The sequence below is a fragment of the Rhamphochromis sp. 'chilingali' genome (assembly GCF_963969265.1).
Source record: "Rhamphochromis sp. 'chilingali' genome assembly, chromosome: 17".
Lineage (NCBI taxonomy): Eukaryota > Metazoa > Chordata > Actinopteri > Cichliformes > Cichlidae > Rhamphochromis > Rhamphochromis sp. 'chilingali'.
In genome coordinates, this window is record NC_137944.1 from 22126526 (window position 1) to 22250428 (window position 123903).

The window sequence follows — 123903 nt, forward strand, 5'->3', positions numbered from 1 at the left end:
TTCATTCAATTTCCATTGTTTTGATTCAAATTCTGTTCTTTTCATTCTATTTCCATTGTTTTCATTCAAATTCTGTTGTTTTCATTCAAATTCCATTGTTTTCATTCAAATTCCATTGTTTTCATTCAAATTCTGTTGTTTTCATTCAAATTCCATTGTTTTCATTCAAATTCCATTGTTTTGATTCAAATTCCGTTGTTTTCATTCAAATTCTGTTCTTTTCATTCAAATTCCATTGTTTTCATTCAAATTCCATTGTTTTGATTCAAATTCTGTTGTTTTCATTCAAATTCCATTGTTTTCATTCAAATTCTGTTGTTTTCATTCAAATTCCATTGTTTTCATTCAAATTCCATTGTTTTGATTCAAATTCTGTTGTTTTCATTCAAATTCTGTTCTTTTCATTCAAATTCCATTGTTTTCATTCAAATTCCATTGTTTTGATTCAAATTCTGTTCTTTTCATTCTATTTACATTGTTTTCATTCAAATTCCATTGTTTTCATTCAAATTCTGTTCTGTTATTCTAATTCCGTTGTTTTCCGTTGTTTTGATTCAAACTCTGTTCTGTACATTCAAATTCCGTTGTTTTCATTCAAATTCCATTGTTTTCATTCAATTTCCATTGTTTTGATTCAAATTCTGTTGTTTGTTTTAATGTGGAAAAAGTGGTTGTGACAGATGTTCAAACAGAAGCGACACGCGGCTGCAGTTACAGTCTGTATTATGCGTTTGTTCTTCATATGAATCTGATGTGTGAACGATGCGCATGATTATGCGCGTGGCACAGTAAAAGCATCTGCATTAACACAGAGACATCTGGCGTTCTGACGGTAAATAATGTCTGCTGTTCTTTTGCGCATCGTACAGGTCACTGTTCAAGTATATATAGTGGAGTGAGACAACTGCAAGATACAGACTGCAACTGACAGCATAATCCAGCGCGCCAGCCGTGATCGTATAGTGGTTAGTACTCTGCGTTGTGGCCGCAGCAACCCCGGTTCGAATCCGGGTCACGGTAGTGTGGTTGTGATTGCAGAGCAAGTGATTGTAGCAGGTCAGCGTGAATGATTACAGCCGTGATTTTTTTCATTGTTGGTACTGGATTGCCCAATCAAATTTCTTAACATAACCAGCTTTTCCTTACCTTACCTGTGAACTCATCAACCAGTTTTTTTTCATTTTTACAACAGAGTTTAAACTTCCGTTGTTTTCATTCAAATTCTGTTTTGTTCATTCTAATTCCGTTGTTTTCATTCAAATTCCATTGTTTTCATTTAAATTCTGTTGTTTTCATTCAAATTCTGTTTTGTTCATTCTAATTCCGTTGTTTTCATTGAAATTCCGTTGTTTTCATTCAGATGCTTTTGTTTTCATTCTAATTCTACTCTTTTTATTCCAATTCCATTGTTTGTTCTCAAATTCTGTTGTTTTCATTCAAATTCCATTGTTTTCATTCAAATTCTGTTGTTTTCATTCAAATCCCATTGTTTTCATTCAATTTCCATTGTTTTGATTCAAATTCTGTTCTTTTCATTCTATTTCCATTGTTTTCATTCAAATTCTGTTGTTTTCATTCAAATTCCATTGTTTTCATTCAAATTCCATTGTTTTCATTCAAATTCTGTTGTTTTCATTCAAATTCCATTGTTTTCATTCAAATTCCATTGTTTTGATTCAAATTCCGTTGTTTTCATTCAAATTCTGTTCTTTTCATTCAAATTCCATTGTTTTGATTCAAATTCTGTTGTTTTCATTCAAATTCCATTGTTTTCATTCAAATTCTGTTGTTTTCATTCAAATTCCATTGTTTTCATTCAAATTCCATTGTTTTGATTCAAATTCTGTTGTTTTCATTCAAATTCTGTTCTTTTCATTCAAATTCCATTGTTTTCATTCAAATTCCATTGTTTTGATTCAAATTCTGTTCTTTTCATTCTATTTACATTGTTTTCATTCAAATTCCATTGTTTTCATTCAAATTCTGTTCTGTTATTCTAATTCCGTTGTTTTCCGTTGTTTTGATTCAAACTCTGTTCTGTACATTCAAATTCCGTTGTTTTCATTCAAATTCCATTGTTTTCATTCAATTTCCATTGTTTTCATTCAAATTCTGTTGTTTGTTTTAATGTGGAAAAAGTGGTTGTGACAGATGTTCAAACAGAAGCGACACGCGGCTGCAGTTACAGTCTGTATTATGCGTTTGTTCTTCATATGAATCTGATGTGTGAACGATGCGCACGATTATGCGCGTGGCACAGTAAAAGCATCTGCATTAACACAGAGACATCTGGCGTTCTGACGGTAAATAATGTCTGCTGTTCTTTTGCGCATCGTACAGGTCACTGTTCAAGTATATATAGTGGAGTGAGACAACTGCAAGATACAGACTGCAACTGACAGCATAATCCAGCGCGCCAGCCGTGATCGTATAGTGGTTAGTACTCTGCGTTGTGGCCGCAGCAACCCCGGTTCGAATCCGGGTCACGGTAGTGTGGTTGTGATTGCAGAGCAAGTGATTGTAGCAGGTCAGCGTGAATGATTACAGGCGTGATTTTTTTCATTGTTGGTACTGGATTGCCCAATCAAATTTCTTAACATAACCAGCTTTTCCTTACCTTACCTGTGAACTCATCAACCAGTTTTTTTTCATTTTTACAACAGAGTTTAAACTTCCGTTGTTTTCATTCAAATTCTGTTTTGTTCATTCTAATTCCGTTGTTTTCATTCAAATTCTGTTGTTTTCATTCAAATTCTGTTGTTTTCATTCAAATTCTGTTGTTTTCATTCTATTTCCATTATTTTCATTCAAATTTCATTGTTTTGATTCAAATTCTGTTCTGTTATTCTAATTCCGTTGTTTTCCGTTGTTTTGATTCAAACTCTGTTCTGTACATTCTAATTCCGTTGTTTTCATTCAAATTCCGTTGTTTTCATTCAATTTCCATTGTTTTGATTCAAATTCTGTTGTTTGTTTTAATGTGGAAAAAGTGGTTGGGACAGATGTTCAAACAGAAGCGACACGCGGCTGCAGTTACAGTCTGTATTATGCGTTTGTTCTTCATATGAATCTGATGTGTGAACGATGCGCACATTTATGCACGTGGCACAGTAAAAGCATCTGCAATTACACAGAGACATCTGGTGTTCTGACGGTAAATAATGTCTGCTGTTCGCATCGTACAGGTTACTGTTCAAGTATATATAGTGGAGTGAGACAACTGCAAGATACAGACTGCAACTGACAGCATGACCTAGCGTGCCAGCCGTGATCGTATAGTGGTTAGTACTCTGCGTTGTGGCCGCAGCAACCCCGGTTCGAATCCGGGTCACGGCAGTGTGGTTGTGATAGCAGAGCAAGTAGTTGTCAGCGTGAATGATTACAGGCATGTTTTTTCATTGTTGGTACTGGATTGCCCAATCAAATTTCTTAACATAACCAGCTTTTCCTTACCTTACCTGTGAACTCATCAACCAGTTTTTTTTTTTCATTTTTACAACAGAGTTTAAACTTCCATTGTTTTCATTCAAATTCTGTTTTGTTCATTCTAATTCCGTTGTTTTCATTCAAATTCCATTGTTTTCATTTAAATTCTGTTGTTTTCATTCAAATTCTGTTTTGTTCATTCTAATTCCGTTGTTTTCATTGAAATTCCGTTGTTTTCATTCAGATGCTTTTGTTTTCATTCTAATTCTACTCTTTTTATTCCAATTCCATTGTTTGTTCTCAAATTCTGTTGTTTTCATTCAAATTCCATTGTTTTCATTCAAATCCCATTGTTTTCATTCAATTTCCATTGTTTTGATTCAAATTCTGTTCTTTTCATTCTATTTCCATTGTTTTCATTCAAATTCTGTTGTTTTCATTCAAATTCCATTGTTTTCATTCAAATTCCATTGTTTTCATTCAAATTCTGTTGTTTTCATTCAAATTCCATTGTTTTCATTCAAATTCCATTGTTTTGATTCAAATTCCGTTGTTTTCATTCAAATTCTGTTCTTTTCATTCAAATTCCATTGTTTTCATTCAAATTCCATTGTTTTGATTCAAATTCTGTTGTTTTCATTCAAATTCCATTGTTTTCATTCAAATTCTGTTGTTTTCATTCAAATTCCATTGTTTTCATTCAAATTCCATTGTTTTGATTCAAATTCTGTTGTTTTCATTCAAATTCTGTTCTTTTCATTCAAATTCCATTGTTTTCATTCAAATTCCATTGTTTTGATTCAAATTCTGTTCTTTTCATTCTATTTACATTGTTTTCATTCAAATTCCATTGTTTTCATTCAAATTCTGTTCTGTTATTCTAATTCCGTTGTTTTCCGTTGTTTTGATTCAAACTCTGTTCTGTACATTCAAATTCCGTTGTTTTCATTCAAATTCCATTGTTTTCATTCAATTTCCATTGTTTTCATTCAAATTCTGTTGTTTGTTTTAATGTGGAAAAAGTGGTTGTGACAGATGTTCAAACAGAAGCGACACGCGGCTGCAGTTACAGTCTGTATTATGCGTTTGTTCTTCATATGAATCTGATGTGTGAACGATGCGCACGATTATGCGCGTGGCACAGTAAAAGCATCTGCATTAACACAGAGACATCTGGCGTTCTGACGGTAAATAATGTCTGCTGTTCTTTTGCGCATCGTACAGGTCACTGTTCAAGTATATATAGTGGAGTGAGACAACTGCAAGATACAGACTGCAACTGACAGCATAATCCAGCGCGCCAGCCGTGATCGTATAGTGGTTAGTACTCTGCGTTGTGGCCGCAGCAACCCCGGTTCGAATCCGGGTCACGGCAGTGTGGTTGTGATTGCAGAGCAAGTGATTGTAGCAGGTCAGCGTGAATGATTACAGGCGTGATTTTTTTCATTGTTGGTACTGGATTGCCCAATCAAATTTCTTAACATAACCAGCTTTTCCTTACCTTACCTGTGAACTCATCAACCAGTTTTTTTTCATTTTTACAACAGAGTTTAAACTTCCGTTGTTTTCATTCAAATTCTGTTTTGTTCATTCTAATTCCGTTGTTTTCATTCAAATTCTGTTGTTTTCATTCAAATTCTGTTGTTTTCATTCAAATTCCGTTGTTTTCATTCAAATTCTGTTCTTTTCATTCTATTTCCATTATTTTCATTCAAATTTCATTGTTTTGATTCAAATTCTGTTCTGTTATTCTAATTCCGTTGTTTTCCGTTGTTTTGATTCAAACTCTGTTCTGTACATTCTAATTCCGTTGTTTTCATTCAAATTCCGTTGTTTTCATTCAATTTCCATTGTTTTGATTCAAATTCTGTTGTTTGTTTTAATGTGGAAAAAGTGGTTGGGACAGATGTTCAAACAGAAGCGACACGCGGCTGCAGTTACAGTCTGTATTATGCGTTTGTTCTTCATATGAATCTGATGTGTGAACGATGCGCACATTTATGCACGTGGCACAGTAAAAGCATCTGCAATTACACAGAGACATCTGGTGTTCTGACGGTAAATAATGTCTGCTGTTCGCATCGTACAGGTTACTGTTCAAGTATATATAGTGGAGTGAGACAACTGCAAGATACAGACTGCAACTGACAGCATGACCTAGCGTGCCAGCCGTGATCGTATAGTGGTTAGTACTCTGCGTTGTGGCCGCAGCAACCCCGGTTCGAATCCGGGTCACGGCAGTGTGGTTGTGATTGCAGAGCAAGTAGTTGTCAGCGTGAATGATTACAGGCATGTTTTTTCATTGTTGGTACTGGATTGCCCAATCAAATTTCTTAACATAACCAGCTTTTCCTTACCTTACCTGTGAACTCATCAACCAGTTTTTTTTTTTTTTTTCATTTTTACAACAGAGTTTAAACTTCCATTGTTTTCATTCAAATTCTGTTTTGTTCATTCTAATTCCGTTGTTTTCATTGAAATTCCGTTGTTTTCATTCAAATGCTTTTGTTTTCATTCTAATTCTACTCTTTTTATTCCAATTCCATTGTTTGTTCTCAAATTCTGTTGTTTTCATTCAAATTCCATTGTTTTCATTCAATTTCCATTGTTTTGATTCAAATTCTGTTCTTTTCATTCTATTTCCATTGTTTTCATTCAAATTCCATTGTTTTCATTCAAATTCTGTTCTGTTATTCTAATTCCGTTGTTTTCCATTGTTTTGATTCAAATTCTGTTGTTTGTTTTAATGTGGAAAAAGTGGTTGGGACAGATGTTCAAACAGAAGCGACACGCGGCTGCAGTTACAGTCTGTATTATGCGTTTGTTCTTCATATGAATCTGATGTGTGAACGATGCGCACGATTATGCGCGTGGCACAGTAAAAGCATCTGCATTAACACAGAGACATCTGGCGTTCTGACGGTAAATAATGTCTGCTGTTCTTTTGCGCATCGTACAGGTCACTGTTCAAGTATATATAGTGGAGTGAGACAACTGCAAGATACAGACTGCAACTGACAGCATGACCTAGCGTGCCAGCCGTGATCGTATAGTGGTTAGTACTCTGCGTTGTGGCCGCAGCAACCCCGGTTCGAATCCGGGTCACGGCAGTGTGGTTGTGATTGCAGAGCAAGTGATTGTAGCAGGTCACCGTGAATGATTACAGGCATGATTTTTTTCATTGTTGGTACTGGATTGCCCAATCAAATTTCTTAACATAACCAGCTTTTCCTTACCTTACCTGTGAACTCATCAACCAGTTTTTTTTTTTTTTCATTTTTACAACAGAGTTTAAACTTCCATTGTTTTCATTCAAATTCTGTTTTGTTCATTCTAATTCCGTTGTTTTCATTGAAATTCCGTTGTTTTCATTCAAATGCTTTTGTTTTCATTCTAATTCTACTCTTTTTATTCCAATTCCATTGTTTGTTCTCAAATTCTGTTGTTTTCATTCAAATTCCATTGTTTTCATTCAATTTCCATTGTTTTGATTCAAATTCTGTTCTTTTCATTCTATTTCCATTGTTTTCATTCAAATTCCATTGTTTTCATTCAAATTCTGTTCTGTTATTCTAATTCCGTTGTTTTCCATTGTTTTGATTCAAATTCTGTTGTTTGTTTTAATGTGGAAAAAGTGGTTGTGACAGATGTTCAAACAGAAGCGACACGCGGCTGCAGTTACAGTCTGTATTATGCGTTTGTTCTTCATATGAATCTGATGTGTGAACGATGCGCACGATTATGCGCGTGGCACAGTAAAAGCATCTGCATTAACACAGAGACATCTGGCGTTCTGACGGTAAATAATGTCTGCTGTTCTTTTGCGCATCGTACAGGTCACTGTTCAAGTATATATAGTGGAGTGAGACAACTGCAAGATACAGACTGCAACTGACAGCATAATCCAGCGCGCCAGCCGTGATCGTATAGTGGTTAGTACTCTGCGTTGTGGCCGCAGCAACCCCGGTTCGAATCCGGGTCACGGCAGTGTGGTTGTGATTGCAGAGCAAGTGATTGTAGCAGGTCACCGTGAATGATTACAGGCATGATTTTTTTCATTGTTAGTACTGGATTGCCCAATCAAATTTCTTAACATAACCAGCTTTTCCTTACCTTACCTGTGGACTCATCAACCAGTTTTTTTTTCATTTTTACAACAGAGTTTAAACTTCCGTTGTTTTCATTCAAATTCCATTGTTTTCATTCAAATTCTGTTGTTTTCATTCAAATTCCGTTGTTTTCATTCAAATTCTGTTGTTTTCATTTAAATTCCGTTGTTTTCATTCAAATTCTGTTCTTTTCATTCTATTTCCATTGTTTTCATTCAAATTCCATTGTTTTCATTCAAATTCTGTTCTGTTATTCTAATTCCGTTGTTTTCCGTTGTTTTGATTCAAACTCTGTTCTGTACATTCTAATTCCGTTGTTTTCATTCAAATTCCGTTGTTTTCATTCAATTTCCATTGTTTTGATTCAAATTCTGTTGTTTGTTTTAATGTGGAAAAAGTGGTTGGGACAGATGTTCAAACAGAAGCGACACGCAGCTGCAGTTACAGTCTGTATTATGCGTTTGTTCTTCATATGAATCTGATGTGTGAACGATGCGCACATTTATGCACGTGGCACAGTAAAAGCATCTGCAATTACACAGAGACATCTGGTGTTCTGACGGTAAATAATGTCTGCTGTTCGCATCGTACAGGTTACTGTTCAAGTATATATAGTGGAGTGAGACAACTGCAAGATACAGACTGCAACTGACAGCATAATCCAGCGCGCCAGCCGTGATCGTATAGTGGTTAGTACTCTGCGTTGTGGCCGCAGCAACCCCGGTTCGAATCCGGGTCACGGCAGTGTGGTTGTGATTGCAGAGCAAGTAGTTGTCAGCGTGAATGATTACAGGCATGTTTTTTCATTGTTGGTACTGGATTGCCCAATCAAATTTCTTAACATAACCAGCTTTTCCTTACCTTACCTGTGAACTCATCAACCAGTTTTTTTTTTTTTTCATTTTTACAACAGAGTTTAAACTTCCATTGTTTTCATTCAAATTCTGTTTTGTTCATTCTAATTCCGTTGTTTTCATTGAAATTCCGTTGTTTTCATTCAAATGCTTTTGTTTTCATTCTAATTCTACTCTTTTTATTCCAATTCCATTGTTTGTTCTCAAATTCTGTTGTTTTCATTCAAATTCCATTGTTTTCATTCAATTTCCATTGTTTTGATTCAAATTCTGTTCTTTTCATTCTATTTCCATTGTTTTCATTCAAATTCTGTTCTGTTATTCTAATTCCGTTGTTTTCCATTGTTTTGATTCAAATTCTGTTGTTTGTTTTAATGTGGAAAAAGTGGTTGGGACAGATGTTCAAACAGAAGCGACACGCGGCTGCAGTTACAGTCTGTATTATGCGTTTGTTCTTCATATGAATCTGATGTGTGAACGATGCGCACGATTATGCGCGTGGCACAGTAAAAGCATCTGCATTAACACAGAGACATCTGGCGTTCTGACGGTAAATAATGTCTGCTGTTCTTTTGCGCATCGTACAGGTCACTGTTCAAGTATATATAGTGGAGTGAGACAACTGCAAGATACAGACTGCAACTGACAGCATAATCCAGCGCGCCAGCCGTGATCGTATAGTGGTTAGTACTCTGCGTTGTGGCCGCAGCAACCCCGGTTCGAATCCGGGTCACGGCAGTGTGGTTGTGATTGCAGAGCAAGTAATTGTAGCAGGTCAGCGTGAATGATTACAGGCATGTTTTTTCATTGTTGGTACTGGATTGCCCAATCAAATTTCTTAACATAACCAGCTTTTCCTTACCTTACCTGTGAACTCATCAACCAGTTTTTTTTTTTCATTTTTACAACAGAGTTTAAACTTCCATTGTTTTCATTCAAATTCTGTTTTGTTCATTCTAATTCCGTTGTTTTCATTGAAATTCCGTTGTTTTCATTCAGATGCTTTTGTTTTCATTCTAATTCTACTCTTTTTATTCCAATTCCATTGTTTGTTCTCAAATTCTGTTGTTTTCATTCAAATTCCATTGTTTTCATTCAAATTCTGTTGTTTTCATTCTATTTCCATTGTTTTCATTCAAATTCCATTGTTTTCATTCAAATTCCATTGTTTTCATTCAAATTCTGTTCTGTTATTCTAATTCCGTTGTTTTCCGTTGTTTTGATTCAAACTCTGTTCTGTACATTCAAATTCCGTTGTTTTCATTCAAATTCCGTTGTTTTCATTCAATTTCCATTGTTTTGATTCAAATTCTGTTGTTTGTTTTAATGTGGAAAAAGTGGTTGTGACAGCTGTTCAAACAGAAGCGACACGCGGCTGCAGTTACAGTCTGTATTATGCGTTTGTTCTTCATATGAATCTGATGTGTGAACGATGCGCACGATTATGCGCGTGGCACAGTAAAAGCATCTGCAATTACACAGAGACATCTGGTGTTCTGACGGTAAATAATATCTGCTGTTCTTTTGCGCATCGTACAGGTCACTGTTCAAGTATATATAGTGGAGTGAGACAACTGCAAGATACAGACTGCAACTGACAGCATAATCCAGCGCGCCAGCCGTGATCGTATAGTGGTTAGTACTCTGCGTTGTGGCCGCAGCAACCCCGGTTCGAATCCGGGTCACGGCAGTGTGGTTGTGATTGCAGAGCAAGTGATTGTAGCAGGTCAGCGTGAATGATTACAGGCATGATTTTTTTCATTGTTGGTACTGGATTGCCCAATCAAATTTCTTAACATAACCAGCTTTTCCTTACCTTACCTGTGAACTCATCAACCAGTTTTTTTTTCATTTTTACAACAGAGTTTAAACTTCCGTTGTTTTCATTCAAATTCTGTTTTGTTCATTCTAATTCCGTTGTTTTCATTCAAATTCCATTGTTTTCATTCAAATTCTGTTGTTTTCATTCAAATTCCGTTGTTTTCATTCAAATTCTGTTGTTTTCATTTAAATTCCGTTGTTTTCATTCAAATTCTGTTCTTTTCATTCTATTTCCATTGTTTTCATTCAAATTCCATTGTTTTGATTCAAATTCTGTTCTGTTATTCTAATTCCGTTGTTTTCCGTTGTTTTGATTCAAACTCTGTTCTGTACATTCAAATTCCGTTGTTTTCATTCAAATTCCGTTGTTTTCATTCAATTTCCATTGTTTTCATTCAAATTCTGTTGTTTGTTTTAATGTGGAAAAAGTGGTTGGGACAGATGTTCAAACAGAAGCGACACGCGGCTGCAGTTACAGTCTGTATTATGCGTTTGTTCTTCATATGAATCTGATGTGTGAACGATGCGCACATTTATGCACGTGGCACAGTAAAAGCATCTGCAATTACACAGAGACATCTGGCGTTCTGACGGTAAATAATATCTGCTGTTCGCATCGTACAGGTTACTGTTCAAGTATATATAGTGGAGTGAGACAACTGCAAGATACAGACTGCAACTGACAGCATGACCTAGCGTGCCAGCCGTGATCGTATAGTGGTTAGTACTCTGCGTTGTGGCCGCAGCAACCCCGGTTCGAATCCGGGTCACGGCAGTGTGGTTGTGATTGCAGAGCAAGTAATTGGAGACTCAAAGGCTGCACGGCAGCTTGAATTGTTACAGTTATGTTATTTCATTATTGGCACTGGATTGTCCAATCAAGTTTCTGAACGTAACCGACTTTTCCTTACCTTACCTGTTCGCTCATCAACCAGTTTTTTTTTTTCATTTTTACAACAGAGTTTAAACTTCCATTGTTTTCATTCAAATTCTGTTTTGTTCATTCAAATTCTGTTTTGTTCATTCAAATTCCGTTGTTTTCATTCAAATTCTGTTGTTTTCATTCAAATTCCGTTGTTTTCATTCAAATTCTGTTGTTTTCATTCAAATTCCGTTGTTTTCATTCAAATTCCGTTTTCATTCAAATTCTGTTGTTTTGATTCAAATTCTGTTGTTTGTTTTAATGTGGAAAAAGTGGTTGGGACAGATGTTCAAACAGAAGTGACACGCGGCTGCAGTTACAGTCTGTATTATGCGTTTGTTCTTCATATGAATCTGATGTGTGAACGATGCGCACGATTATGCGCGCGGCACAGTAAAAGCATCTGCATTAACACAGAGACATCTGGCGTTCTGACGGTAAATAATGTCTGCTGTTCTTTTGCGCATCGTACAGGTCACTGTTCAAGTATATATAGTGGAGTGAGACAACTGCAAGATACAGACTGCAACTGACAGCATGACCTAGCGTGCCAGCCGTGATCGTATAGTGGTTAGTACTCTGCGTTGTGGCCGCAGCAACCCCGGTTCGAATCCGGGTCACGGCAGTGTGGTTGTGATTGCAGAGCAAGTAATTGTAGCAGGTCAGCGTGAATGATTACAGGCATGTTTTTTCATTGTTGGTACTGGATTGCCCAATCAAATTTCTTAACATAACCAGCTTTTCCTTACCTTACCTGTGAACTCATCAACCAGTTTTTTTTCATTTTTACAACAGAGTTTAAACTTCCGTTGTTTTCATTCAAATTCTGTTTTGTTCATTCTAATTCCGTTGTTTTCATTCAAATTCCATTGTTTTCATTCAAATTCTGTTGTTTTCATTCAAATTCCATTGTTTTCATTCAAATTCTGTTCTTTTCATTTAAATTCCGTTGTTTTCATTCAAATTCTGTTCTTTTCATTCTATTTCCATTGTTTTCATTCAAATTCCATTGTTTTGATTCAAATTCTGTTGTTATTCTAATTCCGTTGTTTTCCGTTGTTTTGATTCAAACTCTGTTCTGTACATTCAAATTCAGTTGTTTTCATTCAAATTCCGTTGTTTTCATTCAATTTCCATTGTTTTGATTCAAATTCTGTTGTTTGTTTTAATGTGGAAAAAGTGGTTGGGACAGATGTTCAAACAGAAGTGACACGCGGCTGCAGTTACAGTCTGTATTATGCGTTTGTTCTTCATATGAATCTGATGTGTGAACGATGCGCACGATTATGCGCGTGGCACAGTAAAAGCATCTGCATTACAGTTTTTTACAGTCGCTAACAAGCATTTGTCCAAACAGTTGTCACATTTGCAAAACTCTAAACACAATTAGCACAGGATCGGTCTGTTGTGGCCATACCATTCACACATTTCATGTCGTGTTCACCCAATATGCAGTCAGTGAACACATTTCCACAATGCTTACATTTTCTTAACAGACAAGTTATACCTCCCAACAAAACTATGGACTGTTCTTGTAGTATCTACGAATGTTAACACACAACATCCCACAATAGCAAAAACAATATTCCAAACCGTAGATACAGTATAAAAACCTCTGCCCCTGCAATGATATCAGTACAAAAACAATATCAATATCAAAAATATATCTCAGCTGTAAACAAACAAACAATTGAATAATTGACACACAGCTGATTTATGTTGGGTAAATTGGGCCAACCACACCTTCTTCCATTCTGGCTTAGACTCAGTGGGGTTCATAAGGCAAGACCTTGAGGAGTGATGTTTTTGGAAACAAAAAAAAGACAAACACTGTAATGTCTGGTTGAGGAGGAGTAAGAGCAAGGGGCCCAGAGAGAAGAGCAGGCCCAAGGAGAGGGCAAGGTATAGGTGTAAGAATGCGTGGTGGTGGCATTCCAAGGGCTGCAAGAACAGTAGTCAGTGATGAAATCCGTGCCACTATCATTGACCATGTAATCAACCATGGTCTTTCACTAAGAGAGGCTGGTGAAAGAGTGCAGCCCAATTTGAGGCGGTCAACGGTTGCCTCCATTATACGCACCTTTCAACAAACCAACAGGTAAGTATTGCATTTTACATGGATTGTTCCTATTCTCACTTGACATGTCAATATGGTCATACAGTAATGCATATGTTGAATTGTCTGTCTTTCTAAAGAATGCAACGTCTTCCACCCTCTGGGGGAAGAGGAAAGCTCCTCAGTAATGATCAGGAGCTTGCCATTGTGGAAATGGTTACTGCAAATAATGCAATAAAACTGCGTGAAATACAAACCAGAATTGTGGCGGACCATGAGATATTCGACAATATCGATAGAATCAGCCTCACAACCATTTCGCGGACATTGTCCAAACAGAGTGCGGATGAAGCAGCTCTACACTGTTCCCTTTGAGAGGAACAGTGAGAGGGTCAAGGAGCTACGACGACAATATGTCCAGGTACAGTGTATATTCAATCCAATGTCCAGTTCTATAAGCTTTGCACTTTGCAAGTAGGTAACCTACACAATACTAGGTTACAGTACAGTATGGTATACAGTACTAACATGACTTACATAAACTTTGTTTCAGAGAGTTATGGAATTGGAGGCCAACCAGGCCCCTCATGAATTCATATACATCGATGAGGCAGGATTCAATCTGGCCAAAAGGCGTCGACGTGGACGGAATGTAATTGGAAAAAGGGCCACAGTTGATGTGCCAGGACAGAGAGGGGCAAACATTACCATGTGTGCAGCAATTGCAAATGCAGGATTACTCCTTCACAAATGTCAGGTTGGACCCTATAATACAGAGCGCTTGCTTGCCTTTCTCAATGATCTCCACCAGCGCCTGGTTCCAGAGCAGGGTCAGGAGGGTGAAAACATGAGGACCTTTGTAATTACCTGGGACAATGTGGCTTTCCATCACTCGCAAGCAATAACAACATGGTTTGAAGTCCACCCAAGACTGGTGAGTCTCTTCCTTCCACCCTATTCACCTTTCCTCAACCCCATAGAGGAGTTCTTTTCTGCATGGCGGTGGAAGGTTTATGACCATCAGCCACATGACCAGATGTCCCTCCTTGAAGCCATGGATGCTGGCTCCAGGGACATCACAGTTGACAATTGCCAAGGGTGGATCCGACATACCAGGCGGTTTTATCCCAGGTGCATCGACTTGGCTGACATCAGATGTGATGTTGATGAAAACATGTGGCCTAACCCTGAAGATCGCAGAGATTAGATGCAACTTTTTTGCCTTTTTTTAGCCCCCCTCCCCCCCTTTTTATCTTGGCTTTTTGCTGTTGTTTTTTTGTTCAGAATGCTCTTGTGTGTTTCATGGATATTTTGTTCACTGTAAGCAATACTGTAAAACTTTCTCTGTCCTATCATACCGTGTTTCTACTGTACCTCCTGTGGTAAACAGTAAAGAAACAAAAACTTGTTTGCTTTTTACTGGAATGCTTTTGAATGTGAACATTACTGTACATGTGGACATACAGTTACCAACCAAGACATTTCTGGTGTCAATATGGTGGATTGCATGTTTCGCATGCAAATACCTGTGACACTGAAACATAAAAGTCTATGCAGTTTTTGTAATGTCAATAATAGCCAGTATTTTGAAACCTGGTGTACTTTGACTGCATGTACCTTGTGAAGTGAAAACAAGTGTTATTCTTTGACAGACTAATTTCATTTTGAGTCAGATTTATAGTGTTTTTGTACAGTTAGTGTGTGCAGAGAAAGATGTGTTCTAATTTTGAAATGAGGAGTTAGTATATATTTAACAAAGTGTATTTTTGGGAAGGATATTATCCATTTGGCCAATTGTGTTTTGTAGGTGTGGGTCTGTGTTAAGAGTTTAGAAAAAGTATCTGAAGTATGGGTAGGCGCTTGTTAGCGACTGTAAAAAACTGTAACACAGAGACATCTGGCGTTCTGACGGTAAATAATGTCTGCTGTTCTTTTGCGCATCGTACAGGTCACTGTTCAAGTATATATAGTGGAGTGAGACAACTGCAAGATACAGACTGCAACTGACAGCATAATCCAGCGCGCCAGCCGTGATCGTATAGTGGTTAGTACTCTGCGTTGTGGCCGCAGCAACCCCGGTTCGAATCCGGGTCACGGCAGTGTGGTTGTGATTGCAGAGCAAGTAGTTGTAGCAGGTCAGCGTGAATGATTACAGGCATGTTTTTTCATTGTTGGTACTGGATTGCCCAATCAAATTTCTTAACATAACCAGCTTTTCCTTACCTTACCTGTGAACTCATCAACCAGTTTTTTTTTCATTTTTACAACAGAGTTTAAACTTCCGTTGTTTTCATTCAAATTCTGTTTTGTTCATTCTAATTCCGTTGTTTTCATTCAAATTCCATTGTTTTCATTCTATTTCCATTGTTTTCATTCAAATTCCATTGTTTTGATTCAAATTCTGTTCTGTTATTCTAATTCCATTGTTTTCCGTTGTTTTGATTCAAACTCTGTTCTGTACATTCAAATTCCGTTGTTTTCATTCAAATTCCGTTGTTTTCATTCAATTTCCATTGTTTTCATTCAAATTCTGTTGTTTGTTTTAATGTGGAAAAAGTGGTTGGGACAGATGTTCAAATAAAAGCGACACGGGACTGCAGTTACAGTCTGTATTATGCGTTTTTTCTTCATATGAATCTGATGTGGGAACGATGCGCACATTTATGCACGTGGCACAGTAAAAGCATCTGCAATTACACAGAGACATCTGGTGTTCTGACGGTAAATAATATCTGCTGTTCGCATCGTACAGGTCACTGTTCAAGTATATATAGTGGAGTGAGACAACTGCAAGATACAGACTGCAACTGACAGCATGACCTAGCGTGCCAGCCGTGATCGTATAGTGGTTAGTACTCTGCGTTGTGGCCGCAGCAACCCCGGTTCAAATCCGGGTCACGGCAGCGTGGTTGTGATTGCAAATATATATTTCTACGGGGTGGAGCATTATCCCTCAAGTGGACTTTGTGTTGTACCAGTTTTGTAAAACCAGGTTTTTCCTGGAACAAATTTGGATCCAGAAGAGCCGTTAAATCTCCCTGCTGGGAGGGCTTAAGATGGGTCAGTGACACTAAACTTGGCCCTGATTAGCCTGTGGGAAAAAAACTGTTCTCCCTCCTCTTTGTCCTTGACTACCCGAACAAGACAATGCTGTTTTACCTGCTGCGTGGACTGCATTGGCAGTTGCTGCTGCTGCGTGATGGGTTGCTGCTGCGTGAATTTTTTTAACAGGTTAATATGGAAGACCTGATGTTTCTTCCTGTCAGGCATCTACAGCTCATAGTTAACATTGCCAAGACGTTTTGTAATTTTGTAGGGGCCTTGCCACCTGGCTAGCAGTTTGCTGTCTGTCGTAGGAAGCAACAGCAACACATGCTGTCCTGGTTGGAATGTCCTTTCCCTGGCCTTCTTATCATACCAGGTTTTCTGCTTGTTTTGAGCCACTTTCATGTTTTGCTGTGCCAGTATTGTCATTTGTTCTAGTCGCTCTCTCATTTTCAGCACATAAGCTATTACATTATCTCCATCAGGCTCAGGATTCTCCCATTGTTCTTTCAGCAGGTCGAGTGGACCTCTCACTTGACGGTCATAAAGCAGTTCAAATGGTGAAAATCCTGTAGAGGCCTGTGGCACTTCGCGATAGGCAAACAACAAGTAAGGCAGCCACTGATCCCAGTCTGAGCCAGTCTCTGTTACAAATTTGCGCAGCATGTTCTTTAGTGTCTGGTTAAAACGCTCTACTAGTCCATCTGACTGGGGGTGGTAAGGGGTGGTTTTAATACCTTTTATGCCAAGTAATCTATATACCTGCTGTAGGAATTTAGACTGGAAATTTGTGCCACAGTCTGTCAGGACCTCTTTAGCTATACCTACTCTAGAAAACAACTGCAGGAGACAATTGGCAACCTGTCTCGCTTTCACTGATCTTAGGGGGAAAGCCTCAGGATAACGAGTGGCATAATCACAAATGACCAAGATGTAACGATTACCTGATGAGCTTCTTTCAAGGGGCCCCACTACATCCATTCCTATTCTTTCGAAAGGTGTATCTATGACAGGCAATGGCTGAAGATGGGCATGGGCCACTCCTTTATTTAGGGTGAGCTGACATATCTGACACGACTTACAAAACTGCTGTAGTTGAGTGTACATGCCAGGCCAGACAAAACGGCTTGCAATCCTATGTAGAGATTTCTGAAAACCAAGATGGCCTGCCCAAGGTACAGAATGACCAAGTTCCATGACTTTGTTTCTTAGTGCCTGTGGTAATGCTATGGCTTCAGTCTTGCCTTTACACTCATAAAGGACACCATTTCTCAACACATAGGTTGCATCTGCCAACACATCTACTGTCCCTCGCACCTGTCCATCAACTTCCGACACCTTATCAAACCAGGATTTTAATGATAGATCTGCCCGTTGAAGTGAAGAGATATCTGGTGGGATATCAAGTTCCAGAGGGAGGTTGGGGCTCTGGTCTACACCCTCTAACCTGGATGAACCCCTAAATTTTTCTCTTCGTCTTTGCGCTCGAGATTTAGCTGGTTTGGCTGGGCTTACTTCTAATTCTTCATCATAGAAAGGTAGCTCTTTCAACGGGTCATTTGCACTCTGAGCTCTTGTGGTGATCAAACTGGGGATTGCACTTTCTGGCTGTGCCTGCAGAATAATGTCTTGCTTCTGTACGTTGTGGTCCTGATCTACATGAACTGTATGCAAATGTCCCGGAACTTCATTAGACACCAAATCTAGCAGTGTAGGTATATCTAAGCCCAATATCACTGCATATGGCAGTCTGGGTGCTAAAGCCACTGGCAGGAGAAATGTCTGGCCACCTACAGTCAAATACACCTCAGCCATGGGATAATCTTTCTCATCATCATGTACACAGCTTATTTTAGTCCTTGTGTCACTCCATAGCTCTCTTGGTACTAAACTAGCCAAAACCACTGACTGAAAGCTCCCTGTATCTAAGAGTGCTTCTTCACGCTGACCATTAACAAGTACAGGTGCTGTTCTTACTGCTTCATGATCAGGACCTGGCAATGTGGGTCTGGGGGCTGAGCACAAAAGGGATGGCCTACTTTGTGTTGTTGCTGGGCAGGTATACTGAGTGTGGCCTATCTGGTTACAGTGATAACATCTAACATCTGATTTTGAACCTGAATGTGACTTTTTAGTGTTGTTACTTTTACCAGAAACAAAATGTCTGCTTCCAGGATAACTTCTACTTTGGCCTATACCACCACTCCTTACACCCCCATCAGACTTACTTTGTCCAGTCATGAAGCTGTCCCGGCCAAAGGTGGTTCCTCTCGATCCTGTTCTGGCAGAGATGAAGATTTCCGCTAGCTGTGAAGCCTCCTCTGCAGATTTGGGGGCACGTTCCCTGATCCACACCTCCAGGTCTGGGTGGACCATCCTCAGAAACTGCTCCAAGATCATTAGTTCAGAAATGTCTTTCACTGTAGATTTTTCAGGTTTCGCCCATTTGTAAAACATATATTTTAATCGCACATAAAGTTCTCTTGGAGTTTCACCTGGGTGCATATCCAGGGCTCGAAACCTTCTTCTGTATGTGTCAGCAGTTATTTCGTATTTAGCAAGAATGGCATCTTTTACTTTATCATAGACTTCTGAATCAGCAATGTCCATATGCACATAAGCACTACGTGCTTTCCCAGTGAGCAGAGGTACGAGTCGAACAGCCTATTCTTCTCTCGGCCAACGGCAAACTTGAGCCAGTCTCTCAAAAGTAGTGAGAAAATGCTCAATATCATCATCTGGAGTGAGTGGCAACAACTTGGGATCTCTCTGGTGAAATGGTTCCTGTCTTGGCAGAGACCACATCTGCTGACCAGTCAGACTAGGCCCCTCATCAGGTTCACCTCCCTCCTCGATTTGGTTGTCCTCTTGTTCCTGCTGCTGTTCTGTCATTTCTTTTATGTGAACTTGCATTTGCTGAAACTGATGTTGCATACTTTTCCAACTTTGTTCTTGTCGGGCTGATTCTCTGTCTATTCTCTGGTCTCTTGTTGCTTGAGACTGCATCAATGATTTCACCAGAGCTGTCAGTTCATCCAGTCTATCGCCAGGTTTAGCTCCTGCTTTAGCCACTGGATCAGCTGTAGCACCTTCACCATCCTCTGCCACTTCATTACTGTCATTCTTCTTTCCACTTCTCGTCATCATATTTACCTCATTCATTAGAGGCAGCACTCCTGACACCACTTGTCAGTTTTGGCCGGCGGTCATAGGTTCTGTCCAATAATATGACGCCGCGAGACTGGAGTAAAATACATCCATGGATTGGCACTTTATTAAAGAAGGAGCATGATAACAGCACAAAACACTAACCGCAACTAAACAAAATGGCTTCCTTTTATACTCTACCTTTTCAGGTGAGTATCCGGAATAGCCCAAGTATGGGGGTTAACTAATCAACATGAAACATAACCCTCCACACAAACAAACATACAATAACATTAAAGCACATCACAAACATATACATATTTCCAACACATACTATAAACAAACCAATAACATAAGCTTCACTCATTTCTATCTAAATTAAAACCCTCTTTAACCATACTCCCTAACCCGGCACACTGGTCTGCTCCAAGAGCTCTTAAACAGGTGATTGAGCCGCTTTCACTCTTTTGCTCCACATCCTGCAAGAAGCAACCAGGACAGGTGAGTACCTTTACAAGTTCTCATTTCACATATGTTTAGGTTATTGATAAATGATTAACTGCAAACAGCTCTAACTTTGGCTCTTCTCCGACACAGGTAGGATGGCCAGTCCCACTGTCTCTTTTCTGTTACAAGCTGTCAATTTAATCATATGTCAAATAACCTAATAAAAGACTCCATAAGAACTAATGTGTTTTCTTTATTACCCTATTTTAAATTCCCAATCCAACAATTTATTATTAACAATACCAACCAGGTAATGGAACCCCTAGTCTCCATTACACTTGTAATATCCAAATCTACTGTGTTTTGAATTTGATATAAAAAAAAGTGCCCAAAATAATTACACTTGTAAAAACATAAGACAGAAAATATAAATTCAAGTTACAAATTTGAGTTACTTTAACACATAGCATTTCTAACAAAAAGTCCAACGACATAAATCCACCACATTTTATAGGGAATAATGTCAGAAATGTCCAGTTTTGGCACAAGGTTACAATATTAGAAATAAAGAATTTCACAACATGTTTTAAGAGTATTCAGATTTGATTAACACGAGTATGACCTTTTTATTAAAAAACAAACAAACAAAAGGAAAAGAAAATCCTGCATTATTATGTGGGAAAACCAAATGAAAGTAATAGTATAGTATAGTGCAGTATAATACACTGAAATATAATTGGTAACCTTTTTAATATGCCAGTACTCTGGTTATGCAAAATGCACATTTGTAGAGTGCAATCACAGTCTCAACAACAAAGCAATAAAACATTAAATAGAAAAATACTTCTTTAGAGACATAAAACAGTGTTATAAACCTCCTTAGCGCCTTATGTCAGTTATGAGCAGTTCAGGAGGAACGTTCCTTAAGTGACATTCAAGATCCCACCTAGAAGCCAGAAATGTAGTGAGATTGTCCTTCATTTTCTCTATGGATTTACAGTTATCTGACTAAAAACACAATCAAAATCAACTAAAACAAGTGATGATGGGGAAAAAATAAATAAATAAATAAAATAAAATCACCCCTTTTACTTTGGATGTGGATTTAAGATGATGAAGTATGAAACAGAGTGTGCAAAGATTTCTTTATTCTATTCTCTTTAAAAAAACAAAACAAAACAAAAAAAACTTATCCAGACTTTGAAACATGATAAGCTGAATTACTTGCTTTAACAGGCACTTGAGGACTGTGTAGGAATCCTGGACATTATTCTGCTGCCAAAAGATCATTTTTAAGACTCAGCACTTTGGGCTTCAACTTCCCACCCTTCAGACCCATCAAAACTTTCTGAATAAAGTCAAAAATGTTGGCCAAACATTTTGGGTAGCTTAGGTGCAGGGCGTAGGTCAGTCCAAATATTACTAGAAATCCATCAGCTAGGGTGGTGAAAACAATGATCATGTTACCCTCGACCAAAACTGCAGTCTTCTCAGGGCAGAAGAATGTTGCATTGCTGGAATTGGCTCTGATCAGGAGTCCAAGTGGCACTTCACTAATATCTGGTCTATCAGAATGCATCATCTACAGAAAACAAAATTACTACATGTTAGTACATTCCTATTTCTCTTAGTTTCATCTATACAAGTCACATTTCTGGATTATTACTAGCTCAGAAATCAATTGTTTGAACAACAAAAAAGCCACAACACACCAAAGATTTGAGAAAACAAACTGACAAAAATAGTACTTTTTAGTAAAGCAAAGTCATACCTCTTCGTAGCAATAACAGAAAGTCAATAAGAGTTTTTTTTTTCTTTTTTTTTTTCATTTGTACAGTGATGTATGGTTGGGCTAGGAACATTATAGAAGGTCTACACATATTAAAAATATGTAGTGTTTCCATTATGTGACATGGACACTGTTGTAGACAGATCCAAGCATGGAGATGCTTCTCAAACTGTCAAAGTGTCATAATGTTTTGAGAAATCTAAACAAGGATGCTACTAAGATATTGTTCACAACTTTGTCCAAAACTTAGATCCCACGTTATGATGAAGCTAGAGGTGTCGTCGTACAAATAGGCAGAGAGGGCATGAAGCACACCGGCACGTTGGGCATGGATATCAGCTTGTTCCTACATCACAAGAAAATTATTTTAAATTATTGGCTAACCTAGTCAAGAATGGTAGTTAAAATTGAAAAATTGATCAAATTAAATAAAGCTCAAAAAACAAGACAAAAACCCACTAACCTGGAGATTTTAGCTTCTGAAGAGCTGAGACAGGACATCAGACATGTTCCCTGTGCAAACAGCTTTCTATCTGAATAAGCTCTGGAGCCGGGGAGAATGTTGGTCCAACACAGCATAAAAGTGGTTCTTCAGGTGGAGGTTTGTAATCCTGTGCAATTCTGCACAGATCTGAACACACAGGATACATTTATGTTTACAAGTTTCGATTAGTCTATAAATCTTTGCAAAATACATCAAATTCCTTACACTCCAAAGGCATAATTTGTTCAGACAGGCCAGATAACAGGAGTTGATATAAAATACATCTTGTTAGATACATCTATATACATTCTTACCTGGGACTGGGATTTCAGAGTAGGCCAGCAATCCAGGATCTGACCTACTGGTAGGTCATCATTGATGATCTCTGCATCGCAAGGCCAAAGTTGTGTGCATCAGCTTTGTAATCAGGATTCTTTTCACTTTTCTCGACTTCATCTACAATCTGTAGTCTTAGCTGGTCAAGGTAAACAGCATCTTCACCCCTGAAAATTTACTTCTGCCCTGGCATGGACATAACAGTAAAACACAGAAGACAAGACAGACTACACAGAGAACAGAAAAGACACATAACCAAGGAGACACAGATGAAACATAACTAGCCCAGAACTCAACTAAACCTTAACTAATAATAACAACAATACAAGAACTTCACCTCATTTCAATATAACATAAGAAAGCAAAAATACAAAATAAACTCAAAATGCTGCGTCACAGACCCAGCCCCTGACAGATAAAAAACTAAGTCTTTCACTAATGAACACTGGGCATCAGAATAAAATAAAACGAAAAAAATAACTGTTTGGTAAATATATTATTGATGGATTCACCCTTAAGCTAACCTAAAATAGACCAGGCACAACAATTTTACAGTTCAGAAGCTTCTACATTTCAACTTAGTATACATAACTATTTGCAATGTAAACCATGTTCTACCGCCTAATTATGTAATGATTAATCACTGCTTTTGTAAGTATGTCCTGTGCCTACAATTTTGCTGCCCCAGTTTTAATATGTACAACTCCAGAGAACTAAACGTAAGTTTCAAGTTCCAAAAGTTAGCAAATGGGTTAGCCAAAGTCAATATCCATGTATGCGCTAAGTGTGAAGCAGCGTACCAGTGCATATTGATTCAACAATTTAACCACAAGGCAGTTTATAATCTGCAAATCCAGAAACGCCTTCTAAAGACTTCTTTTAAAATAGTAAGAGATTAGAAAAGTTATTAACACATTATTAGTCCCAGGGACTAATAATGTGTTATACTAAATATGAGCTTATTAGCATAATTCATGCAAAACACTTTGGGGCCAAGGCGACATGGATAAAACGACGCATGCATGTAATTCTTAAATGCCTGCTAGAGTTGTACATTTATGACGATAAAAACCCATATTACAACGGAGAACTATAGTTTCAGAAAAAATAAAACTTACCACAAAAGCGCTCCTGAAGATGCTGCAAAGGCGGTAAATGCAGCTAGCCAAGTGCAGAGCGTTAGCTGTTCCAGTTCAAAAGTCCGTAACATACCATACCACGTCCTCCTTTATCCAGCGTCAAAGGCAATGCCGCAAAAAAAAAACCCCTTCACAAATGTTTTTATTTCTGTTTGGATATTAACGTTCCACAAGTTTCTTTCGAAGTAATGAGCGGGCATTCGCACTCGAAGCGAGGAATCCAAGATGGTTGCCAGCACTTAATAAAGAAACAGGTGGCGCACGTACGTACGTACGTAGGCATGTAAGTGACGTCAGTGTTAAAACTCAAATTATTTAAGGGCAATGTCAGAAACTAATCAATATATTCAAGTACTGATAACTTGAAAAAACAAACTTGTTCAAACTACTCAAAAAAATAAAGGTGTATGAACTTATTACAGGTTTTAGTTGGAACTCATTTCATTTATCAAACTATTACTATTTGGTCTTACAGTGTGGAAAACCAACATAAAAGGAAGAAAAAAACCCTTTCATTTAACACATCTTATTAGGGACGATAATCTCCTAACTTGCAGCTCTCCAGAAGAGTAGACACGAAGCCCATTCATTAGCCTGCTCTCTGTATTTGGTTTAAAAAGCACAGCCAGGCTGCTGTGACCTGGATTCAAACCGGGGTTGCTGTGGCCACAACGCAGAGTGCCAACCACTATACGACCACGGCTGGTTTGCGCTGCCAGTTGCAGTCTGCATCTTGCATTTTTCTTACTCCAGTATATAAACTCCGCTTAGAGGACGGTTTGCGCCTCTGACACGAACTCATTTGTTGTTGTTCCGGTATTAGACCAATGAACAATTAGGCTACTTGGATATCTTAACCAAATACACCGCCTGGTCTGTCCATGGCAATTTGAGACACTGTAAACGAAAAAATGTTACTTTGGCCCCTTCAATTCAATATTGCAAACCATGCCAACATTTAATATATAACACTTTGCAGACATGGATGAATATTAGATTTTTTCATTTTGTGCACGATTGATTAAATATGCACATCCCATTTTTTTCAACTGTTTTTCATGATAATTTCATCACATGATAAAGCCACAGGTAGTGTGTAAAATATATCCAGAGTTATACAAACGTCTCTTTAAAAAAAGAGCTTTGTTGCTATGCTTTTCGCTCCGATCACGATGTTGCTCTTGCTGGTTTCCATGACATAGCCAGTTTCAAACCAATAATCCTAAAAGCGTTCTCTATTGTTTTGATGTCATACGTCTGGTCTGTCCATGTAGTTTAGAAGTGTACAAAATTCCCATCACCCATGCTCACCATGTCCGCTCCTGGCCTGAGGGATTCTTCTTTAAGTCAAAGTTTCTCCACTATACAAAAGTATGGATGCCAAAATTAGATCCCTCTTTCGAGTGGACCTAATCTCTATTCCTCCCAGCGTCTCTTACTTGAGTAACTTTATTAGAGATGTCAACTGGAAAGGAATTTGTTCTTTGCCATAAAAAATGTTCTTAAAGTGAAGGAAGTTCCATTTAAATTTATTTATTCATATAGTAAATTATTAATTTACTTCGGGGCGTTGAAAGATAGAATAAAATTTACCCTCTTTGAATGTCAGTCAGGTTTATTAGGTTTGTTAGGTTTCTAAGAAAGGATACAATAAAATAAAATAAAAAGGGGGGGGGGGGGCACTACATTAACTTTTTCATAAGAGGAAGAAGAAGAAGAAGCTGTACATTGTGCGGACTTGTTTGAAGAAGTGATCTTTAAATCGAATATTAAATTGTATAATAATAATTCTTCTAATTGTATTGTATCTAAAGTTCTCGCAATATGGATAGTGCACTGCGGTGAATATCCAGTAGACGGAGCCTTTGCGAAGCAAAATGCCCCCTCTTCGAACTGCCAAACTAAAAAGCTCTTATTTTGAAATTTGGTTCACAGGAAGTTCAGTTAACGCGTCGCCGCTCTGAGTTTGACAGACCAGCGGCAAACTTCGGACTGTGTGTGAGTGAGAAAGTAAGCTGTGAATCAGAGCACACAGTAAAAGTTGGTCTCAGTGCTGAAGTCCCTGCTGCAGCTGTCTCACGGCTTTCTAACCGCAAGCTGGAGCCGTTGTTAGCTGGAGGCTAACCCCCTGTTTAAAGTGTATCCAGTGGAAATGATCGAGAAATATTTAAGGTCAGTCTCTAATTTTAACCCTTGCTATGTGAGGAATCCTGCTCGGTTGGTCTCACAGCTCAGTTTCACGTGTTTTACATTTTCATCTGCTGGTATTAAAGTTTTTAACCTTGTTGTAATGTGTGACAGCATGTTTACATGACTGTTTTAGGCGTATTGTTGTTGCTAATGCGCTGTTTTGATTTGTTCGGGCTGTATACACGATGAACTCGGGGCAAGAGTCTTGGCACATTAAGCCACATGTTGCTCATATTTTGTGCTTTTCCACCCGCCCGCCAAACGAAAGAGAGATCATAGGGCGTGTCAACAGCAGTCCTGCAAACCGAGTGAAGAAAGAGCTGTAAAATATTTACTTTACTCCCTACTGCTTGCCTTCATTTATTTATTTTACTGTTTAAAGTCATCAGAGGGTTTTTCGGGGTCTTTCGTGCACATTAAAGGGGCATGCCACCCTTTTTAACAGGTTACTCACTTCTTGTGTCCTATCTAAACTATCTAAGAAGTTTAACCAGTCTTCCCATGATTTTGGATTTTCCTGGGATCTAAAACCTACTTTTATTTTCCACTGGTGGGTGTTAATAGCTATGAGAAAAATTGAGAGCCGCCTTCCAGCACAGTCACTACTAAAAGGAGGCTTTGTTTATCTAAATGGCAAGTTATATTTCAGAAGTTTGTCTTTTAGGAAAGGAACTATCATATGGTGGAGAAATGAGACAGGAATTCCTAAAACTGCTTTCATTACTCTGTAAGAGCAACATTTGTTTTAACCACTTCCATTTTCCAAACCGTCTTCTTCCATATTTCTTTTCAGTTCCATAAAATACATTTAAAGCACGGCTGAAATTGCCACTGGCTGCATCAAAGCGGCTTCCTCTCAGACAGATATGACGACAAACTTGTTTGTTACAGATGGTGGACAGCCTCTGGATGGCTGCCTCTCACAGCATGGCGTTACCTCCTTAAGCTACACACCCTAGTCAAGTTTAAATACTGTTACTTGTGGGTACACTAATGGTTAAGCTGTCCCAGTTTGTTTAAATGGTGGTTTCACTGCATCTGAATTTTATTAAGTCTTTGATGGTGCATGTATGTGTAACATAGTTCAAAAACTGTTTAATAGTATACAAATAAACACAACCCCCCAACATGAGGTTGGCTAAATTAGGGGTTTTCAGGGGAATAAGTGAGTTAACTATGTGCTTTTTTTCCTTGACACAGCAGGGTGGTTAGTCAGAGGCTGGAATGGCCTGAGAAAGGATTGCACGCAAGTGTGTCAAAGTTTAAGAAAGAATAGAAGATGATGAGACAAAAGGACAGAAATAAAAATAAAGGAAAGAGAAAAGCTAGGAGGGTGCTAGAGGTATGTTGGAGTACATAATGTAGGCAGGAGGTTGAGGAAAAAGAGGAAAATGTAATAGGGTATAGGTCACTGGGTTCAGCCCGGAGCTGCAACTAATGCAAGTCAGATGTTTATTCTGACACTGGTACATAGGCAGTCTGATGGTAGCTTGGTAAGTTTACTCAAAAGGACTTTAATTGGCATTGTATTTTGATGATACCTGAACAAAGGTGTTGTTTCATCTCAAATCATCAAACTTTAAACACTTTTGCTCAGCAGTGTTTTTTCTCTTGGAGCTCTGCCATGCAGGCCATTTCTGCCCAGTCTCTTTCATATGTTGGAGTCATGAACACTGACGTCACAGGAGCTTGCAAAGAAAAGCGTCTGGACTTCTTTAAGTTACAGTAACTTAAAGAAGTCCAGACGCTTTTCTTTGCAAGCTCCTTTGACTACGATGACCTGGATGACTGAGAACCTTCACAGACATGAACACTGACCTTATCTAAGGCGAGTGAGGCCTGCAGTTCTTTGGATGTTGTTTTGGAGTCTTTTGTGACCTCTTAGATGAGTTATCGCTGTGCTCTTGGGGTCATTTTAGCGATTTTTGCCACTCCTGGGAACGTTCATCACTCTTCCATGTTTTTGCCATTTGTGGATAATGGCTCTCACTGTGGTTCACTGGAGTTCCACAGCTTTCAAAATGGCTTTTTAACCTTTTCCAGACTGAGAGATCTCAGTTATTTTGTTTCTCATTTGTTCCTGAATTTCCTTGGATTGCGACATGATGTCTGGGTTTTGATGATCTCTTGGTCTACTCCACTTTGTCAGGCAGGTCCGATTTAAGTGATTTCCTTATTGAGACATGTGTGGCAGTAATCAGGCCTGGGTGTGGCTAGAGAAATTGAACTCAGCTTTCCAAAAATTTGATACACCACAGTTAATTTGTGTTATAACATCACTTTTCACACAGGCTCATGTAGATTAGATTTTTTTCCCCCTTTACTAAAAAAACCCTTCATTTAGAAACTGCATTAACTGCATTTAAATTTGTTTGATGATCTTTAACATTTAAGTGTGACAAACATACCCCCCCCCCCCCCCCCCCCCCCCCAAAAAAAAAAAAAAAAAAAAATAGAAAAGCAGGAAAGGGTCAAACACTTTTTTACATATTCTGTAATATATTCTGTGAAATTGTAGCTTCATATATCAAGTGCTTTTTAGATATTTATGTATGTTTTTTAATAAAAGGCCTGTCCTCCTGCTTTTAGACTTTTCTTTCATACATTGAAATCTGCCACAATAATTTTAATGTTAATGTTTAAACTCAAAAATCTTTAAGGATAAAGGCTCGATACTCTAACTCCTCTTTCTCACCATAAAATCTAATCAGAATTTGCTGTTTGAGACACATACACCAATAAATCTAAATCCCAGGATGTGCTAGTTGAAATGCATTTAATACATAAAAAACAGTCCTGTAGCGTTGCGTATTTAAGCACACACTAACAAACAAAATATCACATCAAAAGAAAACTAGTGACAATTTGTTAATGACATATATTGGTGTTTTACAGTAAAGGAAAGTAAAACGTGTGTAATACTTTTTTAACATGACATTTTTAGTCATAAAAATAAATACATGCTGCTTTAATTCAACTTTAATGCAGGGCTTAGCAAATATGATAAGTTGTACCACAAAAATATCAGTAGATGATACTATAACTATTGCTACTAATTCCCGTCACACCTCCTAGGGTATGGACCACCAAAAGTAGATCTCCAGAGGTTTCAGTAGAAAGCTTAATCCCAATAGAACGAAATTGTAATTGAGAAAATAATTTTTTTTAAAAAAAGTCATTTTCAAGTCCAAGTCGAATGCTTGAAGTAATGATAACAGCAGGAATGTCCAGAAGCATCATTCTGAAAAACTGAAAGAATAAAAACTTCTAAAAGTAACCACATATAATATAAATAACATAAATGTCCAGCTTCAGTTCAGCGTTTAATATCATGAATTTACCAAAGAAATTCTAGGATCAGCATGTTTTGTGAAAAAAGAACTGTAAGAGCATCTATTTTTTTTCTTTTTTTTTTTTTAAATGTATCCACAATTGCTGAGAATCATCAAGTTTAAAAACTAATGCTGTGACTTTTCTTTAGCCACTACAGATGGAATCAAATGTGGCGATATGTCAGGCAAAAAAGTTTTTTAAAAAAAAAGGTTTGCTTACAGGAATTTTTGATGTTAATGACAAAACTGGTTTACTGCATCAGTGATCAAAGTCTAACATCTGCTGTTTGTGCGATTTAGATTTTTTAAATATCCTTTTTGCATCACATAGTCCAGATGAATGCAATGCTGTGTGCATGTGTGACAGCATGCATCCTGAGGAAGTTGTGGTGAAGGATTTTGTCTATGCTCTGACAAATCTTGTGGCTTTTATTTAGCTGATGCTTAATTTTACAAATTTGATTAATCAAAACCTAGTTTCTTTACGCAAAGTGAAACTCAAACTCCGATATAGACAGCATTTGGTTTGAGAATTTTATTAGTCATGGTTAAAATTGTTGAACCGTCACCACAGCTGCTTCACCTCTTCACTGTAGTCAGATTTACAGTTGGGGTCAGAAGTTTACATTTACTCATCATCTGCATGAATGTTGCAGGAATTTTGGACTTTAATTGCTTTGAACTGTTGTTTTTCTAGGTTTGAATGATTGTAGAGGATTAAAAAAACAAGAATTGGGTATGCAATCCACAAACACCAGGTCAAAATTTTACATACAGGCTCAAATAAACACATACACTCCCACCTCCTTTATTATTCCAACAACTTTGTGTAGTGTAACAGTATTACTGTCAACAAAACAGCCCCACCGCATGATACTACTACCACCATGCTAGACAGCTGGTACGGTGTTCTTAGGTTTTAAAGCCTCACTTTTACGCCTCAGATCAAACCTCTTATCACTGAATCCAAATCAATCTTTGTCTCATCTGACTATTAAACCTTTCTCCAGAAAGCATTTGGTGGTGTTCCAGGCAGTTTCCAGGTCATGGCAGGCTTGAGCCTAGGTGGTTTTTGGGTTGGTCATGAACATTCTAACCAGTTTGGGTCTTCTTCTGGAGTTTGGCAAAGTGTTCACACATCCAAATAACTTACATACAGCTGTTTGGACTGATGACATTGAAATCTGCAGGGTTTTTTTTAGAAATGGCTCCAAGACACCTTCCCAGCTTGTGTAAACTTACAATTCTCCTTCTCAGATCATCACTGAGTTTCTTGGACTTTCCCATTGTTCTGAGTATTGGTCAGTCCAATGAGTGCTGTCAAACAAATCCCTTTAGTAGTTGCTGAATTGGAGAAAATCCAAAATTAATTAAAACATGTGCACCTAGGGGGGCGTGGTTATGGCGCTGAACTAGGCACACGTATTTTTGTGAGCTCCTGGTGATATTTTAGTAAGTTCCTGAAAACTGTCCTTTAACTGCGTGAACAGTGATAACTATTGCTTGTAACGAGTTATTATCGTTATCCGCGACATTATGCCGGCTAAGAAAGCACAAAATAAATCTAAGGCACACTTTTCTCTGAGTGAGGAAGACGTCGTCTCTGATGCTAGCAGTCAAGCTAACTCTGCAGGTGATGCTAGCCCTGGGAGTCTCCTGGACGTGAGTACTGGAATGGCCCATAACATGGATGTTATTCAAATACTCGACGGAATCAGAAATGACTTTTCCACAAAACTTGATGTGGTCCTGTCAGCGATCCAAGATGTTAAAAGAGACGTGCAGGACTTTTCGGTGCGCATGGATGGGGCAGAGATGCGCATTAGCAGCGTGGAGGACGCCATTAACTCAGAGAAAGGCAAGATAGATGCGCTAGTTAAACAAGTGGCTCTCCTCACGAACAAACTCGAGGACCTCGAAAATCGCTCTCGTCGTTCCAACCTACGACTAGTTAATGTGCCGGAGAAAATAGAAGGACATGACGCGGTGGCTTTCCTAGAGAAGTGGCTCCCCGAAGCGCTGGGACCAGCAACATTCCCGAGACAACCTCTCATCGAAAGAGCTCACCGGTTGCCCGGCCGGACGCAACCCAACCGACCACCCTCACCGAGAGTCCTCATCGTGAAGTTTTTAAACTTCCAAGACAAGGTTCGGGTGATGCGGGCGGCTATGGCCAAAGGGAAAGTTATCTGCGGGGGTCAAGAGGTCATGTTCTTCCCGGATCTTTCTACAGATCTCCACCGACGGAGGAGGGGCTTCGACCGGGTGAAACAGCAGCTCAGGGCGATGAACGTACGTTACGGATTAATTTACCCGGCGAAGCTACGAGTGTCATCTGGTGGACATATGCATGTCTTTGAGACCCCAGCAGATGCGGAAAAGTTCATCCGAGGTTTGCAGAATACAGAGGACTAGCAGAATATCTGATGGGGACTGCCGAATCCTTCACTATCTGCCCATAACAACTGTAGTTTGAAATTGTTGGATTTAATGGTCAATATCGCTCATCCTTACTGTTGAATTTTTTGGGGAGAGTATTTTTCTTTTTTGTATTTACTTTGGTTTACCGTTCCTTCGTTCTCCTCAGTTGTATTGGGCATTTTATTTATCCCTTATAGATAACTAGCCACGCCCACTTGTTGATTGGGCTTTCATTTGTGTCTTGGAGTACTGGTTGTTCGACATACAGTCGGCTCTCCGGGATGAGAGTTATGCTACAAGAAAGTTTGTAATGATCATTGTATACATACTTGTTCATGTAGGATATACATTTTCGTCAGGAGACGCAATTGTCCAGGTGGTTTGGTTTTGTTTGACCATGTCAGCTCGGTTTGGTCTAGCTGCTCCCTTGTTTACATTGGATCAGCGTGTGCACTTAACTGCACCCCAAGGTCAGGGGGAGGGCGGGGTAGGGCGAGGGGCTGTCCGGTTCAGGTTGACAGCTAAGGGGGTTCATTTATGGCAGATTTTGTGTTATTTCTTTGTGTTTTTGTATCTTTCACAACGTGTTGCTTTTTACTGGTTTACTCCCACCACAACAGTTAGAGATACTGAAAGGTTTACCAACAACCAAATGAAGATACTATGTTGCACAATCTGTTGTATTAATAAGAATAGATGACTTCATATAAGACTTTTAAATTTACTTCTTGGAATGTGAGAGGAATGGTAAAAGTGGTTAAACTAAAACAGGTTATTACCAGGCTTAAACAACTTGAGTCATCAATAGCGTTTATCCAAGAGACCCATTTACTCAGAGAGGATCTGGTGAAAGTACGTAGGAGATGGCCAGGCAAAGTGCTAGCATCCTGTTGCCCTTCGCACGCGAGGGGGGTTATGGTGTTAATTCATAATTCAGTGCCTTTCCAAGTAAATAACACTGTTTATGATAAAGCTGGCAGATTTTTGGTGGTTCAAGGAACTCTCTTGAAAGAGAATTTCAATTTAGTTAATGTTTATGGCCCTAATGATGATAACCCTTCATTTTTTGAGAATTTATTTCTATTGATAGCTACCCTTCCTGGTAGGATAATATTGGCAGGTGACTTAAATTGTACTCTGGACCCGAAGCTTGACCGCTCATCAGGGATAGACACTTCACACTCTCAAACAAGAAAAAAAATACAACAATATTTGAAAGATCTGAACCTCTGTGATCCATGGAGAATTCAAAACCCCAATAAAAGGGAATTCTCATGCTATTCAGCAGTATTTAAATCCCACTCCTGAATAGATTATTTTTTAATTTCCTCATCTTTGCTACCCAATATAACTAAGTGTATATATGACAGCATTGTGTTGTCAGATCATGCCCCAACCTCACTATTTTATGAGGTAGAACAAGTGAATAGCCACTCAAACAAGTGGCGCTTGCACCCTAAATGGATACATGATTCTGACTTTATGAAATTTGTAGGAGAACACATTGATCTCTACTTCTCAATTAATACAATTCAAACAACTGCAGCCGTTAGGTGGGAAGCTTTTAAGGCATATATTAGAGGACAAATGATAAGTTTCACCAGTTCTAAATTTAACAAATTCAAACAGACAATGAACGAATTAGACAATAAAATTAGAGAATTAGAGAGAGAAGTTAACATAGATGATTCAACACAGAAAAAACAGGAGTTATTGACTCTTAAAGCTAAATACGAGGAGCTGTCTATGCTTAAAGCTGAAGATGGTTTAATAAGATTGAAACAGACGTTTTATGATCAGGGTGAAAAGCCGGGTAGACTACTAGCTTGGCAGATAAAGAAACTTGAATCTGACAGAGCCATTAATATAATTAGGAACGATCAAGGGGAATTATCTACAGATCCCACAGAAATTAATAACACCTTTGTCTCGTATTATAAAACCCTATATAAATCTGACAGCCCACTGGACCTGGTAAGCCAAAATGCTTTCTTGGATAGATTGATCTTTCCCTGTATTTCTGAGGATGTGAAAAATGAATTGGAGAGAGAAATAAATTTCAATGACGTTTCTGATGCAATTACGAACATGAGAGGTGGTAAGGCTTCGGGTCCTGATGGGCTTCCGATAGATATTTACAAGCTATTTGGCGGTGAGTGAATAAGACAACTAGATAATGAATAATGTCTGACTTGCTGTTGGGAATATACTATGTAACCTATATTATGATTTATTTATTTATTTTTATTTTTATTTATTTATTTTTTTTAATTGTATTTATTTGTATGGTTTAATTTAATTTTTTTAACTATGCATTTATTTGGAACCCTTTAGGATTAACACTTCAATTATCGTTATTACTATTATTATTATTATTATTATTATTATTATTATTAGTGTTGTTATTATTATTATTATTATTATTTTAATGACTGCCATACGTTCATTTTATGTTGGTGTTGATACTGTTGAAAAAACAAATAAACATACGTTTAAAAAAAAAAACATGTGCACCTAACTCCTTTTTTTTTTTTTTTTTTAAGCCATGAAAGATGTACACTGTACAATCATTCCAACCTGAAAAAAAGGTTCAAAGAAAGCCCAAAATTACCTTTACATACACTCATCATGGGCATGAATGCAAACTTCTAAACAACTGCACCTGCTAGTTCTCTGTCACTACAGTAAGGGTTACAGTAAAGGCCCAGCAGCGTCTCCACTTTCTGAGAGTGCTCAGGAGGAACAACCTGGAGGAGAGGCTGCTGGTGACATTTTACAGAGCCACCATAGAGAGCATTCTAACGTACGGCATAACAACATGGTATGCAGGGTGCTCAGCTGCAGACAGGAAAGTACTGCAGAGGGTCATCAACACAGCCCAGAAGATCACTGGCTGCTCTCTGCCCAGCCTGGAGGTCACTGCAAACTCTCGGTACCTCAGCAGAGCTGGCAATATCATCAAGGACCACTCTCACCCCAGCAACCAACTGTTTGAACTATTACCGTCAGGCCGACGGTACAGGTCACATAAAACCAGGACAAACAGATTCAGGGATAGCTTCTTTCCCAGAGCTATCACCATAGTAAATAAGCACAAAAACAATTGAACCTATTCCATACCGTCACTGTCATTATATTATGCTGCTATTCATACTGTCATTATATTAATGCTGCTATCCTGTATATATTGTACATACTATTGTTTGAGTACTTACGATTGTTTTTTTTGTACTTTTTATATTTTACATTTATATTTATTATTGAAACTTGCACCAAGGGAGTGGCACTCCAATTTCGTTGTACTCTGTACAATGACAATAAAGGCTATTCTATTCTATTCTATTCTATTCTACTGATGCATTTACCCTCAATAAAATCATGTTTAGTTGTGTGACATCATAACACGGTAACTCATCTGCAGATTCAGTCCAGAAACAGTCATACCCACTGTGAGTGGAATACCTAAATAAGCATTGTTTTAAAATATATGTTTCACTGACTTGACACGTTGCCTGATGTGTTAATACTACTACAAAAATTGCAGGGAAAGCTATCTCAGTATAAATTTTAGTTGTAGAAAAAAGCTCTTATCTCATCTAAATACACACTGTGTGTCTTTTTGGCAGTTTGAGTGCTTGGATGTGATGGCGGAGCTCCCATCTGGACTGCTTGAGGCATGTGTAGTGGTTGGAGCCCACAGTGATAAGCTTCGAGATATACACCAGGTATGTATGCAGACAGATAGTCTGTCAATCAAAGTCAGTCAAAAGACGGATAAAAAGTGTGACCATGCTGTTGAAGCAAAAACAGGCACACAAAGAATAAAAACAAAAAATCGGACATATTTCTGGGCTATCTGAATCCTTCCTGCAAACAAAAGCTCTTTTCGATACTTGTGGATTGTAACTCTAGAAGGAGCAGATTTTTGCTTTTATGTAGGTCAGCCTTTAAATCACAATAGCTGTGAACACTTATGTCCACAACATGAAGAGCATGATTCATTTCAAGTAGAATTGGGTGCGTTATGAACTGTTTGGCTAATCAAAAGTCTGATGTATAGAAATAATATCATGTATGCCGTAATGCTTCTTAATCAGTCATACTTATTAATTTCAAAGAGTTTACAACCGTAGGTTATAGTACGTGTAAGGGCAAAATAAATCCTCTGTATTGTTTTATATGTATGGTCTCTAAAACATGACTGAAAATATAAACATGACAAACTTCATTGCAGCTCCAACAACAGGGTAAGTTAAATGGACTCCCACTGTTGGAAGCTGAGGTACTGCAGGTCCATGCCCCGCCTTTTGTTTCCAAAGAGACCAATTCAAGCCAGGTGATTGCTCCAGCTTTCAGCCGTGTCCAGAGGAGGAGGAGCTTCATTAAGAAAGTATGCATCATCATTATTATTATTATTATTATTATTATTATTATTATTATATTACACAGGATCACAGAAAAACAAATTGTCTGCTGCTTGCGGTATTTCATGTGTCTTAAACTAAAGACACTTATACTACTTATACTAAAGCATACTACTGTGCTGAGTCCAAATCTGTAGTTGGATTTAGCCTAGGATGTCAGGTTCTGAAGTTATACACGATATCATTAGCTATTCATACAGACACAAGAAACTGATTTTATATTTGTTATACAGTCACTGTACATAACTACATTTTTCTTCAAAACTGTGAGAGATTACAAAAACTTGTTCACATTAACAAACGTGTAAATAATAAGTTCACTTGAGTCTTTATGCAATGCACATGCACTGTTCAAAAGTGCTTTAGGCACTTGCTTTTGCGGTTGTGAGAGTCTCCACTTGACCACTGCAGAAACCAGCAGTAATTGCCCATCATGTTGGGGTTGAAGCTGCCTTGATATCTTGTCTCCATGGTGTCAATATCCTTGTTGGATTGTTCTCCATGTTCATCACTTACATCACCCATATTTGGACTGAAAAAATCCAGATGAGAATGCAAAAAATGCATTTTGAGTGACATTTGGCAGTCGAGTTGCTGATACGCTGCTAACATGTTGCTTACAAGTTCAACATAGTTTTCAACCCGATGGTTGCCAAGAAAGTTTTACACAACTAGCAGAAATGCATCCCAAGCAGAAAGTTCAAGCATGTTCAGTTTGGAGCTGAACGCATCATTTTGCAGATGTCAAAAATTCCAACAGCTCAGGAATTTTTTCCAAACCTATCCTTCAGATACTGGAGGCCATTTCCATTACCATCAATTGGCATGTCAAAGTATTAGGCCCAGTTTAATGTGAAGTGGTGGAAGTTACACTTTTAGTGGATCAACCAGTGATGCATGTAGCACATTGTATTGGCAAACAGTGTGCTCTTCCATTGACTCATGTGTCTCTTTCATTCCCACAGCATGAGCATTAGGAACAGAAAGCTTTTCGTTACTCTGATTGCATGGGGGGTATTTAGCACAAATATAGCAAAGATTGTCTGGATGGTTAACGCAGCTCCACCTACTCATCTTTAGGATAAAACACACTAATAGACTTGCTAGATAAGAAAACAGTTCTGTAAACTATAAGCTTGCTCTTGGCCAATCTTGCATTATATAGAGGCTTAGCAACTGCTGACCCTGCAGGAACACGCTGCTGCATAATGTGTTACAAACGCGTGCTTATTTACCATGTAGTGGCCAAACTGTACTTGACCTTTAACTTAAGATTTAGACGTCCTAGGTGAATTTTGACTTCAGATTTGGAATCAGCACACTGCATTTCATGTAAATACCATGTTTTATTCCCAGTAGCAAAATCTTTCTTGTCCTGTGTTATTATTAGTATTATAGAGTAAACGAAAAAACAGACTATCTGCAGAACAGTGGCTCAATTCCTTCACAGCAAGAAGTCCTGGGTTCAGCCCTGGGCAGGGCCCTTCTTTGCAATGCTTGAATGTTCTTCCAGGTTAATGCTGCATGTCTGGGCCCAGGGCACTCTTGCAAAAGAGTTTCTTGCTCATGCATTTTCCTTTTTGCAGAAGAGGAGAGATCGTGCTGCAGAGACTCTGTCTAATGGAGAAGCAGCCAATCGCGCTGAAGTGTCATCAGCAACAGAAGACATCAGTGTTCCAAAAGATTTGGATCTTATTGCTTTACCAGAGCTATGCTTCCCAGGTATTCTGTGTAAATTTCCATTGTGACAAACCAAACATTACTGAGGATTAAGCTGAATAGCACTGCTGCACACACTCATAATAAATACAGAATTACATAATAATCCAGTCTGTTGCTTGAGTAATCTATTCTTAGGCAATGACTGTATCTAGACTGATATGGTTTTACTAATGCCAGGTATTCTTCTTTCTTTCTCTAGTTAAGTCTTACTTAACTAGAGACCATCATGCTTAGATGCATTTTTCCAGTCTAAGATCAAGAATCTGAAAATTTATTATCATGCGTTGCACAGTCGAGCATTAGAAGTCCCATTTTCCTGCTCTTTAATCTAGGTTTAGAGGCATTATGAAATTGCATTTGCATATAGCCACTTCCACTGGCAGCCAGGACGTTTCCACTCTTATTGCTTTGTCTCTTGGAGACATGGATTAAATTAACGAGCATCTGTGCATTTTGTTGTATGGCATAATCTTAAAATATCTTTTTTTTTCATCTAGGTGGTCTTGAGCTAGCCAGTGAGCAGAAACAAGACAGTTATCACTTCCTGGTTTTTACTGACATGTTTGGGAACCGAACCCATGGAGTCGTTGTGCAGTACTACAGAGCTGTGCTGGTACAAATGCATACTCTCAATTTAATAGAAGGACATGCTAGGACTAATCAGTGCAGACAATCAGTATTACTCATTGGCTTCCTTTTGTGTCAGTCCTGTCAGGAAGGCGTCTTCCAGAACGGTCACAGGGGAAGCTCAACTAAAGCACGTTTCTACGCACCCTTTGCTGTGTGTATCATCTCCAAGTTCCCCTACTACAATGCCCTGAAAGACTGCCTGTCATGGTAACTTCTTTTGAACATACAGTTGATAAATAACCTTGACCTTGGTTGTGTTTTACTTTGTGCATTTAAATTAATCTTTCATTTGGCCTCCTGCCTGCACATGCTCAGTCTCCTGGTCCAGCTGCATACTGCAAGACAAGCCGATTTTGAGGAGACAGTGAAGGAGTTTTCAGCCAAGCTGTCCCTCGTGCCGTTACCCCCTCCTGGACAGCTGCATGTGGTCAGGAAAAACTTTTCGTTCTCCATCAGATAACTCCACCTTATTGTCTTTGTGTCAGACAGCTCTGATAGATCCTTATAGTAAAATTCTTCTCTTTGTTAGTCTTTCAGTCTTCGTCCTCTTCAAATATATCTTCCATCAAGAGAGGATCAGGACAGTCCTGTTGTTGACATCGACCTGCATCTGCCTTTCCTCTGTTTTACTCACACCGTATTGCTCCAGGTACTGCATATGGCAGCGTGGTATTGCATTTAGCCTTTAAATATAGCAGAAAATATGAGATCCTAAGTATTTTTTCACTCTTCAGGTGTTGTCCTACCTTCTCCAAGAGCAGCGACTGGTCTTGTTCTCCTGTGACTGGGCCAGACTCACTCTTGTTGCAGAGTGTCTGCTGTTGTACCTCCAGGTTAGTGTAAAGAACATCGTGTTAAAGTGCCCATATTGACTTATTTTTCATTCCTAAATATTTTAGCCGTGTTTTCTCTTTCAGCCTCTGTCCTGGCAGCAGCCTTATGTTCCCGTCTTGGCGAGAGGAATGTTGGACTTCATAATGGCTCCCACTGCCTTTCTCATGGGCTGTCACATCAGTCATTTTGAAGAGGTTGCTGCAGTAAGTACAATGCTGTCGTTATCAGCGTTTAAACATTAGGCTTTTTGTGTCTACGTGTGCTTTTTTTTTTTTAAACCATAATGAGGGAGTACACTCTTGGTTTCCTTCCTTGCTGACAACAGATAGATCGTGGAAACCTTTCTTATCTAAGGAAGTGGTGTTTTAAATATTTGGGGATTTTAGCTTAAGCTTATAATAACCTTTACAGTAATTACTAGATGTGCATTGAAGAAAATAAATAATAAATTACAATTTTCTTTGTAAATTGTCTCAGTTGAGCTCACATACAGCATCCAACAATAGCTGTTTGTTCTCATCTGTATTCGTCTTTATTCAAGCTGAGTCCACATATTCTACAGAGGCAGTCTGTTTGTCAGACTGAGATCTTCTGTTAGGCTGGATTGTACTCTACTGTACCTATTGTACCTACAATATATGCGTCTGTTTGTGCTCATTTGTGGGAATAGGAGACAGAAGACCTCATTCTGGTGAACATCGATGATGGCAGCATTCAGACATCGTGGTGCGAAACAGTCGACCTGCCTGCTATCCCTCTGGTTGCAGCTGAGAGCTTTACATCAAGGTAACAAACATGTGCCTCAATGTAAAAGTAGACTGCTTAATAGATACTGTGACAATAAAAGGAACTATTATGCTTTTACTTATTTTGTGTACTCTTATAGTGTTGGTGCTCTTATTAGATTTCAGTAAGTTAGATCCGCAAATGTCAACACAATCCCTGTGAGCCAAGATTTTGTTTCTGACAGTTGTGTCAAGCTGACATCAGGTTGGCACTGAACAGGAAGCGTTGGCCAGGGGGCAGCCAATCAGAAGAAAGTAGAGAAAGAGGCCTTTAAGGAACGGCAGTTGAAACCATTTATTTCAGGCAGATGGACAGTATAAGATGAAAAAGGGCCTGTTGAGAATGTTAAGCTGCTCTAAAATAAGAATATGGAGTTGGAAATGGAGTGACCAGATCCCAACAAACTAAATATGCAGAAATTTGTGTGGGACAAAGTGGAACACATCAATAATGCTAAGAGGTATATTTAACTTAAAATACAATACAATAAATTCTACATGTTGGTGGCTTGTCATTTAGTAAGAACAGGATAAATATATTTTATTTCAAAGTCTCTTGCTAAGTAGATACAAGCTTTTTATCCTAATGAGTATGCATTAGGCTTGTTAACATTTTTCTGATTATAACAAAAAGCCTTCCCTTTACAAAAGTGCTTGTTCTGCAGAATCAGTCAAAATGTGGGACAGACACGAAATAAAAATTCTGTGCAGTCCAACATAAACAGCAACATCTGGTCACCCTAGCTAAAAATGAGCATAACACGTCTGTTTATAGAGAGAAGCATATATGTTCAAACTGAGGTTTGGCATGCAACTCTTTCAGCTCGAATCACACCAGCTTTTGAACTAAATGTTACAACTGCTGCCCTAAAAACTGCCTAAATCAAATTACAAAGGCAGTGAATTTTTAAATGAAGTCCTTTTTTTTTTTTTTTTTTAAATACATATTTGGGATGTGTGTATGTCTGTGTCTGTTTGCAGGGCAGAGAGTCTGCAGCTTCATTTTGACCTGGAGCTGTGCCATCTTGCAGCTGGAACCGATGCTAATGCTCTGCGATCTCAACGCAGAGACTGGCAGAGACGGCTCAACACACAGATACAAAATATCGCCCTAGAATTGGTGGTCAACATCTTCAGGTACAGCTTTGCAAATGTCATAGAAATAAATGATTACTATTACAAACTGAGTATATTTAAAATCATTTTATCACTCTCCCTCTCTTTCTTTGCTTCAATTCCATGTATATGGATGGTTTTGTCAGTGGGGTGCAGGACTTCCTAAGCCATGAACACAGGGTTTTTAACAGCGAGGAATTTCTGAGAACGAGGGAGCCAGCAGACCAGTTGTTTTACAAGAAGGTACACTCCCACCTCTACAAACTAAAAAAGCGCCCACTGGTAAACACAAAAACGCTAACTGCTCTTACGCGGTTCTCTTTGTTGCTATCTCAGGTATTAGAAACTCACATCTTCCACTCATTCCTGCGTGACCGGCTAAACAGGAAATGGGACACCTTCAGCCGGATGGAGCAGAACACACGTAATCTCATGCACAAGTATGATAAGAGCATGATGTCATCACTGGTTTCAGTGTGAATGTTAATCAGTTCCAACATTACACGTTTCGTCAAACAATCTCAGGTGGTAGCTCTCAAACAGGTACAGCAGGTGTCCACTGTCTTAGTGTAATTTACTTGTGAGTCATTACTCAGCATTTTCCTGTCTGTACTCCTTGCAACATACAGAGGCTGAAACTGAATCCAAGATTATCTCAGAGCTGCTCTACCTGTTAAACGAGCAGCAGCTGTTTTGGCAGTACATTATTAATATCATTAATTGTGGTTTTGGGGGGGAGTGACTCTGGGTGAGTTTGTAAAATGTAGATTTTTGCATTTTTTAACTGCTAAAGTGACCCACATGCTGTAAAATTTTGTGCAGATACCAGTGTATGAATAGCCTGTGTATGTAGTGCTTTTTAGTAATTTATTTAGCTTTTTGTGCCAGAGGGGGGAAAATAAATCACTATAAGTAAAGACTGTTTTAAAGTATTTCAGCACTTCACCACTCTCTTTGAATGAGGATCAGTCAAATCATACAAATTTTTGAAACTGGTCAAAAGGACCACAAAATTGATATAAAACAATAGTGAATGTCATCTTACATGGTAATACTGATCATTTATTTCAGTAAATTACATTTCACTGACTTCTTGTCTTGGTCAGACAATGTAAGTCTTATATAAATCTGCTTGGGGTTTTGACTATAAGGTGTGCATTTGGGGTTATAATATATAATAAATTAAAAAAGAGATTAAATGGTTCTTACTTGCTGCCCTAAAAATATAATCATTTAACAAAACAAGCGCACAAAGGTTAGGAACGAGAAGTTAGAGCTAAGGTGCTCATGACTCATGAAACTCATAATGAATAACCAGATTGAATGACTTTTGTTGCGGTCATGCATTTGTTCCAGTGCTGGTTGCAATTGACATTAAATCAGGATTTTCATTAGAATACTTTGCTTTGGAGATGTTTTTACTGTCATCGCATAACATGTCAGCTAGTTTGCTGACTTGGCCTCTGGGGATAACAAGCTTCCAGTGCAGGCAACAGATTTGTTGGCCAAAAATTCCTCTTCTGTCCTTGGTCATAATTTGCAAATTCATATAAATAGAAAATAAAACACCATAAAAGACAAATACATAGAATATGATTGACAGCTATGTCAGAATAGATTTTTAGCAAATGTAGTCCTTTTTTGCTGTTTTGCACATAGTATGCAACCAAAGCCAGCTGAAGCATGATTGGTCAGTAAAACTCAGACTTTTTTTGCATTCAGGTATTTGTTTATAGAGATTTTACAGTCATAAATGACATGTTAAAAATGCACGTTATCCTCTGTAAATAAATAGATTTGTCTGATTCAATTGCTTTCACCTGCTTGCTGTCATCACCAACCATAAAGAAAACACAATCTGTGCCTCAATCATTTTTCTATTCAGGAATCGTGGAATGACGGAGTCTCCCCGGCGTCCTCCCATGTCTGAGCTATCCAGGTCTGGCTACAGAACATACGGCAGCCCTGACAACAAGCTGAGCAAAAGGCTGGGAGCCAGCCTGCCAAATCTGGTGCAGTCTGTCAGTGAAACTTTACCCGTCATCAGTCCCAGAACAGTCTGCAGGAAGATGACACCTGATATTGGTCAGTCCCAGTTAAGGAAAAGTGAAAGTGATTTAGCCAAGTAGCAATCAGTTTCTAATTTTGTTTGTCTCCCTTCAGGTTTAAAGTCCCCCAAGAAAGCAGTGAAAGTTTTCCGTCTTCCAGAATTCCCTCCTCCGCTGGCCTACCACTATGTCCAAAACTATTATTCTGACATGATTGCTTCACTGGGGAAAGCTATTAATGCTACACCACCGGAAGAGTCTGCTCTACTGGCCAGGTACGAGAACGAAGAAACCTGAAATCTCATATAAAGTAGAAATTTATAAAAATGTACAAGGAAATAGGTTCACGTTTCTTCAATAAATTGTATTAATTTTTGGATGGATGGATGGATGTCTCTATTTAAGTCATTTTAACAATATCTGAACCTTATATAGTGTCAGATCCCTAACCATCTCATCTATTTCTCTGTTCAGGTACCATTATCTGCGTGGTTTGGTCAACACTGTGTCCAACAGGCGTCTTGATGCATTAGAGGACTTTCAGAGTCTGTACAAGACAGACTCTGATATTTTTCCCTCTCAGATGGTTAAGTCTTTAGTGGACTCCCTGCCAGAGTCTGAACGTTTACAGGTCAGTTCAGGTTGTCATGACTGTGTGTTTTACTCTCCCTGCAGATATAAACCCTGTTGCCTAGAACCATCTTAGTTAATTACATCTTTAGCCACTTAAACACAATATACTTGTGTTTCAGTCATCAGTCCCAGAACAGTCTGCAGGAAGATGACACCTGATATTGGTCAGTCCCAGTTAAGGAAAAGTGAAAGTGATTTACTTAAACACAATATACTTGTGTTTAAGTAACCATAGTTTTCTTCTTTCTTTACAAACTACCCTCAGTAAGATTGTGAGGTGTTAACAGCATCAAATATCATGTCAGCAACTCAGTTTCTCATCACAGGATAAGTAGGTGATTGCAGATTATTTTAACAATAATGACTTTCGGTGCAAAAAAGGGCAAGTCCACTGCTTCCGCCTCACCTTCTAGTCTAAATGAAGTCCATCTTAGTTGTTTGTGTGTAATCTTACTGACAGTTAAATAAACAAACAAAGGCCTCTGCCATAATGTTGAAATCTCCCGACAGGCGGATAGAAAGGCAGAACTCAAACGGCTTATCAGTCGGGTCAAAAGGGACCAGGAGCGGGAATGTGCGGGCCGTGGAAACGGGCACGAGGAAGGCGCCATAAAGAGATTCCAGCTGCCGACAAAATACATGCAGCTTGAGGAGTTTGTGAAATGTGTCCAGGAGTCTGGCATTGTTAAAGACCAAGGAACTATTCAGAGACTCTTTGATGCTCTAACTGTAGGTAGGTACTTATTTATTTGACCAATTACCCTAAAAGCTGTGAGAAGTCTCAGGTTTTTTTATTTGAATTACACATAATTTTCGGGGGGGGGGCGGAGCCTGCTTTGTACTCTCTCACTAAAGCATGTCAGAATTGGTAAATCACACATGCACACACTCACAGGATATTTCCTGTGTCCTTGTCCTTCTTCCTCTCTTTTTCCAAGCAAATATTTATTCTTCGGGTTAAACATTACCTCACTCTTTCTTGAAGGATTTGCTGTGCAGCTTTCAAGGCATAACCAGAGCTTCACTGGGCAGTCGTTGCCCTATGACCTCTTTTTATTTGCTGTTTACTTTTTGCACATACTCGAGGTGTTCTCAGTCGGAACAGAGGTGACTTTTTCAGTAAAAGAAGCATCAGTTCACAAGGTGCAAGTAGTTCCACAGTCCCTGATCTGACAACTTTCATGTTGGCTAAGATTTTTCTTGTGTTGGTTTTAGATATTAAAGCTTTGGCGTGTGTAGTAAAGATTTTCAGTTCCAGTAGTAATAATAATTTGGGAAAGAGTGTCACTAAAACATATGTGATTGGAAAAGAAGGAAGGAAGCTTACAGTGAGAACTTATCTTTGCCTGCACACTGGGATTTTGGAAAATGCCTTCTTTCTTTCTTTCTTTCTTTCTTTCTTTCTTTCTTCTTTTTTTTCTTTTTTTTCTGTCATAACATCCTGTTGGAGGTTGTGACAGGCTAATGTCAGGTTTTCCTTTCTACTTTCACTGCGGAGGATAAGATTCAGAGTCACATCAACAGGATTTGGATCTCCTTTTGCATTGTAAATGTATTATAATTACTGTTTCCTATTATAAGTTCCTGTTGTATAGTCACTTAAAAAAGTGGTGTTTATATAAAAATGACTACAACATAACACATGGTTATGTAGTAATTTTAGAACATGTTACGAAAGCGTTGATGTTAAATGAAAAAGGCAGTCAGGCGGTGACTGTGTGTGATTCAGTGGGTGAGAACATAGTTTCGTATCTCTCTGGGTGGTTGGTTGGGTGTGGGGGTGCACAGAGGTGATGCACTGTATGTGGCCATTGTTGGAGAACAGTAGGGATTGCAACTTGCAGTCGCTCACTCTGCAGGCATGCTTGGAAAGAGAAACAGAGCTGACTCAGAGAGTAAGCAGATGCCTGTTTATAATAATAATAATAATAATAATAATAATAATAATGGATTGGATTTATATAGCGCTTTTCAAGGCACCCAAAGCGCTTTATAATACCACTATTCATTCACACACTGGTGGAGGCAGCTACAGTTGTAGCCACAGCTGCCCTGGGGCAGACTGACAGAAGCGAGGCTGCCATATCGCGCCATCGGCCCCTCTGGCCAACACCAGTAGGCGGTAGGGTAAAGTGTCTTGCCCAAGGACACAACGACCAGGACAGAGAGCCCAGGGATCGAACCGGCGACCTTCCGGTTACAGATGCGATTCCCAACCCCCTGAGCCACGTTCGCCCCGACAGTTATGACAGTTTGTGACACAATTCTGGGTTTATGACAACTTAAAGACTTATTATTTTTATTAAATGATGTTTAAAATGAGGTTTTAAACTGTTTCAGACCAAGTAGGTCTGATACTTATATATCAGACCTACTATCCACAAACTCTCTTCAGTTGTTTTGAAAGTGTGTGTTTGTTTGATGCAGGTCATCAGAAGCAGGTCAGTCCAGATTTGTTCAAGGTTTTTTACACCATCTGGAAGGAGACTGAGGCTGAGGCACAAGAGGTCTGTACTGTACTTTACACTACTTTAAACAAATTACGATGGGAGAATTAACAGTGATTTGCGGTTCTGTGTAGATTATAATTTAAATTATAAACCTACTATTAAGTTTTGTTTCTGCAAATGGGGAAAAAGTGCCATTCTTTAAGTTAAAATTTCAGTTTATTTCCTTGAAATTCAAATAATTACAATTATTTTTAATTATTTTCTCAGATCTATGAGGTGGTAACTCAAAATTCTGAGATTAAAAACCTGAAATTTTGGACTTATGGATGACAAAAGATTCTTTCGTTTTTTCAGTGGCAGAAACCAGTTTCAATAGTTTACACTGTAGTTGAACAAATTGGCACTTTATGCAGGTTTTTGTGTTCGTTTGATCTGAAGGTTTGTCTGCCAACATCTGTTTTGGAGCACATTGAGGCCAACGAGTGCGTCTTCAAGGTGTCGTCTTCAGTAAAGACGAGCCGCGGAGTGGGGAAAATCGCCATGACTCAGCGACGGCTCTTCCTGCTCACGGATGGACGGCCAGGATACGTGGAGGTGGCACAGTACCGAGATTTAGATGTGAGATTAAAAGAAGAGAAATCCCGAGATACAAATACAGCTGTGCCCAGTAAGATAAGACTTGAAACGGCAATCTATAGTAGATGTTGTCTTTGTGTACTTTTGTTTTTTGTTTTAGGAAGTAAAGGTCTCCTCAGCTCCCTTCATGCTCCTGCGAATCCCAGGCCTGAAGCTTCGTGTCCGGGGAAGGAAGGAAACTTTTGAAGCTAATTTGAAAACGGAAACTGAGCTTTGGAACCTGATGGTCAAGGAGATGTGGGCCGGGCGCTTCACAGCTGACCAGCACAAGGTAAATCTGTGATGAAGAGGCTGTGTGGGTGTTGCTGTGAGGGAGCATAGAGGAAAATGATAAGCTTCATCAGGAAAATTTATTGAGTTACCTTGCTCGTTTATTATTCATACCTCGTGTTTATTCAGGCATCAGTTTGAGTGTGTGTCAGTTTCTGTGAGGGAGTGGTTGAAATTCCCTCAGTTATACATGAACACAAATAGGCACACTTGAACAAACACAGGGGGTTTCCTTTGTGAAACCAAAAGATGTAACTGTAAAATATCTGTCTGTCACATTTACCCCCCTCACTGTTGTTCTCTTCTCTTTATTTAAAATATTATCATTTCTCACTTCCTTTGATTGTCAGTTTCTATAGTCAGGCAGCCTGTGATGACTGTCCAACTTGTCTGACAGGATAAACATCTACAGCACTGCTTAGTCACATGTAAATCTTGTTTGATCGTTGATTATTTCAGTTGTAATTGCCTATATTTACAGCTTGTCCTATTTGTATATCATGTCAATATAAGTATTTTTGGGTGTGATAAGTTTATTGAGACCATAAATCTTTAGTAAACTAAGATATAGTCATTCTGAAAAAGAGTGACCATATATCTTTAATTTGACTTGATTTGATTGGTCAATGCATTATGAAGACTGAAATATATGTATGACCTCTGAGATGGATTGCCATTGCTGTATACGCCTTTTAAGTCTGAGAGTATGACTCATGATGACTATTTATCCTGGTATATTTTTTTTTCTCCTTTGTGACATCAGCATTTTTTTTTTCATTCATTTTTATTATAAAAAAAATCACTTAACCGCTGTTGTATGTATGTCTGGTCTGGTGATGGCATCTGGCTTATTGAGGTTGACCTTGAACATCAGTCAAAAGTACATTAGTGAGTGTTTACACCAGCTGAAATTGTATTCTACAAACTTTGTAAAAGTATAAGGATCGTAGCCATAAGCATTGCCTTCTAATGCTTGTTTTTTTTTTAAACAAAAAATTCTGTCTCTCTCTTTCTCTCAGGACCCCCAGTACATGCAGCAAGCTCTGACCAATGCCTTATTAATGGACGCAGTAGTGGGAAGTCTTCAGAGCAGCAAGGCTATCTATGCTGCTTCTAAGCTGGCTTACTTTGACCGCATCAAGATGGAAGGTAGAGAAAGATGTGCTTTGTTATGGTTATGGACATATTTGCGTAATAAAACTGTGCCCGTTTGGAAACTTTATGACTCATCGAGACTACAGTAATCTTTCACTTTGAGTTTGTGCTTTCATCACCTGGTTAAGGTTAGTTGCTTCTCTTTGCTTTGTCTCCAGTCCCAATGATGGTTCCCAAGACAACTGCAGAGATACTAAAGCACAAAATTAACCCTTCGCTGGAACTTGCTTCACCTCAGGCTGTGGATGTTCTTCTCTACACATCAGGTACACACACACACACACACACACACACACACACACACACACACACACACACACACACACACACACACACACACACACACACACACACACACACACACACAGCTTTTAAATGTGTCCCGTAAACGAGCAGTTTCTCCATCATTTCTCATCAACACTGTTACAACAAGTTTCAGCCTCTTCCCCTTTTTTATTGGTCATTGTGGGAGTCGATGATGTGATTGGCTCTTTGGAGCAGCAGAGCAATTTCCCAATCTAACTGTGACACTAACGCGCATGCACTGACATATATGTTGACTAATGCACAAAAAAAACCAACCTGGTGTTTATCTGTCATCACTGTGGCACACACTGACATAAAAAACATGCAGATGCAATAAAGTTCCTCAACCACACTTCCTCCCCAGTCTCATATTACAGTAAACAGCAAAAGGAGTTGCAAGATATTTAAAAACATGCTGGGAAGGAAACCTCTCCTCAATCTCTTAAATAAATGGTCATAAATATGTGGACTCTCTTCTTTTTATTGTGAGCTGTGAAATCATAGGAAAGCACAGGATAAGTGCTTTACATAGTGATTACAAAACTGCAGCGGGAATGGCTGTATGGGCTGTCTGGGTCCTGGGGAGGCCATGACTGAGGGTGTGCAAATGTTTTTTGTTTTTGTTTTATCAAGGTTTGCTTGAATTGCGTCGGCAGTGGGTCTGGGATCATTGTCATGCTGAAAAAGTAAGCTGGTAATATTTCAGGGTGTAAAAGTCTCATGGTACTTCTTTTCTCTCATAATTCTGTCAATTAAAAAAAAAAAAAAAGATTGCAGACTCTACTTCTTTCTAAAAGGAAGTATAAAGAACAGACACTGACACAAGTTATGAAGAAATGTAAGGACTGCAGAAGTAGGGCTGTTCGATATAACGATATATATTGGATAACGATATAAAAACGTCTATCGTCTATCGCCGAAAACGGCGGCCTTTACAACTTATGTCTAAAAATGTATAGTTTCATGCATCTGTTATACAGTCATTGGTTAAAACACTCGACTCCAGCTACATGACGCGCAGCTGGAAACACTTCCCGCAAGACGAGCTGCCCGAGATTCACATAATTTATAGAAAATGTTACATTTCTGTGATTTATATCGTTATCGGGACGATAGAATTCTTACATCGGGATATGAGATTTTGGCCATATCGCACAGCCCTATGCAGAAGGTTGGTTTTTTTTTAAGTAATTACCTTAGGGGTTTTTTTCTGTCCTAATTAGTTGTTGACTGTAAACAAGGGGAAGAGAGTTTGTGTAATAAAAGTCTCTGTCTGGACGTGACCTGTGGACTGTTGTTGGCTGGCGGCTTGATCCTGACAGGCCAAAGGGATGAGTGATTTGATGAGAATGCAGATCATTTTATGGCCTTCACAGTCACCTGATTTAAACACCTAAGAAGACACAGTAAACTGTGCGTTCCACCACACCGGAAAAACATTAAATAACATAGAATATCTTTTTTTTTTAAATGATATTCATCCTTATATTAGTGTAAAGCAATAGAAGAGTAACTGCCAAGGAAGTGAAACTATCTTCTTGTAGTTTGTGGTTTATTTATTTCTTTTCTTCCTTTAATATGTCACCTATGAATTGTGGTTATTATTTGTGGCCTTTGTTGTTTAGTGCATCCTTGATTTTTATCCTGGGGCACCGACAGCCTGGCACATTATATGGCAGGAAGACCGTGAGTGAAAAGCTTTAAAAAAAGATCCACAGAGCCATTCAGTGGCCTTCAGCAGGCAGCCATCTGGGTCCACTTAAATACATGCTGGTGGCAGACTAACCCCTGCCACTAGCACAGTCACACTCAGTGATCCACACATTAACAAACACATTTCAGTTCTTCTGTAGCAGTCTGCTGCTCTTTGGGATTTCTGCTGGTGAAAAAGAACAAATCTGGCCATTCAGGTCCTCCCTCCCCGGCCCTCTCGGACTCTTTCTCCCTCTCCGGTTTGAATATAGGTCACTGAATTGAGTTCCTGGCACAGATCCGGTTCACACCCCCTCTCCTCTCCCCTCTGTTCTCACCACACTTTTTTCTTTTTCTAACTTTTTCACTTCATAAGTCCTCTTACCTTCTGTTCCACTGCCCTTTTCTGCTCCTTGAAGTAAAAACACAGGATGTTACTTTTTTTTTCTTCTCCATGAGCTGGGGCATTTTTTAAAAGTGCTGAATCCGTTGGGAGAAATCTGACCGTTGGTTTGGTTGGGTGGAGTCGAGCTGCAAAATAACATTGACATGAAGTGCTTCCCTTCACACTGCTGGAAGAAAACTCCTAAGTAGCCTCTGGAGTAGAAGACAGAAATCTGTATAAGTAATATTCACTGCAGGCCAAGTGTAATGATAGGGTGTTGAGAAATAACTGATAAAGTGTGTGTGTGTGTGTGTGTGTGTGTGTGTGTGTGTGTGTGTGTGTGTGTGTGTGTGTGTGTGTTCTATTTCAGGTCAACTATGGGTATCGGTAAATAAGGGGAAGGTGATGGTGTTTGATGCCTCCAGCTGGTCCCTCACACACACCTGCCATGTTGGGAATGCTAGACTGGTGAGAGGAACACATGAAACGAATAATCAGGCTCAGACTGCTCTAAATGATTGTTTCCAGACATTTTTACTTAACGTCTGGTGCATGACTCCGGTTATCAGTGCAAAAACTCCACCCATCTGCCGTTCAAAACTTTATTTCGAAGGAGCAACCAATCAGAAGAAAGCTAAAACATCTTGTTTAAGACAACGAATGAAATAGATTTTTTTTTAAACTGTAAACTTTAGAACTACAACAGTTAAGCTCTAATGTAAATGTCAATACAATATGGAGCTGGAAATGAACATTGCAGGTCCACTCTTAACACAGTTACAATTTTATTTTTATTCATGAAAATATTTGTATTCAGTTATATGGGTTGGCTGATGCCTGTCCCAGATGTGACAAGGCAAAAAGGAGGGGTACGCTATGGACACGTTGCTTGACTAAGGGCTAAAACACACAGGCAGTCAGGCATTCCTGACCAGATTCATACATGGAGTCACCAGTTAGCCTAACCTGCATGTCTTTGGATTGTGGGAGGAGGCTGGAGTATTGGAGGGAGAGGGAAAACTTTCCAACTCCACACAGTTCAAATCCACTGACCAGTTGTGTCAGTGGATTTGAACCTGGGACTGTCTTGCTGTGATATAACAGTGCCATAGACTGCACTACTGTGCTATGCATGAAAATCAAAAGAAAAGACCCAAAAAAGCAGTAGTAAATATTCAAATTTGATCCTTTCACACAGTTAAGCCTCTACATGTTAAACTGGCTTCTCTAAACCTCTGCTAGTAGTCTTTTTTCCACCACTAAATAAAAACACCTGGCCAGATGGTTGCTCATCGCTGAACTAAATCAGCAGATAAGCACACCACAGACATCAGGTACATATTAAGTATATATATTAAGTGGTTTTTGTTTCTCCTTCTCTGGCTTCACTTCAAACATTATCTTTCAAAATGAAATCTCATGTTTGTAGGGAATCCATGGTGTGTTTTGAATAGTTTACATTCCCTCAAAGAACAAAGCATTTTCCAGTGATAGCTGGCTGGAGGGTTGAAAGCACCAGCCAGTGGTCGAGCTTCATAAACATTTTCTCCAGGAGAAAGGATTTGTGAGGTTTTAAGACACTTCTTAAGTCTAACCCTTACTTCAACTGTGCAGTTCAGTTACATGAAATATGTTGGAAGTGTGAGACAGAGATGGGCGGAGTATGTGTTTTCACTTATAAAACACTGGCATGACGATTTCTAACTTTCACCAGCAGCGTGAAAACAGCTGTTGAGAAAATATCATGAAATTATTGTAGACAAAGTAATTTAAACATTTTTTCTATTGATAATTTTTAGCTGTAACTTCCAAGTCTATTTGCACATTCTGTAACACAGAGGTACTTGATATTAGAAGTAATGTTTGTCAGGTAGTGTTTCAGTAGTTTATTAGAACAATTTTGCCGCCTAGTGGACATGCTGAGTATTGCGTCCTGCATGAAGCTCTTAGCAGCTCAGCTGGAAGAGCTTCTGACATTTAAAAATATGCAAAGACACCTGCTGTGGCGACCCCATTGTGAATGTGGGAGCAGCTGAAAGGAGCTTTAGAATTAATTGACTGAGTTGTTGGTTTTTTTGTTACCCAGGTAGAAGATTTTGAAGATCCAGGTAAAAAATGTGTAAAGCTGTAATACCTGCGGACTCGTGCTCAGAAACATGTTTCTGGTTTCAGAACTGCATGTTGGAGGTTGACAAAGATCAGGTGTGGATGGGCTCCGAGGACTCAGTGATCTACATCATCAGCATAGTGGCCATGGTGTGTAACAGACAGCTGACTGAGCACAGGGCAGAGGTCACAGGACTGGCGGTCGACAAAGACAAATACAGGTAACGCAGAACAACAGCCACAACAAAAATACACAATCACCCCCCCCCCAACTCGGGCCGCACTGCCTCACTGCCCTCACATCACATACCGAACACACCTTCCCAGATTTTCTGCTAAAGCTGCAAATTGTCTCCTCTCTCATTCTAATGTGCTGTTCTTGCTGTCACTCTGCTGTTTCGACCCTTAAACCTCCAGTATTCTCATGGAGGCTTTATAAAGAAGTTTATTCATCACTGCCAATATGATATGTATGAGTACCAACTTCTGATCGAGGGAACACCCAGTTTCTGTTTGTGTATTCTAATCAAACAGTTAATAATTTCAGTTATAAATTCGCAGTTTAAAGAAATGAACTTTGAAACAGAAAGTTAAGAAAAACAGCAAATAAGCCATCAGCAATATAAAAGCATTCAATTTGTTTGATGAATTTCTTGAACTTGTATACTATTCTTATTCAGATGAATAACAATATCATAAGTCGACTGGTTGTTTCAGCAGTATTATCATTATTGTTAGGTAATTAAAGTTGTATTCAAGGAATGGAAATGTTTGTGATTAATCCACTCTGTTCTTGAAATGTACATTAAAAATAATCTTACCAGCCTGCTTTGTTCTTCAGCCAAAAGGTGGCATACTCCTGCAGTGCAGAGGGGACAGTCATGGCGTGGGATGTCTCCACATTGCAGGTTGGTTTAATATCAACCATTGTTCACACCTGTTTGCATTTCTCTTTCAGCTTGTTTGACTTTTCCTTTTCCTTCAGGTGAAGAAGCACTTCCGCCTCTCCTGCAGCCGTCTGCAGTCCATTTACAGCTGCAGCGGCACGCTTTGGTGTTGTAAGTTTCCTTCACACTGGACAGTTGGAAAAATGGAAAATCTGAGACTTTGATGATGTAAAGTGAATACCCTCTCTTTCCGTCTTTCCCTCTGGTCTGGTTTAAGGCTCCAGAGACAGGATAATGGAGGTGTGGAGGAATGGTTCATTAAAACGTTGCATGAATTTACCAGAACAACAAAAAGGCTCCACAACTACTTTCAGCTGTGCTCTGATCTTACCAGAGGTACAAACACACATTTTGCTCTTAATATTGTTTTCCTTTAATAAATGTATTTTCATTTTGTAAGAGTGACCCCGTTTCACCTGATGTGTTTGTGTCAGCGGGAGGAAATGTGGAGTGTGTGTGCAGATTCTGGAGAGGTGTCTATTTGGCACATTAAAGACTGCAGCAAACCGTTCCACCGCATCACCCTACAGGACTGCACCGGATGCTACTGCATAATTAAAGTTAAAAACCAGGTTAATACACACACGCACGCACACGTACAGAGCAATATGGAAAATATTCTTATTTTTATGGTTGATGTTAATATGATAATCAGTGAGTCTCAGAAGTGCTAATTTTTCACATTTGAACATTCAAAATACAATGTTTTTGTTTTATTTTTATTTGTTTTAGTCCTTCTTTAATTTGTTAAATTCTAAGAGAAGTTAACTAGTTGCAATAGGAGCTTAGGGGAGAGTGGGGCAATGTAAGAAATCTTTCAGTGAAGTTAACCTTTCAATCATGAATACAACACAAGAATAAAATGGGTATAATGCGGCTTCAGGATCTTAGTTGTTATTCAAACCATAGCAGCAGAAGCAGATCATTAAAAACAATATAAGGCACAGATAAAGGGGTCCTTCAGTCTACTTGCCCTTATGAGGAGCAAAGCTCCATCCACACAAAGCCCCCATCCATTCACCATAAAAAGTTAATGACATTCAGCGACTTCAAGTTTATTTTTAGAAAGAGGGGCAATACATATTAATGAACATTTTAACAAATGTAAATATGCCAGATTATAGCCTTGGGCTAATTTCCATCTGCAGACCCTCTGGCAGGTTGGTGTTAAACACAAGTTAGTAAAAACATACAGAGACACTATTTACAGGTCATGTGACAAGGACAAAAACAGTGATCACATTATACTAGAACAAACAATGACAAGGAGAGTGGACACAGAGGACAGTATAGATAACAATAACGGAAACACATCAATTATATTGCACAAACCCAGTATTGTATATGCCCTGACCGTCGTGATATTGCGTTCACCCATTGCACTAACAGTTGTTTCCCTTTTTGTAATACACTAACTCTTTTTCCCGTCCAATATAAAACATGATTATTAAACATGATTACATGTTTGTGTGTCCCTCAGCCGCCCTTTTAAGTGACTCTTAAAGATGGGTAGACTTGTACTTTCCCTCACTGACAGTGGAAGACTATTCCAGAAGCTCACTCCCTGATATGACAGAGCATTCTGTGAAAAGGTGGTCCGCCTGAATGCCAGTTCACAATCACCTCTAACAGTGGCTCGAGTCAGTCGAGACCCGGCAACACTGCTAGACTTTTGTTTAATAAAATCACTCATTGGTGGAGGCGCCAGACCATATATAACTTTGTATATTAGACAGGCAGATATAATTTGAAATTAGTAAAATTTAAAAACTTGTATTTTTCTAAAATTTGACAATGGTGATATGAAAAAGGTTTTTTTTTATCTAATATTTTCAATGCTCTTTTGTAGCACACTTCAATTGGCCCAGTAGCAGCAGAGCTCGTATAGGACCAACTTGTAATACAATATTCAATATGAGCCAGTATCATTGAGTGCAGGAATGTAATCGCTGCTGTGTCTGTTAATGATGTGCGGATATGTCTAAAGTTCTGTATATTAACATTTACAGTTTTCACTACTTTTTTTTAATGTGTTTTTTAAAGGATAATTTAGAGTCTAGTAGCACTCCCAAGTACTTAAATTCCTCAACATTAATTAATGTTAATTAATTCTTGTGCACCTTTGATCATTGTATTGGTGCACGACAGTTTCAGCTAAGCTTTAGCTGTCAGACTGTCGGCCTCACATTTGACTCTGGAATACTTTGGCATACACAGAATTTTGTGGTCAGCTGCAAAGACTGCAAGGTACCCAAGTCCTGGCGATGCAAAACAAGCCCAAATCACCATGTTTCACAGTTGGTATGAGGTGTCTGTGCTCACATGCTGTGTTTAGTTTTCACCTGTGCATTATAGCTAAGCGCCTCCACTTTGGTCTCAGCTGTGACACGTGATGTCACATGTTATCTAAGACTGCTCCTTTGCTAGCAAAAACTGAAAAATTAGTGTATAATTCTTTAGGATGAATTTGGCCCCACCTGCTCATCTTACCCCACTTTCCCCCGGTTGTTAACGAATGTTAATCTTAACTGATGCTTGAGAAACTATTTGACATTTAACCAAATTAACTAACCTCTTTGCTGTGTAGGTGTGGGTTGGCGGCATGGGTCGCAGTTCAACCAAAGGGAAGGTTTACATCCTGGACACAGAGCGGTACCAGGTCCTGAAGGAGCTTCACGGCCATACCGACAAAGTGACAGGGCTGTGCTCAGCTGAGGACCGCTACGTCCTCAGTGGAGCTGGAAAACATGATGGGAAGATCGCCATCTGGAAGGTGGAGTAAAGAGGCAGAAGGACTGAAATGATGTTTTATAGTCAGAGTGCAAGTTCTCACTGAATTCCCTCTGTTCAAACAAATCCTGGATAATGAAGGGAAGATCCATATTTGGAAAGCACAGCAAGGAGAAAAGCAATCTGCATCACCGGGATATGAAGGAATGCAAAGAAGCTCAAAGTCTACATGAAGTATGACCAACCCGGGCAGCTTCTCCTGTCTTCTATGAAGTTAAGATTAGAAATACTAACAGAACTTATTTTATCATTTAATGAAGGAAAACTCAAGACTGAAAGAGGGAAAGTGAGCTCATGTTCTGCTGGATAATTTTTCAATCCAAAATGCATCAAAGTTCACTTTAATGAAGGTTTTGAACACATTTAGTGTTTATGTAAGTGCGAACACACATGTGGTAACAGCGTGTGACTGAGCCATACCTCCAACCGTGTTTTTGACGTTAGTGTCTGCAGCTCAGAGGAGTCAGAATACCCCGAAAACAAAACTGCGGTTGAAGATTTCACCATCACAGTGGGAAAGCCCCGATAGAAGATTATTTTGATGAAGGGGATGCTTTAATGGACAGGAAATATGATGATACGCAATGGTGGGAACTGGGCTTAAACTTGATCGACACTCAGGTGTGGGTCAGAGGATCTGCAGCAGCTGGAATATGTTTGAACAGGTAATAAAATAGGGGCTAACTGTACAGTATGTCAACAGTAAGAGATATTTTTCCATTGTTGGACAAAGTTTTTCCTTTAATTTTTTTTTTTTTAAATCTTTGTGAAGGAAGTTATGTATTTGTAGTTTTTCCCTCTATCAGGAGGATTATGTAGAAACCAACTGGCCAATTTCCCATAAAATTGCCAAGCAGGTGGAGTATGGGTAAATGAAGGAACCATTTTATTGTTTTCTGGGTTTTTAACACTATGTAGCCACTTGAAAGTCAGAGTTGCACATGTTTGTGACAAATTACAAAGGAGTTAGCATTGGGTTTCTTTGGATCAAGCTGAAAAAATCTATCACATTAGATTTTCCCCGTAAACTTTATCCAGAATTCACACAAGTGGACTGCAAACCAAGCTTTACCAAAGTCATTGTATAGATTTTTTTTCTTTTCCAAAGATTTTCAGTCTATTATAGCCAATCAAAACCAACGACAAATAGGAAGTTGTGTCACGATGCTGCATCGTTTTGATCTACAGGTTGAACTTGACATACAAACTTGGACTTCAGCATTAGACCTCGAGCATGCTCAGTGTACAGAGGCATCTAGTCTGTTTATTTTCAGAGCAGTTTAACAGTTTTCTCTTTGGCAGGCTGCTGTTCAAGAAGATTAACCAACCGAAAGGTCAAAATTCCTGTTCACGCGGTGCCTTACAGATATTAAACATTCAGATATTTATTAGGTTAAATCAAAACCAGAGGCTATAAAATGTTTCACGCATGTTATAATATATTTATATTTTGTGATTTTAAGATGGCTTTCAACTCGGTGTTGTTTTAATAGTAGCATTATTTATATTAACTTAGTGGAACTGGAGAAAGTGTCTCACACATAGAGAACATTAAGAGTTTTAAGCGTTTATTAAGTGTATTATAAAACTAAAGCCAACTTCATCATCAGTGGTTCTGGTTCACAGAACTATTTTTACATTTTGTCATCTGAGGTTCAAACTGAAGGTTAAACTTGTCCTTTACTCTTGTATTTATACTCTGTATATAACTGCGACACATGACGATGTTGTAAATTAAACGAATGACAACTCAGCCATTGTATTTATACCTTTGCAACCTTTGCTTTTGCACAAGCATGAAAATGTACATATTCTCTTTTTTTCTTTTTCTTTTTTTTAAAACTGACAGTCAGTACACTTATTAAAGGAAACCTCAAGTCTGTTTTTATTCTCAGCAAACCGAAGCTTCAGTGTACTTTCTGCTCAGTTAGAAGGATGGTTCACAGGATGGACAACAATAAATACTTAATGAAAAAACAATTTAAGACTCCTCTGACTTTGCGTCTTTCTTTTGAACTAAATCCAAATAATAAAAAATGCTGTTTGCTGATCAATCCTGAGTGGTTTCTCGGACTCACAAACTATTGCTCTATTAGTTCAGTTGGCTTTGTCGTCTAACCAGTGTAATGATTTGTTACTGCGCAAATCTCGACCTGCATACTGTTTGCAAAACTGTTTATTTTGCACTTTCTAGAGTTCGTCAGAAGAGGGCGCAATTTGATACCAAGTTCATATTGGGTAAAGCCTGAGGCTTGATGAAGTGGAGGTTCATAGTTTAGAGTTAGCGACATTAACACAGTTCAGACACACATAACCTGCTTGTTTCCCCTGTGAACTAATAATTGCTTGTAAAACGTTTGAAATCAGTATAAATGACATTTTAATTTTCAATCACCAATTTAAGTTGTTTTACTTGGAGTAGAATTTATTTTTATTTCAATAAATATAAACTCATCACACTGACAAACATGCAACTAGCAACTATTACCCCAAGATTAAAAGAATAAAAACCGGTTGATAATTTCAGGTCTGCAGTGTAAAACTGTTCAGAAAACAAAGAGGCTATTTGACTCCTGGCTCAATCCCTGCTTAGGCTGCAGGGTGGGAGACCTGCAGTAACAAAGGTACAGCAGACTGGGTCCACCCTGCTCAAGTGTCCTTGAGCAAAACACTGAATCCCTGCAAGGCTGCTGTTATGTGAATGACCTCCCTGTGGAGTTTGCCAAGGTGTTTTTACAACGAGGCTTCTCTGAAAATCCTTTCTAATACTCAGAACACTGTGTTATATGCACTTGCGTGCAGTTGTATTTGTGTGTGTGTTTGACATTGTTTTGTAACATAAAGCCATAAGCAGCTGTTAATCTCTCACCATGCAGGTCCACTAATGCCTCAGCACAGTACATGATAAGTTGTTTTCTGTGCCTCCTGCAGCTTTTAATCAGTTTCCTTTAATCCATAAACTTTTACTTCAGGAAAAGGAAAACACAACTGTTTGTGCTGCACTTTAACATACAAAGGCACAGTAGTCTGTGCTATAATGCTATAGAGAAGTTCCTGATGCCTTTATTAAGAATTTATCAGCTAATGCTGACATGCATGTTTTATTCATCTTCTTTTAACTCTCTGTTATATATAAAATAGGCAATACCTCTGTAGTTGTTGTCCAAACAGCACCCTTCAACATAATGAGTCATGCCCTTAATGTTCCATTCTTTTTTTTTAAATTGCCTTCTTTTCAGTTTAATTTATACAGCATCAAAACACACGATTAACGTCAAGATACCTTATACCTTTTTTATATTAAAAAGTCTACACAACATTTGGCAACAGTGTGGGGAAAAAACCCCTTTAAAGAGGACGAAAGCCCCGGCAGATCTAGGCTCAGGGTGGAGCAGCTGCCTGCATCGGCTGACTGGAGTGGGGAGAAAGAGAAACGGTAAACTGCAACCGCAGCAGGAAGAAGAGAAAATGTGGACATGCATGTGAATGTGGCATACACAACAAATGCACCGCATGTGATAAAGAGGGAGTATCCCAGCAGCCTGAGCCCATAGAAGTGTTACAGCAGCAAGGGTTAAGCCCGGGTTAAAGAAATTTTGAAGGCTAATTTTAAAAGGAGACAATGCGTCTGTCTCCTGAATCCACCTTGGGAGCTGGGTCTACTGGAGAGGGGCTCTTCAAAGCTTGTTGAAACACAAGCCAGCATGCAGTCTTAGAGCAAAGTGCTCTATAATAACATGATAATATAACAAATATGATAGTGTAAGGTCTTTGATAGCTTAAAGTTTTCAGGCTTTGCATATAGGGAGAAAAAATTTGAATTCAATTCTGGATTTGATAGTGAGCCAATGAAGAGATGCTAATATAGTGGCAATATGATCTCTCTTTGGCCTGTTTCCCCATCGATGCGGTGCTGATGCAGAGCCATTTGTGCCTTTTGAAAACCAGCCTGCATTTCACAGGAAATGAAAACTGAATGCTACGCAGCGTTAGGATAACTTGGGCACATTTCTGTGGAAAGAACATAACTGCTGAGTCAACAATTCATAGCTGGGCCCAACACGTTTGTGCTAACTGTAGTTTTGTCAGTGGGAATGTGTGGAACTGGTTCTAGATTTGGCTTGGGCACCTTGTACATGGAAAAGGGGCATTTTCAGTACCCTTGCTTATTGAAAGCATTAACAGCATAAACATATTAAATGACTGTTTGTAAAGAATATAACCTGTTCCTTGAGTTCCTTGTCTTGTGTTTAGTCTTTACGCTGTGGGTTTCAGGGGGAAGGACATGTTCTGTATATATGGGACAGCTGAAAAAAAATGTTGACGTTGTCTGTGGTTTGAACAGACAACAGTTCAATGCTCAGCAGAATTTTTTGCCAGCTGACCATTGTCCACTTTAAAACAGTAAGAAGACACTGCTTTGAGGGTGGGACAATATTTTTTCATGTCAGACAACTTACATTGCTTTAACATGTAAACAGCGTTTATGCAGAGCCACATAAGTCACAGTAAGATTAGCAAGACTGCATTTTTGAGTCTATAAACGGGGTCTTGAGATACAGCAGGTCATAGAGTTCAAGCGAGACGTGATTTTATGTTTTCTGTAACAACTAGTCGGTTTAGTTTTTGCAAACTTCACTCAAACAGAAGTAAATAGCTCCTCTGTTGGGACCTATTTCTACACATTTATTAATAATGACTACAACGAATACAATATTTAAAACACATATTCACAGAAAAAAACATTTACAGTACTGACTCATTGGTTTACATTATTTCTAAAAGCATCATGTTTGCATGTCTTCAGTTAAGTATGGTTACAGTTACGGTTAGGGGTCAGCTTTTGGGCCGTCATTGATGACGGCCTTGACCTCAGAGGGTTAAACTTTGGAGGACGGGAGCTCTGCTCATGGAGTCGCCTGTAAAATAATACAGTGTGTTTGTTTTAGTAACTCTGGTTTCTTAAGTTTAAACAGAATTTAAGCTGCTTTTTTAAAGCTACAATTGCACCATGATACTTTTAGAGCTGTTTTTGTTTTAATCAATCATATACATGTTGCATTTCATAAGGTGTTAATGATGTAAACAAGCCATAGATTAGCTGACTAATTGATTCAACTGGCAGCAATTTTCATAACTGATGAGATGTCAAGGATTCAAGCAGCCTGCTTAATTGTATATAAATTGTTAGCAGCCCCAGTCAGCTGACTGCAAATGACTAATTTAACTAACTTCAAATCTGCTTGGTCTGCAGCACTTAAGCACAACTGAAAGTGAAATGATGGATTTACAGCTTTGCAATATGATAGTGACACTTCTTTTTGGAAAACAATCTCCATCAACAGAAAATAAATAAAATATAGCTAATGGCTCTGTGTGAGTTACAGCTCTGCACCACAGTGTCTGTCTTTTCTTTTTGAAACAATGAATGTGAAAAGCACAAATGAGGGAAACTCAGGAGGGAAAATGTTACTGTATATTAGAATGGGTGGTTTTTTGGATTGGGGGGGGGGGGGGGGTTGCATTCAACAATAAAATGCATGTCTTAGTAGTTCATCATTTATTACAGTGTAATATCAGAGCCTTTTTAAAGGAAATTTGTCCCCTGAAAATCCTGCGATACAGTTAGCAACGCATAACCATGGATATTGCTTTGTCAGCTTCATGAGTTTTACTGATTTTATGAGAAATTTCCTTTTGATTGGATTTTTCATGTTTAAAAGTCCCAGACAGAAAACGAGGCATCAATCATTTCGTATCTAAATTATGTTAATATATAAGCACTTTTGTTAACCTTCCCTCCCAAATCAACAGGCCTATTTACCTTTCCAAAGGTGTGAATATGGAGCTTATTTAATTTGACCTTTCAGCAAGAAAGTGAAGCCAAAGTTAACATTGCTAGAATTTAGACGATGGTCTTAGAATAATCAATGAAATGACATAAAAACAATCTGTTATAACTGAGGTCCTGATTTCAAGGGGATGCTGTGGTGTGTGAGTTTTCCCCTAATGTTGTAGCCATGAAGAGAGAGCAAATTTAACATTTCTGTTTACTCCTTTATAACCATCACTTTTGCCTTTATGATGTTGCTGTTGTCACTATATTTGTCCTCACATTCATTTGCATTTGAAATTTTATATGAAAGAAAGAAAGAAAAAAAAGCAATAATACTGAAACAATAAATTTAAAACTTACAAACTGCAGGGATCCAGCTTTCTCATACTTAGTGCCCAAAACAAATTAGATGTTTTGAGGCCAACTGCTCCTTATTAGGCTGCACAATAAATAGGGAAAACTGGTTTCCAGCAGTTCGTTTTATTTTCTTCTTTTTTCTTCTTTATAAAACTGGATTTTAATACAAGGATGTTATACATTATGCATTGACCCAAACCTGGAGGTCTGTGGGCTTGTTTGAAAGGATTGCAAGGAGAAAGCCTCTTTTACTTTCTGAAAGGAACATGGAAGCTTCTGGAAGACTTCTGGAACAAGGTCCTTTGGACAGATGAGACCAAAGTGCAGATGTCTGGCCAAAGTGCACAGCAGCAATTTTGGTGAAAACCACCCACAGCACATTGGCAAAAACCAATTGTTAAGCACGGTGGTCGAGGGATGGTGATCTGTGTACAGGAACTGGACACCTTGCAGTCGCTGAGTTGATCACGAACTCCTCTGCTATACCAAAGTATTCTACAGGGAGTGCAGAATTATTAGGCAAATGAGTATTTTGTCCACATCATCCTCTTCATGCATGTTGTCTTACTCCAAGCTGTATAGGCTCGAAAGCCTACTACCAATTAAGCATATTAGGTGATGTGCAACTGTGTAATGAGAAGGGGTGTGGTCTAATGACATCAACACCCTATATCAGGTGTGCATAATTATTAGGCAACGTCCTTTCCTTTGGCAAAATGGGTCAAAAGAAGGACTTGACAGGCTCAGAAAAGTCAAAAATAGTGAGATATCTTGCAGAGGGATGCAGCAGTCTCAAAATTGCAAAGCTTCTGAAGCGTGATCATCGAACAATCAAGCGTTTCATTCAAAATAGTCAACAGGGTCGCAAGAAGCGTGTGGAAAAACCAAGGTGCAAAATAACTGCCCATGAACTGAGAAAAGTCAAGCGTGCAGCTGCCAAGATGCCACTTGCCACCAGTTTGGCCATATTTCAGAGCTGCAACATCACTGGAGTGCCCAAAAGCACAAGGTGTGCAATACTCAGAGACATGGCCAAGATAAGAAAGGCTGAAAGACGACCACCGCTGAACAAGACACACAAGCTGAAACGTCAAGACTGGGCCAAGAAATATCTCAAGACTGGTTTTTCTAAGGTTTTATGGACTGATGACATGAGAGTGAGTCTTGATGGGCCAGATGGATGGGCCCGTGGCTGGATTGGTAAAGGGCAGAGAGCTCCAGTCCGACTCAGACGCCAGCAAGGTGGAGGTGGAGTACTGGTTTGGGCTGGTATCATCAAAGATGAGCTTGTGGGGCCTTTTCGGGTTGAGGATGGAGTCAAGCTCAACTCCCAGTCCTACTGCCAGTTTCTGGAAGACACCTTCTTCAAGCAGTGGTACAGGAAGAAGTCTGCATCCTTCAAGAAAAACATGATTTTCATGCAGGACAATGCTCCATCACACGTGTCCAAGTACTCCACAGCGTGGCTGGCAAGAAAGGGTATAAAAGAGGAAAAACTAATGACATGGCCTCCTTGTTCACCTGATCTGAACCCCATTGAGAACCTGTGGTCCATCATCAAATGTGAGATTTACAAGGAGGGAAAACAGTACACCTCTCTGAACAGTGTCTGGGAGGCTGTGGTTGCTGCTGCACGCAATGTTGATGGTGAACAGATCAAAACACTGACAGAATCCATGGATGGCAGGCTTTTGAGTGTCCTTGCAAAGAAAGGTGGCTATATTGGTCGCTGATTTGTTTTTGTTTTGTTTTTGAATGTCAGAAATGTATATTTGTGAATGTGGAGATGTTATATTGGTTTCACTGGTAAAAATAAATAATTGAAATGGGTATATATTTGTTTTTTGTTAAGTTGCCTAATAATTATGCACAGTAATAGTCACCTGCACACACAGATATCCCCCTAAAATAGCTCAAACTAAAAACAAACTAAAAACTACGTCCAAAAACATTCAGCTTTGATATTAATGAGTTTTTTGGGTTCATTGAGAACATGGTTGTTGTTCAATAATAAAATTATTCCTCAAAAATACAACTTGCCTAATAATTCTGCACTCCGTGTAGAGTCAAATGTAAATGGTAAATGGCCTGTATTTATAAAGCGCTTTACTAGTCCCTAAGGACCCCAAAGCGCTTTACATATCCAGTCATCCACCCATTCACACACACATTCACACACTGAATGTGAGGCCGTTTGTCTAATAACTAAAGCTTGACTGAAACTGGGGCATGCAACAGCACAATGATCGAAGCTGTTCCAATGCACCCCTCTAAGCCAGACCTCAGCCTGACTGAAAAGCTGTGGAGGACTTTATAAGAACTGTTTATAAACTAATCCCTGGATCTCTCAATGAACTCCAAGTAATGCTCTAAAGAAGAGTGGGGCAAATTTCCACCGCAATGATGCGAGAGACTGGAAAAGTCATACAGTCATACAGAAAACGAGTACGTTTTGTGCCGATCGTGGCTCAAGAGTTGGCGGTTCGTCTTGTAATTGGAAGGTTGCCGGTTTGATCCCCGGTTCTGACAGTCTTGGTCGTTATGTCCTTGGGCAAGACAGTTCACCTGTTGCCTACTGGTGGTGGTCAGAGGGCCCGGTGGCGCCAGTGTCTGGCAGCCTCGCCTCTGTCAGTGAGCCCCAGGGCAGCTGTGGCTACAATGTAGCTTGCCATCACCAGTGTGTGTGAATGAGTGGATGACTGAATGTAGTGTAAAGCGCTTTAGGGTCCATACAGACTAAGTAAAGCGCTATACAAATACATGCCATTTACGTCAAGTTATTGCTGCAGAAGGCAGTATTACGATCTACTGAATTATGGCGTGCACTCAATTTCATGCAAACTGCTTCTACATTTTCGCTTAGCTTTTCATTAAATAAATAATGAACGTGCAAAATACCATGTGTTGTTGTTCTTTTGAGGTTGTATATGGTACCTTGGTGTATAAAACATTAGAAATAATAGACGGTGTAACGAGAAACTTAAACTAGTTATGAAAAGACAGGAAAAGCTAACTAAAACTGTACATGTAAAAAATAAAGCAAAATAAAGCATTGATACCTCTGTTTTTAGCGAGAACTGCACTATTTTTAACGGCATTTCCCTTTAAGAGTTCAGTTTCTCTGCTTCTTTGTATACCAACACCAAGACTCCGCCTCTTTATGCAAATGAGCCGTGACGTCGGCGGAAGCTAGCGCTACGTCTCCTCTTCCGACAGATACTGCTTTAAAAGCGTATTTAAAGCCCTGGCTGTAGTTGCGGGAGCAGTAGACAACCTATGCAACAAAAGCTGCTGCAGAGCCGAGAACTGTCCGACCACATAGCGGACGAAAACACGGAGCCAACGGCTGACACGACACGGCGAGGTGAGCGCGATGCCCGGGGGAAGCAGCAGAGACGAGTCGGGACGGATTTTTAACATTTTATAGCCGCTGCTGGTCGGCTCCGCCAGGCGGAATGCAAAGCATCTCAGGTTGCTGCTGCAGAGACAGGAGCAGGAGGAGGAGGAGGAGGAGGCATTTACTGTAGTTTTCTGCAGGCCTGTTTCAAAAACAGGAGAGAGGCTAGAGGGGGGTTGCAATCTGCAGGGTACAGGTCAGGATAAAAATTAGGCTTCTCTTATTATAAAGTGTAAAACAAAATGGTGCAAGTGGGTGGTGTTTAAATTTAAAGTAGATGAAGCAGAAGAGGCTCAGCGGTGGTTGTTTACAGTTTACATGTTGAGAATACTGGCATTAGAATAATTTTCATTTCCTCCATCACTGCTGTGTGTGTGTGTGTGTGTGTGTGTGTGTGTGTGTGTGTGTGTGTGTGTGTGTGTGTGTGTGTGTGTGTGTGTGTGTGTGTGAGAGTGTGAGTGTGTGAGTGTAAAATTTACCAGGAAGGAGTAGTTTATTGTAGTGTATAACACACTGGTGACTGAAACCAAGCATCTACCGGTATATTTGGTTTACAGAGAGAGAAATCTGCGAGGTAGTGGTCGTGGGTTCGAGTCCAGCGGCCGGCCGTAGTGTGGATGATCACCCCAGAGGCATTAATCTTAGTTAAGTTAATTGGCGATTCTAAATTGGCCGTGAATGTGAATCTGCTATAGATCGGTGACCTGTCCGGGGTGTAACCCCCACCCCCCGTGACAGCTGGGATAGAATTCAGCCCATCCGTGACCCTGAGCTGTTGTGTTTCGCTCTTGCCGGGGAAAAATTAGTGTAATGGATGAGAAGTGTCCTGCACTGTAACCACTGATTCATCGTCACTGGTTGTAGGTGTGTTTGTTGAACACATCAGCTGTGGTTTCCTACCTGACTGCATAGGGTTCAAGTGTTAAAGTATCTCTTTCTCATTTTTGTGTTTACTGGCAGTTTATGTGGATGTGTCTTGGTCTTAGATCCTTAGAGAGCACAACAAATGGATTAATGCAGAAATAATGGCCTTGATAAAAGCATTACTTGTAATGTTAGTTATACCGTAATAATCCATGAGTTAAGTGTCATTGACCTGAGATGACTGTAATCTGTATTAATTTGTTTCTTTTTCAATGTTGCATGCTTAGGTACGACTGCAGGGCTTAAGATTGCAGCTTGGACCAAACTACAACGTCTCAACGACATTTATGAAGCTTTCAAGGCCTTTTGGTGAGTCTTGCGTACACATGTACACGAAAAGCATTTTAAAGATCATCTCGTGTGTTTCACTTTGGTGTTTGGTCCACGCAAAAATATAAAAGACTTGAAGAAAGAGTCGTAAATGGCCAACAGATGTTGTTTTAAGTTTAATATGTTTCTGTTGTGCCGAATCGGAGGTTCACTCCGAGTGACGCGATCTTGGTTTTGGTTTGGCTTGACCTGACAGTGCACACACAGACGCACGCTCATGTGATGTTTGTTACTTCCTCAAAAAAACTATGTCAGGCTCCTGGTTTCGATGTGGTTTAGGTTTCAGTTTGTGTGCTAAAGACTAGATTGTTTAGCTGAAGTGAAAGCTACCGACTTCCTCTTGAAGAAATGTTTGCTGACTATCAACTGCTGCTGTGTCAGGTTATTACCCCTCACAAATGTAGCCAGACCCAAGTGGTCATGTGCAGATAGTCACATGAACACACTCCCCAAATGCACATAAAGATACATTTTCTCAGATCTTAAGCAAACACTGTCAACACCTCCCTCTGTACCTTCACATAGGAAGATATAGTAACTACCTTCATGCAGATGTTTGATATTTGCATGTAGAGTTGGTGGGTATTTCCATAAACAAAACATCCATGATAGTTCTGTCTTCCTGGGACTGCTGTTTATGTGGACCTCTAGTAATTTCTGATAACTGCAGAGATTGTCCTTGACCAGACCTGCTCAGACCTTCCCCTGCTGAGGTACCACCTCCTCTGGCCCTGGGGGAGGATGGTAAGGCATGCTTGAACCATGTCAGTCGATTCCTTTGTGACGAGGCGGAACCCCTACCAAATGACTAAGCTCTGTCTGGGTGAGGCCCCAGACAACTCTTATATTTTTATTGTTGACTACAGGTGAGGACAGGAATGTAGATCGACCAGTAGGCTTTCCCGTTCAGCTACTTCTTCCGCATTACTGTAGATGTTGCACCGATCTGCTTGGCCCACCGCTCGTGAACAGAACACTGTCTGCACATGCTAATAGGACTATAGTTTTAGTATGCTACTATTAGTTAACACTAGTGTCTGCAATAAATAGATGGCATTCATGTTTGGAATGGTTTATTTCGGTGTTTTAAGCTGGCTCAGATACTACCCTTTCCAAAAAAACAAACAAAAAAAGCCCCGACATACCTGTGTGTGTTGTTTTTCAAACCGATGTCCCGAGGCTGATGTCGAAAGGTTAAACGCACCCTCACTGTGACTCCAGATCTGTTGTTTTACTAGTTTTCATAGCACGAGTTCTGATGTGAGCAGAAAACAAGAAGCTCTCCTCCTTCAGAGAGATCGCAGCTCAACCTGAACTCTCAGTTTCCCATAAAACCAACATATCAAAACAAAATCTTTAAGGCAAACAAACAGAGCTACAACGGAATTAAGGGCTGAAAGAATTTGGAAGGGTTAAATCTGCATAGCATTAAATAGAAATAGGATGACATTTAGGTAAGTATGTTTTTTATGAGGTTGAACTTCAGAATGGATACCCGTGTTTTCTGTATGTGCGAAATATCTTGCTGCACAGATGGAAACAGATTGAATGGCTCAGGGAGAAGACAAGGAACAGCCTACAACCCTTCTTTAAAAGCAAAGGAGTGTGTTCCAAAGGTGTTTGATTACTGAGTACAGACAGGGGTTTACAGTGCTGTCATGCATCATTTTAAAGCAATGAAATTATTTCTGCAACAGTCGTGTCAGTGACCTAGTGGTTTAAAAATAAGTATAAATGAACTGCAGCTCTTCTTTTTGCTCCAAGACCACCAGATGATTTAGCTTGAAGTAATACTGGCTGCCTGAATCTCACTCATCCTCCTTGCATTTCACTCACACTCACACACAAACAGCAGATCTGGCTCACTATCCCGAGTCCTGATCCTGTGTGTAGATAACCCATTTCCTACTGGTGAGAGGTTTTCATACACAAACATGAGAGGGGAGCGGGGGAAAGAAAGGAGTGAGCTAATATGTTTTTCCACTTACGATCACAGGGCAAATGCGTGTGTTTATGTGTATTTGTTCATCATCTCGCTTGCATCCGAGCCATCAACAGCCTCGCCTCCCCTCTCGTCTATAACAAGTCTTTCTAAGATGCTGTGCATGTATAAATGCCACTGCATTGTTTAGAGTCACTTTATCCTCAGTGAACTATGTTTTCTTCAGAGTTCAGGTGGGCCCCTGTAATGAAGAAGATATAATGGTTTGATTTGCTGGTGACCTCACAGATGTGTGTTGAGGGGAATCTGCAGCCCGGCACGTTTTTGTGTGTGGAGAGTATCTGTAATGCATGGCTGGTTGATTTTCTAAACTTGGAGGACTGTTATCAAAGTCAATACTGTATTTAGCCCCGGTTTTGAGTTGGAGGACACACCCCTAACCCATAGGTAACCCATAGAGTTACCTATGGGTAACTCTATAGGTAACTCCTTTGACTACGATGACCTGGATGACTGAGAACCTTCACAGACACATAGGGTTAGGGTTAGGTTTAGGTACACTCTGTACCTGTGTGTGTGGGAAGATATTGCCAGTAGTACAAAACGTCTTCTAAGGACTTGGTGTCCTCTGCACTTCCACTTTGCTTGCTCCTCCTCTACTCTGTCTTGTATGCATTTTTTTCTTTTTTCAGACTCGTTTCTTTTCTCTTCACTCTGTCATTTGCGTCTTCAGTCTTTGTTTGTATTTATTTTGACACGTCTTAAACTCGAGCAGACGTTCCAGTTATACAACCTGCTTGTGGCGCTTTGAACTCATTAAGTAGAGTCATGGGAAAGTTAGGTGTGAGGTGATGCTTTACAAGTTTCCTTGTTGTTCATACAAAAGCAGACGAGGTTAAAGCCTCGGCAAGTTTAAGGTCAAGGTGTTTTGGCCGTCATCGTGGTCATCAAAAAAAGCATCCGGGATTAGAGTTGAAATGTCTTCATAAACTTAAAGAAGTCCTTTCGGCTTCTTTTTCAGGAACTCAAGAGCACCACGATCTGGATGACTGTGAACCTACGCATACGTCTAACTACAACTCTCATTCATGCAATCACACGAGCACCTTTTTCTGTCCCTAAGAGCTTTACCTAACATTCACACACACTGCATGAGTGCAAACTAGGGGAGGCAGGGAGTAGACCTCTGACCTTCTGATCAACTTGCTACCTCCGGAGTCACAACCACTTATAAGGTGGTCCATACAAGATGTTCATATGATCATGTGACCACAAAGCAGGAGAGGCCAGTCGAAAACCTGGCAGACACCAAATGTGGTTTAAAAGCATCCAGATCTGCAAAACCAGCACCACATGAACCAAATCCTGGAGATTTGGATTATCTTGGCTGGATTCTTATTCAGATTATTTTAAGCCTTTAAGTGATGAAGCTGGTGAAATTTAGTAGCCAATTTTTAGGTTTAACTGCAGAAAGTACAGAAAGTTATGGGAAAGATCAGATTTTCGTTTTCCTCTGGGGCAGGCCAAAGTCTGAACATACTTGGCTTCAGCACATTGAGAGCTTTTCGGGCTCAGCTGCCCAGGGTTAACTTTAACACCGCGTCAGTGCGCTCTGCTCTTCAATGAAAAATCTGCACTCAAGGCGTATTTAAAGTTTCCCTGTCCAAAGTCTTTCTGAAGTCATTTGTCTCTTATCTTTGTGTCGTTTTTTTTCTAATCTCTGTCCTCATCTTTACTGACTCATCCTGAGTAGAAAATGTCTGAGAGCTAAAAGAGGCTCAACTTTCCAATTAAATTAGCAAAAAGCTGAGTGGATGCCAGGAATGACTGGCAGCACATCGGACTTCTTTTGGGTTGTAAATCTTGGCTGCCTTTAGAGCTTCGTGGATGAAGCACACACCTCATCCTCACTAGCATTTGCAGTTAACTCTTGGAGTATGTTTTATCAAACAGGATAATTGCCATCTGGGACTAAGAGAAGGCAGCACAACAGTTACACTCTCAATCCCTTAGCTTTTTTTTTTTTTTTTTTTAACTTTTCCTCTTGAAGGAAACAGCCTCAGGTTCAGTCAGTAACATCTGCTAAACTCTAAAGACCAAAAAGAATAAAATGAGCCATTCCTGAAGACGTACAACTGCAACTCTACCAAATTTATTGCAACAGAATTGAAACGCACAAACTCTACATCTGCATTTGAGTCACAGTAGCAGCAGGTGTCCTCTTCTTCTCTTCTCCCTCCCCTCTTTTGTAGCTTATAAAAACTCTTAGATGTGTCACTTGATGTAAGACGAATACAATAAAATAAAATAAAATCCTAATTACAGAGAAAATAACCAGGTAGGAATAATTGATATATCTGCCACTGTATCTCAGATTCTTTAATATCTTGTTCAAAATTCAAAATCTACAGATGTTCATATTTAAGAAGGACCCAGTGAATAGCTTTCACTTTTCAAAGGTGCTCATAGGGTCACTGAATATTCATACAGACCGGTCGGGTATCCTGGGTCGGTGAGGAGAGAGGATAACTGGCTGCGTGCCAGTAATGTCATTAACGCTGTTAGTAATACTGCACTCAAACTAATGGTTGCACGCAAACACTTGGGCACTTTTGAGCTAATTTTCCTGCAACACAAGAAGAAGTGTTCAATCTGGGGTCCTTTTAAACCTTTTTATACCTGAGAGATTACACAAAGGGTCACGGGTTTAACTAAAGGTGCGGTGCTCTGATCACACATCATCCCTCGTAGTTTTTTAGCACACGTGGATGAAACGGTCCAGATGGTTGAATCAAGTCTGCGTGCTTGCACTTCGTCATTTGATATCCGTGTCTGTAAAGATGTTTGTGAAAATGTTCTAATTTGAAAGTTATTTGCCTTTTTTTGACTGTGAGTCACTAAGTTTGATCAGAGCATTATGTTGTCAGTGCTGCAGATGAAAAGAATAATAATACTGGAACTAAGTAAGGAGTTAATATAGCAGATCTTTGCATCCTTTCTCATTTGCTGCTAATGATCTCAGGTTTGGATGCTGTTGCTGTTAGACGCATTAGATCCCAAATCATTTGTAATTCACCACAGATTGGTTGCAGCATGATGTAGTTTGTTGTTGTCATGAGCGCGAGGCTGTCAGTGTAGGATGGCAGGTGGTTAGTCCTTTTGAATACAGTTTGCATAATGAAACAATTTAAATCTGCCATTTGAAACACACTCACTCAATCACTTCTTTATTTACTTGTTTTTTTACATCAGTGTGCCTAAATAAAAAAGGAGGCAAAAAGTTAGACGATCCATTGCACATCCAGACTCATTTTAAAACAGAAAATTGTCAGTACTTGTATGTCTTATGTACTCTACAGTAAATTAGAATTGGGTTGGGTTCACTTTTATGGTTTGACTGACTAGCAAAAACCTGCCCTGCCGGTGGTTTTTGCCAGGCCTGAGGCCTTTTTTACTTTGCTCATGTATTAATACACAGACATGTCTGTTCATTTGTCTTGTTATTCTGCTTATCTTCATTATATCACCGTATATATAGTCGGTTGTCAAAAATGTCTGTTCATAAACAACGACGTTGCTGTTTGTTTTGAGCTCAGCTGCTACACAGAAGCTATATAGATGCTGATAATCCTGGTACCCTAGCTTTTGGTTTGCTGCCACATCGCAGGAGTCTCGCTCTCTTTCTTAAAGTTTCACACGGATCACATGAAAGCATGACCGTAATATAATTGTTAAATTGTGAATCATCTCCACGGCAGTCCTATAAAAACATTTGAAGGTACTTGCATGCTTGGGATTAGTTTACAAATATTGACTGTGTCACGGTGATAAAAGTCGTACAGAATCTTTTATTCTTGTCGTTTCCCTTTCATTCGTTATTTGTACTGCACCTCTCTTTGTTTGATGGCGTAAACTCCCAGCACTGGTAACTATTGTATGCTTTCTAAAGTAAACACAACATAGTTTTTTGCTGGTGTCACATTTCATTGCCGAATGTTAAGGCTAGCAGGTTTAGTGAGACGGAACAACAACAACAACAAATGAGCAGAGAAGCAAAGCAAGAAAACAAAACCTACCTTGACTTACTTCCATTGACCTATATTTGCTTTGTTTATTTGTTTTTCCCCCCAGAAATAAGACAGCAGTACCACACTGGATAAATCCTCACTAACAAGTTTTTACAACGTTACTGCTCTAGTAGCATGTTTCATTAGGTTTAATTACATTTATACTTTTGCATAATCGCAATCAACTTGTCTGTTAACAACTACTGTAAAGTTGTGTGTTGCAGCAGTTGAGCGTTGTTCATATTCATTTGCCTTTATCAGCTTTAAGCATGTGTGTGTGTTTGTGTGTGTGTGTGTGTGTGTGATATTCCATCAGAAGTGTAGGCGGCGTCAGAACTTGTCGTCTGGAGGTTTAGTGCAGTCCTGAACTGGTCAGGGCAGGCACTTGTCATTCTTATGACTTGCTGTCATACGTGCTGATGTGAAACAATAATGTTGGTTACAAGACAAAAACAAACACACCAGTGTTTAACTGCTTTCAGCAGCCTCATGTGGTGAACTTAGGGGTGGTGTGTGCGTTCTTACCGAGGTTTGCACTCACTCAGAGGCAGCTTTAGGGTTATGTTTTTATTCAAATGTCAGTGAGAGGCAAAAGTGTACTGAGACAGGCAGTGCTTGGCCACACTGGAGGCTGGAAAGAAGAAATGCACTAACGAGAGATAGAGAAAGTAGATTGATATCACCTCCTCTGTTTTTTGTTTTTTTTTGGTGGGGGTTTTTCTGCCTTGTCTAGCTTGCAGCTCCCTTGTGGTTAGAAACCTCAGTGGGGGTGTTTGTGGGAAGATGCACACTCCAAAACACATACATGCACACGGTCTCTTTAAAAGTGGGCAGCCCCTTTGGGCCATGCATGTGGGGGTTACAGTAATACAATGTTGGATAGTGGGGGGGTACTGTAGTGTGCAGGGCTTGAGGTGGTTGAGCTACAGTGGTGTGTGTGTGTGTGTGTGGGTATGTATCGGGTCTGGGTGACACACGAGTACTCTGACTCTGGGGCAGAAGTAGGTCAGATCTGCTGTCAGCAGCTTGTCAAAACCTCACCGTAACCAGCTTCACCTATTCAGATGTGCAGGGCCGCTTTAACATCAGAGGCCTTTGATGGTCATTTGTTGGCCTGTTAATTTCTGGGTCAGCAGATTATCCTAATAATGATTAGAAATTAACCACACTGTAGACACAACGCTGACATCCAGTGTCTAGACAGGCTCAGATCACCAGGCCTTGCAGATTAAAACAACAGTGTGCAGGCACGTGCGTGGCCTCGGTGTTCAGCCTGTTTAACCATATAATAATAATTTATTACAAATGTGAAATAGAGTGGTGTTCTTAAAAAGCTGAAGAGAGGCTGTGTAACATTTCAGCACAAGTCTAGCTTGCTGTCTTTACTTTAGCCTCAAACCTGGAAAACTTAAGGCCAGCGATGTCGTTTATTTTGATTTTTGAAGTGTAAGGTAAGCTTGCTAGCTGTGTTGTGTTTGAATTGGCTGCAGTTCGTATGGTGGGCCAGACAGAGTGCTAACTAGCCAGCCTGTTAGCTAAGAGGGCTAAAAATAAACATTAAGATGACCAGGCTATTACAGGCTGCTAAGCAAGCTGACACAACATACAGTCAAGGTCTCATCTCTCCTTTCCTCTCCTGTTTTATTTGCTAACGCTAACATTGCCTGTATTTCTTCTTTAATTCTAAAGAGATGATCACGATCCTTTCTCCAAAGTTCAATCTAAAATAAGTGTGAGCTTAAATAATGAACCGTATGTGAAATATTCCAGTCCTGTGACACAATCCTAGCTTTGACACAGACCCTAATTAGAAATGAATACAAATCAATGTGTAATTTCTTATATAAATATGCACTTGTTTGTCGCTCAGATATTTGCTCAGAGATACTGGCAGCTCAGCGACACAGGCACGACGTCCTTGTCGTCACCAGATGACGCACCAGTCGTGCTAATTCATACAGATGCCACACTCAACATGTATGGATGCTTCTTCAGGATCCAATAAATTTACTACTACTCATAATATTTAGCATGCAGTGTTGATGCTGTGACTGGGTGTAAAAACAGGGCCACTGTTGAGTCAAGGCAGCACCACCAGAGGAGACCTTGCATGTGTCGTGACGTGAGCAGACTGGTTTGCTCGTCAAACGGACAAGAACACAACAGCCACTGATGAAAGAACTTGTTGATGTCTGTTCAGCTAAGCCATCGTTATCAGTGTACCTCTCTGTACGTCTGTTTTCTCTCTTTGTTGTGGCTAATCTGTTGGAATAATGGGAATAATGAGATTACTGCTAAATTGTTAGCTGTGTTGTAGCCACAACATGCGGTAGTGTGCAAAAGCCTTGAAGTACTCACAAATGAGCCTTGAGCTCATTCCTATGTATTTTGATAGGAAAATTAGAAATGGTGCAGCAGTTTATTGAAACCATGAACTCTACGTCTAACCCAAGAACCTAGCTGAAAATGGATGGAAGAGCAGTCAGTGTCCTAGCAAAAACATCAAAAGAGCCTCAGAGAGCCTGAACAGCTATTGACTACTATTGACTAAGACAACTTGAAAGACTTTAAAGACTAAATGGCGAGACAGTCTGGCTCCTTGGAAACAAAATATAAAGAAATGATTGAAAATTTTCAACCCATAAAACCAGATATAACCAGTGTAACTCTTTTATAATTAATTGAATTGGGCAAATTTAATTTTTATTTAGATGTCACTGCGAGCTGTGTGGTTGTTGTGCCGCAGGTTTGTTGACACGTCTGTAGTTCTGCTCTCTGACTGAAAACAAGGAGGCTCAGATTAATCGTCTCTCAGACTCAGCTGCTCCTAATTATGCTCTCAAGTGAATTTGGGTTAATGTTAGTATATTAGTTTTGCCAGAGTTATGTAAATAGATCTAATATATCATTTCCCACACCAAATGAACACACCTCCTGCCTTATGCAAGTGGGTGGAATAATTTTATTCTAGTTGTTTGAGCTACTCAGATGCATAATATGCGCAGACATCATATAATAACACACAAAAGGAAATGATGTTTTAGGCAAGAATGCAATGTGTGGTGTCTCGTTTTCAAATTCCCTGATTTAGTCCATTTTGTTTTGTGGTGGGGAGACTTTTCTGACGTCACTAGTCAGCCTGTCAGTGACTAGAAGGTTAACCTTGGCTGAACTCGCAGTAAAACAATTTTTGTGGTGTCTCGTCATTTCATGGCGATGGTTAAAGCAAGCAGAGACATTTGGCGTCTATTTTGAGAGAAGGCAGCTGGGAGTTTCAGGTGAGGCTGGGACTGGGGATTAATTTAGAGCTGCTTGGACACCACAGGGATAAAACCAAGTCGGTGGGAGGCTCTTCTAAGTGTTTTAATATGCGTGTGTGTTAGAGTGTATGTAAGTGAACAGCACTTATATTATGTCATATTCATGCCACCCGGTATAGTGATCTAAGCGCTGTGTAATGAGTAGGAGATTTGTCATTGAGGCTACAGCACGTTGATACACATGTGCCCCCCTGTACTCCCTGCACTGCAGCACTGCTGCACCATAACACTAACAGCCAGCTTCCGTCTACCTCCCAACCACGCTCTGTTTCTCTTGCTCTCTTACCCCTGCCATCTGCTCCCCAAAAACTGGCCAGTGGTTGTTTTTCATGGGAAAATCATCTACAGAAAAAGGCTGTTCAAGTCTTTTTGCACATGCAAAGGTTTGCGCAGCATCCTGCGTGTTTACATGCCGCTTTTAGGGTGTAGATAACTGAAATGTAGACAACAACAGAAGATAACTCTTCTGAAACAGAACACTAAACATCTGCCAGCGACATATTTGTATTTCATTTTATCACTCTCCCACACAAGTGCACGCAAACGCAGACGCGCACACATTTTTAAAGCCACATGCTGTGCCAACCAACAAAGGTTTTTTTCTTCTGAGACTTTCTTCAGTGTTGGAAACATTTGACTTGAGCCAACTCTCTTACCCAGTTAAAGGCCCTGAGAATTTCCTAGTTTACATAGCAGTCATAATAAGCATAGCATAATAAGTATGTGCGGTATTAGGAATATCGAAGCTATTTAGTACAGAAAAAAATTAAAAGGCTAATGTATAAATATACTAAAATATCCATGACTCCTGCTGCTGATACACATGTCTCGGCTTTGGATATCAGCCAATAACTGAGTACACAACCAGTATCAGTATTTAATAAGCGATAAGCTGTCATCCTCAGTGTGAGTAAGAGACTGTGAATCAGTTTTTTTTTTTTTAAACTCAGTCACAGTAGAGTACAAATAGGAAAACGACCTCCCTGCAATTTGTGAAAAATCTGTCATTTACTGACCGCTTTCATGTATCTGCGGTGACAAACTGGTATCCCAGAGATTGAGAGTGCAACACCCTCAACCTCTGTGTGACTGTTTCCTATCACAAGGCAAGTGCACAGGTCACCTGGTTGGAGGAAACCTGTCTCCAAACAGTTGCAGTCCAGTCACTCTTTGTCATTTTGGCGAAGGTTTGCAAATAATTGCGGTCACATTTATAAATATAGACAGCTTGATTGCATTTTGTTGGCAATCTGAGTCAGTCTGTGAGCTCAACCTTCTCTTTATAATAGAGACCGCAAGTCAACTGGTTTCCCAATAGCTTTATTCAGGTTATATTCCTATATAAAAGGAAGGTTGCTGAGTATCTCTGTCATTTTGCAGTCGAATCTTTGTCCTGCATAAACTGTATAACATTTGTGGAGGAATTTCTTTCAAATTATGTGGAATCCCAAACAGGTTTGCAGTTTTATGCAGATTTATTACAGTTAATTGCAGTATAATACAAAAAATTGCAAGTTCGCCGGATTCAGTTGCAGACTGATAGCAGTATGACTGCAAGTGGTTGACGACATGGTCCCCGCCTTCAAAAGCAAGAAGATTAAAGGGTCATGGCACATGATTGCAACAATAATTTTGATTCTCTTGCGTGACTTTAGCGTTAAGCAGTATTTAAAATTAGCTTAAAATTGACCCAGTTGACTACATCTTGCTAGATTGCTCTAAGAAGAAGTGCAATAAAAGCTTCCAAGTGTTAACTGTAACAAAACAAAACAAAGAAAGAGTGAAGTTGCCAGCCGTCCACTCGTCCACAGTGTGTTTGCTATAAATCACGGCTAGCTGACTAGCTACAGTTAAAATTTCTGGACTCAAAAGCATTCACACCACATGGACACAAGTTGACCGTGACTCAGAGGGAGACTTTATTCCGAATGTAGTCAAGGTGTAAGGGCTGTAGATGTAATGGGGTTTTTTTTTTGGAGATTAAACAGGCAGGCTGTGATGAAGAGAGGTGAAGCGTGGCTGGCACAGTGTGCAGGCAGACTGATGGCAGAGACCGGGTGAGCTGGCTTGGCAGACAGCTAGAGTGGGCAGGCAGGGAGAAAGGAGCTGCTGCCGGTGAGCTTGAGGAGCTGAAGCTTGAGAGCAGGCGGAGAGGTGGGGGTGAAATCTAAGCACAATGAAATGAAATGAGTTTAACTCACTCACAAACACAATAAACGTGATAATGGTGTCTCTCCTGTGATGTCTGTCAGATAGCGACTGGAGAGTCGAGTAGATGTATGGCTGGTGATGAGCTGATGAGCCACCGGTTTTAGATGCTGATCGAATTGACTGCAGGAAATGTGAATGGTGCTACAACTACAAGTGACACACAGAGAGGCAATAGGACAGGAAAACAAGAGACACAGAAGAAAGGAGACAGGAAGGAGTACAACAAGGGTCATGACACTGACAGCAGTCTGTGAAATTAGATTACACAATTCCCTGCCCTTTTTATCTTTCTTTGGATCACAAATCCTTAATCATAATAATGCACAATATTAGGCTACTGATCTTGGAGTAATAAAATGCCTGCCTCTTTATTTTTATTTACTCAATGCACAAAAGCATCTGCAGCCCCTGCAGAATGTGAATTTGATCCTGGCGTCCTTGTAATCTATATGTACCTCTATATAGGTCAGCGTGGCATTGTTTACAGAGTGCACACGTGCTTCACTGCTCTGCAGCAACACAACTTATGTTTACATATGTGAAACAGTGATGATTTGAGAAAAGAACACACATAATTAATAATAATTAATTCAATTGGTCTGTCAGAAAAATGATGAAAAATATATATCATAACATCCCGAAATCCAACGCCTATCCCTCACATAATGCGTCTGATTAACAGTAAAACCTTTCTAATATTTAAAGTTTTATATAAAAAAGGATAACTTTTCATATAAAACAGGTTATCAATTATTTTGACTGTCCAAGAATACCTTGAAAATGTTTCCTGATCTCACACCTGTGGTTACGTCTTGGTTACGAGTCAAGATTGTTGTTTGCACTCAACTTTCAAAGGCGTTGGTGGATGTGAGGGACAAACAGACTGAGCGGCAGGTGCAATATGTTGCACTGTAATCAAACAAATCAAACACTGTTCTCATTTTACTACAGCAGTCTGAAATTAAAGTAAATGAAGCGTGGATTATATGTTTCATGCTTTATCATATCTTATTCTGTCAGCATCCATGGTGGCAACCAACACTGTCGTAGACAAACAGTGAGATTGTAAAGAGGTTCGTTGTGCTAACACACATATGTGATGATGTGGACTGTGGATCATAGCAGGACCGCTGCCTTTGAGCAGAGTAGCCTCCACCATTAACTAAAGGTTAGCTTGCTGTTGAGGCTACGCCTGGCTCGTGTCCCAGCTTCTGTAAAGTTAAATATCTACTGTACATTATACAGCTTCAGGTAGCCCACCATCGCCAGAGTACAATCATCCTTAAATTTGTGATTTGGAAATACAATAAGACCGACTAGATTAAAATAAATATTTGTTGCTGTCTCAAAAGTTGAACATATTTTACAGTATTTGGAATCTAGTTGTTTTCAGTTCTTGCAGAGTGCTAAGTAGTTGTTTTTTACTGTGCCAGCTCCTCATTAAAAAAATTTCTAGGCTGGTTTCGCTTTCCATGAGAACAATGTTTAAAACTGGTTCTAAACCTAACACTGAGCTGTGGAAGAAATTAAGTACTGCGCCTTTGAAACAAAATGAAGCCAACAATCACATATACGTAAGCTCAATTTTCTCTTTACAGCAGTTAAAACAACGAAAAAAAGAAACATGAAATATTTTCGGTGAGTTAGTCACGTTAAGTTCAAATCGGGATTTGTTTGTTTGGGGTTGTGTGCTATGGGAAGCCGCTGGCTCCAACTGTTGTTGTTGCCGCTTGCTTTCCAGCTCCACCCCTGCGCCCAAATTAGATGTTCTCGGCTTTGCATAACTGATAAGACTTGCATGGTTTTCATGTCTGCAAAGTCAACTTGCTTTGCAGAAGCGAGTCATGAGTCAGCACTGAAAAAGAAAGAGGATCAGGGGAACGGAGAAGGTGGATGAAGTGAGAAAGACAGCGCTCGCTCTGATTTCACGTTTGTGTCACAGGTAATCTGGTCTATGGAGCAAGAATAAACACTCACTAAAATAGACTCGGGTTATGCGTGTTTAGTGTGTGCACTGAAGAGTCAGAAATCCTGTGTGTCTGTGTGTGTGTGTGTTGCTCTGTGAGACATGGGACATGGCAGACTCTTAATTTGTCTGACCTTGAACTTCACAGGCATCTCCTTTGCTTCCCTCCTGCTCTTATTTTCCTCTCATCTTCTTCAGTAGGATTTTTAAAGGTTCATTGCAAGCATTTGTCTTAGTTGTGTTTCAGTCTGTGAGTGAGTCTTTCCTTGCATTTCACTCGGTTGCTCCCTGGAAAGCTGAGTTTCAGTTCTATATAAGCTGGTGCCGCATGTGTGTGGACTGATGATTAGAAACCATGCATTGCTGTCTGTGTGTGTGTGTTTGAGGACTACAAATGCAGGATGAATAGTGCTGCCTGAGCAGGAGATTGCAAGCTACTGTCCTTAAAGGCACCCATCCTCATATTTACAACCTACACAAAATTAATTTAGGCCTAAAAAGGATCTGAAGAAGAGACTTGGACCATGGTGTTGGTGATGGTTTGCTATTAAGACTCGGGATTTCACTGTCAGAAGAGATGGATTAAAAGCTTCTTGTGTTTACCAAATTATTCAAATTGATTCAGCTCCTGTTTCATGGCAGTTTTCACCCTGACAACTCACGCTGTTTAGCATTTCTTTGGTTAATGCGGCCGTTTGTGCTCAGCAGGTGTCCTCTCCCAGTCACTTGAGTTATTTTTGAGTATCACAAAAATGAAGCACGTCCAACCTTCAGTTAGTTTTATGCATTTCTTTATAGGTTTACTTCCAGGCAGAGAAATGTCATTATAGATAAGATAAGATAAGATAACCTTTATTAGTCCCACACGTGGGAAATTTGTTTTGTCACAGCAGGAAGTGGACAGTGCAAAAGTTATGACGCAAAAATTAGAATACAATAAGAATAAATACAGTACACAGCTGTACAGAATAGAATAAAATAATATACTATATACAGTAGAATAAAATAGAATAAAAATATACAATAAGATAAAAATAGAATACGAATGCTATATACAACTGAGTAAAAATACAACGATGCCAGAAAGGATTATTGCACTTAGTGTTATTGCACATGTGTGGATGTGTGTGTTTGTTCAGTTAAAGTCTTTGTTGTGGAGTCTGACAGCAGTGGGGAGGAAAGACCTGCGAAATCTCTCCGTCCCACACCGTGGGTGCCGCAGTCTCCCACTGAAGGAGCTGCTCAGTGCTGTCACAGTCTGCTGCATGGGGTGGGAGACGTTGTCCAACAGGGATGACAGCTTAGCCGCCATTCTCCTGTCACTCACCGCCTCCACTGGGTCCAGAGGGCATCCTAGAACAGAGCTGGCCCTTCGGATCACCCTGTTCAGTCTCTTCCTGTCCCCAGCAGAGATGCTGCCGCCCCAGCAGACCACACCATAAAAGATAGCAGAAGCCACCACAGAGTCATAGAAGGTCTTCAGGAGTGGGCCCTCCACCCCAAACGACCTGAGTCTCCGCAGCAGGTACAACCTGCTCTGCCCTTTCCTGTAGAGGGCGTCTGAGTTATGAGTCCAGTCCAGTCTGTTGTTCAGATGAACACCAAGGTACCTGTAGCTGTCCACAGCCTCAATGTCCATACCCTGGATGTTCAGTGGTTGCAGTGGAGAATGCTTGTGCCTGCGGAAGTCTACCACCAGCTCCTTGGTTTTACTGGCGTTGATCTGGAGGTAGTTCAGCTGGCACCAGTCCACAAAGTCTTGAGTCAGTCCTCTGTACTCCTTGTCGTCCCCATCAGTGATGAGGCCGACTATTGCAGAGTCATCAGAGAACTTCTGCAGGAAGCACTGGGTGGAATTGTGGGAGAAGTCTGCAGTGTAGATGGTGAAGAGGAACGGAGCCAGAACCGTTCCCTGTGGGGCCCCCGTACTGCAGACGACCCTGTCCGACACACAGCCCTGAGTCCTCACATATAAATGTCATTATAATACTGAAATCAAATTGCAGAGTTGTAAAGCTTGAAATTGGCAGCGAGCATTAGGTACTATTTATTCAATCATTGTGTGGTAGTGTATGACTGTATGCATCAGCGCTGCCGTCATTTTTCACTAAAGCTATTCCCTAAAATCTTGACTGTTACAGAAACTCCAGCTGTATACTTTCGGACAAAACATTTGCTAATCGAAGCTGCGTGACCTTAAATTTAAGGCTGTGCTATATAATACCAGTGCAATTTTTTTAACTTGACTTAGAGGTGTCACATGCCCATACCAGTCATATAGTCTCCACGCCTAGAGTGCACAACGAGACAAGCCCAGACATGTCTGAGGGCAAGAGCTGCACATCAGAGAGCTGCTTCAATGACCCTTCAACAAAGCTTAATACATTGTTCCAGCAAAAGGTGGGAACAACAAACGTCACCACCCAAGCTAAAAACACAAAGCTCTTGCAGCGGGTCATTTAGACAAAAGTAAACTAACGACTCAACCGACCATTGCTAGAGAACTTGCTAGTTGCACTCACTTACTGTGCAAGTTTAGTTACTTTAGTTATTAATAAACTGAAGCAGTTATGTCACATTTTTGCCTAAAAATCACTGGAAACTACAATCTAGGCTACTTTTGTACTTACATTTGACTTATTGTGTGTCACTGCTATAATCCTGCTGCTGATACCTTTAGTGTCAGTACTGTCAGTGACTGTAGCTCATTTGAAAAGAATACCCTTCATTTTCTTCACTCGTAAAGGCTGCTGCAATCACCAAGAAAACATTATTAATTGAAATATAGTTTTTAACCACTACTTTCCACCCCTTTTAAATTATTTCTTTTATTTTGAGACCCTGATGGTGTCAAAACTGATTATTAATATATTAAACGATTAGCAGAAAAATTGCTTTAGGAAATTCTCAATAGTTTATTATTAAGCAGTAAATTAAGAGCTGAATTTAGTGGTTGGCTGTAGCCCCTGAAGGCCTGTCATAGATGAAGAAACCAATTGACATCCTCACGATAAGTATTTAATCGTGTTGGTACTGTATCGGTTGTGTTTTTCTTCTTCATGTAGTTTTAAACTTCACATTGATGTGCGTACCATTTGGGGGGGGAAAAAACTCATTGCTTCCCATGACCAGAATTGCAGCGTCTCCACCCTGTTGGGAACCATAAATTATGTCCACCATCACACATGAAGTATTTGGAGATATGTGGCCAACCAGATTGGAACATTTTGTTGGTGTTGTTGTTGTTGGCATGTTTCAACATGGAGACTTTCAGCACATCACGTTCCCTCTGTCTTGACCGTGGAGATTCTGATGTTCTTTCTGTTGTTGTGCTCAAATCCAAACATAATTCACAAGAACATTTGGGGCATATTTGTATTTTAAATGTACGCCCGGAAAGAAGAGGGGCCGTTATGTAATCTGCTGCAGTGTGTGAGGTCAGGTGATGAGGGTCCTGTCTGTTTGTGCGCGATAAAATATTCAGGACCATCTCGGGGACATCATGAATCTTAATGAGGACATGTGAGTACACTAGGAGTGGAGGAAAGAAAGAAACTCTGTTGATCTGTCTCTTCTCCCCTCCATCGCTGGTTCCTCCCACCATCCACCTGTCAAAAACCCTCCTTCCTTCCACCCTTCCTCCCGTCACCGCTCTCCTTCCCTCACTCTAATTTTATTTACTTTCTCAATCTCTCGCTAAGAGGCTCGATAAGAGTCTTAGCACTGTTATTTTGCATGTGTGCTGTTCACGTGGCAAGCATTAGTGTGTGTTGGGTGTGATGAATCGTGCGGTCTCCATGGGTTTTAATCCAGTGGGCCACTGCGCACAAAAACACACACTTTGGAATTCGGCTCTGTGGGAAATTGTATTGAACTTCCATGCAGACTGTGTTTCTCTGTCTCTCCGTGAAGCGCGCTATTAGCTGAAGGCCTTCCCTTCTTGTACTCCTCTTTCTCCTTCTCCTTTTTAAAGATAGTTTTTTTTCATCTGCATGTCTGTCGTTTCTTCTCGCCACACACACAAGCCCTCTGTTTGAGACAGTAGCTCAACTTGAAAACATTTTAGCTCATAAAACACATGGCATTCTTTCATCCTTCCCGTCCAGTTTCAAAGACTGAACTCTTTTCATACGAGAGAACACATACGTATGTGTCTGCCTGAATTGTGGTAGAAGCATGCTGATACTTAAAAACCCCCCAAAAACTCACACTTACAAATTCAAACACGTGTGACTTGGTTAGCCAAGTTACAGAAACAGACCTTTTCTCTATGCTGTGACCTTGTATATAACTTTGGTTTTATGTGTCCAGATTTGAATTATTGGTGAGTTATTGGAAGATTATTTTGTTGGTATTTTCACAACTTTTAATTGTAAAAAGCAGCAGAAACACTGGTTTATTTTGAGATGCTTATCCACAGGCTTTATAATGAAGACTTTTGAATAGGAACTTGTTTTCGAAAAGATTTTGATTTCCCATTTTTCTTTTGTTTTTAAAATCTTTCGTCATTACTTTTTTTTTTTTGTGCCAGTATTTCGCTACGTATACTCGCTGGCCAGATTGTTATTTACACCTTGGTAGTATCTTCAGAGCTACTTTAATTCTTTGTGGCACAGAATCAACAAGTTGGTGGAAACATTCCTCAGAGATTTTGGTCCATATTGACTTGATAGCATCACACAGTTGCTGCAGATTTATCGGCTGCACATCCATGATGTGAATCTTCTGTTCTGCCACATCCCAGAAGGTGCTTTATTGACCTTCTGGTCACTCCAGAGGTTATTTGAGTATTTTGGTGACAGGAGTTGTTCTTAGCTGACAGGAGTTGCACCTTGTTTGATCTTCTACTCTTCTTCATACCTTGTGCAAGTGTTTTTGGGTTTTTTTAGTTATTGCCTTCCTGTCAGCTCAAAGCAATCTGACTTCTGGCTTCAACAAAGCATTTTCACCCAAACAACTGCTGCTCACTGGATATTTCCTCTCTTTCTCTGTAAACCCTAGAGGTAGTTGTGTGGGAAACTCCCATCAGATCAGCAGTTTGTGAAAAACTCAGACCAGCCTGTCTGGCACCAACAACCATGCCCCTTTTTTAGAGTCACTTAAATCACCTTTCTTCCCCATTCTGATGCTCATTTTGAACTTTAGCACACCATTTTGATCATGTTTATATGCCTAAATGCACCTCGTTGCTGCCCTGGGATTGGCTGATTAGATATTTGCATTAACAAGCAGTTGAACAGGTGTATCTAATGAAATGGACCATAAGTGTAGATTGCATATGCATCGGTGCCAAATTTTATGAGAAGCCTGTTTGCACTGTGTTTTATAGTTGCTGATAAATCATGTAAGAGAAAAAAGAAACGGCTGTAGTTTCTTTTATACAAGCTCAGTTGTTGTTTTTGCAGCTGATCGTTATCACCTTCAAGAATAAAACCACTCCCTCATCTAATCTCAGCTGATGCATGAAAAATCACATCACTCGCACCTTCCCACACCTACCGAGCTCATTAGGAGATAACAGTAGGACATGTTTAAGATTTAAGCAGCTGTAGCTCACTGCTGTTTTTCTCTCCTCTTGCCATTTTTCTTCCAGATTGATCAGCCATTCGATGGGGATTTTCAGAGGAGCTCCGCCTACCGTCGCCGCATTCCCTCCTCCTCCTCCGACCCCCTCCCCCCGCGACCTTTTGATCGCCCCCACCCACTCCATCATCCAGCCCTCCATCCAGCCCTCCATACAGAAAATGACTCTGGAACTCACTGAATGGTCTTCTATATGGATTTTTACTGCTTGTAATAGACAGTAAGAAAAAAGAGGCGCAAACCTCGATGACAAAAAAGCCATAAACACCCACAACACACACATACACACACACACACACACACACACACACACACACACACACACACACACACACACACACACACTCACACACACAACAAACACAGCTACACACACAAACACTTTCATACCAAATAAAGCTGTTTTGCAAGCAGTTTCTCTCACACCTTGACGTGCACACACAAAAGAAGCAAGTGCACAAAGCCACTCTTGGAATGTACCGCTTACTCTTCCCATGAAATTCAACTGCTTCCTTTATTTTTCTGAGATTCTCTACAGGCCTTGAGAAAGCTGATTTTATTAGATTTTTTCCCTTCTTCCCAATTTAAACAAGGATTAAAAAGGTTGGGAATTTCAATTTGCAGTGTTTTTGGAGGACAACTTTAGAGGACAGCTGATTGCTAATTTTTTTCCTTCTTTTTCTGGATCTGTGATACATCTGGGGATAGCAGATTAGTTTATCTGCAAATATTTAGTGTCTTTAACCTTTATAGTTTTAGTAGGACCCAGTTTAACATACATTTTATTACCTCGCAGGCTGGGAAGCATCTATTACAGTTATTCAGCACTTCTTGAACACTTAAGAAATAGATGTAACAAGTGTATAACTAGCAAGTTACAACCACTGATTGCATTTTGTAGCTTGTAAAGATTGTAATGAAGTTACTTCTAGAAAGTCACTACTCGTTTTAAAGTACAAGTAACTTGAATTGAGGAGTATTAGGAGTAGTATTGTTTTTGTACTGTAGTATTGTTAGAAGGGGTGCGCTTGTTTTCCTGTTGCTTGCATGCCCTCCAACATGCCTCCCCAGAACACAGAGGCTGACACCATGCAGGTCGGATCTCTGGTGGGTGGGGTTAGCAGCAAAAACTCCACCGCATCAGGCTTGGATGAGGAGAAAGGAGGAGCAGGAGGCGAGACGGATGGATTGGGAGGCGGAGGCGGAGCGGCAGAAGGAGGACGAGGAGGAGAGGAATCTGCTAGCGAAGGATCGATCGAAGGGATTCCTTTAAAGCGATGGGTGATGCACGGAGCCGTGATGTTCGGTCGGGAGTTCTGCTACGCCATGGAGACAGCGCTGGTGACGCCTGTGCTGCTGCAAATAGGTGAGCAGAGTCCAGATGATTTACATATGAAACATAGAAAGCCAACATCTGCAAAGTACTTCAGCTGCAAAATTGCTGTTTTTTAAAAATATCTGTTTCATGTGTTTTTTAAACTGTAGTTCAGGATCTACATCAAACTACAACGACCAAAATTATTAATTCACAAAAAAGGGAGGAAAAGAGCAGCAAGGTCTCACAATAAAGAGCAGCCACTCACAAAAAATGTTGATTCTGTCTTTCTGGACGTGGCGTTGACAGTGGGAGAAAGAATTTATCACTGGCTAGCTCACTGCTATCAGTGAGGTATAACGTAGAGCAAAGAGTGTGTTGAAGACATTTCATGGTGTTGTGGAAAACATTTACTTCTAAGGATCGATGTTGGGATAAGCTCTGCAACATGTGCTTGACCAAGGTACCAGGGTTGTGACCAGCACTAGGCTGTCGTGTGGCCCGCCCATGGCTGGGTTCATGGGCATTAAGTTAATTGGTAATTCTAAACCGGTTGTAGGTGTGACTATGAGTGTGAATGGTTGCCTGTCTCTCTGTGACAGCCCTGACCCAAACTGACAACCTGTCCGAGTTCTACCCTGCCTCTTGCCCTATGACAGCTGGGATACGCTCCAGATGCTCCAACCCCTCAGATGGATGGATGGATGAAATGCTGTTGTCTCTTTAAATTGTAATGCCATTTAAGGGGACACCTTAGAAGCTAAAATGTCAGAGCACATATCTCATCTCCCCTTCACCTTGTTCGGATCTGCTTGGAGATTACCCGGCTTACCCTGCCTCACAGCATGCACACACAGAGAACCAGACCTCCGGTCACAGTGGGCATGCTATCATTTAGAATAGAATAGAATAGAATTCAACTTTATTGTCATTGCACATGCACAGGTACAGGGCAACGAAATGCAGTTTGCATCCATCCAGAAGTGCTTTAGTGATATAGATATATTACAATATATATTAGCAATAGTATAGATATGTAAGTATATTACAGGATGGGTCTATTATGGTATGTTATAATGTACACGGTATGAAGTATGTTGTGAATATTCTATAACTATAAGTACAGGCTGTAGTGAGTACGAGCTATGTACAGGCTATGAACAGGATATAAATATGAAAAACTATACAGAATATGAAATAAATAACTTTACAGAATCTGAGATATACAGCTATACAGAAATGGGAACTATGCAAGTTGTAGACAGTTGTAGGGTTAAAAATTATCGAATGTACAGAATGATTATTTACACAGAGCTATACAGTAGTGCAGTTAAGATAAGTGAGATATGTGGATAATTTCTACAGAGGCTATATAAAGTGCTAGTGGTGGTTCAGTCCATGTTATTATTGTGTGTTTGAGGGTACAGTTGTCCATTGTGGGTGTGTGTATGTTCAGTCCATGTGTTAACGTGGGTCAGGAGGCGGAGTTCAGGAGTCTGACAGCTGTGGGGAAGAAGCTGTTCCGGTACCTGGTGGTCTTAGTGCGGAGGCTCCTGTGGCGCCTCCCAGAGGGCAGGAGGGTGAAGAGTCCATGTGATGGTTGACTGGGGTCTCTGATGATTTTCCCAGCCCTTTTCAGACACCGCTTCCTGTAGATGTCTTTTATGGCAGGAAGTGGTGCTCCGGCGATGCGCTGGGCAGTTTTCACGACCCTCTGCAACGCCTTCCGGTCCGAGGCAGAGCAGTTCCCGTACCAGACTGTTATACAGTTGGTCAGGATGCTCTCGATGGTGCAACGATAGAAGTTCACCAGGATGTCTGAGGACAGGTGGTTCTTCCTCAGAGTCCTCAAGAAGAAGAGGTGCTGGTGAGCCTTCTTGACCAGTTTGGAGCAGTTGGTCGTCCAGGTGAGATCCTCGGAGATGTGGACTCCCGAGGATTTGCACCCAGTGTCATCTTTGCCTTTTGAAAATATGCCAAGTCCAGTTCTGTCTGGAGGGTACTGGAGTCTGTAGAGGAGATGGAGAGGGTGTGAAGAGAAAAATGTGAGAAACAGCCATAGCATTATTTGTACTATTTGTAGTTTCCATGTAAACCCCCCTCTTGCTTCTTTTTTTTCCTCTTCAAATTTCTCCTTCCCCTTCACTGACATTAGCGCGATGTCCTAGCTTACATAACCAAGGGGACATGAATAGGAAGTCGCTCTGTGGACACCGTGACTCCTGGCCGGCTCACCCGGGATGAGCCGCCACAGGGAACCGGGATCCCAAACATGCACTTCAAGTGTTTGTTGTGTCGAAGGCCAGCACTGAGATCAGCCAAATGTTGGAAATTTAAAGGCTTTCAGCTGAATTCAAAAGACTGGTGTGCTCTTGATGCGTAATATTAAAGCAGGAAAAGGCATCACAAGTAACAAAAAAATATAGTGTGTCTCCTGTGGACACATTACACGGGGGAGCCGCTGCATGTTTTGGTTCTAATTTTAGCCCCGATTTAGCTGCCCTAGCCTAATTTTTTTTTAGATCAGAATATGTCTGAGCTCCTCTTAGTAGATTTTGAAACTGCCGGGAGGTACAAGCCCCACAGATTAGTCTGCTAAAACTAAAGCAGACAGAACAGTGACTTTATTTGTCACTGAGAGGAAAGATAATCCACTTGTGTTTTTCATTCATTTTGACCTTTTACTCGTCGTAATTAATGAGAAGGTTGCCTTTCATCCGAATAAAGGAGATTCCAGTCAGTACAATACAGATAAACCGTGCTTGTTGTTATTATTACTACCAAATGCTCCGTGCAAAGCATTTTTATTAATAAGTTACAAATAAAAACGTGTACATTTGCGTCACACGTCGCTGACAAAGTGACACGCCTGCAGCTTCGACAGACTTGCTTTATTTTAGGCCTGGAAAAGACTACAAATGATGTTAAGATCTCGTGAAGCTGACGTGCCTATCATGTTAGCAGCTGCTGAAAATTAGGTCGATGAGAGTGAACCAAGACTGTACAGTCAAGATCTGTAAAGTCATAAAACAAGCTGAGCGAGGGACTGCAGGGATTGGAGTGGTCTGAGAGCTCATTAGTATGAGAGATTTGGGGAATAATGTAATAATTTCAACAAACTGTTTGGAAAAAATGGCAGGTTGGAATTTACTTTGCTTGTGGTAATCTTGTACTCTGTCTGACATTTTGGCAAGATTTTACTTCCCGTCCTGTTTTGTCTGCCATACATCATGTTTTGGATAGTTTAGCAGGTCTAAAAATGGAAATGAACTCCATGTATGCTTTGGTTAACCATGGAGAGTTTTCCTCATTTCCTGTGCATGCTGATTAGCCTCATGGATGTATTAATAGATCTTAATATGGCATGTCAGCACATCTTTCTTCCAGTAGCAAAGTAGAGCTAAAAAAAATCCCCTCTGGACCAGAGTGATTTTGCCTCATAAAAACACCATTGTAAAGTGTTGACAGGACCATTATAACAGAGCTGGAAAACTGCTGGCAGAACAAACAAGGTGGAAGCAAACCTGGAAGAGGAAGTTTTATTATGGCTTTTGGGTGAGCCACTTTGTTTTGAAATAGAAAAGGACTTTTCAGTTCTTATTTTACAACATCCAGAACCATCTTGAGCGTTTGGTTTTTATATCAGTTTAGAAGTTATATGTCTGTGTACGACTACGTTTCCCCCGACCCTTCACAGCCACAAAGGTTGCTTGTGTTTGCATTCATTCATGTTTTTAGCCTGCTAAAGGAAAAACAAACAGATGTAGTACCTGAAAACAACCCCCTCCTCTAACTGTGGGCAGAGCTCCAAGTTTTGGGATAACAATATCCCGCCCTCCCACCCCCGCTCCTCTATGTAGTTAGTGCTCTATGCACTGACTGTAGCTACTAGAATTAGCTAGATCGTCAGTAAGCTGGCTGGTTGGCTCTGCCTGAGTGAAACCATTGTATGTGTAACCCCACAATATTGAGGTCACAGAAGGGGAGAGGGTGTGTGTCTGAGTGTGTGTGCAGCTGATACAATTTGGTCAAGGAGCCCATATTTACACAACGCGGAGAAAAGCTAAGAAACTTCTGCCTTACAAGGGCTTGTGCGGGGAGCATGCCGAGCTCTCGTCTGTTCTTATACAAGGAGGCAGGCCTTTCCCCTAAAGGCAAGGGCACATATTGGGGCTGTTGAGACAGTTATATTTATAATTTAGGCATCAAATCGGACCAAATTGGGCTTGAGTCTTGTACAGTCTGGGCTGCTAGTTGGAAACAGTCGATATAAGTGAGATAAGATGATCACTGTGCAGCTTTTGTCCTTGTTTCTTGCGTTCAATTAAGTAAATTCATTTAAGGTCAATTTTATTCATATAGCACATGTTCGCAACAATGATCATCTCAAGCTGCCATATATTGTAAGGTTAAAGATTCACCAATATTAGAGAAAACCCCACAGTGGGAATGACAAACTTCCTTTGTTTACAGTAACAAGTGGGCTCAAAGAGGGCAGCCATCTTCTGTGACGAGTTAGTGGGCGATGGGGAAAGGAGGAGACAAAAGAGGTGCGCAGAGAGACAAGGATTCAATAAGGAAAGTTTTAAACCTAATCTTAGCAGCAGAGCAGGTGTGTGTTTACTGAACCCAGAGTGGGAGCTTGTTCCACAGAAAGGGGTCTGATAGCTGAAGGCTCTGCCTCTGTGTACCCTGCATCTTACCCTGTAACAGCTGGGATATGCATTGATATCTTACATACCCTGAAATGTTCTTGTTTATTTCTCTGTAAACTCTGTGTTTGTGGCTATTTTTTAGGTCATTTAAGCTGCCACACAGAGAGGCGAAGAGTCTTTTGAAAAGACGTTTTGCATCCAGTGCACTGCCTTTGATTTGTTCTGCTTGACCTGCAGGGACATTTTCCTGTTGTCTTTGTTGAAAATCACCCTCAGCAGGAACACCACCTAATGCTCACACAGAGATAAGAGTGAAAGGGAGTCAGCTCTACAAATGGGATTAAGAAAAGTGATAAGGTAAAAGAAAAAGGGCAGCGTGGGGGGTGGGGGCGATGAGTCCAGACCGTGTGCTGTGTCGATCTTTTCGGTTATGAGCGTGTCACATTACATAATCAGCTTTCTCAGAACTGACATCATAGGCAACTCAAGACAACTAGTAAAGCATCAAAATACTCGTTATTTGTCTTTATCAAATATATATGTATATATGTGCAGCTCCATACTAACAGCAGGCTGTTGGACTAACGTCAGATTAGGGACGTTATCAGAAGCATTGTGGTGTGAGAATTAAGTACCTACAGATACAAGGCAGTGCGTAAGAATCATGACAAAGAGTACATTTAATGTGAATACAGCAGAAGCTCGTGTTGGTTCATACAGAGTCACTTATAGCTCACATAGCCATTATTGTTTCACTTAATTTTGAGAACTGGATGTAATTTTATGAACCCCGTCGAGTACGTCGCTCGTTAAGTTACACCCACTGACCTCAAAAGTCGCTGTGTTTTGAATTCGATTAATAGAATAGAATAGAATCAAATAGAAAGCCTTTATTGTCATTGTATTCAGAATACAAACACAATGAGATAAGAAGGTCTCGCTTAGCAGAACTGTAAAAAAAAAAGAAAAAAACAGCCAGAAGCACACAGACCCCCCCCCCCCCCCCCCCCCCCCACACACACACACACACACACACACACTGACCTGGAGAGCAAAGACTCCCAGCACTCACCTACTAAAAATTGTTATATTTTCTTGAAATTTCAACTTTCCTTTGATGCAGATGAGCTCGTTTCAGTTATTTTCAGCAGTTTGTGTTATTTTGCCCACGTTCCTACAAAAAAGTAGATTTCTTTTTCAATTATTTCACGGAACTGGCTGATCCTCTAATGAAGAAAGGGTTCAGTAAATCAACTTAATACAATAAAATAATTGATAAATAAAAACGAGCATGAGGCTAAACAATCTCAGGAGTAGCACAGTCTGATTCAAAGGTCTCTTTCTGACCCGTAATTATTTATAATCTGTTTATTTGCATGGTTGACTGCCCACCTTTGCAGGAATGCCACCATTGTGTTACCCAAAAGAGTGCAGGCTGGCTACTCGACAACTTTGTTGTCCTTCTTTGGTGGCCTTCTTAAGGAGATTACTTCAATCCAAAATGAAATGACCTTGTCTGCGGCCCAAAGGTGGAGCTCTCTGGATTAGTGTCTTCACCTTTTACTACATCTGATTTCCTCGAATTCTGAAAAGCCATGTGCCTCTTAATATTTGCATACCAAACTAAATGACCCACAAAGTGGCAGTTAAAGTTAATGAAATAATGAAACCATTTGAGTGCTTGTTTACTTTACTAATCCATCGTGGCACGGCGCCGCGACAGCTTACTGGAGGCCAGATTTGCCAAGTTTGCTACAAGCAAACTGTTATTTTCAATTCATGTCACAAATTTTACCACATGCCAGTCTGCGCGTTAACTTTTCTTTTGCGCCGATTTCATGGGAGCTAGATAGTAGCTGGTACCCTGTTGTCATGTCACAATAGGAAATCTGCCCCCGCTGTTTAATTTGCAACAAATCAGCTTGATCTTACGCTGTTTATACTTGCATGCCAGGTAACCTAATCCACTGAGTGATCCTATCATGTTCATTGGTCTAATCTAGCAGATGACCTTGCAGACACTGTAATACAGGGTTACATAAATGACTGGCTTGATGTCACACTCACTAATCACTATAATCTGACCAAGTCATTCAAAGGATAGAAAAGATGGAGGACAGAGTGACAAACGCCTGCATTGGTGAAATGAGGGTTTATCAACACATAGCTAGAATATGGAGGTAGGAGAGAAACATCTGGATTGAAAAAAATGTGAGAAATAGGAGCCACTGTGTGTAAATCACAATCAGTCCTCATTAATCGTTTTACGCTTCTGCCTGTCACCACAGGGAAAGAGAGAGACACAGAGAGAGAGAGAGAGAGAGACAAACACACCAGTCTGTTCAGTTATTTGAAGTCTTCTTATTTATAGCATTTGGACTCATCACAGCAGTAACTTTGTTCATGTTAATAACTTATCACTAACACAGACACTAAAAGTGTTTTTATGAAAGAGTTATTTGCACGTCAGTAGCTTTGCACAGTGGTGAACCACGGATGCCAGCGGTTCCCAGACTGTGGCGTGTGGACCGTTAGGGGTCGTTGAGAGAGTTAAACTGTAGTCAGAGCAGCAGCAGCACAGGTTACTTTCACGGATCTGTTTTTTGCATTCGTGACATAGTGTAGATGCAGAGTCAACAAATACTTTAGTCAAAGACATATTATAGGTGTGCTATTTTTCCACCCAGCAGGCGATTAGCCAGGTATGTGAGTGCTATCGGTATACGATATGCGAGGAATGCAGAACTGAATGTGTGTGTGTGTGTCAGCACATTGTTCCCGCCCCTCTCTCGCTACAGACAAGCAAACAGCAAAGCTCTCAGGTGATGATGAGGGACAAAGAAACTTTGGGGGAAGCTGTTTTTAAAAATTCTTTTCGTTTTATTAAGATGATTATAGTTGTAATCAGTGGCCTACGGAATTTGTTTACAGAGAGTACCCTGAAACGTGGGGAAAAACCCCTCACAAACAGTTAATATGAATAAAAATACAAAATAAGAAAAAAAGACAGTTAAAGTTCAAATATGCGGAAGGTTGTTGGTTTGAAATTAGGAGGAGGAGGAAACATAAACCCAGCCCCAGGAGGGTAACAAGCCGACATCTGGCATAAAAATCTCTGCCAGGTTGATCCATACACTGCGGTGACCTCTTGGGAAACAAGAGAGCAGCTGTAAGTACCGTATTTCCCGGACTACAGAGCGCACCTGAATATTAGCCGCACAAGCTAAAATCAGGGGAAAATCCTGTTTTGTACATACATTAGCCGCACCTGACTAAAAGCCGCAGGTGTTTCAATGTTGACTTATCATATGTAAAAGAAGATGCACAAAGGGAATTGTCAGGAAAGAGACGGCTGTTTGGAGACACACCCCTTTTATTAATATTTTGAAAAACAAGTTATGGGTACATATTTGCATAACTTTTTAGGGTATATGTACAAGTAGCGGTAATTACAAGTACAAAACATGTACTGTGCTTCATAAATAAGTAACAAATGTAGTACATAATAACCTACAGCACACCAGAAAAATAGATTCGGCCTACCTTTTAGGCTCAGGTGCAGTGACACGGCTTTAACAAGAAGAAAAGTCAGTCATTCACCATCTTTCTCTTCTTCCTGCGCACTAAAACCACCAAAGTCCTCTTCTCCAGTGTCGGAAACGAACAGGCTCAGGGTGGCTTCGTCATCCACTCTCCGCTTCTCTCCTTCGTTGTCACTTTCAAAACCAAACAAAGAAATCCTCGTTGTCAGTGTCAGAGTCGAACACCCTCAGAAGGGCCGTGGCGGTGTCCTCCTCTCCATCATGCAGCAGTCCAGCCCTTCGAAATCCGTTGGTGATCGTGGATGTTTTCACACTTTTCCACGCTGTCAGAATCCACCGGTGGAGTTGGGCATAACTTGCTTTTCGCAAGTTTATCGCCGCTCATCATCCACGCCTCCAGCTGAACGCGTAGCGCTACTTTGAAGTTTGTTTTTCGCGCTACTTCGTACGGCACTACGTTGCCTGGCGGATGGACATGTGACCAAAATACCACTCTTGAACCCCGATCCTTCCGCCAGGCAACGTAGTGCCGTACAACAGCGGAACAAACAAAACAAATCCGCTCATGGACAATCCATAGAAAAGCCGCACCTGACTAAAAGCCGCAGGGTTCAAAGCTTGTGCAAAAAGTAGCGGCTTATAGCCCGAAAATTACGGTAGGCCTACTTCAAAATGTAAAATGTTTATGCCCTGTTCAGGATTCTCAGTGTGACGCTGGCCCCTGGCCCCCTTCTTGCTCTGTTTGGCGTCAGTGGGAATAAGGAGCTTCTACGGCCTCTAAAAGACAGGCGTTATCATTCTGTTGGCCAGGAGGGCAATCCTACTGAGGTGGCGGGACGCTGCCCCTCCCACTCACAAACAGTGGTTAAATGACCTCATGTCGTGTCTAAAACTGGAAAATTTCTGCATTTCAAAATCTATATGAATTTTTCAGCAAACTCTCTTATGTCAGGTGTGGAAACACAGTGTACAGGTCTAGAGCAGTGACCTGGATAGGAATGAATAGGATTATTTTGCAGGGATTATGTTATTTGGGGAAATATTATACACGTTTATATTTCTCTCTTTTTTTTTCTTTATTTCCCTTTCTGTTTTTTCTTTATATCACAGCCTTAAAGCTAATTACCCCGAATGTACAGATCATCTGTAATCCTGTTCTTCTCTTTTTGTTTATATGTATAAAAGAAAAACTCTTAATAAAAAGACATTGTTTAAGACCTATAACCTGCTAAAAGGTATGCTAAATGCAGAGATTTGACCAGCAGTTGTTATCTTTGAAAATAAATAGAGAACATTAGCATAAATTTATGTTTTAACACAATAAATCGTTTACTCTTGTAAGTAACTTCATTGTAAGAATTTATTTTTTAAAAATCACAAAGCTGTGCTTCATTTTAGGGGACATCTGGAGAGATGATGCTGAAAAAAATCAAAAACGTATTTGTTATTAAATTTCTGTGAAATGCCTGTAAATTATTTTAGCACAGCAAAGAGGCTGGCGGAGTTGCCACATGTTGTTGGATGTGCAAATGGTGCTTGCTTGTTTGGGTTTTGAGCTCACAGCAGTTTTGCTTAATAAGATTCGTGTGATATGGAAATGAACCAGATGTAAATGCAAACCTCATCATGCATTAAGAGCTGACCTGCAGCTTGCTCAGCGCATCATTTATCCTAACCTCAGAGCACCGCAGTGGTATAAACACGAGGCTAATGTGACAAGAAGCTGCTCAAATTTTTTTTCTGTAACTCAAATTAATCACAACACACATGAAAACAGAAAAAAACCCAACCACACCTTAAAAATCTCTAAAGGAGGAAGGAGATTTACATCAAATAAAAAAAATAATACAAATACTATACAAATATTTGTTTCACAATAATAATAAAAAAAGGTTTTATGGACTTTATCCAGAAGCCTTAACACTGAACTCACTGTTTCCATTCCTTTTTTTTTTTTACAGCTTTACTTTTTTATATTTCACACTATACAAAACAAGTTGGACTGCAGTCAGTAATAGTGACCAGAAATCCATAAAACCAAGAGTGAAACACATAAACACACACAGGCCCAACAACAGCCACAAAACACATCAGTAATGGTTGGCCTGAGGGCAGTTGGGTGTGTGTGTGTGTGTGTGTGTGTGTGTGTGTGTGTGTGTGTGTGTGTGTGTGTGTGTGTGTGTGTGTGATTGGATGCGTATTTTAAAAGAGCAGAAAAACATCTGCTCTGTCACTGACTCTCGGTGACTTTGACCGTATATTAATGAGAGGAAGATGGATGAATACTGACAGACTGGTCCTGTGGAGTTGTTTACTCAGATAACTCCACACAGGACTTTCACTCAAGGAACTGGTGCTCAAATCCCACAAAAGAAGAGTATTTTTAGTCTTTTGGTAGTTAGGTTGTTGGTTAGGTTTAGAAATGGATGATGGTTTGGGTTAAGGCTGCTCTTTTTTTTTTTTTTTTAACAATTTAACCCAAATCTCAGAAAGCTGAATGTCCTACTTTTTTTGGAAGATGCACTTCAACGGCAAATAATTCATGTCCATGTACAGATAAATATAAGAGATTATATTTACAGGCTATTTTCATTATATAAATCCAGGCTGAAATATAGATTTCCACCTTAAAAAAACTGTTTATGATGTTTTTTGCCAGAAGGATCAGTTTAATTTCCTTTAAACTTTATTTTTATGGAAAACTGTTAATATTCACATGCCACATGTTTAAAGATGTTATTCATTAGTTTGTGTTTTTTTTTTTATTATTATTTTGACCTCCAGGTATTGCATCTCTGTGTGATACCACAGAGATCTGTGTCTGGATCAGTCATGAGGTCAGTACATATATGACATGTATTACTGTGCAATTTTAAACTTTTATGAACTTGTAAGGGTCACCTCTTACCACAGAAAGTTTTAGGTATTGCAAAATGCTTTGCAGCATAGTCACAAGGAAGAAGCCGTCTGACTTGTGACCATTACAAATTGTGACTTGGAAAAAAACTCATTAGGTTTCACATGGCATGACAATGAAATATACCTATATTTATTGCAGAGGCCATTTTTTGTAATGCAGGCCAAAAAACTTCCAGATATAAAATGAGAAAATCAGAGGGGACATATTAGTTTTTGCAACAGGTTCTGGCTCTACTTTCTTTGAAGCTGCTTGTCGTTTGTCTTCGCTTTGAAACTGTTGGAGCGTTTTGATTTGTGTGTCAATACTGAGTTGTGTGTCCTATGCGATTAGTGGTGGCTGGCCAATACACAAAGTAGATCAATAAAATAATTTCTGATTGTTGCATCATCACAGAAAACTGAAATTCCCCTTTGTGTGTCGAAGGGAACAATTGTATTTCAGGCTTTAATGTGTCACGTTTTGAATTAAGAAAATGCAGAATGCTACCTCGTTACATGGCTGACCTACTGTACTCGTCATTACGTAACATTACCGACTGATCACTGCCGATCGGCCTCATCGATCGCTTCTTTGGTAGTGAAAGGACAGCAAATGTTGCCAGCTGGAGCATCCTGTGTGTTATAGGTCAGTCCCAGCCAGAGACCTGACTCCCTGCTGTCAATCACACGAGGCCATATATCGGTGCCAATGACAGATAGCTTGAAAGAGTAAATTCACTCATTCAGTCTGATTTCACTCATCAAACTTCGCGCTCGGTGTAAATGTCTCCATCTGTCTGGCTCTCCTTCCTCTCTCCGTCTCAGTGGGAGGCTCCTAGTTTACTGCAGTGCTGTTACATAACTCTGCTGACTAGAAGCAGCTGCGTGTGTGTGCATGTACATGCAAGCTTCATGCATCTTTAATGCCACCTTTTACGTAGTGAGCACAGTTGGTGGTGGATTTTGCCCCTGTGTTTTAGCACTCTCGCTCACGCAGAGGATAATATCTGCTCTTTTTTGTGTTAAATGAGCTGAATAAACCTCTCTTGAAGCAGTTTCCAGTCAATATAAAACAGATTTGTGTGTGCGTGCGTGTGTGCATGTGTGTGTGGAGTGTAAAAACCCACCTTTCTCTCAAGAATAGGGTTATAAAGCTGTGATACACACACTCATCTGTATCAGGTAGAAATTTCTTTGAGATTTCTTGCTTTCATTGATTGAGTTAGCAGTTTGCTGTATTTCTCCCTAATAGGCACTTTGTTAATTACAACCTTGGTGGTGGAGCTTGCCCACTTGGATCTGCATTTTCTTCAGTGTGTGTGTGCACGCGCCTTGGTACTAGCATCCATGTGTGTCTGTTGTGTGATTGATGCTCTCACCATCTCTTGCTGCTGGGAAGCACTGTGACTCATTCCTGTCTCTCCTGATGTCTCCCTCTGTCTGTCTCAGGCATTTCTTTCTATTCACTCCCCAGTCACTGTGAACATAAATGTTGGCCAAGTTTGCTTTTAGCAGATGCCACAATACAATAATAATAATGCAATGAATCAGCATTCCCAGTAGGGGTGGGCGATTTAAACGATATACGATAGAAACAATATAAATTTGGCCAACGATAGAGATTTTGTATCGCGATAGCGCATGTTGATGATGTCATCAAGCTGCACCTGTTTTGGTCGAAAGCATCACAGTGGCTACAACCATTATCATCTGCAAATTATGCCGACAGTCATAGCACAGAGATGAACATAATGTTGAATTCTCTTGCAGCTGCTCTATTCCCATGTTGTTGCAGTATATTAATAACTAACCTTGTATTGTGGATGAATAATCTCAGTTGTTCTCCTGACTGAAATTTGCCCCGTGTATAGCATCCTGCTATGCGATTGCATTTGTCCCTGACCACCAGAATCCCTCACGTTAACTTCTATCGAGTGGAAAAAAAGTTGGCGTTCATCCTCCAGCTTCACTGTGCTAATGTTATGCTAACATAGCTGTGTCGCTAGCAATCACGTAGCACAACATTATATACCAGGTAGTCCAACTTCAGTAACCCTACAAACGCCACTGCTGTTTAGTTTTCTGTCTTCATTTATATCGGAAGTGGTCGCAGAGCTGTACGCTTTAATTAGTTTCAAAAATCACTCAGAACATGGTATGTCATGTTTAGGTGGAAACTAGCGAGCTAACTACCTGCTAACTTCTAACTCCAATAAATTTAATAACTTCTGTTTTCATGGATGCCTGGATGTTAAACTTAATTGTTACACCTGGTAAAGCGGCAACGCTGATGATTTTATTAAAGATTAAAGAATTTAGACCGTAATGCTCTGACAATCCATTAAGCAGTGTGGCTTACCAAAGTTGTACTAAAACATTTTTTAACAGATTTCTGCACGCCAAAATCGGTTCGAGGTCAGTAAGCACAACCAGAATTCATACATAAGGCACACTCTCGATTTTTGAGAAAATTAAAGGATTTTAAGTGTGCTTTATAGTGTGGAAAATACGTTATACAGAAGAAAAGAATATATCGCGATATATATCGTTACCACACATGCTTCAAATTATATCGTGATATGAATTTTAGGCCATATCGCCCAGCCCTAATTCCCAGCTCTTCCAGTTAGGGCAAATGGCAGGTTAAAAGGAAAAGCATGAACACCAACAGCAAATTAGAGCGTAAAATGTCCTTTGAAGCTCAGTTTGTACTTCAGCAATCACTCAGTTTAATCTTCCTTCAAACCACTTTCTTCCAGAATAAATTAAAAAGGTAAAAAACAACATGAGGATTTGTTTTCCTCACAGATATACGCTGAAATTTTGCTTTAACACCAGCAGATATCTGTCCCAGACTTCAAAGATATTAATTCTACATATTTGCAGATTTTAAATGAGCTGCAAGAAGAACTCTTCTTCCCTCCTGCTGAAATCGAACCCACTGCCAAACACTTATCAATAATGAAATATTGACCAGTCTAAATTTTAATTCTGCCCTCATGGCCCCATCTGTTACAAACCACATTTCTTCCCTTTCTTTCTTCCTTCCTCTTTGAGTGCTACACCTGACTCAGTTTGCATGTTTTGTTTATTTAAGACCACCTGCTTCCTCCTTTCCTCTTCTCGCGCTCTCTGTCTCTCGTTCTCTCGCGCTCGCCCTCCTTCCTTCCTGCCCACTTTCTCCCATCATGACCTCTACCCTACTCTCACTTTTCACACCGTTTCTCTCCCTCTTTTCTGGACCCTTGTCATTTTTCTTGTGGTTTTCTCACGCCAGCGCAGGATATGAAAGGATTGTTTTTGGGGGGTTTATGGGAGAATGGGAACGGGAGGAATGGGAACGGAAAGAGAGAGAGAGAGAGAGTAGAAGTGAAGGGCTGGAATAGGAGAGAATAAGATTGTTTTGTAAGAAAGGGACTGATTGTTTGATTTTACGTTTGGAGTTGAGTTTTGTTGTTTTCCAGTGGAGCTAGATCATTTACAGTTAATGGTGCAAGACCAGGTACCAGTATGTTGGCTCAACAGGCTAAACAATTAAGAAAATTAAAAAAAATAATTAGATTTATTGTAGTTTATTATTTATATTAAAAATAAAATAAAATAAATAAATATATATATATATATATATATGTATATGAATGGAATTTTGCAGAAATGTCCTTTAAAACTGACATAAAAACGTATAGTTTGCACAATACGTGCATCATCTTCAAATGATTTGTTTGTTATTTGTTGTGAAGAAATAAACCCCTTTAGTTTGAGCGGACAGAATAGTCACAGCTAGAGTGGATAAATTAGCCGACAGAGTGTGCGAAGCAAAACATTTCTTCTGAAGTTTTTCTCTGTAACCTGCTGCTGAGTCCACAGTTTTCACTCTACAGGCGTCATTTTATCAGCAAATTTAGGGAAAATTCGTCGTATTCCAACTGTGTCCTTTTCAAAAGTGGCACACTTGCATTCTTTGATCTGGAGGCATTTGGGTCAGAGCAGTGGTGTTTGATTGCCCAACAGAGATCAATTAGAACTGATTAAGAACTTTTCGAGGAAAAGCAGAAACGAACTCTCGCTGTCTCACTTATGTGACCACATTTTTAAGCAAGGAGCAAAAAAGAAGTGCAGATGTGTAGAGCAACTTCTTTGGCTGCTTATGTTTTTGGTTTTTCTTTAAATAAGGTGAATATGAGTTACACTTTGGAGGATTAGACTACTATTAGACAGTTAGATGACTTAGACCAGCAGGAGCAACCATCCGTGTCTAGCCTCTCCTCCATGTGCAAGCATTTCAATCTAGAAGAAATTTAAGAAGTGATATTATCAGATAAACTTTACTGTTTGATGTCCGGGGGCCAGAATGGGCCCACTGCACACATTTACTTCTTACAGTTTATGTTTGAGTTTAAGCCCAAAGAAGCATTAATTTATCATGTAGAAAAACTGCAATGTATTGTTGAAATTTCACTTCTTATTATACATTAAAATATCTCTGGGATTAAATGCGTAGTTAAACTTCTTTACACTAACAGAAAGAGGAGTTTTTGCTGGTCCGGCCCACTGGAGTCAAAGTGGGGTGGACGTGCCCCACGTTGTAAAATTACTTTGACATGCCTGATCTAATAGAAAATGACTGAAAACGGACGCGATTTATTCGGACACTTAATTATCAGTCACATACAGACAACATGCAGCTGTCAGTGGTATGAACTGAGCATCACATGTTTAAGTTATGATTATTCCAGCTGCCGGCTAATATGTCAAACTGCCTTTGATGTAAACTTCTTGTTACACTTTAGCATTAACTTGATTTAAGTTGGTCATTTTGTTTAGACAGCTCTGCAGATAATTAAAGAGAGGCGCCACTCACTGTTGTCGTATTTATATTTGCTAAATGAGTCTTGCTTTGAAATCCCGTTATAGCAACAGAAAGCATCTGATAGGTTTTACAACTTTTGGAGAAGTTTTTTGCTCAACATGTAGCTAAAGGGAACAAATTCAAATGAACTGTACAAGAGAAAACAAGGAGGGGACTGTTGTGAAAATGTGAGAGAAGCATGAAGGCTGTAAGTGATCTGAGGACTTTCTTTGCAGAACATAAAAGCACAGTGGGAGTAATTTATTCCAAGTAGTTTGAAAGTAGTTTGCTTAAATGAAGATCTCAGTGTGAACTTCAGGTCAACCTCAGATTCATTGTCCTTTTGATTGACACTAGAATACAGCATATCTTGATATAGTGTTTCAAAGCTGCTTTATTCACAATAAAAGTGGTTTGAAAACAATTGAAGCTACAAAGTTTTACTGTGTATTTTATAGTGCAGTGACGACAAGACACACATGAAATCTGGGATGAATGGGAGATTTGTGTTTCCAACAGTCACACATTAAGCTCAGTTTTTAGTCCATGCACACGTGTGTGCGCGTATATTCAGGAAATGTGCGTAGCTTAAAAAAACAAACAAACAACAAAAAACCCTCTTTGATGATAGATGGAGGAGATTGAACATTTTTCTTTCCCACAATCAATTGGCGTTGCTTAACAGCCATGTGACAGCCCGAATATGAACTTTTTCTGTCCCTCTATCTTCATTCTTCCGTCTTTCCTCCCTTTTCTCCTCCTCTCACCTTATCCTAACTCTGTTTTCAAATGCTTTGATCTTAATCCTTTCTCACACTCCCTCTTTCTCTCCGTTTCCTCCCTTCCTTGTCTGTTACTGCACTTGTTTCTTGTTCTCTCTTTTCTAAAATGCTTCCTGCTTCTTGATTCTCTCAGTATTGTTCCCTGTGTGAGTGTGCATTTGGCCTTACTGTACTCAAACTGTGTGGGAACTCAGCTGTGTGAGCTCCTTTTTATTAATATTATTATTATTATTTCCATAGGTGAGACTGTAAGTCTGTGGCTATGTGTGGGAACTGAGACATGTGTGTATTTCCTGCATGTTGACTGTGTTTCTGGTGTTTTGTGTGGGAACTGTTTACTAGAAACAGTTTTCCTGTTTTGATGTTGACAAACCTACCGACAGACCGATTCCTATCTGCTGCTTTGTCTCCCGCTTTATTGCCGTGCCACTGTTTGACTTTTTAACAGGTCTTGCGTTTGTGGCTTTTGCATGTTATGTGTTATTTTTGTGGGTATTCGTGCGTTCTTGGGTGTGTTAGTGTATGTGTTTATGAGAGAGAGAAACAAAAGATTGAAAAGGGTATTAAAAAATTGAGAAAAAAACTTAAAGAAACAAATTGTTCCTCAGTCTGAACTCACCAAACAACAGGAAGCACTGTGTGAATGACACAGCCATATTAGGAGCCAGGAAGCAAAGGTGATGGAGTCTCCGTGGCGACAGAGTTCCCAAGACCTGGTCGCCACGGTGACAAGGGTCAAGCCTAGTTTACGGCCTGTTCATGAGAAAGAGAGAGGTGAACATTTGTACGGGACAACAGGATGATGAGCTGTAAAGTCAAAGTGAGGTCAAAGGCTCAATGTTCCTGCACTTAAAAGTGCTTATAGCTATAGCCTCTGGAAAAACATACAAATCCAAGGTGGCAGGCACAAGGACACACATTATATTCACGTGTACATGCCTCACAGACCAAGAGACTTGACCACAGTGCTCCTCAAGACTCAATGAGCTCTCTGTTTGGATGAGTGGGGCAGAAATGTACTTGTTGATAAATCTGTTTGTTGATACGCTGAAAATGAATAGCCTACCATTTAAAAAATGTGAAGATTTACAACTTTTCATCATCTCTCATGAGATAAGGCTGATTATCTCTAGAGTTTAGGTTGTTAGCCAGACAGAGCTGTAGTCCATAAAAGATGTATGTCACTGGTTTGTGGACACAGATTGAAGTTGCAGTTTCCACACCGTCGGAGACAACGTGACGGACTAGCTTATCGGGTAACGCTAGCAAGCCTAGGGTATATCACACAAACACAAATACCTGTTGATTAGTAAGGTATTTAAAGAATACTAGAATGTCATTCACTAAAGCATAAACGCAGACTTCTTTGGCATCTGCAAACCAGATTATTTATCAGTTAAAAAGCATTTAAGAAGAGGCTTCTGCGAGGTCTTTGTTGGCTGTTTTTTTTCTCTCCCTTTGATTACTCATATCCTTCATTAGTTGTAACAGTTAATAAGTCATTTTTTGAGGCTATGGCTATGGCTATAGGTAATTATATTTGCATAGTCCAGCCTGTTGTTTTTCTTTGGTAGCATGCTGAGATAACCTGAGCAGCAGTATGTAATGCACTCTGCTTCAAGTGAGTCACATCAGCAGCTGTTACAGTAAAGAAATGTGTCACAGTGATATCAGTTTCGGTGTGATCGAAGCTAAGCGGCCTTCATCCAGAGTCCATGACGGCACCTCCGCTGTGAGTGAGTGCCGATGTTGCTGATCAATGTGTTTAAGCGCTATAGCGGATGAAGTCTCGACACCTGGAGTTCACGTGATCTGCTAATGAAAAGTTTCCAAATGTAAATGTAGGCCGACTTGTTATTCTTGTTCAGCCTTCAGTTGCCTCTGCCTCCTGCTTCTTCGCAGTGAAAAGCGATGGAAAAGATTTGCTCCGTGTGAATTGCAGTCTCTGTTTTGTCCTTTGCAGCAATCTAGCAAAAGCAAAGGGATGTGAGACTGTCTCACTTTTCTCACTGCTGCTTGTCCAGCTCTCAGTGTTCCTATGAGAAAACGCAGTTTAACCTTGAAGTTGCTGTTTCTGCTTCAGGGTTTGTTTCACGGATCTGCACGGCTATCGTCAGACCACAATTCCTGCCAAACAGAAACATGTGATTCATCAACAGCAGTGAAAACATAAAAATTACCATGATTGCAGCAGACAGTTTTTCACATGATGGCAGGGTTTTGCAAGCAAACAACTCCATTCCCACAAATTTCCAAGGAATTTCTACACATCAACATCGGACATCAACACTGGTTATTTAAAAGAAATGAGTCAGATTAGATTTGTCGCCTGGACTTCTATGGACTGATGAGGATTGTGTGAAAGGATCTTGACCCTGCACCTGACATGGCGACCACGATGTTTACCGTCTGTTCGTGGACTTCTGGGGAGGTTTTAGATCAGCTCTTGCTAATTAGATATGGTGGCACTCAGTTATTGACGTCTATCTATTAAAAGAGGACTCCTTGAGAAAATCGAAAGTCCATTTAAAAATTAAGATAAGTCTTAATCTTCTCTCAATTAGATTTGATACCATCAACTCACTTGCTCTCTCCAAGTTTCTTCCATCTGTTGGCCCACTGAGGAATTAACTATCATTCGCATCTTGCTTGTATTGATCAGCAGTTCTGCATTTCTGCTGTCTTTCTTCTTATTAAAGTGAATTATTGCAGAATTAACTAAAATAAAAAAAAAAAAAAAAACTTTGGCCACTTCTTCACACTACACACAGGTAGGTATTTATTGCACTGTATTAAGCATTATAATTTTAATGAAGTAATGCATTAGTTTAGTTACGTATCTCCTGTGAGTGATTTCTTACATTCATTGCAGTGTAATCTTTACATGTACCCACACATACATATGCATATAAAGCATACACAAAATCTTTCTTTTTCTACTCTTTAATAAAGCGTACCTCAAAGCCAGACAGTAGAAAGAAAGAACGAAAATGTGAAACGGCAAACACAAGGTCCAACTGCAGTACTGGCTGTAGGCCATAGTGACTTAAAATAAAAGTGATAACTGTAATGTGACTACTAAATTTGGGACCAGGAGTTTTATTACTGTAACCATTTAGTTACAGCAATGTGCTACTCTTTATTGTTTATATCCACAACGCTGCTGGTGGCTTCTGCCCAAATTGGCCTTTTAGATTGGTGTGGTTCAGTAAATAGTGGTCAACCCTCTCGTTTTGACATTAAAGAGGCGTGGTGCTTTTTGAATACTTTGAAAGTTAATTTTCCAGTTTTTAAGCAGGGTTCAGAGAATGACCTCATACCTTTTCAGTGTTTCAGCGTCTCTCCTTGTCTCTGTGCGGCAGCCAAATGGCATTCATTTTTCAGTGAGTCACATCAAGCGATAGTTTGCCAGTGAGGCAACGATAAAGTTGTGATTTAATTATTTGCAATTCAGCTGACTTCACTTAGCTTAAAGGGCTGCCTGCCTCCACCTCCTCCGCTTCCCATCTCACTAATGCATTGATAACTAAATGGGCGTGATGACTCAAAGAAACTTGATTTTACTTTCTGTTTATCAGTGAAACAAATTAGGAAAATTAAATTATCTGACTGAATACACAGACTTAGAAGCAAATAAAAGTAATGCCAGTTTTCTGGTTTACAGCTATCCTTTTATCCTATCACTCCACTCAGATAACTTTATTTTTTTCCATCTGATCCCAGTCTAGTGTCACTGTTTAGCAAAACAGTGAGTCTGACTGGTTTCACTAAATGCCGTGGATTGAGAACACGTTTCAAAAAGTCAAACGCAAGGCTTTCCGAGTATCTTGACAAATCCTACTTGATACCTGCCCTCAAGGAGGAAGTGCTGAATCGGCAGAGGCAGCATGTGGGGGGAAGTCAGATGGTTTGTAGAAGCAAAGACTAAGCAAACAGCTTGTCTTAGAAGTGAGAAGTTGTTGCCTCTGGGTTTGACTCACAGCTTTGCTAAAGTCCCGATGATTTTCTTCTTGCTTGCAACAGTTTGTATAAGATACAGGTGTAAACAGCTGGCTTGGACACAGCCAACACTGGATCCCAATGGCTGACTGATGGCTGATCATCCTTAAATATCTTCCTGGGGCAGATTCAACAAAGTGCCTCTCCTGCTCCACTAGATCCCAAAGTGCTCTATTGCATTAGTAGTTAACCATCTATCATGTTCAAGAAAACAGTTCCAGGTGATTTCGTGTGCCATCTTGCTGGAAGCAGGTCACCTTTCCAATGTCTGAACACTTAAATGCACTGAGATGCTGACACGTGATTGGCTAATTAGATATTTGTGTTAAGGAGCTAGAAGTGGTTCATTTCTGAACTGTGTCATGTCAGGTGGCTTTTAAATGGACCAGAAATCTGTTTTACTTTGCAGTAACCTTATCTCTGCTAATCTCATAATGTGTTTCAATGTATTTTTAATCTTTGATGATGATAATCAACAGTGAATTTATGGTAGGTTTATAAAATATTAAGTACATACTTCAGGTTAAGAGGGGTTAAGAGGTATTTTTGCTGGCGACAGGTGTGTTTGATGGGTTTACACAGTGTTGAGTGGTATTATTGAGAGATATCAAAAGCATGTGTGCATTTCCATTAGTTTGCTGCATCCTAAGTGTCTCTTTAGTTATTTCCACTGGCCCATCCTAATTTGGGGCCCCATCATTCATCGGATGTGTTTGAAATCCTCACCTGGTTTCCGACGCTGGAAAGTCGGCGCATAAAGATAATTAAATGTGCGCTCAGTAACAAGGTCACGTTCACATAACAGTCTGGGTTATGCTGAGCTCAATCCATTTAATTCAGGAAATGAATGTTGAATAGAAAAATAAAAGTTTTCCTGTCTTTCTTTGCTCCTATTTAGTCAGAAGTAATACTTTCCGTTTACTGCTTTCAGGTTTATGAGTTTATTTAAGCAGTAGTAGAAATGCATAAGTGCTCTTGTGCTTTCAGAAGAAGCAACAAAAAGGAGATTTCCTTCCTTCGTTTGAGAGCTCATAATTGAATTGGTTAACACAGGCGAGTCACTGTCGGGCAGTTTCTTTTGTGTCGATTACTGACAAAAGCCTGACTAACCTGATCACTGAGCCTCCACACTCAATTTTCGCTCATTTTCTCTGCATTAAAAAGAGCACAGGAGTCTCTGTCGAATTCCTTTGTGCGATAATCCAGGGGGAACGTTAACACACAGAAGCTCAGCAGACCTGAGATAAATCCTGCCGTCGGGCCCGGTTGCTGTGGCTTTCTCCTCTTTATCTTCGTGTAGGCTTTAACAGAAGGTGTTGAAAAAGTCAGCCTCAGGTCAGCTCTTAGGTAGCAGCAGTAACAGCACAAACAACCAATTTATGTGGCAGTGCACTTCACCTGTGACTGCGACCTGCTGTCACATAGTGAGTCACTGAAAATCCTATTACCCAATTGCAATATTACATGTGTTAATTAATATCAGATAAGCAGGATATTATTATGTTAATCATGATGACAGTGAGCAGCATTAACCAGCAGGCTGGCTGATTGCTGCTTTTGTTGAAAGAATCGTTTCTGCTGTTGGATGGATGAAATTATATTTCTAAATAATTGTAAGCCAAGGATGTCTGTATGCAATGATGCTGAACAGTCTTTTTATGGGTATCTAATCATATAAATAAAGTTATGTTTAATATTAGTGTCACAGTTTATGCCACCTGTGGCTAATTTAAATTTTGAAATTGCCTAATTTCTATATTAAAAAAATAAAATATTTATTTAATATTTAATTTAAAATATTTAATATTTATACTAATCAGAAATTCTCTCACCCTGAACAGTTTGAATGCAGCTTGCGCCCCCTGGTGGAAGCACAGTCACATCTGTGTTGCGCACCTGCTGTTAGCTCTCACTGTCTCTATCTCTGCTCACACCTCATCTGTCTCTGTGTCTGTGCTGTGCAGGTCTTCCAGAGCAGTACTACAGTCTGACGTGGTTCCTCAGTCCAGTTCTTGGCCTCTTGTTCACTCCTCTGATCGGCTCGGCCAGTGACCGCTGCACTCTGCGATGGGGCAGGAGGAGACCGTTCATCCTGGCTCTCTGTATAGGAACACTGATTGGAGTGGCTCTGTTTCTGAATGGATCACTGATAGGTACGTTTTTGGGTTTTTTTTTTCTTAATGAGACATTTTCTGTGTGCATTAGCTGAGAAGAGAACAACAGAGCATTTATAGCAAACTTCACTATAGGGGTCAAGAGTTCAGGATTTTCCTTTGGCCATAATATAATAGTGTGACCCATAATCAAATGTGTGCCTAATGCAGAACAATAGTGTACGGGGCCTGTACACATCTCTAAATATAACCAAATGAAATGTCAAAGGAGTTATAAATAAGAGCAAGAGGTGTGTGAACAGTTTTCTGTCAGCAAATTCTATTCAGTTTTACTCACATCTATTCTGTTCTGCCTCTATTCTTCTGCAGTGGCACCCGGGTCAATTAAGGGCACCAGGGAGGTGTGTGTGTGTGTGTGTTTTTGCTGGGAGGGTTAACGTGGGAAACAAACAGTGACCTGTCTGAGAGAAATGAGTGAATAAATAAGAGAACGTGTGCGTTTCCATGTAAGTATAGGCGAATGTGTGTGAATGAGCCAGGACGACATGGGAAAGCTGTAGTAACCTGTGAATGAATGTGTGTGTGTGTGTGTGTAGCTGTAAGTGAGTGTGTGTGTTGACATGGGAACACAAGAGCAGGCATTTCACAGGGAAATGCTTCCTGTTTGCTTCCCCCTTTCTACCAATCACAGTTCACTTCCTGTCTGGGTGCCTTGCTAGTGCGTACTGTGGCTCCATTGTCCCCCCACCCCCTATGCACACGCATACACACAAATACACAAAACACCCGCATGTACACAAGCGCACATACTGACACGCCGCTGTTCTTTCTACGAATGTTTCTATTTCCCTGACGTTAATGGATTTGAGTTTGTCATGCTTAGTCACACTGCCTCGACAACACACAATACACTCAAAGTACACACCCCACTGCACACTGTGTTGTTTACATACATTTATACAGCTTCAGGCCCTCGGGGTGCTGGGGGGGGTGCAGACCGGGTCACAAATGTCATGTGGTACACAAGGTCACACACGACATGCAACGCAGTATGGGAAATGTGCAGTGACCTGTTTGTGTCTATAGCTGCTATTGTCATTCAGTAATGTGCTGTTAGCTCTTACCATGCTTGGTTACATCAGTATAAATTTATTTATTTTTTTCGTTGTGCTACACATTTCTTCTTGATAATTATTGGCCTTTTTATTTTTGTATTTCTAAACCTAAAGTAAGATAAGCACTGAAAATCATCTCTGTGTTTCTCTGACAGGTCTGTCACTCGGTGATGAGCAGGGGAGACAGCCAATAGGGATTGTTCTTACTGTGCTGGGTGTGGTGGTGCTGGACTTTTGTGCGGATGCCACAGAGGGACCAATCAGAGCATACCTGTTAGACGTGGCAGACACAGAGGAGCAAGACATGGCACTGAATATCCACGCCGCCTCTGCAGGTACAGCTGATGATAAACACAGCGATAAAATATTTTCCGCCATTACTGCGAAAGAGCAGAATTCACCTCTCGCGTGTTTGTTGTGTGTGTTCTTGCCCGCAGGTCTAGGCGGCGCAGTCGGCTACGCGCTTGGAGGTTTGGACTGGACGCACACGTTCCTCGGAGCAGTCTTCAAGTCGCAGGAGCAGATCCTCTTCTTCTTTGCAGCCATCCTCTTCTCTGTCTCCGTCGTGCTGCATCTCTTAAGTATCGAGGAGCAGCAGTACTCGCCGCAACACGACAGGCTCGAGCAGGTACTGAACCGTGAAGTTCAGTTTTAGCAGAAATAGACTTTTTCAGTGACTTCACAGAAAACATCCTTTCACTGCTCTCTCGACAGGAAAGTCTGGATCCTGCCCACCTTCAAACATCGGCCAATGGCAGGGCTGGACTTCTCGGCGCCAAATTAGAAATGATCGGTGAGGATGATACGGTAGAGAGCTACGACCTCTATGACCCATACGAAGATGACCAGTCAGAGCATGGAGACATGGACTTCCTAGAGGCAGAGCTTGTGAGAAGTAAGTTCAGAAACTTCTGGGGTTTTTTTTAAATTAGCAAAATCTATTTTAAATGGTTTTCAATTCAAATGATCAAAAAAAGATGGTCACTGTGCCAAGGGAATCCAAATAAACCCGAAGTTAGCAACATATGTATACTTTTTTGGTGTTTGGTTTTTATGTTTCCTAGGCAAAAAGAGAGCAAAAGGAAGTTCAGGATCCGTGTGACCATATGTCACAAAGACTTTTATTTCCACTTATAAGAATGCTTAATTGCTCTTTCTCTCTTTTTTTTTTCCAGTCATGACAGGGCAGCTGTAACTTCATCCCTTTTTCTCTGCCCTGTTTCTTTCGCTTTTCTCTAAATTTCTGACACCTAAACTGATCGCATCACCTCCCTCTCTTCTTTCTCCAGGTAAAAGCGACAGCGTCCTCGCCATGGCAGACGCAACCCTCGATCACCTCGACCACGATGCGATGTTCTTGTGCCACATAGAGCCTTCCATCTTCGCCGATCACCTCTCGCCCTATCACGGCTCACCCTCCACGACCGCTTCCTTCTTCAACCCCAATCGCAGCACCCCACCCCCCCGATTCGCCAGCATCAGACGCAGCAGCAGCACGGGAAGTCAAGACTTCCTCCGCCCCCAAAACAGCAGTAATCAAACGAATGTTACCACCCCCAGGATTTCCCGCCTCTCAGCTTTCCTGCAAGAAATGGAAAATGACGATGGGCAGGAGGCGCTGCTGAACAACCAGCTCAACGAGCAGCGGACGCTGAACGGGCGGCTGTTAGCCAGCGTTACTAATACTGACAGACTTGGCACTAACAGGCTGAGCTCCAAAGGACAGGCACACCGTGCTGGAATGGTCAAAGGTCAGCATCTTTACGTTATTATAGCCATGTTGTTGATATATGTTAACCCAGTCATATTTAGTTATACTGGGAAAGTCAGATTTGGTCATGTGAAATTGTTCTGATATAAACAACTTTAGTTTAGAAAAATAGCACAATAATGCTAAATCAGTTTCTTTAAATTTTAGCATGAAAGACCTGGATAATTTCCCTACAGTGTTATTATAGTAGTTATTAAAAGATGAACCCATTAACAAACTCTCTCTTCATCCAGCTGCCAGTACTGGAGCTCCTATGAGACAGTCACGCCACCGCCACACCTTCTACCGCCAGCCGTCCTGCACTTTTTCTTACTACGGCCGCGTGGGTAATCATCGTTACCGCTACCGCCGAGCCAATGCAGCTTTTCTCATCAAGCCGTCCCGCAGCATGAATGACCTGTACGAAGTGGAGGCCAGGCACAGGAGGAGGAACAGGCAGAGGAACAGACACCGCAGCGGGAACACCAACTCCTCCAGCGGGGACACGGAGAGTGAAGAGGGCGAGGTGTGTGGATGGAGGGGTGTGATGCTTAACGAGTCTGTATTGTTTGTCCTCGCTGGTAACTGTAATGTGTGATGAATTATCTTCTCCCCTCAGGTTGAGACCACCGTGCGCCTGCTGTGGCTCTCCATGCTAAAGATGCCCCAGGAGCTGCTGCGGCTTTGTGCCTGTCACCTGCTCACCTGGTTCTCCATCATTGCAGAGGCGGTCTTCTTCACCGACTTCATGGGACAAGTCATCTACCACGGAGATCCTAAAGTATGAGAAACAGTCAAAAATGCACAGATATACATACATTCACTTCATCTCACTTTACTTTACCAACATATACCGTGTTTTTTTTTTTTTTTTAAATTATTTACCCTAAAAACATTTATCAATCTTCTTTCAGTTTTTCTTTTCTTTTTTTTTAAATGCTTTGCACAGGCTTCTTTTCATTTCTCTGATTTTTGTCATTTATTTTGCTGCAGGAGGATAAAAAAGAGCAAAACAGTCTCCATCTTACGTAAAAAGTGATGTAACTAAGCCCAGTTTTCTGTCTCACAGGCTCCTTCTAACTCAACCTTATTGGATAACTATCACAAAGGAGTTCAGATGGGATGCTGGGGCCTGGGTATATATGCCATGACTGCAGCTACATGTTCAGGTAGCCATGCGCAAGAGCACATGCTCACATCATTCAGTTTTCCTGGTTAGAAAGTGGATTTTCTTTTAATCATTTGAGTAAACAATCCACAAATCTCTCTTTTCTAGCTATTCTTCAAAAATATCTCGACAACTTTGACTTGAGCATTAAGGTTATCTACATCCTGGGTACACTTGGATTCTCCATAGGTATGAACTGCATTAATAGACCACAGTAGAGTAGAAAAGCACACTGGATAGTCAGTAGTGCCCTAATCTCCCTCTTTTTTGTGTTTTCCTTCATAGGAACTGCAGTCATGGCAATTTTCCCTAATGTGTACGTGGCCATGGTGATGATCAGCAGCATGGGCATCATCTCCATGAGTATCTCCTACTGTCCTTATGCTCTACTGGGACAATATCACGAAATGAAAGCGGTACAGATATATTCAATTAAAAAGGCTGAATGATCTAATATAGATATGAATCTACAAAGATATGAATTAATGCATAGTTAAAGAATAGCTAGTAATCTACTTTTTTTGTTAGAAGATAATTATCATGTCTTTTGGGACTAATAACTTTCTTTGCATTTTTCAGTATATCCAGCACAGTCCTGGCAACTCTCGCAGAGGCTTTGGCATCGACTGTGCCATCCTGTCCTGTCAGGTGAGCGTCGAATAAAGTTATTTAGTTCTGCCACTTACATTCATGTCATATATTGTATCGAGAAAACTGTGTTGTGATTCTTCAGGTGTACATCAGCCAGATATTGGTGGCCTCAGCTCTGGGTTCTGTAGTGGAAGCTGTTGGCAGCGTTCGTGTCATTCCCATGGTGGCCTCTGGGGGCTCCCTCCTTGGATTCTTTACTGCCTGCTTCCTGGTTATTTATCCAACTCCAAACAACGGGTGAGAAAACTACACGTTCTTAGCCATAAAGCAATACACACACAAACTAAGAAATAGGCCTCTACTGAGGTTTTGCAGTCAGATGATCACTAACGTGACATTAACTTGTTTGCCATTTTGGAAGTGGGACAATGTAGGTTAAACCACATAAGGAACCAGTCACCTAGACTTAGGGACCTGTCCTCAACCATCTGGCTATCAAAGGTTGCTAGGAAAAAACTGCTCAGGGTTGATGACAGTTGCTGTGAAACATAGCCCCAGTCACGCAGGCCTACTCCAACTAGACTCCAACTACTCCATGAAAATGTGATGACTGCAGTGCTAATGCACAACTTTTACTTTGAAAGTGAACCTTTTCAAGTTTACTACCATATGGTGAGTTGTTAGTGAGTATTTGCAGATGGATTGCTGTGCTCCATGGAAAATACTATTAACTGTTGCAGCCTGCCAGCAGTTAAAGCCATTACAAGGAAGTTTTCGATGTAGCACCTACTTTGGGACCAGTTTCAACTAGCAGCAGCCAGCAACCTACAGCAACCACTTGCTCATCAGTTGAGGAAAACACATTTCTTCCTAGCAACCTCACATCTAGTGTGGCAGCAAATTCTCAGGCAATTTGTGCATGACATCATACAAGAAACTTCTATAGATAAAGGCCTAAATATGGTACTCATGCCTGCGCTTTAAGTTAGCTTAACGTTGAGACTGTTTCATTTGACCTACTTAATCTGTAGCTGTTTTTAAGCCCATTGTGAAGTCCTAACAAATTTTATTTCAATTGTCAGGGACGGGGAATCAGCCAAAGCTTCAGAGAAACGGACTTTGCCATCGCTGGAAAATCCCAATAGCGGCGAAGGGGCTGTTACCGTAGTGATTGAGAAACCCAGCTTCCTGAAACTCAACAAGGAGGGGAAGGCCACCAGCACTACTGCTTCCTGTCAGGTGGAAAATGAGTCTGCTCTGTGATTGGCTGACTGCGCCGACAGACACTTTGCTGCAGAAACAACTTGATTTGTCATTGCTGATGGAAAAGACTCGAAGGTGTGCCTTGATGTGAATTTGCTTTGGTCCACTCTTGGCGTTTGTTCTGGCTTTAACAGGGTTTTTATTTTTTATTTTTAATGTCACACTGAAGAAAACATCACAGTCTACCGTGGGACCAGCGTCACATTAGACCAACTTACCCAACAAAAGTCATTCTGGTCCCAGTGCCGCTTCAGCTGTTGACGAAGTTCCTTCCACTTATCCCTTACGGACTTTTGATCAATCCGTCAGGGTCGTCCAGGATTGAGTAATTAATTGGCCGTCGTTTTAAGGAGAGGTTGTCTCCTGTCTCTCAGGGCCTCTAGGAGGTGCTACTGAGCAGCCACCTGGACAGGAAACTTCAGGAGACTCACATACTCATTCAAACCCTCACACGCTCACATTTCCTCATCTAAGTTCAACACAATCGAATGAACACCCTAATAATGAACTCTATCGATGAACATTAGTCCTTGAAGCTGCAATCATTACAAAATGCTGAAAATCGTTCTTCCGCACTGTGGAGTCAGGTTGATTGAGTTTTTGCTTCGTGATGTGGACGCTGATTTACGAGAATGTGTGTGTCTGCTGACTTAAAACACCAAAACAACCCCAACAACACAGTCGGCTTTGCGGGACATTGCAGCGACACTAGCTTTAAGACTCTAAAGACTTTTGGAAGTGGCATTTTTTGAAATCGCAAGCCCGAAGCCTGGTTCCTGGGGAATTGATTGACCATAAAATTGATGCTGTTGCCCTCTTTCATATGGCAGGACTGACAAAATCTTTAATTCAGCCTTCAACGCGGGGGAAAGAGGACAATAATCCAGAGGATCTGCTCAGAAATATTGAGCATGAGAATAAAGTCGCATGTATATCGAACGATAAAACGACAGTCAAAACATACGCATGTTTACCGGGTGAAATTCGACAAGCATGAAAGTAAGAGCCTAGATGCAGTGTGTGCAGTATATGGGGCATTACAATCAAATATTGTTTTCAAGATTTAGTGAGGAACCACAGTGATGTTTCTGTTTGTTTTGACTAATCAAACTAACCTATGCTGCATGTTAGACTAGCTGAGGAGCGACAAACCAAACACCAGAGAGGAAAAGAAAGAGGAAACAGAGTTGTTCTCCTTTTCTTTACTTTTTTGCTTATTTTTTTGTTTGTTTGTTTTAAAAAAGATACTGTCAGCATAAAGTTTGCCACTCACTGCACATTGTTGGAAAAGAAATGTCACAAGGTTCAGCTAGAACAGCGTTACCTTTTGGATTTGGGGTTCTAATATTTTTTATGGATGCTGAATTTTATGGAAATGTTTAAAAAAAGGCAAACAAATCTCCATTGTGTTGACAGGAGTCATTTATGACAACAGTTTAAGGCTTGTTGCGTAAGCTTCAAGAGAAGGTCATGGCCCTGTTGTGGGTCTTTCCACATCACCAAAAGAAGAACAGAGTAGATTCTATATTTTTCAAAGCAGACCCGGACCCGGTTTTAAGCTCTGTAACTTTCACAGAACAAAAGATAGCACCAAGAATTTAGAGTTTCACTAATTTTGATTGAAGTGTTGTGACATTTATTTTACAATACAGTCAAAAGGCTTTGGGAAAAATGGTTAAATCTGCTACGGTAGCCACAGCAAAGGAAGCAAAACTGCCGAGTTTAGCAATCCTTAAAGCCGGGATAGATACGAAGACCTTGATGACTGAGTGTGCGATGACGTTAAACGATCTTAATCTTCTGAATGTTTCTTTAGCTGATTATGCTGGACATGTAAAAAGTCATTTTAAAGTGTTGTGTTGTTTGTGCCCCGATAAATCAGGCCTTTAGTTGCAATAAGGACCCTTGTTGATCAGAGTACTGTGCAGAGCTTGTGCAGGCTGAGCAGGGTTGTTGGTGGTGGTGCATATTTTTGGGTCAGTTTTCCTTTCGTTTCAATCAGCTGAAGCAAGCAGCTTGAAGGGAAACAAAATGTAAATTGCAGTGGGGGTGGTGACTAAATAGAAAGAACTGTTTGTATGTATGAACGTATGTAAAGCATTTAGTGGAAAAGGTGTTTTTATTTTGGGGTTTTTTTTTTCAACTTGAGCGACTTTAGAAGAGAATTCAGAGGATGTTTTTTTTGGAGGGGGGGATGTGTTTGTGATTTTTCACTCTTGTGCAAAGTTTAACATTTTCTTCTAATACTAATTCGATTCCTTCCATACTTTCAGGTACATTGAATCAGAGAGTAAGATAAAACGTTGCTAAGATTGGATGTTTTAAAAAACGGCCCCCTGCAGCCATTAGCGCAATAAAATATTCTGAATAAACATAAAAAAATAATTTAAAAAATCAACTTTGGGGTTATGGAGCTTTGCATGCGACGACAACGATATGCATGTTCAGAACACCAAAGTATGACTGTACAAATCACTCGAGCTCTTTTCTTTAATCGTAATAGGTCAGGGATGTATTTTCTAATGCACGGCTGGATGTTTGTGTCTTTTTGTTTTCGTTTGAACTTAAACGTGTTAAAAAAAAAAGAATTAAACGCAACATGTACTCTTTAAGCTGAAGCATTGTGCTTGGTCTGGGTCAGTACACTCCTAACAGGTGAGCGAGTTTTAAACATCCACTTTATCACTTTTCAAGCTGGAAAGTGAAGAAATGTGTTACAGGATGAGACGTCGTTCATTACAAGTGTAGGTTAGAGACTCCTGGCCGTGAATACTTGAAGTGCAACTAGAGTGTTTCTGTTCCAATGCAGTGAGGAAGTAGTTGATTTTATGGGGAAGTGGGGGGGTTGTTGTTCCAATGATGTCCCAAGCCTTTTATCACAGACTCTGGGATGTTCCGGCGACTCGGTTCAGCTCAGCCGCTTCGCTTGGCCTGCTGGGAGATTGAGTTCTTAACCTCTGATTCCATCTGGTGACTTAAAATGTTAATGTTTTTTTTGTTTGTTTGTTTGTTTGTTTTAAAGTCAACGAATGTGAGTTTTGTTTTTGGTTTTGATGTTTGACGATCCAGGGTGGGAGTCCTGACATTGCACAGAACTTGCACATAAGTAAAAAAAATAAATAAATAAACAAGTAGAACTTTATTGCAAAAGGAGGAAAAAAACAAGTAACTGTGGATATTTATTTTTTGAGCTTTCTTGTCTATAAAGGACATTTAGTTTGCAAATGAGTAAATTAAAGCTATTCTATTTGCTGTTACAGGTGAACTGGACTTTGTGTGTGTGTGTGTGTGAGAGAGTGTGTGTGTGTGTGTGAGAGAGAGAGCATAGGTCCTCTCACAGCTGGCAAAGCAAAAAGACAGCAGTGTGTTAAAACTGTCATCTCAGTGTTCACTTTTTGGTCCTGGTTCTCTGTTCTGCAATCACCTGGTTTACACTTAGCTCTGGAATCGATGGTGATGATGCCTGAAGTCTTTTTTTTGTCTCTGTTCTGTTGTTTTAATTCAACTAGAAACTTTTTTTTGTGTGTGTTGTGTTTTATTTGAATCCTAGGCAGAGCCACACACGTCAAATTTTGGCCTTTGTACATTTTCAGTGTTTGCTCTCCACCGTCCGCATCACTGAATGAATGTGGAGACGCGGTGATGCTGTTTCATATTTCCTGGCAGCAGCGTGACGGCCATGCAGTCAGTCCAGCCTCTGTGCATGCGTGTTTGTGTGTTTGTGGCTCTGCCTTTAGTAAACTGTGTGTTAATGACGGAGGAGAGCGATGCCTATATACTTTGATTTTCATAGAGATTAAATCAAGATGAATACTTAAAGAATGGGAAAGTAAATATACGCAGTGTACTATATATAATATGCCTTGTTATTTGGAAAAAAAAGATGTAAATATACATATTTCTCTTTTAGTTTCTTCTTTTTTGCTGCTATAAAAAAGATGATTATTTTTGTTAGTAGTGTTGTTTTCTATATAAAGTCTGTATATATATCTCTATGTTATGTAAATATGCTTGAGCCTTCATATGTAGGACTCTGGATGAACACTGTATGGAACGCACCTTAAACTCTGTTCAGAAGCAAACAACCAATGACGTTTTTCATCATTTGGCATTTTCACTCAGAATTCAAAATGTGACAAGAATCAATAATAAAGAAGGGTCTCACCATACAGGCAAAAAAAAGAGAAAAAAATCTGCTCTGGATGAAAATAAAAGTTCATTTGATCAAAAAAGATTTCTGCAACTGGGAGTGTCTCACTTCATAAAGACATAAATATACAGTGATACCCACAAAATACATGTTTATATATGCAATAATAATCAGAGAAACAAATTCATTTTAAAAATAGAACGTTTTTAATACTTAGAGGAAAATGCTTTGCAGTGCATTTAACATGAGTTGAGAAAGATGCTCAGAAAGGTCTTGATCTTGAGTGTAGCTGTTAGTTTACTCTTATTAGTATTACATTGCAAAATTTTTTACCACACATGTACATAATGAAATATTAAGGGATAACAGTGTCTAAAAAACATGTTAATAAAATGCACTAATGTCCTTCTGTATATTGTTACCTCACTTATTATCTTTAGGGAGTCTTAAGCTTTAAGCAGACTGGTTTTATCAGGCTTGATGCACATTTTCTTGCAAGTATACGAGCATCTTATTCCTTGGAAAGTAAGATTTCTGTAAAATATTAATTACATGTTAATTAGAGAATTTTCATTCTTTATTATAAAGATTTGGCAAGCATTTCCAAATCGTACTTTTTTTTTGTAAAGGAGGTATTTAGAGTATTTTTATCTGAAGAAATGATAAAACTCAATTGCACTTCAACAGAAACAGAAATCTGCACAACAACTAAGGGTGTAATTCCCCTGTAATCAAATGTAATTAATTAATTAATTTTTAAAAATTACAACTTTAAAAAATGTATTTGTATTTACATACAAATACAAATTTGAGTTGTGGATAAGTCATTTCGAATTTCGCCTAAATTCTGGGTATTTTACAGGAAAGGAGACACAAAGTACTTGAATTACTCACAGAATAATTTGTGTCTACTTAAAAGTTAGGCGCAAATCAAAATTACTGATACACTGTGTAAGATTACTTAGAAACCACTTAAATTTAATTACAGTAATTAATTGTTGCAAATAAAAATTCAAAAATAGAATGTGTTAAAATTCCCCTTAATTACATAGAAATTACACCCTTAGTTGTGAGCTGTAATATAAAGTGTTATTTAGTTTTTATACTAAAAAAATAAATAAATTGTGATCCATTGAAGCTAACGACCAGGTTTACTCCAAAGAAGCAAATATAAAAATAATTCTGTCTTTGTGACCTCGCTCGTGTTTTTGTTTGCTTGTTTTTTGTTGGAATGCATGTGACTGTTGGTGATGCAACCTGCTGGTCTGCAGTTTCAAGACATTTTTTCATGTGCCAAAAAAAATCTTTACTCAGCATCTTCAAAGCAGCTAATTTGGTTTCCCATGATGCATTGCGGTTAGACCACTGAGAAGGAAGAGGAAAACTGGGAAAAACATTTTGTTGTGCAGAATCAGATTTCTAGCGCACACAAACGCACACGCACATGCACATGCACACACTCGGTCAAAGCTTTGGCTGTTTCCATGAAGAGAAGCCAGAGAAGGAACCTGAAACTGGTGTGTGTGTTTAACCCAGACTCATCATGTGGCAGCAGGGCCAGCTGATGGTAAGTATTTATGTGTGTGTGTGTGTGTGTGTGTGTGTGTGTGTGTGTGTGTGTGTGTGTGTGTGTGTGTGTGTGTGTGTGTGTGTGTGCGCATTGGTATAAAGTTGCAAGCTAAGGTCATCGCAGTTACGTAACGTGAACTGTGATGACCTGCTGCTTCTCTGGAAGGATGATGGAGGGAAATGCCGCTCAATTTAATGTCTCACATTCCTGCTATGACTGACACCTCATAGCTCGACTCTAATATCGTCAATGAAAACTAAACAAAGAGTTTTATGCACTTAATACACAAATCCACTGAAATCTTGTGTAGGAGAGTAGTCATAAATCGTTTTTTAATTTATAAATTAAATTCATAATTCACAATTTTTTTCACCCTGCTTTAGAACACACAGATATTTCAGTGGATAACAGCAGCAGCTATGAAATAACATAATCTGTTATTGGGTAATGTTATTTTTCATGAACAGCTCCACTGTTAATCAGTGCCAGTGTGATTGTTCTGGATGACATTCTTCCACCGCAGGGAGATGCTGTCCTCTGGTGGAGTACACCTAGTACCAGGTTGGACCCCATTTCTGCCTTAATCCTTTGTAGCACAGATTCATCAAGTGCTGCAAACATTCCAGAGATTTTGGTGCATATTGACACGACAGCATCAAAGTTACTGCAGATTTGTTTGGCTGCAATCCATGATGTGAATCTCCTGTTCCACCGCATCCCTTTACCAGTGCTTTACCTGATTGAGACCTGATGAATGTGGAGGCCATCTGAGCACAGCAATCAGGTGATGGAGACACTGTGGTCATAAAGCAATAGAGATGATCATCAACAATACTCAGGTAGGCTCAAGTGTTTAACCAGGAGTTAAAAGAATGTACCTAATAAAGTTGCAGGTGACTATTTCTTTTGTTAACAACAGCTACAGCCAAAGAAACAGCACTTTAATTGCAAAAAGCACCACCATCTCTGCATTTTCTTTATATAAATCATTTATTATACTAAACAAGATAAACAAGTCAGTAAAAATAGCACACACTGACTCAAAAACAAGCAATGCTGAGACAAACAAACAAGGAGAAGAAGAAGAAAATGAATTTATGATAAAGTGACTTTATGTTAGTACATAGTTTGATTGATGCATCCATTTCTTAAACATTTAACTTGCATCTACCAAGTCCTGAATTATGAGGAAGATGTGTGATCACAGCCTCTAAAGTGTAGCCTAAATTTAAATCCAGCAAATAACCTGATGTACTAGAAACAAAGCAGTGCTTTTGTTTTTCATCATTTCCTGTCATTGTGATGCTGACATAAGTCCATTTAATCATTTTTAAATTATTAACAAGTCATTAAAAGAACATCACACTGTGTACCCCTAAATGTTTATACACACACATTTATCCTATTTATGTGTCTCGAGACTTCAACCCTCTGAAAGTCTCTTTTCTTTGCTCATAACTCTTTCTGTTATTCTTCATTTTAATGTTGCAAATGTCATTTTTGAAGGCTTTCAACATTCAGTGTGACTCAATACAGACATCTTGATGAATCAGAGTCAAATGCATCCTAAAAAATCAAAGCAGTCAAATAAATGGTCTACAAAAGTACACAAAAGGAGTATTTCCATTCTAAAGCGTATGACTTAGTCACGGTAGTTTACCTACTATACAACTGTTACTATACAACTTTTTGTTTTTATTTCTAATGGAAAAATTTTAGTTTAAAAAAAGAGCGAGAAAGGGAATAAAGGGACAGGTAAAGC

The 123903-nt window shown here is 39.9% G+C and overlaps 2 protein-coding genes across 2 annotated transcripts; both read left to right on the forward strand.

Moving 5' to 3' along the window:
- The first annotated feature begins 25541 nt into the window (after positions 1 to 25541).
- On the forward strand, positions 25542 to 58427 carry dennd3a (DENN/MADD domain containing 3a). The gene is made up of 30 exons (XM_080862416.1): positions 25542 to 25747; positions 35145 to 35243; positions 35753 to 35908; positions 37529 to 37664; positions 38162 to 38277; positions 38371 to 38501; positions 38610 to 38721; positions 38824 to 38943; positions 39029 to 39127; positions 39212 to 39331; positions 39799 to 39914; positions 40895 to 41050; positions 41176 to 41272; positions 41366 to 41469; positions 42915 to 43114; positions 43193 to 43352; positions 43552 to 43708; positions 44221 to 44443; positions 46138 to 46217; positions 46599 to 46778; positions 46897 to 47067; positions 48086 to 48215; positions 48380 to 48487; positions 50975 to 51072; positions 52777 to 52931; positions 53552 to 53618; positions 53696 to 53768; positions 53875 to 53993; positions 54092 to 54229; positions 56245 to 58427. The coding sequence occupies exons 2-30, from the start codon at positions 35163 to 35165 to the stop codon at positions 56437 to 56439; spliced, it is 3798 nt and encodes a 1265-aa protein (XP_080718542.1). The 5' UTR covers positions 25542 to 25747; positions 35145 to 35162; the 3' UTR covers positions 56440 to 58427.
- Positions 58428 to 65828: 7401 nt separating this feature from the next.
- On the forward strand, positions 65829 to 120655 carry slc45a4a (solute carrier family 45 member 4a). Its single transcript, XM_080862823.1, has 16 exons — positions 65829 to 66004; positions 67189 to 67270; positions 86391 to 87746; positions 110385 to 110573; positions 111805 to 111984; positions 112087 to 112277; positions 112364 to 112544; positions 112939 to 113400; positions 113654 to 113925; positions 114019 to 114180; positions 114469 to 114568; positions 114676 to 114756; positions 114853 to 114983; positions 115147 to 115215; positions 115301 to 115455; positions 116241 to 120655. The coding sequence occupies exons 3-16, from the start codon at positions 87428 to 87430 to the stop codon at positions 116419 to 116421; spliced, it is 2673 nt and encodes an 890-aa protein (XP_080718949.1). The 5' UTR covers positions 65829 to 66004; positions 67189 to 67270; positions 86391 to 87427; the 3' UTR covers positions 116422 to 120655.
- The last annotated feature ends 3248 nt before the right edge of the window (positions 120656 to 123903 follow it).

Coding starts and splice junctions, on each gene's coding strand:
- slc45a4a (XM_080862823.1), top strand. CDS start 87,428: ATGCCCTCCAACATGCCTCCCCAGAACACAGAGGCTGACACCATGCAG. Junction 111,985..112,086: donor TATCCACGCCGCCTCTGCAG/GTACAGCTGATG, acceptor TCTTGCCCGCAG/GTCTAGGCGGCGCAGTCGGC. Junction 114,757..114,852: donor TACACTTGGATTCTCCATAG/GTATGAACTGCA, acceptor TTTCCTTCATAG/GAACTGCAGTCATGGCAATT.
- dennd3a (XM_080862416.1), top strand. CDS start 35,163: ATGGCGGAGCTCCCATCTGGACTGCTTGAGGCATGTGTAGTGGTTGGA. Junction 43,709..44,220: donor CAGAGTCTGAACGTTTACAG/GTCAGTTCAGGT, acceptor ATCTCCCGACAG/GCGGATAGAAAGGCAGAACT. Junction 54,230..56,244: donor TAATTAAAGTTAAAAACCAG/GTTAATACACAC, acceptor TTTGCTGTGTAG/GTGTGGGTTGGCGGCATGGG.